Source organism: Gobio gobio (genome assembly GCF_949357685.1).
Source record: "Gobio gobio genome assembly, chromosome: 7".
Taxonomy (NCBI): domain Eukaryota; kingdom Metazoa; phylum Chordata; class Actinopteri; order Cypriniformes; family Gobionidae; genus Gobio; species Gobio gobio.
Window position 1 is genome coordinate 27,636,536 of NC_137103.1, and position 144,179 is coordinate 27,780,714.

The window sequence follows — 144,179 nt, forward strand, 5'->3', positions numbered from 1 at the left end:
AACTGTTTTCAACATTGATAATAATAAATGTTTCTTGAGCACCAAATCAGCATAATATAATAATTTCTGAAGGATCATGTGACACTGAAGTAATGGAGTAATGCTGCTGAGAATTCATCTTTGCAACCACAGGAATAAATTACATAATTCATTAATTTTTTTTTATTCAAATATTATTTTAAATTGCAGTAAGATTTCACAAAACTAAAAATTTTCTGTATTTTTGTTCAAATAAATGATGCCTTGGTGAGCATAGGAGACTTTTTTTTTTCTTTTCAAAATCATTTAAAATCTTGGTGATAAAAATGGTAGTGTGATTCTGAAAATGTTGAGCCTTCTGCTAAAAAAGACCATGACTGTTTCCTGTTGAAAATAATTTGAAGGGTTTTAATGGCATTTTTTAAACATTCTGTCCCTCATTCCTGTTCTTGCAAAATCATTCAAAGGGAAGAACGTTCATTTGTCAAGTTCTTTAGTATGTTTGTTGGATGCTCTAGTCTAGAGGCAAACATAATTATTTTGCCACTCTGCCATGTATCACATGGTCCCAAAAGCCCCTTTGACCACATGCATGACCGGTCAGCTCTAAAACAAAAGTGACTTTGTTCCCCAGAGAGTGAGAATGACGTTTGTGTTCCAATTTGCAACTGGTGCCTTTTATTTCCTCAGGAAACACAATCTTTTCAAGCCTTTTATTCTATGACACTGAATAAAAGAGCAGTTGTTCAATATACATTTGAGTTTACAGTATGTTAAGGGTTTAACATAGTAGGCCTATGTCTTTATTTATAAGACAAGCCAGCCAGACATTAAAAAATCACACAAAATCACACGTTTCCTTTTCATACAAAACCTATGAGGGATCCCAGGGGGATTTACAGACTGCATTCTTGGAGACCTACCTCACTGCGTTTAAAGTCACGAATCACTGACAAGTCCATATATGAATAAAATATCCTCAGGCTCTGAATAGTAATTTACAATTGTCACAGTTATCTGGACCTTGTGGATAAAATGTGTCTCAAGGACTCGGCTTACTGATAAACAACTGACAGCTTTTGTTCAAATTTGTTCTGTAGCCTACATTAGCACAATGAGATACATTAGGCAGGACACACTATTAGGCTACGTGAAATTTCACTCTTAATAAATAAACCCATGTTTGTTTTAGTGCTGTCAGACTGATTAACTGTGATTAATCACATCCAAAATAAAAGTTTGTGTTTACATAAGACGTGTGTGTACGGGGTATAATTATTATGTATATATACACTCAACTAAAGGATTATTAGGAACACCATACTAATACTGTGTTTGACCCCCTTTCGCCTTCAGAACTGCCTTAATTCTACGTGGCATTGATTCAACAAGGTGCTGAAAGCATTCTTTAGAAATGTTGGCCCATATTGATAGGATAGCATCTTGCAGTTGACAGAGATTTGTGGGATGCAAATCCAGGGCACGAAGCTCCAGTTCCACCACATCCCAAAGATGCTCTATTGGGTTGAGATCTGGTGACTGTGGGGGCCATTTTAGTACAGTGAACTCATTGTCATGAAACCAATTTGAAATGATTCGAGCTTTGTGACATGGTGCATTATCCTGCTGGAAGTAGCCATCAGAGGATGGGTACATGCTGGTCATAAAGGGATGGACATGTTCAGAAACAATGCTCAGGTAGGCCGTGGCATTTAAACGATGCCCAATTGGCACTAAGGGGCCTAAAGTGGGCCAAGAAAACATCCCCCACACCATTACACCACCACCACCAGCCTGCACAGTGGTAACAAGGCATGATGGATCCATGTTCTCATTCTGTTTACACCAAATTCTGACTCTACCATCTGAATGTCTCAACAGAAATCGAGACTCATCAGACCAGGCAACATTTTTCCAGTCTTCAACTGTCCAATTTTGGTGAGCTTGTGCAAATTGTAGCCTCTTTTTCCTATTTGTAGTGGAGATGAGTGGCAGAGTCCTGCACGGGTGTGGGTACCCGCGGGTGACCCGCGAATATTACGGGTGAAAAACATCCTACTGTGTCGGATACGGGTGCGGGTCGGGTCGGACAAGGGAGAAACACGGGTTTTAAACTGTCACGTGCAAACGAATATAGGCCTATATATAAACAATATATGCATGTATATTGTAGATGTGTTCCTAAAAATATGCAAATACAAAAATACGCCTTGCCTGTATTCCAAGTTGATAAAATAATTTCAGATCCATATCAGTTTATCTGTGGCCGCGCGGCGCGCGCGTGCCCTCACAGAAGAATCACAACCGCGCGCGATCTGCCTGTACTGCTGTCGTCAAGATGGATCATGAGGAACTGAAGAAAAGATAGCCGCAAATGTGGAAGTTCATCGCCGAGGAAGCACGCAGATAACTGTGGTAACAAACCAAGCACAAGCAGTTCTATCGAACAGTATTTATGTCATGTTTCCTGAGTTTGGTCTCTTAATAACACTGTCTTAGTACGTTAAGCCACGTTAAGTGTTTTTTTTAATGGTTTTCTATGGTAGGAAAACGTTTAACGTGTAATTACACGCGTTGCGTTCATATTCTGGGCTCATCTGATTTTTTGTACATAGTTATTAGTATTATTATTATGTTATTAGTATTATGTTTATTAGTTTAGTCTCTTAATAACAGTAGGCCTACATTAAGCCACGTTAAGCTCCCAGCAGAAGTTGTCCTTGTGTTAATGGTCGTGTAATAACTTCTGTATGCTGGCAATAAACATTTTTTTAAGTGTCTATAATGTGATATGCTAAACTGATTTTATTGCGGGTGCGGGTCGGGTGTCAGTTCTATTTTAAGCGGGTCGGGTGCGGATTTTATTTAGTGCTGTTGTCGGAAAACGGGTCGGATGCGGGTTAAAGCACTGCGGGTACGGGCGGGTGCGGGTTTTCAAAATCGGACCCGTGCAGGACTCTGATGAGCGGTACCCGGTGGGGTCTTCTGCTGTTGTAGCCCATCCGCCTCAAGGTTGTGCGTGTTGTGGCTTCACAAATGCTTTGCTGCATACCTCGGTTGTAACGTGTGGTTATTTCAGTCAAAGTTGCTCTTCTATCAGCTTGAATCAGTCGGCCCATTCTCCTCTGACCTCTAGCATCAACAAGGCATTTTCACCCACAGGACTGCCGCATACTGGATGTTTTTCCCTTTTCACACCATTCTTTGTAAACCCTGGAAATGGTTGTGCGTGAAAATCCCAGTAACTGAGCAGTTTGTGAAATACTCAGACCGGCCCGTCTGGCACCAACAACCATGCCACGCTCAAAATTGCTTAAATCACCTTTCTTTCCCATTCTGACATTCAGTTTGGAGTTCAGGAGATTGTCTTGACCAGGACCACACCCCTAAATGCATTGAAGCAACTGCCATGTGATTGGTTGATTAGATAATTGCATTAATGAGAAATTGAACAGGTGTTCCTAATAATCCTTTAGGTGAGTGTATACACACACATGCATTTAAGAAAAATTTTATATTTATATATAAAATATTTATATATAAGATAAATTATATTTATATATATACAGTATATACATGCAAATATTTCTTAAATATACATGGAGTGTGTATTTATATATACATATGTGTATAAATACATAATTATACACAGTGCACAGACTTAAATTTTTTGGATGTGATTAACCCTTTGATGCACAACATGGGTCTAAAGTGACCCGGCTGAGTTTTTAATTTTGATATCTTTGTAAGAAATTAATTTAATCATTCAGTATTCCATGTATTCTTCAATTAACTTGTTTTTGATCATCACAAATCCTTATTTTTATTTTTCCTTTCTTACTTTTTGAATAAAACTAATTTTTGTATCGCAACCCTAATAATGCACAACATGGGTCTAAAATGACCCGTATTCATGACCCTATGTTATTTCAGTCATGGCTGAGTGTTTCTTTGCTGAATCTTTAAAATATATGTATTGTAGGAGCCATATTCATTTTTTGTTTCTTTAACTTTAATTTGCTATAAATATTTTCCAATTAGTTATTATGTTTTCTTAGTGTGTGCTCCTCCTGCAGGCAATGGGCGAAATTGATTGTAAAGGTGGTGCTGAGACCAGCGCAACAGTCATTGACCGCGAGATTGAGTGTGAAGGAACGTTGGAAGCATGTGTTGGAGTAACACACTTATAGGACTTATGTTTGTTTTGTTTATTTACATTTTTTGAACAATAAATATAATTTAAAGGCATGCAACTGGAACAGCTCATTCTTTTCGAGTCAAGACGGATCAGCATCACCACAAAGTGTACAAAACCATCAACAAAGGCTGGTTTTTACCAGTACATTATAGTCAATGACTTGCTGATTGGATTGCAATGTGGATCATTTGTGGAGCAACAAGGACGGCAAATGTTGAGTATTAGTTGCCGACTGGAAGACTGAAAGTCTGGACTGTTTGATCAAGCTGCATGGCAAAGGAAACAAAGGAATCAACAAATGTGCTAACAGCTAACAGGTATGTGCATGCAATATGACTGACTGAATTGTGTGAACTTAAGAGGAACCAGTTGCTGCATATGTTTGAAAAAGAAAGACTTTGCTAATGGGTGCAAACAAGAATGGAAAGGACTTTGTTGTCATCGCCACATTATAAATTGCATGTAGCTTGTGGAATGTAACTCTTAAAGTAGAGATAATAAAAGAGCAAAATGGCTGGCTCTGAAAGTGGTGAATCTTCAGGTCTACCTGAGCAGTTGGATGAAAGAGTGGCTAAATTACGTGCCTCCAGGACTGGAAAAATGTCGCACTTAACCCGACGAATTAACATTATTAACACTCTAATGACTGATAAGGAATGCTATGATGAAGTGAAAGGAAATCTGCTGAAATTCAACCAAATGTTTCATGAATTCAAATCGTTGCAAGCATCGTATGTTGAAATGTTAGATGAAAATGATAAAATGGAGGATGTGAGAAGTTGGTATGAACCAAGACTGGGACAAATAAATGTATTTATCAATGATGTTTCAAAATGGATGTCTGCAATAGAACGTCCTGACATCAGCGATGCTGATAAATCAGAAGAGTGTCTATACGAAGAAGACAAGGTGTCAGTGGCTGGGTCAGTGTGTAGTAATATATCTGGCAAATCAAGAGTGAGTGTAACATCAACATCATCTGCACGTATCAATGCTGAAGCTGAGAGGGCAGCGTTACTTGCCAAGGCAGCTGGATTACAACGCAAGCACACTTTAGAGGAAGAACAAGAAAAGCTTAATAAAAAAAGAGAAGAAATAAGTAAAAAAAGAGAAACTCTTGAAATTGAAACTGAAATTGCAGCTACCACAGCCAAAATTAACTATTTCAAAAGTGTAGAAATGTCTGCTAAAGGAAGTACAGTGGATAAAGACTCTGACAGAGTAAACGCTTACTTTGATGAAGTGGAGAATATGGAGTTCTATTCAATTGGTGAACAAGCTCCAGTTACACGCCCAAAAGAAGGTGTTGCAGTACAGTTTCCAGATGCAAGTCCACAGCTTATGTCTGCACAAGGCGGCAAAACTGTGAAGATAGAAGAGCAGCAAACTGCTTTGCGTCAACCTGATCAGTCTACACAGGTGTTAGCAGGCGCTTCAAGAGATCAAAGAAGGGTCATGCATACTCCTAGCACAACACAAGGACATCAAGAACAAGATTCAAGAAATGATGGTGTTAAAGAAATTCTAAGAAGACAAATAGAATTAACAAACATTCTTGTGAAACAACAGAGTTTAATCACCTTGCCTAAAGGTAATTTGCAAGTCTTTGAAGGAGACATTCTTCAATATAAGAATTTTATCCATTCATTTGAGCACATGGTAGAAAGCAAGACAGACAACGATCAAGACAGATTACTCTTCCGCCTTCAGTTCACAAAAGGGAAGGCTCAAGAGTTCATTAAAAGTTGTCAACACATGTCTCCAGAAGATGGTTACAAGAAGGCAAAAGGTATATTGAAGGAACAATTTGGCAATGAGTACAAGATATCCTGCGCATATATGGAGAGAATCCTTAACTGGCCAACTATTAAATCTGAAGATCATAAGGCTTTGCAGGAGTTAGCACTGTTTCTCAGAGGCTGTTGTAATGCAATGAAAGAACTAAAATACTTGGAAGAACTTAACACGGTCTCTAACATGAGAAATGTGTCACTCAAGCTACCTTATAAGTTTAGGGAGAAATGGCGTGCAAAAGCATTTGAGCTGCAAGGGCGGCAGACAAGAAGAGTAGTAATGGATGACCTAGTCCAATTCATTGAAACCCAGGTCAGCATCATTTCTGATCCAATTTTTGGAGATATACAAGATTCAAACATAAAATCAAAATACAAAGCAGCAATAAAACCCAAATCAAAAGGCAGCTTCGCTACTAGTGTAAATATAAAATCATCACTGCCACCAACACTCAAAATTCCAAATATCTCTTGTCTATTCTGCAGTGGTGAACATGAATTAGCCGGTTGCCCACAATTTGAGAAGCAAGTACACAAAGAGAAGATAACTTTTCTAAGAAAGAATGGAATTTGTTTTGGATGTCTCAAACGGGATCGACACATGAGTAAGGACTGTACGAGACGTCTCACTTGCAAACTTTGCAGCAAGCAACATCCAAGTCTGCTTCATATTCACTTCAAGGCAAAAGAATCAGCAGAATCATTCCCAAAACTACCAGTGAGCAGTGCACATGTGCATGTTGATGAGCGTGCAGGGACAGGCAATGTACAAAGGGAATGTATGCTATCTCTAGTCCCAGTGCAAGTAAAAAGTTCTAAAGGAAGTACTGTTATACATACTTATGCATTTCTCGACCCTGGTAGTAGTGCAACGTTCTGCACAGAGAAACTAATGCACAAGCTCAACATTCCAGGAAGAAAAAGCAACATCATGCTTCGTACAATGAGTCAAGAAAAGTCTGTGCCCACATATGTTGTCACAGGATTAAAAGTCTCTGCTCTAGATGAAAACAATTTCATCACGTTACCAGAGGTGTACACCCAAAAGAACATGCCAGTAGATACAAACAGTATACCTACAAAAGATGAACTTTTCAGATGGCCTTACCTGAATAAGGTGAGAATTCCAATCATAGAAGCTGAGGTTGATTTACTGATTGGAAACAATGCACCCAAAGATATTGAACCATGGGAAATTGTTAACAGTCAGGATGACGGACCATATGCAGTGAAGACCCGACTGGGATGGGTGGTTAATGGTCCTCTTGGAGAAGGTAACATCACAGGCAAGAGTGGCTTTCCTTATGTTACTACAAAAAGAATTTCAATAGAAGAACTATTGATGCAGCAATATAACCATGACTTTAACGAACATTCAACTGATGACAACTTGGAAATGTCAGTGGAAGACAAAAAATTCCTCAAGATGGCTGAAGAATCTATTCAATTGCAAGACAGGCATTATAGTTTAAACTTACCTTTCAGGATGAAGGACCCAGTCATGCCCAATAACTACCCAGCGGCAGTACAACGCCTCTCAAGTCTTCAAAGACGATTTAAAAGGAATGAACCATTCAAAGCAGAATATATAAACTTCCTAACTGAAGTAATAAATAAAGGACATGCAGAAGTAGTGCCCCAAGAGGAGCTGGAAAGATCTGATGGCAAGGTTTGGTATATTCCACACCATGGTGTATACCATCCCAAAAAAGGAACTATCAGGGTAGTATTTGACTGCGGGGCAACTTTCCAAGGCACATCTTTGAATTCAGAACTACTCCCAGGTCCAGATCTGACCAACACACTGTTTGGTGTTCTCACAAGATTCCGGCAAGAGCCTGTTGCTGTTATGACAGACATTAAGTCAATGTTCCATCAAGTCAGGGTGTCCAAGTCTCATGTTGACTTCTTGCGCTTTCTTTGGTGGCCTTATGGTGATCTCAGCAAAAACCCTGTAGAACATCGTATGGTGGTGCATCTCTTTGGTGCAGTGTCTTCTCCAAGTTGTGCAAATTTTGCATTAAGACAAACTGCTAAAGACAACAGAAACTACTTTTCACCTAAGGTGATAAACACTATTGAAAAGAGCTTTTATGTGGATGATTGTTTGAAAGCAGTGCCCACAGAGCAGGAAGCAGTGGAGTTGGTGAAGGACCTCACCACACTTTGCCACAAGGGTGGATTTCATCTCACTAAATGGGTGAGTAACAGCCGCAAAGTACTCTCTAGCATTCCAAAGGAAGAAAGAGCTCAGGAGGTAAAGGAGTTGAATTTGGACAAAGACAAACTACCCGTTGAAAGAACACTTGGTTTGCTGTGGTGTGTAGAAAATGATGAATTCAAGTTTAACATTATTGTTCAACAAAAACCTCATACCAGAAGAAACATGCTATCAGTCATAAGTTCTATCTATGACCCATTGGGTTTCCTATGCCCCTTTACGTTGCCTGTTAAGTTACTTCTCCAGGAATTATGCAGAGGCAAACATGGATGGGACGAGGAGATACCTGCACTGACAGCAAACAAATGGACAAGATGGATTGCTGACTTGGACAAACTAGATGACTTCAAGGTGTCTCGTTGTGTAAAACCAGCGGGATTCGGGGTGCCAACACAAGCTGAGCTGCATCATTTCTCTGATGCCAGCGACAATGGATATGGCACAGTAAGTTAGGCTGACCACTGACAAGAACAGTGTGCATGTTTCATTCATGCTAGGAAAGGCTAGAGTGTCGCCTCTCAAGCAGATTACCATACCACGCATGGAACTTGTTGCGGCTGTACTTGGGGTCAAAGTAGATAAGATGCTCAGAAAAGAATTAGAGCTGAATCTCAACAGTTCAACATTCTGGACAGACAGTCAATCAGTTCTCAAATACATAGCCAACGAACACACTAGGTTTCGTACCTTTGTAGCCAATAGAGTAACAACCATCAGAGAGAACACCGAAGTATCACAATGGCGGTACATTAAAACAAACCAAAATCCGGCTGACATAGCTTCAAGAAGAGGAGTAAGTGCCAATGTTCTGGCAAAGCATAAAGAATGGATAAATGGACCAGAGTTTCTGTGGAGGGCAAAAAAGGAATGGCCTCAGGACTGTATGGAATCCAGCTCACTCTCGCCAGATGATCTGGAACTCAAAAAGACCTCCATGGTGTGCAATGCTATCATCAAAGATGATGAGAATCCCACAAGCAAGCTACTTGCCTACTTTTCAAGTTGGGAAAAGTTAAAAAGAGCAGAAGTCTGTTTTTTGAAATTGAAAAATATCCTTCATTCAATCAGTTCAAAAAGGAAAAAGATGAACTCAAATCTCTGCATAAAAACTAGAAGCCAGAACAAAGTACTGTGTGAAGAATTTAAACGTTTCAAAGATACACTTGGTGTACAAACTGTCACTATGGAAGATTTATTGCAGGCAGAAAGAGCCATTGTAAAATTCTGTCAGAGACAAAGATTTGCAGAGGAGATTACAAAGCTCAAGGCAACACCTAGTGGTAAAGGTGTGAGTAAAAACAGCAGTTTATACAAACTGGATCCCATATTGGAAGATGGAATTTTGAGAGTGGGAGGGCGTCTGAGCAAGTCAGCAATGCCTGAGGAGGCCAAACGTCCAGTTATCCTGCCAAAGGATACTCATGTCTCGTCTCTAATTCTACGACACATTCATGAGCAAGTAGGACATGGTGGCAGAAATCATGTTTTGTCCCAACTCAGGAAAAGGTTTTGGATTATAAATGCCAACTCTGCAGCCAGAAGCATCTTATCTAAATGTGTTGTATGCAGACGTGTCAGAGGAAAGACAGGGCTACAGAAGATGGCAGATTTACCACAGGAGAGACTTAGAGCTGATTTACCACCATTTAGCAACGTGGGAGTGGATTACTTTGGACCTTTTAAGACCAGAAGAGCAAGAGGTCACATAAAAAGGTATGGTGTCATCTTCACATGCATGTCAAGCAGGGCAGTACACCTAGAAGTGGCGAATAGTCTAGACACAGACTCTTGTATTAATGCCCTAAGACGCTTCATATGTAGGAGAGGTCAAGTTAGACATGTACGTTCTGATAATGGAACAAATCTGATTGGAGCAAAGAACGAGCTGCGCGATTCGCTGGCAACTTGGAACCACAGCAAGATCCAAAAGGCCATGCTTCAAAAGGAAGTGCAATGGAGCTTTAACCCACCAGCAGCATCACATCATGGTGGAGTGTGGGAGAGACTAATCCGCATGGTGAGACAAATTCTATATACTATCCTGCAACAACAAAGTCTTGATGATGAAGGGTTGCAAACACTCTTTTGTGAAGTGGAAGCCATTCTAAATGGTCGTCCTATTACATACTCATCAGACGACAGTAACGATTTAGAAGCATTGACTCCCAACCATATTCTGCTTCTGAAATCCGATGTCAGCCTTCCACCTGGATCATTTCAGGTTTCAGACTTGTACATCAGGCGAAGGTGGAGACAGGTCCAGTATATGGCTGATCTTTTCTGGAAGAGGTGGACAAGAGAATATGTATCCTTGCTTCAAGAGAGACAAAAATGGATGGTAATAAAAGAAGCTACAAAAAAGGAGACATTGTTATGGTGGTGGACAAAACTGCTCCACATGGTTCTTGGCCGCTTGGAAGAATAATAGAAGTCCAGCCTGATAAGAAAGGATTGGTGAGACAAGTCAAATTGAAAACAAAAACTTGCATTCTTGAAAGACCAGTGACCAAACTCTGCCTCTTACAGGAAATGGAAGAGGACAAACCTGTAAATGAATAGTCAAGCCATATTGGATAGATTAAAAGATAAGTATTCACTTTTATATATATTATATTGTAAAACACTTAAAGTGTAAAATGATAGTTGTAATGGCTCCTTATTTGTTTACACATTTGAATTGGTGCTAAAGGCCCAATTAGGGGCCGGTGTGTAGGAGCCATATTCATTTTTTGTTTCTTTAACTTTAATTTGCTATAAATATTTTCCAATTAGTTATTATGTTTTCTTAGTGTGTGCTCCTCCTGCAGGCAATGGGCGAAATTGATTGTAAAGGCTGTAACTCCAGTCCAGCAGGTGGTGCTGAGACCAGCGCAACAGTCATTGACCGCGAGATTGAGTGTGAAGGAACGTTGGAAGCATGTGTTGGAGTAACACGCTTATAGGACTTATGTTTGTTTTGTTTATTTACCTTTTTTGAACAATAAATATAATTTAAAGGCATGCAACTGGAACAGCTCATTCTTTTCGAGTCAAGACGGATCAGCATCACCACAAAGGGTACAAAACCATCAACAAAGGCTGGTTTTTACCAGTACAGTATTTTATAATTTGTTATTCCAGATATTCATTAAATATCTTGTTTTTGATTTCCACAAATCTTTATGTTTATATTTCCTTTCTTACTTTATAAACAAACACAGTTTTTGTATTTCTACATCAATTTTACATACATGGGTCTAAAATGACCCGCATTCATTTCCTATGTTATTTCAATTATGGCTGAGTTGAATGAGACTTGAAACTTGAATGAGCTCCTGCAACTGTAAGGCACAGACATTTCAAAATAAGAGTCAATGTGGATTTCGAGCTTGTTTGTAATTAAAAGTCACACATTATATATTCGTTTTTGGTTACACAATAAACTGTATTTAATTGAATTCCCATTTAATTCATAGTCAGGAGGAAAGACCAGTATTTGACACATATTCAATAAGTATAGGGTTATAATAGTTAACTAAAACCATTAAAAAAAAAAACTTCATTACTTGAAATTAAATAAATGTTAACTGAAATTAAAAAAATAAATAAACTTATTTGAAGCTTTAGCTTAACCTGATATGGCCTACTAACTAAAACAGAAATACAAAGTTATAAAAACTATATAGATGTTTTTAAAAAACAGCTCTGTTTCGTGTATTTTTTATGTCAAAAACAAAATTATGTCAAAATGTCAGTTCAAGTGCTTAATGTATTACAATTTAACTAAACTTATTAGATTTTAGGAGACTAAATCTACTGTAGATATAGTCGACTTAAATCTTATGATATTTAGTCGACTAAAACTAGACTAAAACTAAAAACAATTCAGGGTTACTAAAATATGACTAAAACTAAATGGCATTTTAGTCAAAAGACTATGAGTAAAACTAAATAAAAATTAGCTGTCAAAATTAACACTGTTGCCAAAGACAGAAAAGTCAGCAGTTGGTGTTCCCAGTGCACCAGGCCTGTGTGCAAGGAGCACAAACATGTAGTTGTCATTTGTAAGGCATGTAAGCACTGAGATGGCAATCTGAGATGCCAACGTACCAGTGTGATTTCATTTTGTTAGTTTCCTTTTCTTTAATTTGAGCACATTCACCACAATTCAATTCAATACAGTTACATAACACCACAGTTCAATTTCAGTGTTATCGGTTTTCAGTGATATGTGAATGCTATGAGACAAAGTGGCAAATAAAATATTTCAAGTGTTAAATGTGTTGGTCTAAATAACTGCTAAAATGATTCATTTAACAAAATGTTGTCTTTATTCTTTTGTTCTATCATGCTTGCATAGATGGGTAATTTTTGACCCATATATGTAAACTTTATGTGTAACACAAAACCTAGGAAAAATTAAAATAATTGAAAACAAGATATTTTGAACATTTATGGATCATGGAATTTATAGATCATGGAATATTAAATTCTTAAATAAATTGATTTAAAAGAAAAAAAAAAAAAAAAAAAAAGTCCAGCCATGCATTAAATAACAGGAAATGAATACGGGTCTTTTTAGACCCATTTTGTGCATTAGAAGGGGTTTGCATATAGCTTGTGCATCAAAGGGTTAATCACGATTAATCGATTGCCCAGCACTAATATAAATATAACACATTTTTCTTAAATATATACATGCATGAATGTGTATTTATATATACCTAATAAATATAAACCGCACACACACATATATTATGTAAACACAAACTTTTATTTTGGATGCGATTAATCATTTGACAGCACTAGGTCGTTTTATTGTTGACTGAATTGAATACAAATAAAATATTATAAATTCGTGCCGTTCTTAACACACGTTGGCGCTGTTTAACTAGTTCTACATAAGGTGAATACTTTATAAAAACAACGAATTACTCTTGCCTGGAACGATTTTATAGCATTTCTATAATGGTTATCAGTTCATGCCCATTTAAGTCATGCAGACGATGCCCGCTGATGAAATCTGCGCGGAAGTTTTTCGTGACGTCACCGTGACGTTTCAGTAGGTTGGATTATTTTCACTTCCTGTTCAGTGGGACATCCCGCGGCTCCATCCGAGCTGGACTACATCAGTGTCCCTGTGTCCTACTTTAGACTTCTGCTTCCATTTTACTGGACAGGCTGGAGACGGACGAGCTTTATTGCAGCGGCCCTCCTGGGATAATGTAATGGACGTTTCCGTGAATTGTTAGTGTGAGTGTTGCGGTGATTGTGTTATTATGGAGAGCGGAGTCAGTGGCGATCATATGTGATCAAGACGTCCACCCACCCACAAACAGCGCGATCTCCATCTACTCTCATACTCTACAGAGACTCAAAACATGGGCAAACATCAAATCCGCTGTTGGCTTTGGGCTCTATTGGCTCTTTTTTACTGCAAACGGGCACTTTCCTTCAATCTGGACATTAGTAAACCTTCAGTTTTCTCTGGACCTCCAGGAAGTTACTTTGGATTTTCTGTGGCTTTCTTCAATCCTGATAACAAACAGTGAGTAGATGAAGTTGTGTGTAAACTTTGTGAGCTGGAGATCTACAGACAAACTTGTTTGGATATCAGGCACCTACTTTGTTATATAAATGTATTAACACGTTATAAATTCTATTGTTTATTGATGGACTAGAATGTGTGTATGTGTAGTCTCTCTCTCTCTCTCTCTCTCTCTCTCTCTCTCTCTCTCTCTCTCTCTCTCTCTCTCTCTCTCTCTCTCTCTCTCTCTCTCTCTCTCTCTCTCTCTCTCTCTCTCTCTCTCTCTCTCTCTCTCTCTCTCTCTCTCTCTCTCTCTCTCTCTCTGCATGTACATGTACAGTCGTGCTCAAAAGTTTTTCACACCCCTTGCAGAATCTACTAAATAAGAGGGATCATACTAAATGCATGTTATTATTATTATTATTATTTATTTTATTTTGTACTGTCCTGAATAAGATATTTTACTTAAAAGATGTTTACATGTAGTCCTCAAGACAAAAATGTGTAAAAATGACCTGTTCAAACGTTTGCATAGTCTACCCATGATCTTAATACTGTGTGTAGTTACCTGGATGATCCATGACTTTTGTTTTGTTTTGTTTTGTTTTGGTGATGGTTGTTCTTGAGTCCCTTGTTTGTCCTGAGCAGTTTGTCCTGCCCAATGTTTTCCAGCATCTTTTGCATATTTGAGCCCTTTCCAGCAGTGACTGTATGATTTTAAGTTCCACCTTTTCACACCGAGGACAACTGAGGGACTCAAACACAACTAAATAAAAAAAAACAATTCTAACATTCACAGATGCTCCAGAAGGAAGCACGATGCATTAAGAGCCAGGGGTGAAAACTTTCTGAAGAACAAGCTATATTGTACTTAATTTGTCTTCCGGGGAAACGTAATTATCTTATGGGGCTTCTGAAGGGTAGTGCTAAATGAAGAAAAAATATATTTAAACCAAATAAGAAAAATTTGGACATTCATCCTGTTCGGCTCATAATGAATCGTGTTTCCTTCCGGAGCAGCATGTTTGAAACTTTTGAGCATGACTGTGTAAGAATAGTAATAAATTATATATCATTTTTAAAATTGTGTTTATTGTAATCATTAATACTCATTTTACCCTCCGATTCCAGATTAAACATACTGGTTGGTGCACCCAGGGCAAACACATCTGATCAAACCCCCTCTGTAGTCACTGAGAGGGGTGCTGTCTTCAGCTGTCCTTGGCAGAAAAGCGGCTCATGCACACAGATCGAGTTTGACAGCACTGGTAAGACTCAGCACTGTGTTTTCAGCCATCATAGTGTATTCTTTGCTCCACCATGCTGTTATTTAAAGCTTTTTCTGTGTATTGATTCACATTGCGTGCTAGTGGAAGAGCTTGGGTTTGTCAGCGTTATTATAGGACCTTCTGAGTAGCCCGTGGCTCTTTAATGATTTATTGGGTTATATATCAGCTTTGCTCTAAATATTTTCAATAGATGGAGGAAAAATATCAGAAGAGGGAGTCTGGAGTCGTTTCAAGGCTCTTCTAGGATTGTGCGATTTGTTTTTACAACGTTTTTTGAATTCACATGCTTGGCAGTGTCCTACAACAGACAATGGAGTTTCTTTACCATTCATGAAATTTGTGTGCTGGCCTACTAACTAAATTGCAAATGTACACAAACAATCTTCACACTAATAGGGCTTTGTTCAGCCTTATATATACTTGAATATAGGCATGGTTTCTTGTGCCAGATCTCATTGGCATTCAGTGGCGGTTATAGAGTCTTGCCTGATTTACCCTGCCAGCCAATTAGATTGGTACAAGAGGAGCTACCAGACAAACAAAAAGGTCTTCAGTTGGATTATCTCAGTGTGTTTAGAGTTCTCACCAACAACTGAAATACTCCTCTCTGTGTTCTTTTCACCCTTAAAGAAGTTCTTAGGAAAATAGCCATGTATTGAATAGCTTTAATTAATGCTGTGCATCTATGGGCAGAGTAACATATGGGAGCTTTTTTCTAACATTGAATAAAACATTTTAAAAAGTAATTGCGGCTTTTTATCTCGCAATTCTGACTTTTTCTCACAATTGCATGACTTGCACTCGCGTGTTATAAATATATATATATATAATGTTTTTTTTTTTCTCAGTTTATATCACGCAATTCTGACTTTTTTTCCTCACAATTAACACATAATTGTGAGTTGTAAAGTCAGAATTGTGAGATATAAACCCTTAGAATTGGATTTTATAACTCGTAACTGTGAGTATATATCTCAGAATTCTGAGATGAAAAAGTTGCAATTATCTTCCAAATAGTTTTATTCCTTGGCGGAAACGAGCTTCCATAGTAAGCAAGTTTGGAGTATAATGTTTAGTGATATTTTATGAAAAAATAATAATGTATGTATTTTATTTATTTGTTTTAAATACCAAACCAAATGGAATTTGGAAACCATTATTAATGACAATTGCACTATATTTATTTATTAATTTAAATACCAAACAAAATGGATTTGGGGGAAGAATATAATGATAAATTACCTCTTTTTTTGTTGTAAAAATGCTTTACAAATATATATATATATATATATATATATATATATATATAGATATATAGATAGATAGATAGATAGATAGATAGAGAGATAGAGAGATAGATTATATATATATATATATATATATATATATATATATATATATATATATATATATATATATATATATATATATATATATATATATATATATATATATATATATATAAAATGTATATATATATAAATATACACTGCCTTGAAAAAAGTTGCTGTTTGGATTTAAATCGGAAAATGCTTAAGAGTCAATGGTTGGATTATTATTGCTGTGATTTTTATGTTATGTTCTAGCATGTATGTTTGGCAACAGTTCTTCTAACCCTAATTGATGGAGTGTGTAGTTTTTCATTTCTTAAACAACCATGTAGACACATCATGGCCATATTCCTGGATACTTATAAGTTTGTCTGAATACTTTTTGAGGCCACCATATTTTCCTAGTCCTTCGAGATTTTTAGTTGTTTTCATTTGCTCTCTTTGTGCACTGCAGTTAGTGTAGTGTTTATATTTGTTACTTAACAATCACTACTGCACGAAAGAATCTTAAACATTCTTCTGTTAAATAGCTGCCTAAGCATAACCGTGTCCTGACATGTTTTTACTGTGAATGACGTGCCTGTACAAGAGTGTTCTCTGTGCTGGCTGACCGGCTGACTGTTTGAGGAGCAGGTAAAATCTAGATTAGAGAGAAATGTCAGAAGTGTGAGATGGAAAACACTGCGTATGTTACAACATTTACAGGGAGTGCAGAATTATAAGGCACGTTGATTTTCTGATCATATTTTTTTTCCAGGCACATTTGACCAATTCCAAACCACAGTAATCCTAATTTTAGTTCATTTTAGTCCATCCTGAAGTCCGTTTTGCAGAGATGGACTAAAAATGAACTCCCAAAACGTACTGCCAGATTCTGGAAGATGAATTCTTCAAACAGTGGTACTAGAGGATGTGGTGCTGGTCCTTCAAGAGTCACTCTCAACCCATCTGTCCATAAAGCCTATAAAAAAACCTTCTTCATGTATTTTACAACACTTCAGCTTATGATTCTTATCTAGTGGGGGTCATTTTTTAGGATTCTTTACCTAACTGAAGTCTCTGAGATCCTGACACCTTGCACTTCTGGAGACTCCAGGTAGGTTGCAGCTTTGGAAAATGGTGGCGCTGGAGACTAAAGGGTTCCTGATGGTTTCACCCTTAATTCTTCACCTTAATTCTTAATTCTTTTGCAGTTAACAGGTGTCTTTTCTTCACCACCTGTTTTTGTCTGACCCTGCTGACCCAACGAGCATTTCACTGTCCAATGGTCATGCCTTAACTGCAATGTCTAGTATTGCATTAGTATTGCATCCTTCTCATGGGCATTTAATACTTTTTGACTTTTCAGTCTGAGTTAAATCTCTTTTTTGGCTCAATTTATCTGTAAAAGAAAACATGCCTAATAATTCTGCACACCTGAATATAAGGTGATTTTCATTTCCAGCCTTCATGAACAATTATATATCACTTATACATTATTAAATACTAAATCAATAGTAGTTATTAGGATTACTGTGGTTTGGAATTGGTCAAATGTGCCTGGAAAAAAAATATGATCAGAAAATCAACGTGCCTAATAATTCTGCACTCCCTGTATGCTGAACTGTCACAGCATGGTTACACAACTGTGTTTCCACTGGGCCTCTGTACCGTCAACTCCCCTTTTGTGCTGTTTGGCAATAATTAAGTGCTTAATTCTAGTAAAGCCTGGGTGTTGTTGACCAGCTGTATGACTGTGTTGACCATGAGAATCACTGGGAAATTCCCAGATCAGTAGCACAGACTGATGAACAGCTGGGGCTTCCTGAGGCTGAGACTGTGGCTGAGATGAACCAAGGCCACAGGGAAGGAATATCTTTTGTGTGTGTGTGTGTGTGTGTGTGGGATCATGCAGACCTAGGAAAACTTTCAAGCACAACTATTTTTGGAAATGTTTACAAATCACATTTGAAATCTTTTCATTCATTTTGATTTCTACTAGGGCGAATATTGGAACTAGAGAATGATTTCATGATTAGAATGATGTCAGAACATTTTTATAATTAACAAATCACTGACCTTTCTGCTGAAGCTCTAAAAACACCTTTTATTCACCATGTTCTACAAATTATCCATGCCTTGCATGTCTGTTTATGAAGTCGTTTTGCTAATTTGATTATGTCATGAATAGATTCAGCTGTCGGTGTTCATGACCTTGGATTGAACTTCAGATGGTTTGGTAATGAAGAGGCTGAGAGAGTGTGGCGTTGCGTATCAGCTCAACTTTTTGATCTATGAACTCGGATGCTTCTGTCATATCAGACCTTTTGAAATCAGCTGGAATTAGAGGAACACGCCAGTAGATGAGATTGTAGTGATTGGAAGAGCAGTGTAGTTCACTACAAAGGACACGATGACAGTCCGATGAATCTAATTAACTGACTAACTTTCCTTCTTATCTCTTCCTTTCCCATTCCCCCTTCCTCTGACGTTCCCATCACAGATGACAGGAAACATTCCAATGGACAGCAAATGGAGTTTAAGTCAAATCAATGGTTTGGGGCCACTGTGCGTTCCTCTGGGGACCATATTCTGGTGAGTGAGTCAGGGTGCACGTGTAGAAATTTGTTTTGAAAAAAGACTGAAAAAAAAAAATATATATATATATGTGTGTGTATGTGTATATATTAGGGCTGTCAATTAATTTTTAATAGCGATAATCACACTCTTGTTGTGTGATTAATCACACACTTATCGTAAAATTATGCATAAGCATATATCTCATTAAACGCATTCATTTTGTCATCATTTGCTATATCCAACAAAGTAAACAATCAGAAAACTGTATTTTCTGCAAGCTTCATTGGAGACTCCAAATAACCAAATATAAGGAGTACATATAATTCTATTATATAATGAATTTATACACACCTAAGCATCCATGAAAAAAAAAAACATTACAGAAAAAACGTTACAGAATTCACAGTGTATATTATGTGTTTATTAAGTAACAACAACAAGATTTTCATTTTAGACGAGTCAAGCTCCGATACTGAACAGGATCACACGGAGACGTCAAACTCCTAAATCAAACGCTTAAAGACTAAGACTGCATAAACCTACGATTACTAATCACAACAACGTACACATGACAAATCAAACATTATCCTTCCTGAGTGTGTGTGGAAACAACGCAAAGGTACTGTGTCTGTACATGAATGCAGCGTGCGATCAGTGATCTAGAGCGCGCACATACATGGTTTGTTCATTGTGCATCAATATAACTGACTCTCACGCGCTTACTGTACGACACCAAAATTGCGCTCTTCTGAAACCAATCGCAGAATACGGCAGAGCTCGTGTTTTAAAAGGGTCATGAACTGCGTTTTATTGTTTTATGATGTTTCCTGGGGTGCACTTATAATGTTGTTTACATCAAAAATTGTCATAATTTATAAATAAAAGGCATTTTTCCTACCCTGATTTTAGCCCTCTGCTCTGAATGCTCTGTTTTAAGGGGCGTGTCTGCCGTGAGACTTCAGTGTAAGCGCCCATTGCTGTGATTGGCTGACGTCTTTCCATTTGAAATAGTATTACTCTCTCTTTTAGCTCGTTTTTACTATTACAGCTCTCATGGTTAACTAATCGGGAAAAGTGTTGAATTACATTTAGATCTATGGCATTATAATAAGGTCGTGGCATAATAAGGTTGCAGTGATGAACATTGTAGCCGATCACAGACATGTTGAGCGCATGAAAGCTTGATCTCATCATTGCAACTCAGATTTTGTACACTAACGAATGCTTTCATCTTCCCTAACAGTGCAAACGTAATATAGTTAAGAATAGATATTCGTTGAATAAAACGGGAGTCACTGATAAACTCTTGCAGTTTGATTGAGGCGCTGCTCCAATGATTGCAAAGGGAGCTTTCTTTGATCGCTTTCTTTATAGAATTTAATCACTGTTAAATAACAGATTATTTTCATCATACTAAGAGAAACAACGCAAGTTGACTTTTAGTCACTGGTTTGATTTACTGACACACAGACAAAGAACGTCTGACTACATGAATCATTACATTTCAGATCAGGCATTAGAATGAACACAGTTACTTACATGTTGCATTACTGTCGAGCCCAGGCACTGCACAATATTTTGTAATCCTCAATGGCATGTTTATTGCTTGGTAGCTCGATCTGGTTTAATACTAGGCCTATGTTACATGTGTGAATCGGTGGGCGGGGCTAAACAGGCAGTGGTGAAGTAGGCGTTGATCTTTTGCAGAGGCGGTGTTTCACCACACGATGACGTCACAGCCTGGCACATTTTGAGATCGAGCGTTTGCTGGGCCTGGTGTCAATAAAAGCTTTTCTTTGATTAACAAGGAAGTTTTCAGCGCCAAAGCTTACAGGATATTCTTATATCAAGATGAACTTTTGTGAATGAAAAGTTGATTTCTCAATTCATGACCCCTTTAAAGCAAAGCAAACATTTGAATGAATAATTCACTAAAAACGCAATGCGAGTCTCTATTCCCTCTGATATTTCTGATGTAATCAGCCTGGCCTTCTTTACATTAGCGCTGTTTTGGACTGTTTGAATGATTTCGATTACTGGATCACTGAAAACTTTCCCAGAGTTTTACGGCTTAAAATGGCCTGGTCACAAACAGAGAAGCAGAATCGGGTTAAAGAGTTAGAATGGAAATTTCCTCCTACCAGGATTACAGGTGCTTGTAGATGCTCAGTGTGATAAAATCCCGACTTCTAACATCATCTAACTGCTTGATGAAAATTACGTTAATGGCGCAGCTTCACATAATACTTTAATTTATTTGCATTAATTTAAATTAATTGCATGCGTTTTGCGTTAACTAGTTAACGGTGACAGCCCTAATATATATATGTATATGTATATATCTGTGTATATTTTATAAATATATGTATATATGCTTAACAAATGTATTAGACCCCCTGTCATAGTAAAGAGAAAACACAAATATTTTAGGAGTCTGTAAAAAAAACTTGTTTAAAGCTAATAACAAACTTAAACAACTGTTATTATTTGGTTATTATTCACACATAATGACCAAAAAAACTGAATATTTTGCGTCCTTTGTCCTTAATAACAGCTTGCATTGTTTTTACGCAAGTACTTTTCCACAGTCTCTGTTGTTATTGACTCCCAAAGAGTTTCTAATTGTTCCCAAAGACAAATTTTCTCAATAGGTTTCAAGTCCGGACTTTGACTTGGCCAACTGTGACTAAAGAGCTTACACATACTGGTGGATTAATTATAGAAACATAAAAAAAAACATTTTGGTAATCACCAACCCTGTTAGTTTAGGGCAGCTGTGGCACAAACCTTACAATGGGAGGTGGTCTAATACATTTAAGTACTGTATCACACAAATCTTTTGTAAAAACAAACTTTTATTTTTAATCGATTTAACAGCACTAATATGTATGTATGTATGTATGTATGTATGTATGTATGTATGTGTGTATATATGTATATATATATATATATATATATATATATATAATATATATATATACATATATACACACACATTTATTTATTTATTTGCTTTGTAATAGTTTGAAACTATGCAGCTTTTATGTAACTTTATGATAGCTGTACATTTATAAACAGTGATTCTAATGCTATTTATTTATTAGTTGAATTGTTTTAAATTTTAATCTACTTTTACTTATGCTTCCAAAATCTCAGGAGAATCAATCAGGAATCAAGAGGAATCGCAAGTCATTTGCACAATTGTAACACAAACTCGTCTGTCATATTTATATTAGCTGCAAAATATCACACAAGTGATGTTCCATCAACTGATCTTTTACACAGGGTTCCTATGCAATTTGAAAAAGTATGGAATTTTTTATGTGAGTAATTTCCAGGTCTGGAACGTATGAAAAAATATTTGTTACCAGACTATTTCCCCTATTCAGTTTTCTAAAATATAAAATAATTTCTAAAAATAAATGTATCATACGAGCAGAGTGATGAAATCAAATGTTTAGTGATTGTCGAACACGAATGAATGAATTCAAGGCACACATTTTTGTGATACAAATCTCTTTTGAACTTCACTAAACCAATGTGCGTGTGCCACTCAAACCAGCAACAGATACAGGATCAAACGATCAATTAATTCAGGCTATTCTTTGCTGTTTGGTGACTGTGCAACATCAAACCACGACTACAGTATCAAATCAATGTGTCAGTGAATATATATGCAGGTTCTCATCATGTAATCGCATGTTATCAAATCGAGAAAACCAGTGAAAAAGGGAAAATGTTTACAGATGATTGTACTATATACCAAATAAAATGCTGTATTAACCATTTATGTTAAATATGGTCTGAAAGTCTACTGAGTGGTTTGGAAATTGAAAATGTGTAGGAACTCTGTTTATATTGACCCCGGAATGTCCTTTTTGTAAAGCCCTGTCATATATTATAGACTCTATATTAAAGAAAATCCTTAATTAAAACAAATATTCTTTATTATACTATATTGTAAGAAGCTGTAAGAATCTTGACTTTCAGTGCTGATATGGCACTAAAAATAAATACGTTTAAAATAAGTCGTGCTGTAATATATGTCAGCAGATATTCCTCAGCATATGATTTAGAAGAGCATGATTGCTACTCATGTACTGATCAGCACATTTTTCTCTCTTTTCAGGCATGTGCTCCTCTCTACCAGTGGAGCACGTATGGATTCTCAGAAAGAGAGCCTGTCGGGACGTGTTACCTGAAGAAAGGCAATAACATTGTGGAATATTCGCCCTGCCGCTCTAGTATGTACATGATCACAGCACTTTACCTCACCTCAGGCTGTTTAAGCTTATTGGGTCATATAGTCTCCCTCAGAAATGTCTTGACAGATTTATGGGATATCATACTTGTGTTGTGCATCATCTCTCACACACAAATGGTTTTAAGACATGTCTGAGTTAGTTTTTTCCTAGTCGATGTGCCAGTTGTCATATGGTTATGACAGTTCCTCTGACTGAAGTTTGCCTTCCTCTATCTCACCTTTCCTTCACGTTGAGACTTCCTCAAAATAATTTCAGCTTGTTGCGAATACATGAATGACTTTGATATTATTATATTTTATATTTTCTTTCATCAGGCTCAAACTCACCTGAGGGACAAGGATTTTGTCAAGCAGGTTTCAGTGCTGACTTTGTGAAGGTATTTTTTTCTCCACAGAAATCTGCTCCCTTGTATATTTATTTTTTAATATATAAAATATAGCCCCAGAAATATAAAGGCACTTGATGTCTGACTTTCATTACATCATAAATACAGAAGTTTTTATTTAGTAGGCTCACTTGAGGACTTTAGTAAGATTAGTTTTATAATTTTTATCATATGTAAATGTACAACAATTTTAAACTGCTGTATTTTTCAGTTTTTTTGTTTGGTTTTTATTTGTATTGTATTTATGTATCTCTTGCCATGAAAGCTTAGCTGCAGACATGGCATTAAAAGTTATACTACTTTTGCTACAAAATATACAAACAATTAATATCAACCCCACTATATCTGATATTTTAGCATTTTGGACCTATCACATTTAATTTTCTGAAATGTTTTATTTGAGAAGTGGGCTGGTGCTTTTTCTTGACAACATTAATAACACAATTTGTTTTGGATAGTTATGTCTTTTTATTTTGTATATGCTGATTTTAGCTTGCTGTGTATATTTATGTTATTGCTGAATGTACCAATACATGTTTTTATGTCTTTTTCAGAAGAACCGTGTTGTTATTGGAGGACCAGGAAGCTTTTATTGGCAAGGTAAACTTCGTTTTATTTTATTATCCTTCTGTGAATTTGAAACTGAACGGGGGAACAACAATGTGCTCTGTCAGGAGTTTTTGTGACTGAGAGAATGTCTGCTGTGTCTTGCTTCCAAGGTCAAGTTCGGATTGACACAAAACAGGCTAGTGAATGTTTGCGCTACCTCGGCAATACTTGTTTAAATTTACAATTGTGTCCGGTCCCCGCCTTTGAGAGAAATGCTTCTCAGAAGAGAGGGAGCTGTTCTGAAGTCAATAAATAATGCAGAATCATATGCTGTCTCCTGCAGTGAAAATGAGTTTGTGGTTGCATTGAAATGTTTTGTGTTGCGCTGTGTGATGTTGAAATGGTTGTTTACTGAGTTGCAGCTCTGTTATGACCTCATAGGGTGGGGTCATGTTAGGAACCGTGCCCAGAAAAGACATTAAAACACATCTTTCATGAATTCCATGACCTGCGGTGATCGTTTTAAAAGTTCATTTTAAAAAGCTTTCTAATAGGTGTTGTTGTTTTTTTTTTTATATGTTTAGTTTTTCTGCTGAGTGTCTCTCTTTTGTGCTGGTATGATAATTATACTCCCTGCTGAGAGTAAAATGCTTTCAGAAATGTGAATGTGATGGTGTGATTGATAGAGGCTTAAGCTAACCTTGGTTAGGCTTGAAGTAAATCTTTATTTTGGTCTGTTTACATTTGTTAATGAATTACTTTATTATGACATTCGTTTTATATAACAGTGAGATTAATTAAATACATTTTATGATGCCGTGTTAGAAAAGCTATTGTACTGTAAACTCTAAAAAATGGTTAGGTAAAAAAAAAAATTCTACATAACTTTTTAACTAAATATCTTATGGAAAGTGGATATTTAAAAAGTAGTATTAAGCTAATTATTTAGCTATGAAAAAGTAACGTGGGGGACTTCTCAAATTATTTTATTTATTAAATTATTTATTTATTAATAATGAAAAAAATCATAAATGTTTTTCAGTACATTTAAATGAATGGATTGAAGGAAGTGATTCACTGAAATGAATTAAACTAGAGGCCATTTAAGGACATTGTGTTTGCGTCACACTTTTTTGCATCAGCTCGCACAGTGGTGTTAGCAATATAGTCTGACACAATTTTCTTTATTGATATGCTATTTTGTTAAATCTGGTCTTGTTAAAACAATTCTAGTTGCTAAAAAATAGCTACATTATTTTGAACAAACTGAGCTCCTATTGCACTACTGAGGGTGTGTTCACACTTGGCAGTTTTGGTTAGATTAAAACGAACTCTGGTGTGATTGCTCTCTTAGTGCGGTTCATTCGAGTGTGAACATTGCCATTCGAACCCTGGTGCGCACCAAACAAACGGAGCGAGACCGCTGAAAAGGTGGGTCTCGGTCCGCTTCCAAACAATGGTGCGGTTTGACAGGAATTTGAATGCAACACGGACGTCCCAAAGACATCTAAACAAACCAAAAACAGGATGTAATGTCACCAAATGCGACCCTAAAAAGGACTGAATGGTCAAGCATATCTTTTTTTTCTCGTTATAGGGGCTACGTTGCCCATTAGAGTTCGGTACAGGCTTTAGAAACACTGTCTCCTTGCAGCGTTTAGACTTTTTATATTCTCTTCACAAGTTCTCAGCTGGTTTAAATTCCATCATATGTACATATGCACATATAACGAGTGCATTTAGCCTAGTACACAGCCTTGTTTTGGATGTTCAGTAAAAAAAACAAAAAAGCCGCAAAGTACTTGATTTTTTTTTTTCATTAGTTACTGTGTTCTTAAATTATAGTGTGAATGCTTAGCAAACCAAGACTAAATGTATTCTTGTTTTGGTTCAGACTAAAAGAACCAAGCGAACTCAACTACAAGTGTGACCGCACCCTGAAAGTTGCATCATGACTTTCAGTGAATTATTCCATAACACTCAATGGGTGGGTCACACCAACAAGGATTAATCTTAGATATTAAATATTAGGCGATCAAACGGACAAGGCGGAGCTGTCAAGAGTGGAGATAGTCACTCCACCAATCATGACAGTTGTTTGTCTTAAGTTATGCTGCCACAATATACTACATTAATTGATACTATAAATATATTTCCAGGCTTATGAAATCTGCATGCGCTGTCGCAATGTTTTCATTACAAGTTTATTTAGGCTACTTTATCGGCAAGAGCTGTATACTTATGTCAGAGAGAGAGCTTCTGGTGGTCAATAAAGAAGGAAATTGAATATTAGTATTGTTGCTGTCAATGGCGAATCCATCATGGCGGCGAAAACTAATCGTAAATGGAGGTTTTAGTCGCTGGTTCTAATCCGCGATTTGTTAATCTGGGTTTAAAATTAAGTGGTGCAACACAACTCGGTTTAAAATAAAGCCTAGATCAACAAATCCTAGATTAGCTCTAAACTGATCTTAATTTAATCCTTGTTGGTGCAACCCAGCCAATGTCTGTAAAGATTAGTGACCATAAAAATAATTTGTTGAATGTTTTTACAATTAATGTTTACATGTATGCATATATTGGCACTGCTTCTTTCTGTTTTTCTTATCACATGTAGTTAAAGATAAATTTGCAAAATAGATGTTAAAGACATCTATTACTTGCACACCACATTTCCAATGTATTTGGGATAAAAAAAATAAAAACATCTCTATTTGTGTAAAAGCTATTCGTGTTCTCCTAACTGTTTTTCTTTTCTTCTTTTTCCAGGTCAGCTGATCTCAGATGACATCACTGAGGTCATCAACAGATACAATAAGGAGTTTTTTACTCCTTACGGTAACCAGTTATCAACCAAGTCAGCCGGGGCTCAGTATGATGACAGTTATTTGGGTAAGCCTTTTTGCGTCTTTTGTTTTGATGTTTCGAAGTTGTAATTATTTTTTTGTGGTTGTTTATTTTTGCACCGTTACCTGTAAATCAGGAGTACTCAATATAATGGGTTGCACATGTAATGAATGTTTGGGTGCTTTTAGTGTACAATAAACCAGCAGAAATGCAGTGCAGATATTTATGTCATTTGATTCTGTCTTAGGTTACTCTGTGGCTGTTGGTGATTTTAATGAAGATGGTGAAGAAGGTAAGACATTTCGATATGATTTAACATTACATTATCGTTCAAAAGTTTGAGATCCAAAATACTTTTATGTAGCAAGGACACATTTAATTGATCAAAAGTAACAGTAAAGAGGTTTATAATGTTACAAAAGATTTGTGTTTCAAATAAATGCTGTGAACTTTATTCATCAAAGAATCCTGAAAACATCTATTGTGGTTTTCACAAAATATTAAGCAGCACAGCTGTTTTCAACATTGATAATAAGAAATGTTTCTTGAGGAGCAAATCAGAATAATCTCTAAAGGATGATGTGACACTGAAGACTAATGATGATGAAAATTCAGTAATAGTTTACAATTTAAAATGTATTCAAATAGAAAACGATTATTTTAAATTGTAATAATATTTCACAATATTACTGTATTTTATTTTATTTTATTATCAAATTTGAGCCTTTTGTGAGCATAAGAAATGTTTCAAAATATTAAAAAAATCGAATTGACTGCAAACTTTTAAATGGTTGTGCAATTTTAGGCAACCCACAACCATGAGTTGTCAGTGTCTTGATTGAGCTGGTCTGACCTCTAAATACCAGCCCCATAGCATTGCAAACTGAAGTAGTGCATTATGGGAATATCTTAAGTCAGATTTTTCTATGTAAATGGATCAAGAAGCTTCACTGCTGAATGAAAGCATTGTTTTGTCCAACTCATTTGTAATTCTTCCTGGCTCTCTAGATTATGTCACAGGAGTTCCTAGAGGGGAGAAGGCTCTCGGTTATGTGAGTTTAATACTATTTTTGGTCAGAAAAAAAACCCCATAAAAGTGATGCAACCCTGCTTGAAACAGCTCTTTGCCTGGTTTTGTCTTGTTAGGTCAACATTTTCAATGGGAGGAACATGGAGTCTATGTATAATTTCACAGGCACACAAGTGAGTGTTACAAAAAATGTACACCTCTTATACGAGCAGTCTTGCCTGTGAGCAGCCTGCAGGTCACATGACATGCCCAATCTTGTGGTCAGAGTTAAGTTCAACATTGTTTACGAGCGGAGAGTTCATGTCCTAAATCCACTCCCACATCTGCAAGCTATTGACAGCAGTGTCGCCAGCACTCAAGAGTGAGGGATGAAAAGAGGATGAGGTGTTGCGTCAACAGGCCCGGGTTTTAGTTTTTTTGTGATTGCTGCAGTTGTGATACATCAACAGTTAAGATAGAATCAATACATGATTGAGTCCAAGCTCAAAAAATGAATCTATATTATGTAGGCGGCACCACCAAAACCAGCCATAATAATAATAAATAATAATCATTTCTTCTTTTTCTGTTCACTTTAGATGGCTGCTTACTTTGGTTATTCTGTAGCAGCTGTTGACATCAATAATGACAGGTAAGTGATGCTCTACACTTTGCTGTTAAATGTTTTCCTCACTGAAGGGAGGTTGATGATTTCTACACGCATAAACAAGTTTCTTTCAACAAAGTCCATTTATGGACTAATGGATACTTTAAATCAGTGTTTCTCAACTGGCAGGTCATGGCCTCGAAAATGTGTTGCAGGTCGATATTAAGTGAAAAACTGACGGCTGAATTCAGTTTTTGTGAGTCAAAAGCACTCTTAACCTGGCCTTAGCGAAATCAAGATCACAGACATTAAAGGGACAGTTCATTCAGAAATTAGAAATGTCCTCATTTACTCATCCTCATGTTGTTCCAAACTTATATGACTTACTTTCTTTTGTGGAGCAAAAAAAAGATATGTTTCAACCATGCCATACAATGAAAGTCTGTGGGGTCTAATAAAATATTAGACCAAAACACACTATCCTATTACTGTCCCTTTAAGGTTAAAGAGAATAATATCTTGCCCTTTGTCTTGTAAATCAAACTCAGAAAAAGAACAATTTGAATAAAATGTGTATTTTTATAATTGTTTCACTTCAATCAACCACAGTGCTCTGGAAACCCAAAACATAGGGTTATTGTTTTGAGCTTTTGATTTTGTTTAGATAGTTTTTACACTGTGATTGTTGTTTTTTTCCTCAGTGTTTTATAGCTTGAGTTTTTCTGTACGTTTTAGTTTTTAATTTAGTTTGGTAAAACTTTGTTTGAAAAATTTACATTTTCTTCCTATTTAGTTTCCTTTCCTTAAAGGGTAACTTCAGTGATTTAGCACTAGGCATTGTATCAGTAGAAACCCGGTAGTATATTCAAATTATGCTACTTTCCCCCCTCATATCCCCCTGAGACGAGAGAATTATGCATTTTATTTCTGGAAAAAATCCTTCTATGACGCAAATATCGTCATTTTGCGTCATCGGAGGATTTTTGGCAAGAGGCTAAAGACTACAGCCAATAGATGGAGCTGTTCCGCATGTTATCAACCCGCCCATAGGGGAGAGAGCTCAGGCACAGAATGTAAGACACAGATGGCCGCACAGACATTCATAACGGATCGATGCAGAGCAAAGTGAGTGTTTCAACTTTTCAATGAATTCCTGTGATAGTTTAGCTTCCATATGCGATCAGAAAACATGCCAGACTGGCGCTTAACGTTACCTCAGCTCAGCTCTTCGTGATGAATGAAATCTGACACTGCTGCGTCTGTGACATGACTTTCGTTCGGCTCACTCATACTTTAGTGAAAAGACACGTTCAGTTTTTACTTGTAGTGTTTATTCTCTAACTGAACGAAAGGGTTCATTAAAGGGTTAGTTCACCCAAAAATGATAATGAAAATTCTGTCATTAATTACTTACCATCATGTCGTTCGACACCCGTAAGACCTCCGTTCATCTTCAGAACACAAATGAAGATATTTTAGTTGAAATCCGAGGGCTCAGAAAGGCCTCCATTGGCACAATGCACGGTACACTCTCAAGACCCATAAAAGGTACTAAAGACGTCGTTACAAAGTCCATCTCACTACAGTGGTTCTACAATAACTTTATGAATTGACGAGAATTAGTTTTTGTGCGCAAAAAAAAACTAAATAACGACATGTATAGTGATGACCGATTTCAAAACACTGCATCATGAAGCTTCGAAGCGTTATGAATCATGATTCGAATCGCGTGTCAAACCGCCAAATTGCTGAAATCTCGTGACTTTGGCGATCCAAACCGCTGACTCGACTTACTGATTCATAACGCTTCGACGCTTCATGATGCTGTGTTTTGAAATCTGTCATCACTATATAAGTCATTATTTAGCTTTTTTTTTCTCACAAAAACTATTCTCGTCGCTTCATAAAGTTATTGTAGAACCACTGTAGTGAGATGGACTTTGTAACGACGTCTTTAGTACCTTTTATGGGTCTTGAGAGTGTAAAGTGCATTGTGCCAATGTAGGCCTTTCTGAGCAATCGGATTTCAACTAAAATATCTTCATTTGTGTTCCGAAGATGAACGGAGGTCTTACAACATGAGGGTAAGTAATTAATGACAGAATTTTCATTTTTGGGTGAACCAACCTTTTAAGAAACTAAATGCATTTTGACAGGAAAAGAAATGTCATATTTCAGTAATTTGCGATTAACCTAGATTAACTCTGAAAAAATGCATTTATTTTATTTAAATTTATTTTAACATGTACATTTTTATTTAATTTAGTTTACAATATAATACAATATAAGATCAAGAATAAAATGCTTAATCCATTCTGTGTTACCTTATTCGGTGTTACATCATTCTTACCTTATTTGAGTCGTTCTTACTTGGAGGATGTTGTTCTGATGTTGTTGCAAGACTGATCCTCTGCCAGAATCATCGGGTCAATCTGCTCTTGTCCAGAATCAGGTGGTTTGTCTTCGTCTGGCATCTCAGCTGAGACCTGTCCACTATCGGTGACCCTACCAGTAGTTGTGAAGTACCAGTGGCGTAGCTCTCAGCATCACTGATGCACACAAGCCCTCACAGCACATCAAGCTGCAAACCGTGTGAGAGACCCTAACCTACCCTAACCTAACTGCTTAAAAACAACCGCTTATCAACCAACCGCTCAAAATGTCCTGATGACCCATAGCGGAAAAACAATGCACGGAAAAACAATCAGAAGAGTCCGGCAACTGCATAACAACACGCTTTAACAACCACGCAGAAAACCTTAAACACATGTCAAGCAAAGGAAACCATCCAAAACATCCCAACAACCATGCAGTAAAGCACCAGAGACCAGAACAATCTATGAACCGCATATCAACGCATCGACAATCATCAGAAACATCCAAACAACCTCACAACAATGTGCAAATAACTTGCACTACAAAATAAAACTTACTCATAAAACTAAACTTGCTCTACAAAATAAACATATTCATAAAAATATAAACTTACTCTAGAACTATGTACAGTATTTATGCTGCGTTCCAGGCAGATTTTTGAGCCCGTAGATTACAACTTCGAACCACGACTCACGACTTTGTAGTGTTCCAGGCAAAGTCACGCCAAATTGCCTGAGCGCAAGGAATTGTGTGGTAGTTAGATGTAAACAAAGCATGGCGGACCGTACGGGGCTCATGCTCATTTACAATCATTTCTATCGCCAAAGGTGCTTACTCCTTGCTTATTTGAGGGAAACGGAGGAGAAAAACGGCGCAGACGGCAAGAAAAGCTGTTATACCTTTTATTCTACGTTATTTGTATATTTGTTTCATAAACACTGCATCCGTAGGGGCTGCCATTGTTGCTTCGCGGGGTATGTGACGTCAAAACTTCAGAAACAGTTGTGATGATTTCAAATATTAACTGGAGCTGCTGGACTGACAATGTTGAGGCTCATTTAAATGTAAACAAGTCTTGATATCAGCATTAAGTCAATTAGAGCAGCATGAGCTCTATGTACTAGATGCTTCTCCAATTACCATTATCAACTTAATTTACAGTTTCATATATGTAAATATATTCTTAGTGTGTGTCTGTTTGTAGTGGTGTCTGTTAGGCCAGCATCTCTATTAGGAACTGCTTGGGACTGCTCTGCTAGTTGTTCATAAGAGAATATGTGCTTTTGAATGAATCTTACAAGTGAACACCGTTCTTGTTCACTTTTCAGCACTCATATAATTTCTTCAAGTGTCTTTCTGATGAAGCACATGACTGTTTTGGTGGCTTTGTTCCTGCCTCCAAAGAAAATCAACATAATCAAATACTCTTACTATTTCTGCAATATATTTTTATAAAACAGAAATTTGTGACATCATGTGTGAATATGAATATGAATATGACTGAATGAAAGGGGGCATGTCAGTAAATCTTGTTCATGAAGTAGAGAGGTTTATTTAAAGAGTTTTGTGTGTGTTCATCTATGTTTTGGACTTTTTAATGTTTTAATTTTGTGACCCCGTTTTTTATAAACCAGTTGAGAACCACTGCTTTGAATTATATTAGTCTACACCACTGATATATATAGAGATACACCGCTCGAACACTTCCGGTGGCTTCGCCGTCTGATGGCAGTTTAGAACTCAATAAGCAATCCAGTCATTTATATAGATCAGTGGTCTACACCAGGGTTGGCCAATCCTGTTCCTGGAGATCTACCTACCTGCAAAATTCAGATCCAACCCTGATCCAATGCTTGTCTGTAATTATCAAGTGCTCCTGAAGATCTTAGTTGGCTGGGTCAGTTGTGTTTGATCAGGGTTGGAGATAAGCTTTGCAGGAAGGTAGATCTCAAGGAACAGGATTGGGCACCCCTGATCTACACAATCACTTTTATGACTCTCTGCCAAGTAAACCTACCCTAAATATATGCACAGCAATGTTTTGAGTGTTTTTTTCATTCTCTGGCAATATTATTTTTTTTTTTAAATGGACTAAAATCTGAACATTGTGCAACAGTGAGGATAAAGTTTCCTACATTTTTCTGATAAGTTGCTCTGTGCCTGAACTTGTTGAGAGAGGCCCTGTTTTATAGTGAGCAAAAAGGTTTGTTTTAATCAACTCAGCTTATTTGTTTTAGCACTGTGCGTTTATTACGATCATTTCTCTGACAAATTTAGCAATAATTTTCAACATGATGGTCATTACGCTGGTTGACTAGCTGGGATTTTTTCCAATAGGATAAACCTTTTATTTCCCCCTGCAGGAAGATGGATTTGTTGGTGGGGGCTCCTCTGTTCATGGACCGTGGCTCAGATGGGAAACTGAGGGAGGTGGGTCAGGTCTATGTCTACCTAGGAAAAGGTGGCTTCACCTTCAACAGTGTTATCAAACTCACGGGCTCTGAGATCTATGCTCGGTATGGAAGCTCAATCTGCAGTGTGGGAGACCTCAACATGGACGGCTATAATGGTACTTTTTTGATTCTTCTCAATTTATTCTTTGTATTTGTGTGCTGAACTGTTATAAACCCACACTTGCAACATAGACAGACAGAGACAGTACATATAGTCATTTGTGGTCATGGTCATAAGTTGTTGTCACTGTCTTCCTTCCCTCAGTGTGCAGTAATCATGACTCATAAGCTTTTTGAGCAATGGCTGTACCAGCATTAAAAAAAAAAAAAAAAAAACTGCCCGTGGCAGTTACTCAATAACCAGAACAGTTTTATATTTAATCCCTCTGTATTTTCTCAGATGTGGCTATTGCTGCCCCATATGGTGGGCCATTCCACCGTGGCTTGGTGTATATCCATAACGGGCGTCCCACAGGGCCGAATCCTGTGGCTTCTCAAGTTCTAGAAGGAACATGGGCGTCTGCTTCCATGCCTTCTAGCTTTGGTTACGCCATGCACGGAGGCACAGATGTTGATCAGAATGGATACCCTGGTTAGATTTCAACACTCAGTCCTGTTTTACACAATCAAACATCTTCTGCAATATGTTTCACGACTGATTAGAACCTAACACCTCAATTCAAAGCTACTTCCTCTCTTTTGATTTTCTCTTTCTCTCACACTCTCTGTCCTCTTGTAGACCTGATTGTTGGGGTGTTTGGAGCTGACAAAGCTGTTCTGTACAGGTACAGTATGCTTATTCTGCACTTTCGAAAGCACATGTGCATTTGATACAATTTTATGACCAGGACAGATAAGCTATTGCAGGTGGTCTCATTTAATTCAGCAGCATTTAATTTGCTTCATGTGCAAGTAGTGAAGGCAATTACGGCCTGAATTAAAAGAAAATCACAGTGGAACATTTCCCATCATGTACATGGAAGACCACCAGGCATTGATTAACACTTTACTACACATAATAAGCCATATACATATACATAATAAGCCTGTCCAAGCCATTATGTACAGTCAGCTGGTCACTGTTCTGAATAATGATAAACAGCAGTCAAAAGTCAGAGTCATACTCTGACGCTTACAATGTTAAAACTCCCTTTCCATCGGTCCATCCAGACCGTTAATGCATGCATACTAAGCTCTAAAAATGGGTGATTCAGAATCCGTCACAGTATTGATGTCACAAACATTAGTATTTAGTATTTTAGAGCGAGCACACACACACGCATCTGACAGACTGCTGATGTGCCGAATCCGAAATCGCCCCCTATACCCTTAAATAGGGCACTATTTGAGGGGACAGCCATATGTGGTGGTGTCCGAAACCATAGTGGACATGTTTGAGTGCACTCATTCTCCCACATTGCACTGCAATAATGAGTGTCCAGCCGATGTACACACAGCGGCTGTCCGACTTCACACAGTCGTTTTCATTCACTCCTTCAAGTGAACTGTATTAGTGGACTAAAGTAGGGAACAGTGAATGAGGGTTTAGGGGTCGATTTTGGATTCAGCCAGGGAGAGTGTTGGCCTGCCGAATCGGAACCAGGTGACAAATTAGGCAAGACAGCTGATTGAGCATGTGTGTGCGCGCGCACAGTGCGTGGATATGTGTGTGTGCGCGCTCCGATCCGTTGGTGTGTGTGTGTGTGTTTGTGTGCACGTGTGTTTGAGTGTGTTTTAAATGCAATTACAATGCAATTAATTGGTTTTGTTTAACTGTTGTGGTAAAAATAGCTACGGGTAGCGCCAGTTGATTGCCGAGTGCAACCATTCTACGTCATCGACCTAGAACGCAAACAAAATGGCGCCGCCCATTGTCCAAATATATAATGGATTTTTTAAATAACGTAAATCTTTCATGGGTTTTCTGCTACATATTTCAGTAAGAGACATAATTTACTGTATGTTATATTAAGCCATACAAGTCTTAACACCAGGGTATCCCTTTAAAGGGTTAGTTCTCCCAAAAATGAAAATTCTGTCATTTAATTACTCACCCTCATGTCATTCCAAACCCGTAAAACCTTTGTTCGTCTTCAGAACACAAATGAAGATATTTTTGATGAAATCTGAGAGCTCTCTGACCCCTCAATAGACAGCTATTTAATTAACAAGGTCCAAGATAAAGGCCCAAGATTCAAGGTCCAGAAAGGTAGTAAAATTGATAAAATAGTCCATGTAACTCCGTTGGTTCAACCTTAATTTAAGGAAGTGAAAACAAACAAAAAAATAATGACTTTATTCAACAATTTCATTCTGGCCTGTGCCTGTGCCTGTGCCTGACCTGTACCCCACACATGCGTTGTGGGCTATTTAGAACGGAAACAGCATAGCAGACTGGCATAGGCTAGAACAAATTGTTAAACAAAGTCGTTATTTTTGTTTTTGTGCACAAAAAGTATTAAGGTTGAAGCACAGGAGTCACATGGACTATTTTAACAATGTTTTTACTACCTTTCTGAGCCTTGAAAGTGTTAATTAAATAGCTGTCAATGGAGAGGCCTGAGAGCTGTGTTCCGAAGATGAACGAAGGTCTTGCGGGTTTGGAATGACATAAGGGTGAGTAAATAATGACATAATTAAACATTTTTCGTGAACTATCCATTTAAATGCAGCAACAAAAATAGCAGTTTAATTTCCAGGGAGTCATGTAAAAATAAACAAATTTAAAACTAAATTGCAATGTTTTCATGATTTTTCTTTGATTGTCTACCATCTTACGCTATAAGGAACCTGTCTAAAATGGCAGACTGATGATACTTGCTTGTTTTGTGTTCTTAGGGCTCGCCCCGTCATCAGTGTGAACACCACGCTGGATATCACCCCACAGATCCTAAACCCTGAAGACAAAAGCTGCACCCTGCCTGGAACAACCACCACAGTTTCCTGGTGGGTCAATGTTTTTTCATCAAACAATTTCAACCAATCAGCCATCGTAGCATTTACATTCAAAATGTTTCATGAATGATGTAAACACAATGGCCAAATTAAAGTCCATTAAAATCATTGCAATATTCACTTTTTTGAATCGTATTACATTACCTGCGAAATTATGGTAAAAATATTTTGAATCCCTAATACAGTTGAATACCTAATACATTTTTTTTTTTTAAACATGCTGTTAGAATGTTTGAGGGTCTGTATAAATATTTCCTTAAATAGAAAATTCATCATTAGTAATACCTTTTAAGCTATATGTCTTGACTATTATGCTTTGAGAATATGCTGAAAATAATGTGCATTAACACAATTCTACTCTAATTTTTTCCCTTAGCTTCACTGTGAAATATTGTCTGAAGGCAAATGGCAAGGGAGCAGAGTCTACCCTTCGTAAGTACTAATTTCTTTATATATGCAAAAAAATGCATAATATTCAGGGCAATGGGACCTATTATTGCAAGTAGCAGAAGCACATAGCAGCTGTAAACAGAGTCCTGCTGTTGCGGTGTGTGTGTTATGAGCATCGCTGCGGGGGGAAACTAGAGCTCGAAGTGTCAGGCACCAATGTGTTTGGAGCCGGACATACGGTGCAGAGCTATTAAAAGCCCAGCGTCCGGTGCTCACAAAGCCTTCACATGGATCTCACAGTCTGGGGTGTAATGGCTACCAGACCCGCAGCCCACTGTTCAGAGACCACAGACCATGATTCCAATTCATTATTTCTCTGTGTGCTTTGATGTTCTCCTATGCTCTGGTTGAGCTAATGGCTGCCGTTATGCAAGCTTAAGTTGCGGATGTGTACCCATTAATGGATCTGCTGCTTACAGTTGAAAAACACAAATTGTGTGTCAGTTGTTTTGATTTGAGAAACAACTGATTTGAGCACTACTGCTCAAAGGTTGGGGGCAGTTTTTTATTTTATTTTTAGTTAGTACTTTTATTCAACAAGGACGCATTCAATTAGTTAAAAGAGACCGTACAGACATTTATAGTGTTCATAGCATTTCTAAAGATTTCTATTTTAACTAAATGCTGTTCTTTTGAACTTTCTATTCATCAAAGAATCCTGGAAAAAAATTCCACAACAGTTTCATCAGATTACATTTAAAAATATATTCAAATATGGCTGTCATGATTCCTTGATATAAATTCAAGTACTCAATTAAAAAAACAAAATCCTCGATTGCAGTTTACCACCTTCGATTACCCTACAAAATACCGGAACTGACGTAATCCATGAACAAGAATCCATGAAACGCATTATTAGACCATTTTCAAAGGCTGTATGATATATTAAAGCCATTTAAAAATCATAATATAGCATGATGCTATTGTGAAACCACAAAGGCTGCGATTCAATTATATAAATGTATGCGCTGCTTGTTTTAGAGTAATGCAAGAAGGTTTAATTATTTATATGTGTGCAGGTTACGTGTTTTTTCCAGCAGCTCCATTCACAGTTAATGCAGCTCCACACAAAATTGTCTCTGCATGTGCTGTTTGTTTGGGTTTCCAATTACGTTGGGAATGCATATAAAGTATGACACGCTTTGCGTTTCGTAGCGAAGTGTTGCACCCATCTCAGCAGCGTCCGGTAACAAATCCATCTCTCCATATATTCTGTGAGTTTGAGTTGCTTATAACGTTCATCTGGGAACGCAAAGTGCGCAATTTCACCAGATTTGTTACGTAAATCACTTATAAATCCAACACAGGAGAATACACCGATATGTTTCTAAATATGCAAATTGTTGTTCATCGCTATCTAAAAATAAAAGTTAAACCCTCACTCTGAGTTTGCATGTTTTGATGTCCATGTTTTCTTGTTCAATTAATTACAGTTGCTGTAGCATGTCTATCATAAAGAAGTGCTTGTTACATGCTGTAAAGTGTAACAAATACAATCACCACAAGTACATGTGTTTAAGTCATTTTAAAGGCTATTGTTCATCTAGGTCTATTTTTATTACCACAACAAAAATTTGCCGATTAATCGTCAAAATAATCACCCGATTACTCCATTACCAAAATAATCATTAGTGACAGCCCAAAATCAATATTTACATTTTTATTACCACAAAAAAGATCTGATTACACAATTATTCGTCAAAATAATGGACGATTACTCGATTACCAAAAATAATAATTAATGATCAAAAACAATTATTTTAAGTTGTGAGTGTTGCTGTGAGATGTGCTATGGTTCTTCTGTGCTCTTCGAACTATTTTCGCTGTTGAAACAGAACAAAAACAGTCAATATTGCGTCTAAAATGTAAGTGACTTAATATGATTTACTTGTTTATTGAGCTGTCATATGAAATCAGTATAACATTTTCAGTCATGATGGTATTCAACACTCTTGGTCGTGTGATGTTGCTTAACAATATTGTATGTTATAAATATAAAAACTTAAAATTTAGAATTTTTACCGCAGTATGAGTTACAGAGTTTCTTTGAGATTTGCTCACTTTTTTTTCCATTTCTCTTTATGAGGCTGCGCTAGCCTCAACCGTGCAACCGTCAGTACATTTATATATTATATTATTATTCACTATCAATCACCACTTACACTAAATTAATACAGAATCATACTTGCGTTTGGGTGATTCCCTAGTTATTTTCTTTTTGTTGGTGTTTTTATCAGGATACTTGTCCGGTCGCCAAGTTAAATTCTCTTTCACTTGTCCCTTCAAAAACTCCACTTGTACCGGACAAGCGTTAATGTTGAGCCCTGATTTCACAATATAATTTTTTTTATTAGTTATAATTTAATTACAACATTCCAGTAAACAGACATCATAAAGGCAAAGTCGCAAAAACCACCTACACTGTGTTTACATAGTGTAGGGGGTTTTTGCGACTTTGCCTTAATGATGTCTGTATTTGAAATGAGTGTCAGTGCTTTTACTTGCTTATACACAGGATGTGGGATTGCTGTTGATTGAAATGTTGTCATAGATATAGTCACTAGTTCCTTCCTACTTTGATGACCTCACCATGACTAGACAGACCAAGTTTCTGAATACTGACATTGTTGACGTGTTAGTGTGGGTGATCTGTCATATGTTATTAAAGGGGTATGGTTCACCCTCATGATGTTCCAAAACTGTATAACTTTATTTATTTTGTGGAACATCAGTAGGGTCCAATATTGTTTGGTTTCCAAGATTCTTTCAAATATCTTCAGAAGAAAGATTTTTTTATTTTTCGGGCGACTATCTCTTCAGAGAAGGATGTTTTGAGTTTTCAAATGTATATTGTTCAAGGCAACGTATAATTTCAAGTCAAATGCTCATATGTTGCCTTTAAGTTCAGCCATGTTTATATATCTGTGCTTGTGTCTAAAAGGTCCCTAGTGAAACTCCATAAGGGTTGATCCTATCTTTTAAACAAGACCGTTAACTCCAGGTTATTTTAAGCACACTGAAACAGAGTTTAAAACTGCTGAATGCTTTCAGAGAATCAAGGGTATCACAGCGTTTAAAGGTTTCAGGGTTGACTGCTTGTGTTCTAATCAGTTTCATTTGCAGAAAAAAAGTTAGCTTGTTACCATTAAATTGCCTCTTTCTTTTAAAAGAGAAGTTCCGTTATGTGAGGAATGTGAATAAAGGCCTGTTCACAACAAGAATGATAACTATAACCATAAGTATATTAGCGTCCACACAAGTAGATGATAACATTGTTTACTATGAACACACTGTAGTTCTGTTGTCTGGCACTTTATATGCTTGAGCTTTGTAAAGCAGGATGGATTCTGATTGGCTGTCATTGGTTTCATTGTTCATTTATAAATCATTTTAAAAGGAATCGCAATGATATTGTTACTGTATTGCTATCATAATAGTTATCATCCTTGGTGTGATTGAGCCGTACAATTTGTGTTTCTCTAACACCCATTATGATTGAAATGAAAAGTGTACTGACTGACCTGGAAAACCCTTTCATTCACAGAATTCCAAGTGGATCTGACCCTGGACCGCCTCAAACACAAGGGAGCCATCAAACGGGTGCTGTTCCTCCACAACAAGATGTCTCATTATTCAAAGAACATGACCGTCTCCAACAACCTGGGACCTGCCTGCGAGGAACTTCAGGCTTATTTAATAGTGAGCGAATCCATTCCCATTTATGCATTTGACAGATGTTTTTATCCAAAGCATCTTGCAGTGCAGGCAAGGTATGCTGTATATTTTATAGGAAATCAAACCCATGATGTTCCTAATGTCATGTTCTACAGAGAATCCCTATGTGACTCTTTCCTCACTTTTGCTGGTACTGGGCTGTGAAAAGTTTAGTGTAGTTTTGCTTTTCTTGGCCGGCTGAAGGAGTGCTGATGCCTTTATGTCATCAAATATGTGTTTGCTCTGCATTTAAAGCTGCGGTGGCAGATAGCCCAGATGTTTGGCACTGGACTATGCTGTGATTTTGTTTTCAGAAAGGAACAATGTGTTACAGAGCTAAAGAAGGATTTGACCTGGAAAGCCAAAGCTCTCTTTTCTGGACATAAAAGAGCATGTTGTAGAGCTTGTAAGCTAGACTGAAATTCCCCAGGCTTGAGCTCATTGACATAGAGGCCTCATTTCTCTCTCCATCCACTTTTGGCTCTCTACCTCTCTCTCTCTGTCTCTCTCTCTTAACAGGATGACTCAGAATTCAGGGATAAGATCACACCCATCTCTGTTTTTATGGAGTACAGCTTGGATTACAAAACAGCAGCAGATAAGACCGGCCTGTTGCCCATCCTTGACCAATCTACACCTACAAATGTCACCAAGCAGGTACAACAGTTTCCCATTCTAGACCTCTGATTACAGGGGCACTGCTATATACACTATCGTTCAAAAGTTTGGGATTGGTAAGATTTTTGGGGGGGGTTTTGAAAGAACTCACTTATGCTCACCAAGGCTGCATTTATTTGATCAAAAATATAGTTAAACAGTAATATTCTGAAATAAATCATTCTAATATGCAAATTTAGGGATCAAGAAACATTATCAATGTTGAAAACTTTTTGTGGATTTTGTTAATATTTTTGTGTAAACCATAATATATTTTTTTCATTATTTTTTTTAGTGAATAGAATGATCAAAAGAACTGTTTCTTTGAAATATAAATCTTTTGTAACCATTATAAATGCTTTTATATCTTTAAATCTATAACTTTTGATCAATGTAATGCATTCTTGCTGAATAAAAGTATTAATTCCTTTAAAAAAATCTCACTGACTTTTTGGAATGGTGTTTGTTCAATGGGTGTGGTTGTGGGGAAGATGCATGTTTCATATACTCCAGAAAGATCTCAGTGTCTGTAGGAAAGGATGACGGTAGAATAAACGAAGAAGGTTTATACAGTATATATGGCTGCCATGGTTGACTTGATGATTAATGGCATTCAGGCTTTTAACAATGTTGTTAAATGTCTTTTATACTAGCAGGGTTCCCACTTCCCACAGACAAGGGCAAACTGGAACTAGCAGGGAATTTTAAAATGCTGTTTTCTAGTTTTGGAAAAGATTATGAAAATCGTAATATGGAAATATTTATTTTCATTGTAAGAAAGCTGTAAAAGCTGAGTAATTACTTTCTCAAGGAATTGGTTGAACTTGCAAATTGACTTTGATTCAGTTATCATAAATGACTGGAAAACCTTGGAAATTAATTGGATAAAAAGTTTGGGAACCATTAACTAGATGTTATATTGTCCAGCAGCCACTCAAAAGATAAAATCTGCCTCTAGGCAAGGCAAGTTTATTTGTATTGCACATTTCATACACAGTGGCCAAAACAGTGCTTTACACAGAAATATAATTTAAATATTCGTAAGTGAAGGCAAACTTCACTTCACAAATCTAACCAAAGACTTGCATGCTGAGCCCTCAAACAATCAACATTAAATAGCATTGGATAAAAATAGAAACTGTCTTTTAATATTTCATAATCCCTTGTGATTTTCCAGGCGCACATACTCCTGGATTGTGGCGAAGACAATATTTGCAAGCCAGACTTAAAACTGTTTGTTGTGAGGTGAGTCATTGGTTCATCTGAGCCTCAAATTCCACCGTGTTGTCTGGGGGCGTAGAGCTGGAGATTAACTCTGTGTGTGTCTGTATGGTTGATGTTGTTTTGTGCTCCAGTGACCAGAAAGAGATCTACATAGGGGATGATAACCCCCTGACCCTAAAGGTCACAGCAGAGAATGGAGGAGAGGGGGCTTATGAGGCCGACCTTATCGTCACCTTACCATCTCAGGCAGATTTCATTGGGGTCGTGCGCAACAGTGAGGTGAGCAGTGGCCTCTCTACACCTGATAAAATGCACTGTCCTCCCTCTACGTTGACCTCATGTAAAGAGACAACTATTAAAAAGGCTGTTTAAATAACCAGTTAAACTCCATGGACAGTATCTGTGACATGCTGTTGGTTACTACTCGCTCTAATTGTAAACACAAGCAAAAGTTGTTTGGACTGTCGTCGGATCTCTTTTCTGTATTTTTGTATTTCTGCACAAAAATACAGAAAGCATTGCCCCATTAAGACCATTTAGTGTAATTGAAATTTGATTTATTTTAGTATTGATGAATTATTTTCTGTGGCAATCAACAGCATGTTGATGAAGCTTACATTTTGTTAAACCTAAAGTATTTTTAAAGCCATTCAGAGTTTGGGGTCAGTAAGATTTTAATTAATACTTTAATGTTATAAAAGTTGTCAATTTCAAATAAATACTCACCTTTCTATTCATAAAATATCCTGAACACGATGTATCAAAGTTTCCACAAAAATATTAAGCAGCACAAAGGTTTTCAAACTTGATAATGATAATAAAAACATATTTCACCAAAATCATCATATTAGAATGATTTCTGAAGGATCATGTGACACTGAAGACTGGAGTAATGATGCTGAAAATTCAGCTTTGCCATCATAGGAATAAATTACATTTTGATATATATTAAAAATTTTATATTTCCACAATATTACTGTTTTTTTTTTTATTATTATTAAATGCCACCTGAGTGAAAGATTTCTTTCAAGAAACATTTTAAAATATCTTACCACCCCCAAACTTTTGAGTCTGTGTACAGTGAAGTTGTTTAAGATATTAAATTAAGATATTAATATATTATTTATGTATGTATCTCAGACATTGTCTAGACTGTCCTGTGCATTCAAGATAGAGAATCAGACCAGAGTGGTGGTGTGTGATCTTGGGAACCCAATGAAAGGAGGAACTAAGGTGACCAACAGCTTTCCGAGCTACATTATCTGCATATTTATTTATACCAAACATTATTTATTTTATTTATATTGTTGCATACTGTAACATATAAATTAGCTATTTTATGTGATTTGTAAAATTGTGTTTTGTAGATAATAGCAGGCTTGCGCTTCAGTGTGCACCAGCTCTCTGAACAGGACACAGAAGTCAAGTTTGACTTGCAGATACAGAGGTATTTTTATACTAACTAAACATTTTTGGTGGGCCGTCTGTAACCCAAGGAGGGCCATTAGAAACAAATGAAAAGCAAAGGTTTAAACATACAAGCATTTCCACTTCCTGTCTTTTTTGTTGTTGGATATAAATCAGTAAAACTTCAAACAGTTTTAGCTTCTAATCCTACAGTTCCCTGCTGACTGCAAATTACTTTTTTTAACATGTTAATTACAGGGAACGTCTGTCTTTGTCTTTCTGTGAGAACATCCTGATTTTCTTCCTGTCTCTCACTCTTTCTTCACACCCTCACATCAGTCTTTACCTGAATGATTTAAAATGCATTTTTGAAACTTAAAGACTAGTCCATGGTAATATTTAATGGATTTTTGTCTCTAAATGAATGAAATGTCTATCGGTTTTTGAAACAACAGCGCCACCTTCTGCTCGATTGTGAAAGTAAATAATTCCCTTTTGCTTTCAGCTCAAATCAGTTCAACAAAACCAGCAATCTGGTCTCTGTTGTCACAAAGCTTGCTGTGCTGGCCAAAGTGGAATTAAGAGGGTATGATTCTTTATATCTTATTTCTGGTACATTTAAATGGCACATATTATGTGAACTGTTCAATCAACATGGAATGCCATTCATTTTGCTTTGAAGTTGCAACAAGTTATTATACATTTAGATCAAATATTAAGAAGGCAAATTTTGTATTTCGAATTAAAAACTGACTTTTAATAGACTTCTTCCCAATCTTGTTGTGTATTGATCGGCTCTATCCTGTGTAGGGTGTCTGCACCAGAGCAGGTGTTTTTACCCATCGCTAACTGGCAGCCAAAAGACAGTCCTGTTCTGGAGGATGACATTGGTCCTCTTGTTCAGCACGTCTATGAGGTAAAAAATGCTGTGAAGATCATTGGTCAAAGACGTTGTCTATTAAACTTCTGCAGTGCAATGTTTACGATTTTGTTCCTATCTTCTGTAATCACTGATCTTCCCAGCTAAGGAACAGAGGACCCAGTACATTCAGTAAGGCCATTTTAGATGTGAATTGGCCCTACAGATTCAACAACGGCTCTCTGCTCTACATCACCAAGTTTGAAGTGGACGGAAATATGAATTGCAGTTCAGACAGGGAGCTCAACCCTCTTAATGTCACTGTATGTATCCCACAATCGAATCATGAAAGTCTTTTTTATATTTAATACTGTAATTAATTAACAGGATCTAAAATCTTAAACTGATAGTTCACTCAAAAATGAAAATTCTGTCGTCATTTACTCGCCCTAAATTGTTCCAAACCTGTATGAATTTGTTTCTTCTGCTGAACACAAAATATGTTTTGAAGAATGTCAATAACCAAACAGGCCTCATTGACTTCCATAGTATGGAAGAAAAAAATACTATGCAAGTCAATGGGGCCCATCAACTGTTTGGTTACACACATTCTTCATTCTTTTGTGTTCAGCTGAAGAAATAAATTAATCTAGGTTTGGAACAACTTGAGGGTGAGAAAATGACGACAGAATTTTAATTTTTGGGTGAACTATCCCTTTAATGACACAATATTTTAACAGTGTGGAGAGACAAAACTTTCCTTGTTCACAATTAAATTGTATTTAGGATCTTATATAATATTCCAGGGATACAATTATGCTTTTGTTTTTACCTAGAATCCCAGATTAACTGACAAAAATGAGACATCTGCCAGTGGAGACAGAGCAGAGGGGAGGAACAGACACAATGTCCACCGTAGAGACCTGGAGGACAAACAAGGGGAAGAAAACCTGGAGATTCTGGTATTGCCACACTTTTAATAGATTTTAACAGTCTGTGAAGTATTTGCAGTAGATTTATGCTGAATTTAAATGTGTATATATACATGTATGATAATATATAATATCGTTGGATAGTTCAAAAGTATGGGGTCAGTAATTTGTAAAACAAATTTTTTAAGAAATTATTTTATTCAGCAAGGAAGCAGTAAAGTGAAGGTAAAGACAATATATAATGTTTAATTTCTATTTCAAATAAATGCTGTTCTTTTGAACTTTCTATTCATCAAGTATCCTTAAAGGATGATCACAGTTAACTGTTTTAACATTGATAATAATTAGAAAAATTTCTTGAGTAGCAAATCCGCATTTTAGAATGATTTCTGAAGGACCATGTGACACTGAAGACTGGAGGAATGATGCTGAAAATTCATCCTCCTGCCATTACAGAAATAAATCACATTTATTTTAAAATATATTCAAACAGAACATTTTTAGAGATTTTAAATTGTAATAGTTTTTCACATTACTTTTTTTTTTCTGTATTTTTTTTTGTATTTTTTTTAAAACATTCAAAAGTCTTACAGACCCCAAACTTTTGAATGGCAGTGTATATTTAAATATAATTATGTATTATATGCATTGGCACTAGATATGCCATTTGTTAGATGGCCATTTGTTAGGTAGTTTTGCCAACAACGGCAAAATGGTAGATCAGATGGATCTCCATGTAAGAAAGGACACTGAATCACTACCAGAAGATATAAGCCTTCTATCAGCCTGAGCATTTGACTGAGAAAGCCAGGGAAGAGCATAAACAGGAGACGAAGTGATGATTATAAAAAGAGCAGAGTTAATTGAATAATCTTAATTGTGTATGTCTGAATGTCTCGAATGCTCATGCTTAGACTTCGTCCCCAAATGGCCTGACTGTGCGAGAAACAATACAGACTCGAGCTCTTTGATGGAGATAACAATTGCTTTGTTATTCCGTCCTTGTGACTACGCCAAAATGATATCATGCCAATATAATGGCAAAATATTAGATCGGATGAATCTTCACGTCAGAAATATTATATCCTTTGTGTTGCACTGTCTTTCACATCAATATACATGGATGCAAGTCCAATTGCATGTGTGTATCCACACAGGATTGTGGGACTGCCGAGTGTCAGAAGATTAAGTGTTGGGTTGGCCGTCTGGAGAAAGGCCAGAGTGCTATTCTATTTATTTACTCCAGACTCACTGTGAACACGTTTCTCAAGGTAAAAACATCTTTCATTCGACTAAAATAATGATTTAATTTTATTCTGATTCCTATTTCTTCCCCCATTGCAAAGCCTTTAAGATATAAAACATCCTGTTTACACTGCACAAATGCTAATATATTAAAACAGAGGTGGTTTTCTTTCCTTTTAGGCTGAAAGTCAAAACAAATCGTACAGCGTTCGATCCTCAGCCTCCTTCATTGTTGAAGAGATGCCATATAAAAATCTGATTTTTGAGTTGCCAACCAGAACAACATTGGTAAGTTCCCATCTTGTGTGCATTGAATTTATGGTGTTTGTTATTGAATCAACTGATCACGCACGACTGAGGTTTGTGTGATGTCAGTGGGACATCAGTGTCTTTATCCTTTATCCAGTGTCTTTGTCTCTGTCCTGCAGGCTTCTCTGAAGGTGATCTGGAATTCAGAGACCCCTCAGCCTGTCCCAGGATGGGTGGTGGCTCTGGCTGTCCTGGCTGGACTGCTGCTGCTGGCTCTGCTCATCTTTGTCATGTATAAGGTAAACAACTGTAAACTTTAGTTAACAGGGCTTAAATTAGGCCAGGATTAGGCCTTCGTTAAATTAGGACATTTAAGAAGCTTTTATAAATGTGCCTTAGAAAAAAAAAAATATTACTGGTGTGCATCTTGAGACAAAACAGTGGCACTGACATATTTTAAGATCTGTCAGAGCAATTTGCTTTCAGTTAAAACAGCTCAACCATGAATTTAAGTCTGGGACTAGGCTTAAGCCTTGTCTGTGAAAACCAGTCTCTGTGGGGATGACAAACACACGTATATGTCCGCATATTCCCTCTAATTTCTTTTCTCACGGAGCAAAACTTTTCGCTATTGGAAGGACATTTTGGTCACCTGAGCAAAAACATTATTTACCTGTACATCGTATGTAAACGCACACAAAAAGTGGTTTCATCATGCAGTTTAACTTTTAACTTTAATGTGCCATTTCGTTTTTATTTAACTATTGATGTAACTTAGTGATGTATTAAATAAAAAAATTATAAAAAACTGTTAATTCAGAAGTCACTGAATTAAGCACATTTTACAGTGCTGTTAACTGTAGTCTTCTTTACCAAGAAATACAATTAAAATCTCCCCCAGGAGAGCTCAATTCTTTATAATAAATATAATATAATATAATATAATATAATATAATATAATATAATATAATATAATATAATATAATATAATATATAATATAATATAATATAATATAATATAATATAATATAATATAATATAATATAATATAATATAATATAATATAAAATATAATATAATATGAAAAAATTAAGCGGTTACACTAAGATGGTTCTTAATGTGTTTTTGTGCAGTCATTTATTGGCACCAGGCAGCATTAAACCATCTATATTAAATGTTTGTTTAATGCTTATGAATTTCCAAGATTTTCTATATCAGTGGTTTTCAAACGTTTTAATGGCAAGGATCCCTAAACAATCCCCTTGTGAGATCAATTATTTATTAGGCTTACACTAATACAATTATAATAGCTTATAATATAATATAAAAACTAATGGAAGTATTTATAGTATATTATATCAGTTAAAATGCTTTGTTAAAAAAATAACTAACTGAAGTAATTAAATAGATCTAATAGCTAAATATGCTCAAGGGAACATGTGAACTCTTTTATAGTTATCTAAACATCACTGAAACCCAAACCACACACACATCTATTTAAACTGATGTGTGTTACTTTGGTGTTTAGAGTTTGCACGCTACACTTGTGGTGGGTGTAACTGTAAATGTCTGTTTTGTTACCGTGCTGTGTCCATCATCTGTTATTTCCACCACTTAATCAAGCCACTCGTCTTTAAAACATGAGGTTTTATTCCACGTCTTTGTGTTTCTCGTTGCCTCTCATTTTGAGCTATTTGGACCGCAAACACGACTCACTGCTGCGTGCTCACAAGTGACATCATTGTCTTTCTAGGAAACCTGTAAACCGCATCCACCAGTTCTAACACGATAGCGATACCTATAACTTTATAATATGATTTTTATGATAACTTTATAGGGGTAGAACAGTGCACTGTAATTATTTCTGCTGCATTTTATTCTTGCTGCGCACGTGCACCGTTTAGAGGCAACATTGGATGTCAGAAGTATCAGTGGTTCTAAGTCCTTACCGTAACCAATAAAATTTTATTAAATATTTGTAATTTTATAAAAAAAGATATACATACTTTTTGTCTATTTATATATATATATATATATATATATATATATATATATATATATATATATATATATATATATATATATATATTATATATATATATATATAATATGTATGTATGTATATATATATATATATATATATATATATATATATATATATATATATATATATATATATATATATATATATATATATATATATATATATATATATATATATATATATATATATATATATATATATATATATATATATATATATATATATATATATATATATATATATATATATATATATATATATATATATATATATATATATATATATATATATATATAATATGTATGTATGTGTGTGTATATATGTATGTATATATATATAAGTAGATATAGACATAAAGTAGATATATAGATATATTATAAATAAATAAACAGATGAATAAATCATTTTAATTTAAAGACCCCTGTGTTGAAAATCAAGTTTTTAATGTTGTTTATATGTCTATGTGGTGTTTTTAATATGCTTTTAGACAAACCATGTGCACATTCATATCAACACCATTGCTGAGTATTTTCTTGACTGCAGTGAACCAAAGACCATCTCAAAAATGCGATTTGAAATCACCGGTGTTCTCTACGTCACAAACTACCTTGTAACCTATCAAGTCAACATACGGACGGGCTTTAGCATATCATTAACTATGACCGCTCTGAAGCAGGGGAGTCTCGAGAATAATTTTTTTCTGTTGATATGAAAAATCGTACACATTTAGCAATATAGCTGATGGATCATGTATATGATGTATATTACAATGTTATTATGAACTATATGCCTTTCTCCACTGACGTTCTATGATGTTCAAAGCGTTTCTAAGGATGCTGATTTTTAGAAGGCAGACTGAGATGGCGAACGGGAACATGGTTTGTGTAACATTAGCAACACATTATTAGCTGTTTAATAACGTAGTGACGCAAAAGGCTAATCATATTAATTACCGTTATCGGTCCGACATTGTAAAGAGCGATACCTTTGTGTAGCGTTTGCTTCAGTAAAGTTGACCGAGTGGATCAGGTATTCTGAGCTGGTGTGAATTAGTGGAGGCGAGGCTAATTTGCATATTTATGGATCCGCATATACTAATTGAAGCAAGGGTGTAGAGTTACATTCAAGCTATTTTAATGCATTTTTGTTTGTTTTTTTACATTTTTAAATGTAATTTTGGTGATCAAAGATGAGTTTTAAGGGATACAATTATTGACTACAGGGGGATTTTAATAAAAAATGTATTTATTTACTTAGCCCCTAGTGAGTGACTGCTAAACATAGGCTACTTGTTACTTCCAATTTTGTGACCTATTCAAAAAAAAATGCTGATGGATAATATAATAAATATATTTTTTATTTATTTTAGAAATATTAATTAATTTATTCAACCCATAGTGAGTGATAGCTTAACTTTAATTCTGTGACCTATTCAGTAGGTTTTTTGTTGTTGTTGTATTTTTAATACATTTTGTCTTTGTTTTTATGTTTATTTAATGTTAAATGCTTGATCAGTGGTATTTGTATCAATGCGGAAGGGTTTGGTATTGAACCGTGCATTCAGATATCAGTGACTAGAGAGTGGTTGTTTGCTTTGGATGTTTCATCTTGATTTCTCTCCACCTCAGCTGGGCTTCTTTAAACGTGTGCGGCCGCCACAGGACGATAGCATTGAGAAAGAGCAGCTACAGCCTCAGGAGAACGGAGACCGAAACACAGAAGCCTGAGATCTTCACCTTCACCAGTGAAGATTATCACCAGTAATGCCACATCCACAGGAGTGTGCATGATTCACGGCAGCACATCCTTCACATCTCCTTCAGCATTTAAATGCACACATCGGAGCGTTCATCCAGACAGCCCAGATGAGTGAGATGACTGCTGTCATTTGAATGGTACACAACCATGATGTTCTGGTAATGAGACTAAATCCCTGTGCCAATCCTTTCCCCCTGTGCTCCTATCCCTCTTTAACTGCACTGAGTCTTAAAACAAGATTTGATTTTCAGTTGGGCATAGAGATTAACCTTTTAAATCATAATACATTTCAAATGGTTAACAAGTAACCATAATAAAGTTAATGAAACTTAAATAATACAAAATGAGATCATGAATTTTTTCTTTAAGGAAAGATGATGTAGTTTGGTACATTATTAGATTGCTGGTTCTGCTTGAAGAAACGTTTGTTATATTGTTTAATGGCGCTCAGTTTCTGCTGTTTGGGGGCTTTTCTGCAGGACTTTTGGTTCTTAGCTATTTTCTTTGCAGTTGTTTCAGCTGTTGGGATTTTTGGACTCTGGATTTCTTATTTGGGAGTAAGGTGTATTTTTTTGGAGAAAATATTCTTATGATTGTCTACTGTAAACACGTTATCTTAGAGCAGGGTTACGTTTGTGCATTTAGAGCATTTGGTTGAATTTGTATTATAAAAAGATAGAATAATCAACATCTTTGCACAATAGAGCAATAAAACGGTAGCATTTCTTATGAACAGAGCACCTTTTATAATGTATTAATTTACCTTTAGTTTTAAGATTCAGAAGTATTTTTTTATAGATCAAACACTAGTCTGTTTTTTTAAAGGTACATGATGATTAGAATAGAAAAAATGCATCCCATGTAATATTAATTGATCAGAATCAATTTTGAAAATTAATCAGAATCAGTTTGATAGTATGATAGTGTTTTCCCAATGTTTGGGAAAATGAGGCGGGAATCCTTAGGAGCAATATTTGAAAAAGATGATATTTAAAAAAAGTAATTTGGCTGGTGTTAATTAGATTTTTGTGGATTTAAAGGTTGCTGTTCATAGTTTTAGGTCTTAATTTTGACTGAAAAACACAACCCATAATACTGAAAAACACACCTGGATTTCTTATGTTGCTGTATTATAGTAATGCTGTTGCCCATATGAATTTACCCATATTGGGTTGCCATAAGTATGTTGTCCAAATGAAAATTTGTATACTTCAATCAAAATTATGCATTTTAAAAGGATCCAGAATATATTCTCTTTTGTTTGTAAAGTTTGTAAAAAAAAAAACGTATAATAATAGAACATAATTATAGCAACAAAAATATGTTTTTTTGAGAATCCACCTTGTTTAAAAACATAGATCACTGACTCTTGATTTTTATATTTGACTTGCCTTTTCTTTTTCCCCTTGATTTTGTTCAGCAATATGCTGTTAATGCTTCTGTAATTCAAATAAACACATATACTGATGTAGTTGGATTTTTGGTTTTTGTCTTATTTATAAATAAAGCTGGTGCTCATACTTTGTCCTTGACTTGAATGTAGTAGGCCTATCTATTTTTTTAGTGTCTAAAGTTCTTGTTATCGTAACACCATTTTCTAATCTCCAGTGATGAACTTGACCAGCCAGGATTTTTGTAACTGTTAACACTTATCTGGTTGATGAATAACCAACTGCAGACTTTAACTTCAAGAATAATCATATTTAGAATCTACAGTGCTTCTATAGCTTTTGTACCTAAAGCAAAACAGCTATAAATAAGAATTGAATTTATTGAGGATTTTAGCATTTATTGTAAAAAGGTTTGCATTGTACATGATGTCGCAACTCATTGTACATCTGTCAGTAAGAAGCTGAGATCACTTCCCGGTTCATACTCTGTGGTTTGCTTCCCTCTGAGGAAAAATAAATTAATAATTTCACTTGCTGTGCCTATTTGGCATTGCTTTGTTTCTGTTATATATTCCATTTGCATGAGCAGGAGTTTCTACATTACCTCTGGAACAGTCGTGCGTTTGTGCTCCCAAGTAAGGTGGCTTTGTTTCCCTCCACTAAAAGCATTGAGCCTTCCCGAAGACCCTGCCATCAACAGCACAGGTGTGTGTTAGTGCTCAACTGCTGCTGTGCTTGAATAACAACTGATATGAGATTACACAAAAGTTTGGGGTCAGTTTGTTTTTTTTATATGAATGAAATTAATATTTTTATTATTATTTTATTAAATTGGTCAAAAGTGACAGAAAACACATTTATACTTTTTATACTTTCCATTGATTGTAGAATCCTGAAAAAAATCAGCAAATCATCTTTCTTGAGCATCAAATCAGCATATTAGAACAATTTCTGAAGGATCATGAGACACTAAAGACTGGAGTAATGATCATGATAAATTCATCACAGGAATAAATGACTTTTTAAAATACATTCAAATAGAAAATGGCTACTTTAAATTGTAATATTTCTTAATATTTCAAACTGACCCCGAACTTTTGAACAGTAGTGCATGCTAACTTGACATACCAGCACACATGGTGTGTCCGGCTCCTCGTGGAACTGGGTGATTCTCTGTTCACGTGTTTCCTGTAAAATGCAAAATTAAATCTACGTAAACAAAGCCTAAAATACCTACCTTAAAAGTTTGTTTTTTTATATTTTATATATTTGAAAGGTATGTTTTATCTCATGGCAAACAATTTCTGCACAATACAGCAACTCAAAAATATAATTGCTTATGAAGTATCTACAGCATCTGTACGTACACCCATATGTCTGCTGTTGGGATCAGTATCCAGATAGTGAGGGTTAATATTGAAGGGCACTAAAGCAATGGCAGCAAAAGTGGGTGGATAGACGATAGGCATGTCATTGGTGGTGTTGATGCTGATGGTGGAGACGTTGGTGCCTGCACTTGATCCCATGTAAGGTATCCCATCCTATGAGATAAAATCCACACCTGTTAAAGGCAATTGCAGTATATTTCAGAAATTTGATTAAAGAAGACACTAATTCACCTGTAAAACTCTCTTCCTAATCTCAGTTACCAGCTTGTTGTCATAGAGCGCTTTCAGCAGGCGGAAGGTGTTACCGCCACCTAATGGACACAAAAATAGGCATTAGATTGAGAGTGTCTTTTTGAATATATTATTAAATTAGATGAATAATGGCAAAGCATTCACAGAAATGAGTACAGACAGTATAGTAGAGAGATGTAGCAAGTCATAATGTAATAACTGTAAAAAGTATTATATTATTATTATAAAATATTCATAATGTAATACTTTTTTCAAAATGTAATGAAATTGAGCTTTTACATTATAAACTCACCAAAAACATGTAATTTTTTCATTATCGTAATGGCTTTTAAAACATAAAAAAATATTAGTATTCCCTTAAAGTAGCTACATTAAAAAAAATAATATAAATCCAGTCATAAACTACCTGTAAAATGTCACAGTTTAAAATATTAATGCAATTATTATATTTTTATTAAACAGTTGAAGTATTAGTAGTATCAGTCATATGGTGGATTTTATAAGCAGGTTAAGACTGGATTTCGATTTTTAAAATGTATTTTAAAGGGATACCAATGCTTTGTTTATTATTATTAATAATAGCATGAATATTTAAATCTGTTGCATTTAGCAGGGAGTTTAAGACTGGATTTAGAGTTATTTTTTTTATTTTTTTTATGTATCTCCTGTAAGGGAATACTAATATTTTTGTTTTAAAAGCTTTTACAATAATGAAAATATTACATGTTTTTGGTGAGTTTATAATATAATACATTTCTCAATGTAAAATGTTGTATTACATTATGAGTACAAGATTTTATTACGTTTTGAGAAAATAAGTACATTATGAAAATTTTATTACTATAATAATGTAATACTTATTAAATTATGTGCAGTTATTACATTATGAGTTTACATTATTGTTCCAGAGACCACATTGAAAATCTGCTCATTTAAAGCTTTAGGATTAAAAAAAATGTATACAAAGAAATGTTGATACAAAACTAAAGTTTTGCACTATTTCTTTTAAAGCAAAAAGGGACAAACCAAATACTAAAACTATTTTAAATCTTATACATTTCTTAAAATAACTTGTTTAAAAAACTTTGTGCATAATGAATATATATATCTTTTTTTTTATTTTTTATTTTTTATCCTTCATACCAATGAATATTCCTTCAGCTTTCCTAACAGCATAAACAGGGTCTGGTGTCTCATGGACACTGTCCACCTCATAGCCTGGAAACAGAGAAAAGAAGAGTACATCCGAGATGAATGAGCGAAGTGGCAGTGACTGTGTGTGCAAACCCACAGAAAAGTCACAAACCCAATGTCTTGAACTTGTCTCTGGCAGTCTTGGTATAGGCATCTCGATCATGCAGTGCATACGGTACAAACAGGATCCTCTTTACTCCCCTGTTGAGCAGTTAAACAGTTATTCACACACACTTATAACTGGGCTCAGATTAATTTTATCTCAAAAACAGAAATGGTGTTTCATGCTTCTTAAACAAACATGTTTAAAAGTGCCATTGACTTGAGAATTGACTTGCACTTTGCACTTATCCAACAAGCCTGCATACATTACATACATGAAATCAGGAAACGATACCAGCATATTAATATAGCTAAAGGGCTTTATGACTGTTTTGACACAATATTCTTAGGACTGTAGCGTTCCAAACCTTTACATTCCTGGTTAAGCGGCAAGCAACTTACTTTCCAAAAAAGTCTTGGATTTGCTGCTCACAGTGTTGAAGATATCCTCCTCCATGAAGTGTGGAGTTAGATACCAGCAGAAGTCGTCTCTTCATGGTCTTTCTCAACTGTGCTGCCTAGGAAATGTAGAAGTTGTTCAGAGGAGAGACAGCTCAGCAGCGCATGACTATAGCGCTTTTTTCTGCTTACACCACATATTCTCTGATCAGTGTGATCGTAATCTTCAATACATTACCTTTGGTCAGACTGCATATCACTCTGATTATTCCACATATGATAAACATTCACAGGAACAAGCCTTGATAAGAAACGTTACACTGGAATCATGTGATTAAAGCAAAACATTGCAAAATGACTTTTACTGGGACGGATTATAAACTCAAGAAATTGTAGTGATCACAATTAAGGACCCTTTAAAACACATTAAACCTATGTTTTTATTTTTAAACTTTTTATTTGTATTTATTTTGTGTAGTTCCTCGCAGACATTGTTTTCAAAATAAAAGCCTTATAGCTGTCAGACAAACTAAACAGCGTTGTGTATTACAATGTTTATTTATTTATTACATCTATATATTTATCTTTATGTAAATGGCATGTGTTGATTCATTGAGATGAAGTTGTTGGTTTTTACATATGAAAATGTAATTGTTTTTTGCTAATTCTCGAACACGTATAGATTGGTCCGAATAAATTAGACTAAATAATACATAAACCCTTTAAATAATGATTGTGTGAAAGTGATTTGTATCTTTTAACAAACATTCTTAGTTTTATTAAACTGTACTTGGTTATCAAAACGATGTTAAAGAGCTTGAGATTAAAAATGAGGTGAACATAATTTTGAACAACAGTTTAGATTTACAATCAAGCTGTAATTTGGTCAAATGGTGCAAATTGTGTGTACATATTATTTTAATGTGCGAATTTAGGACGTGTAAACTATGCAGTAAGCATGAGCAATGAGTCTGATTAAATAAATAAATATTGAAAATGTGTTTTGAAAAACTAAAATTCCAAATGTGTTAAAAGTTAAACATATTAATTAAGAAACACATTAAAATAATTAAAATAATTAATTAATAAACATATATTAATGCTTTTATTTTGTCGCGTAATCTTAAACATCCGCAAGTTGTGTATCACGTGTGTGTTGCGTCACTGAGGCTGCATGGTTGGTGTCTTGCGCGCGAATGAATAGTACCCGCACTCAACCCCGGTTAGCGGAATTTAACTGAAATGGATGACACTACTATAAATAATTTAATCCTGAAACTACACAACATCCAAGCCGTAAAGTTCGGGACTTTTAAGCTTAAAAGTGGACTCACTTCGCCGATCTATTTTGATCTTCGAGTAATAGTGTCCCATCCAGCGTTGATGAACCAGGTAAACACGTGCTCACTGTGAGTAATGCTATTATGCTAGAAGTGTGTAATAGTATATCTTATCCTGGGTTTGTTCCTACCAAAAATGTTTTAGAAAACAAGCCCTTCAAATCTTCTTTAATTTGGTGCCATGCGCTGATTAGATGTTAATCATATTTGTTTGTGATTAGGTGGCAAACCTTCTTCACAAGCGTGCTGAGGATGCAGGGGTTCAGTTTGATAGTGTGTGTGGTGTCCCTTACACAGCTCTTCCTCTGGCCACAATCATCTGCTCTACCGAACAATACCCCATGCTTATTCGACGAAAGGAGGCTAAGGACTATGGTACAGTGCAACTTTAACTCCGCTCCATCAGTAATAATTAGTTTACTGTATTCAATTATACCTCCCCAAAACTCTTTGGACAGGACACTGAAGACACTTGAAAACTGTCTAAACATATCAAACCAAGCAACGTTTATATAAAAATAAATATATTTATATATAAATAATACATAATCACACACCTTAAATGCAATGTAAGTTGCTTTGAATAATGAACCCATCTGCCAAATGCATAAATGTAAAATGAATACAAAAATTGATTTTGAGATTTTTGATGTTGTTGAAAATGTGGAATGTACTGGGTTTAATTGTACCTTTTAGAGTCCAAATAGGTCTTAAGCTGCTCATTTTGGATTTACAACTAATAGTTTATACTCTATTTATACATTTCATTGTGTGATTTGCAGTGTGAATCTGTATTATAGTTTAATAAAAACATTAAAATATTGAATATATATATATATATATATATATATATATATATATATATATATATATATATATATATATATATATATATATATATATTATAACTATACCGGTATATAAAAAAAATTATATATTATCAAGTCTCAAGGAATTCGTAGGGCACGCTCCCTCTCTATCAGTTTTTCGTACACACAATTTCTCAACAGTTACACTCTTTTCAAGGTCTAGCTATGTCATTACTGCAGGTTGAACGATTCTGATTGGCTGAGAGAAAATAGTTAGTCATAGTAAATCTCCACACATTGTCAGTTAATCAGATGCATGTCTCCATAGATCAGTTGTTGACGCTTTCACCCGGGAATTAGGCACATAGTGACCTTCCAGGTCTTGAACAGGTGCCAGCTTGTCCAGAACAACATGCCCGTTGTACACCTCTAATACTGATCTGCAATAAAAAAAAAAAACCCTACATACAGATACACTGGCTTCTCTGAGGTTGGAGTTGGTTGAGCTCCAGCTCTGACCAGGGCTGCATTTCCCGATAACGTTGTCTCTTAGCGCGCTACGAAGACTCTAAAGGTATAACTTAACTAAAGGTATACCATTTCTAGGTGTGTTCCTCGAACTATACCTTAGGAGGTTACTTAAGGTAAACCTTCTTAAGTGCGACGTTAGCAGGTGCTGTCCGTGGCGGCGGTGCTGAAGTGGCTTATATCGATAGCTCAAGAATCGATTATTTACTCTATGCAGGGGTTGTTTCACTGCTTTATGCGAATTTTTTATATTTTATTTTTTTATAAAAGAAGCACTTCAGAAATAGTTGAACTTGCAAACTAAATTTTATATAATTCTGACATGAGTACGCGAACCAGCAATTTCATGCTCAACCGCATCATGCGTCAACCCGCTACACTAACTGGCAGTATGCCTTCACTGGCATTTGAAAGAGTCATTTATATTATTACAATATATTTTCCATAGTGTGTTAATTTACTCCACAATCAGGGATGATTGCCCAGCAGCTGCATTACATTATTGTGTAAATAACTAATTTCTGTTACTGAATGAACGCACCGCCACCCCGAGGTGTTACTCAGCCCATATCCATCCCCAACCACCTCCAGAAAACTCCCCACGGCATAAAAACGGAGAGCCGCCAGCAGCTGGATTTCAGGGCTGAGAGGGTAGCTCCGTCCAGTTTGTCTCGACAAAGTTGGACCAACAAGATCTAAAAGCTGCTCAATTTGCTGTCGTGGCAGGCGAAATTTATTTTGAATAGCGGCTTCTGACATGGTAGCCAGGGGACTAAAGTTTTCACGTATGAAATAGTGCATATACACTAAATGGCTCCGCGGACGGCGCCGTCTTTGATTTAGCACAACTATTCGCTGTCTCGCTGCCATAGTTTGACCAAACTCCCCTCCACAATCATTCCCTTTAAATAGGCTCCTAAGCTTTTCCTGTCTAATGGTTTGCCAGCTGATGTACCTTTGGATAATATAATTAAAAATCTAACAAACATTAGTGTAATGACAATTGTAATCCTTTCATTAAAAAAAATTAGCCTGATTGAACATTAGGTGTATATTACAACTTCAGAATTATATTCGTATAGACTGACATGTAAAGACGCTTTTTGCACAGTGGTGGCCACTAGTGGAATTAACTGTCAATAGTGATAAGGTATGGCTAAGAGTGGTCCAGACCAACCTTACGAAAGTAATACTTACAGAAGGTATTCTTAACTAAGATAGTTTCGGGAAACACGTATTAACGTTAAGGTACACCTTAAGGTATAACTTAAGAACGACGTAGTGTTAAGAAGGTTTCGGGAAATGCAGCCCAGAACGTTTCCCAAAACAAACATGCTGATAACATGTGCTTTCTCTCAGTAAGAGGTACAGACAATATTCAGTTTCAATAAAAAGAAATAATATAAAATAAAAAGCATATCATTCAGTTAAACCAAACATTCAAGAGAACATACAAACTAGAAGAAATCATCTTAATATGTAGGATAGGTATCGATTAAGGCTTTGATTATAAATTTAATTAGGATGTATATTGAAGCGGCAGTGGTTTTCAGAATAAATAAAAAAAATCGGCTTTTTGCCAAGGCAACATTTCTCATTTTATTTTAATTTAAATAGGTACTCAAATAAATTTGAAATAAAAATAACAAACTAATAAAAATGACAACACAATTACTTAGATTTTAAATGTCAGATTACAACAGAAGATATTTTAAAGTATTAAATGAGTACTATATTAGTAATATATTTTGGATATGCATTGACACTTAAAACTGTTACTGCTCATTATTTAATGTATTATGTTCAGAGTTCACATGAAGACAGAATGTTTTCATGTCCTCTGGCACATTTTACACGTACTGTTGTCAACACGCTTCTGTTGTGCTTTTTTCTTTTGCTTCTGTATAGTTGTTGTTTACAATTAGTTTAGCACCTTATGGTCCTTCTTATCTTGACGTTTGCACTGTCTCTTAGGGCTGGGCAATTTTATCGATTCTGCGATATAAATCGATATTTTTTCCCCCAAGAAAGTAACGATTTTTTTAAGCCGTGAGTATCGATACATAAGTCCCATTCAAATCCCCTTGTTTACCTCCATTTGCGTTGCAGGAAGAGCGATTTGGTCAGCCAGCCGCTAGTATCGCTGTAGAGCAAGTTACCCGTACTACTAACTTCACACAGACGCCGACGTCTACCTCTTCTTGTTTACGGAGTCAGAGCGAGGAGATTCAAAAAAAGGCGGCGAATATAAATCCAGCGCCTTCATGCTTAAAAGCAGATGTGTGGGAGCACTTTGGGTTTAAAAAGAAGAAGGAAAGCGACGACTTAGACTCAGGGGTCAACAACATGAGTCGCCCGCAAGGACCACAGGAGTTGCCCGCGGGTCTGTTCTAAAAATAGCTCACCATAGCAGCTGCGTTCAGTCGCTTCCGTGTTCATTTAAGCGCAGGGCTCCAGACTGAAGCCGAATATATACTAGTGTCTGTAAATAATGAAATTCCGAAATTACTCCAGCATGTTCTGCGTCTGTGTGGATGACGAGCGCACGTGCACTCGCTCTTATAGTCTCTGCCGACACGAACGCATTAACCTTCACTTCATGAGAATTTACCGTTTCATTTGAGAAAACTGGGTGCGTCTCTATCTGCTCCTGGTTCAGTAGTCAGGGCACTGATCAGGACATGAGTCAACGGGCTGATCCCTGATCAGTGGCCTGACTGAGCTAGGGAGCTGAATGACTGAGACCAGTGTTGGGCACGTTACTTTAAAAAAGTAATTAGTTATAGTTACTAGTTACTTACAAATAGTAACTGAGTTAGTAACTGAGTTACATCATTATAAAAGTAACTAATTACCAGGGAAAGTAATTACTGCGTTACTTTTTTTTTTTTTTCCAAATGTTCAAATATGTCAAATAACTTGGATGCCCCCAATATTAGATATGTTAAATGAATGAATTGGACACTAAATAGAATAAATTATTATTATAAAACATTGTACATTAATGTGCACTATTGTAATGTTGCTGTGGGACAATGTAAGAGACACCTATCAAATTCAATGCATTATTGTAAATATTATCAGTAGGCCTACTATAGTGTAAATATTGTGTAAATATTATCCGTACTATACTTTTCTTTGGTAGTGGAGCTCACGTTATCACCTGGGTTTTTAGCCACTAATTTTGTGGCATATGATGATGTGAGGCGCTTCAGAATCACTTGTCAACGGCGTGGAGAGACTCTTTCTTCCTGGGCATAAGTTGCATGTTACATAAATATTCTTACCTTTCACCTCAACGAGGGAAAAGTAGCGCTTATACTTCCAGTTTGCGAAAGCTACCTTTGAAGTCGTTGGACCATCGCTGTGTGTGCGTGCGTGTGTGTGCGTGTGCGTGTGCGTGTGCGTGTGCGTGTGCGTGTGCGTGTGCGTGTGCGTGTGCGTGTGCGTGTGCGTGTGCGTGTGCGTGTGTGTGTGTGTGTGTGTGTGTGTGTGTGTGTGTGTGTGTGTGTGTGTGTGTGTGTGTGTGTGTGTGTGTGTGTGTGTGTGTGTGTGTGTGTGTGTGTGTGTGAACCATAGACCGTCAAAAAAAAATAGGTCTGAACTCAACCTATCAACTTCAACCTTGTCTCCCACCCACCAATCATCATCAGTTATGTGCACCACCGCACCCACCCCCAACACGCATGGCTGGTGCACACACACACACACACATTGCAGGTCCGACTGACAGAGAGCCTGTTCGGATGAAAAGCGCTTCAGTGAGCTCAATTATAGTAACGCGACTAACGCCGCATTTTTTTCCCCTTAGTAACGCTAACGGCGTTGTAACGGGAGGAACAGTAATTCGTTTGATTACTCGTTACTGAAAAAAATAATTCCGTTAGTAACGCCGTTTATCTGTAACGCCGTTATTCCCAACACTGACTGAGACGCGCACCCACTGTCATATCATCATGAACACAGACACTGGTAATCACGGCAACCCGTCAAAATAAAAGTTCGGTTTAACGTGAAGAGATTGACTACAGATTGTAGCCTACAGTAAATTTAGCTACGTATCTATGTAATAATAATACGTCTCTACTAATAATAATAATTATGAAATAAATAATACTAATTATATAATTATTAATGGTTGCTTATTTTTCACTTGATCTTTCATTTATAAACAATGTTTACTTTTAAACAGCATACAGCCTTTACATGTTTATGTATTATTTACTTATGATTATCATCATATATAATAAAACATTTATTAAAAAAAAAAATTGTGGTATTGTACCGACTACTGGAACTACTATTATACTCTTTCAGGTGTAAAACAGTTTGGATAGTTGTTAATATGAGAATTATGATGCATTATTTAAGAGTTTTAAGTATTATATAACATGAGTAGCTCTCTTTGACTTTCTTTTTTAAAAAGTAGCTCTCAAATGAAAGGTTGGAGACCCTTGACTTAGACAAAGCATCGCGGTTGGTTTGCAAGCTGTGTGACACAAAACGTAAAATACTCTGGAAATACCAACAAGTGTCAGCGTCAAGCTAAAAAAGCTGTCAAAGAAACTGTTCAGAACAGGCCACTTGCTGCTACTTTTAAAACTTCATTGTTAATTGCAATACTGCACTTTATTACTTTTCAAAGGCTTGTAAGCTACAGTTTGCACTGTTTCAATAAATGGAACTAATTTTCTCAACACATCTTTGATTCATTTTGTCCAGCATTTGCAAGCTGTAGACTCTCTGTCCCGTCAGAGACATATATTGTGTAATTGATGATTTTAGTTTTCAGTTCAGTTAATTCAATCCAAGTAAATGAAACACTCACAAGATGTCACCAAAATCACTCTGTCCCCTTTAAATCTTTCAGAAAATTATGTAAGTGTATCGAATTATATCGAATCGAATCGTATCGTTGGCTGAATATCGTGATATATATCGTATCGTGAGCTGAATATCGTGTATCGTATCGTGAGATTAGTGTATCGCTACAGCCCTACTGTCTCTCTATGCATGTTGTGTCAATTTGGATGTTGCACCATGTAATGGCATTTCGCCCTCTCTGTGTATACTTGTATATTGCTGGTGTGACGATAAAGCTCTCTTGAATAGTATTTTGTTTATCTTAATGATACTAAAATAACACTGATCTGTATTGACTTGTTTTGAAAACCTCCAGGAACGAAGCGTGTCATTGAGGGAACCATCCAACCTGGTGACATATGCCTAATAGTAGAGGACGTAGTGACGAGTGGCAGCAGTGTTCTAGAAACCGCTGAGGTGCTAGAGAAGGAAGGCCTGAAGATCACAGATGCCGTGGTGTTACTGGACCGAGAGCAGGGTGGCAGTGCCAGGCTAGCTGACAATGGCATCACTCTACATTCAGTCTTTTCTGTCTCCAGACTTCTGGATGTCTTGCATAAAGCTGGCCAAATAGACACGGCCACTTATCAGAATGTTGAGAGATTTGTTCAAGAAAATAAAACGTATGTATCCGCAAAGAATGGCTGCTCCTCTCCTAAAAAGGGTTGTAAGGAGCTCAGCTATGGGGCTCGTGCCGGGTTGCCAGACACGCACCCTCTCGCTGCCCGCCTACTAAAGATCATGGAGGACAAGAAGAGCAATCTGTGCGTGTCTGCTGATGTGACCCGTGCTGAGGAGCTGCTGGAGATCGCTGTGACGTTTGGGCCACTGATTTGCGTGTTGAAGACTCATGTGGACATCCTGCAGGACTTCAAGGCAGACGTCGCCAGCAATCTGAAAGAGTTGGCTATAAAGCACAACTTCCTGATTTTTGAGGATCGCAAGTTTGCGGACATTGGGAACACGGTCAAGCATCAGTATGATGGTAGGTGTAACTTTCACGTGGTGGTGGAGTCTTAACTTTAACTTATAGTCCGCACGAGAGATCCATAGACTAAGGTGTTCATTAAATGTAGTGTTTTTTTTATTTTATTTTTTTATTATTAAATTGGATGTTAGAAACAATGATCTTTCGTTTCTCAATACCAGTGGTTCTTTTTGTCCACAAAAAATATTTGAAGGCTCCATGCATTTTTCCAGTTATGTTACGTCTATGACGTATTGTATGCTGTGTATATGTTCCTGTGCCTCCTCTCTGACAGGATTGGCCCAAGGCTTGATGAGAGAATGTCGATGGTTGGACCAGAAATTAGGGCTGGACTATAAATTTGTCCAAGTCTCGCTGGAGGGTGCTCTCGCTCTTTACCTGATTGTACTCTCTTTGTTACTTGCGATGATCTCTTCTGTGTGTCTCTCTCCTTGATTATTATTGCCCATGTGTAATTAACACATTTAATTTTGACTTTACAAGGACTTTAACACCAGAACTGAGTTTGTCACACCACAGACAAATGTGTTAACCACCCAGCCAAATTTGAATCATAAATCAACCATGTAAATAAAATAGCTTATCAAAATCTTGAAAAAATAAGCAGCATTCTCTGCTCTCAAACACTGGGGGCGTGTCCGCTGTTGGCGCTGAAACCACGTGTTGGGGGAGGGGCCAGTCCCGGTGGCTCCAGTGCGTCATCGAGCCACTGTTTTAGCCCTGCCTAAAAAATCCTGAACACCGCAATGATAAACTGTTTAACGGTCTAACTCCACAATTCAGTACTACAGTTCAGTCTTGTTTCAGCAATACATTTCTAACATTTATAATGTGTTCAAATCTCAGAATTGCCTTTACAGGGACTTTAAGCTTTGGTGATGCGGTTATATCAAGTTACATTCTAACAGTGCTGTTAACCATTGCGAGAGCTTTATGTCCTGAACTTTAATGTTTCACGTACATGTTTGTAATCCACGTGTGAAGCTGTAGGGGGTGAGTGCCTTGTTTATTTTTGTAGGCCATTTGGCCACCACCTTTTTCTCCTGTTTATGCTGTATTTTGGTTTCTTTTTGATGCACAGGGACGTTAGTCCCTTAAAGGAACACTCCACTTTTTTTGAAAATAGGCTCATTTTACAAGTCCCCTAGAGTTTAATAGTTGAGTTTTACCGTTCTTGAATCCATTCAGCCGATTATTTGTATCTGGCGGTAGCACTTCTAGCATAGCTTAGCATACATCATTGATTCTGGTCAGTCCATTAGCATCTCAAAGTGATGAAAAGTAGCCCCCAGAGAGGTAACTTTCAATCTGACCGGCACTAAGTTTGTGTATTTGCAGAGAAAGTTTCAGGCTTGCAGCCGACAAATTGTGTTGTGGATTTACCTGTGTGATTAGCCATGGTTCTGTGTGTTGTAAAGGGCTGTGATAGTAAGTCGAAGGTGTATACTACCACCATGTTTTACAGAATACCAACGAATCATTGCGCTGCTGCAGCCATGGTACGGCTGCGAAGATCCGCGACTATTACGCAGGAATGAGAAAGTAGTTCCTAGCCATATAGGTGTAGAAAAAAGTAACTTTTCATTTTCATTTGTTTTTAGCAGACGATGTAACTGTAGAAGAGTCAAGTTTTAAATAGGAAAAATATTGAAAGTGTCTTTGGTCATTTTTTGAATGAGATGCTAATGGACTGATCAGAATCAATGATGTATGCTAAGCTATGCTAAAAGTGCCAAATACAAAGATCGGCTGAATGGATTCAAAAACAGTAAAACTCAACTATTTAACTCTAGGGGACTTGTAAAATGAGCCTATTTTCAAAAAAAGTGGAGTGTTCCTTTAATGGGACGTTAGTGTTGTTTGTTTATTATTTTGGCATTTGCACACCCCTGATAATTGTATGATTTTGCTAGTATTCTCCAACGGCTGCCGCACAAAAAGATTGATCAAAAGCTATAAGACTCTGAAGAAATGAGTACGTTAACAGCCAGACTGTGTTGTCATTTATGTTGTGGTCCTGACTGGGGCCGTAACATAAATTGGGGGCTCATCCGGGATATTTGTTACGGCACCGGTCTAGGTCAGGGCCACAACATAAATGACAACACGTACTGGTTGTTAACGTATTCATTTTTATTTCTTTAGAGTCTTAGATCTTTTGATCAATCTTCTTGTGCGGCAGCCGTTGGAGAATACTAGCAAAATCATAACAAGAAGAAAATAACCAAAAGAACTGAAGCCAATGATCAGGGGTGAGCAAATGCCAATATTAAACTAACAACACTCTAACTTCCCATTAAGGAATTAACTTCCCTGTTCATCAAAATAAAGACCCCAAAATACAGCAACCTAACCTCACTCCTTAGCTGTTCACAAAACAGGAGAAAAAGGGGGTGGCCAAATGGCCTACAAAAATAAATAAGGCACTTCCCCCCTTCAGCTTCACACGTGGATTACAAACATGTACGTGAGACATTAAAGTTCAGGACATAAAGCTCTGGCAATGGTTAACAGTACTCTGTTAGAATGTAACTTGATTTAACAGCATTGTCACCAAAGCTTAACACCAGAACTAACACATGGGCAATATTAATCAAGGAGAGAGATGCACAGAAGAGATCATGATCAAAAGTGAGCGCCCTCCAGCGAGACTTGGAGGAATTTATAGTCCAGGGGTCCGTTCTTCGTACCTCGCTAACTCAGTTAGCTGGATTTGATTGTTGACGATTTGGCTTGATCTTGGATTGTTTGGTTCTTCGAAGCTCATCCTGGACTTGCTGTCATAGTAACAGGTCCGTAAGCTTAAACCTGCTCGGGAGCAGACTTATTTCATGTAATTTGCATCTAAGATTGCATCTTGAGGTGATACTTAAAATCTGTCCCAGCCACTGCTACTTTATTACAAGAGTTCATTACTGAACCAGGGGCAATAATAATAATTTTAAATAATAATATAAAAATGTTATATTGTATATGAGAATGTATAATACGACACAGCCACTTGATTGAGCGATTTATTTGTGATGGAATAATAACTTTATCATTTTATTTTTATTGGTTTACACATGTTGTACAGTTAATCTGAGCCGTGCATTAATTTGAGTGATCACGGATATTATGGGAGTGGCTTGATGCAGCGCAAGAGAAGAGAATTTGATCTTGACCCTAAAGAAACTTTAATACTGTCACGTTACAAATCTGCTTCAAATTTAATAACAAATTAAATTACAACATTGAAATAAAAATGTAAAGGGTGTACAAATGCTGTATAAAATCGTGAATATAAATAGGCTAATTGGTAATCATGTTAAAAAAAACATTTATAATTTATCTATTAAAATGTTTATGTTGTTTGGCTGTTTCCTTATAAAGGTCCAGAAATTCGTGGAGTTTTTTTGTGTAATTTGTCAAGTTTTTTGCCAGGTGGCTTTTTAATTATGATGTCATTACGTTGCTGTCTTGACGCCAGCCAATCACTGCATTACTGGTCGTGGTTTTGAGTATCGATGCATCTTCCCTCTTCAGGGAACACAAGAACGTGCAGTAATCTTAGATAATTTAATCCAGATATTTTAATCCAATCTGCAAATTCGTTTGAAGAACCAAATTAGCCAGACATCTGTTATCAGGATTAGAAGATCTGGGATCTGTCAAATCATCTCAGATGTATTAAGCGAGGTACGAAGAACGGGCCCCAGGCCTCATCTCTGGTCGAACCATCGACAGTCTCTCATCAAGCCGTGGACCAATCCTGTCAGAGAGGAGGCACAGGAACACAGCATACAATACATCATAGACGTAACAAGTTATTTGTGATGTACTGCATAAGGTTTAAGAAACAGGGTTTCTGCGGGTCTTAATTCACCCTAACATAAATTAAAGCTCTTAAATCAGAGCAGAAAGTCTTAAAGGGATAGTAAATCCAAAAATTAAAATTCTGCCATCTACTCACCCTCAAGTTGTTCTAAACTTGTATGAGTTTCTTTGAGTAAATGATGACAGAATTTTCATTTTTGGGTGAACTATCCCTTTAAATTCAGAAAGTCGTGGCATTAAATGTTGCAAGCCTTGCAAAAAACAAATGATCTTCCTCTGTATTTTTTGTGCTGTTTTACTATACAAATATCTAAACATCTTTAAATCAAGATACTTGAGATGCAAATGTAAAATGAAGTCTTGACAAATTGAACAAATTGAGTTTGTTAAAACAAGAACATGTACATTTTCTTAACCCATTCCCATTGTCTCATTTGTTCTTGTTTTAATCAAATTCACATCATTTTGGTCAGTTTCACAGAAAACACCACTTCCTAATTTGTCATTTTTGTATCCAGTAAATGCATCTTGATTTAAGAATATTTGGACATTTGCATTTGGAAAACACACACTGGGAGAGAGAAATGCTGAGGAAGAACATCACTTTTTGCAGTGTGATCGGAAGGTACAGTAAACGTTTTCCATATTCTAGTGGTTGGGAGCAGAGCAATTCAATTGTTTTTGTTTTTTTAAATTAAAGTAATGGTTATCTGTTGTAAGTTTCCAAACTTTGAAGTGTTGCTAATACAACTCATTGTGTTTCTTCCTGGACATTTACCTTTAGAAAACATATTTACATTGTTCCATTCATTTAAATTATCCTACTTCATATATCTATGGGAACTCGGAGTTGTTGAGGGGGGGAATTATAAATATATTGGTTTAGTAGTTTTGCTCTACACGGTGCTTGTTTGTATATGTCTATTCTTAAAGGGTTCACCCAAAAATGAAAAGTTCTGTCATCAGTTTCTTACCCTCATGTCATTCCAAACCTCTTCATGCAGCAGTTCTCCATGACATTTTATAGTGTCCATAGCTGGTATGAGAGTCCAAAAAATGCATTAAAAAAAAGACATTTACAAACGTCATGCAGTTCTGGAATGACATCAGGCTAAGTAAATGACAGAATTGTCTCTTGAGTGAACAATTTCTCTAAATTTCTGCACAAATGTTGTTCTTGGTTTTAAAGGTGGTCTCTATCGGATCTCATCATGGGCGCACATCATTAATGCCCACGCATTGCCGGGTCCGGGTGTTCTGCAGGGTCTCGGTGCAGTCGGCAAGCCTCTGGGTCACGGCTGTTTGCTCATTGCTCAGATGAGCTCCCAGGGTTCCCTTGCAACAGGGGATTACACTCAAGCAGTGGTACGTCTTCTATCTGTGAAGAACTAGGTGCAAACACTTCCAATATATATATTTTTTTATCAATACTATTCTTCGATTTGTTTGTTGTTTTTTTTGCTTCTCTGTAATGTTTTAGTATTGTAGGATCAAGGTTGTGTCATTTTTTTAATTAGTTTATTCCTAGCTTGGTCCTTTAAAGTCAGCATGAAATTGAAGTTGCAATAGTCTTTTCTTCCCTATTGTGAAATACACTGATTAGGCATAACATTATGGCCACTGACAGGTGAAGTGAATGACACTTATCTATTCATTACGGCACCTGTTTAAGCTTGGTACATACTCCGCAAGAACAAAGAAATTTGTTTTCTCAAGGTGGCACGAACAAAGTTTGTTCTGACCAGGACATTCCATACTTCACGATTAAAGCAGGTGCCACACATTTACGTTTCTCTGCATTAACCCCGCCCACTTTAAATTTCTGACCAATCACACAATAGTTCTCTGACACCCACAAGAAATAAGTGTTGAGAAAAAGCTCCAAGCTGTGTTGAGAACAAGCTGTGAGACCAAAATTACGTCTTTGTTCTCGCAGCCCTGGGAGCAAGACATTTTTTCTCTTTCCTTGCTGAGTGAGTATGTAATGGCCTTTAGTGGGTGGGATATATTAGGCAGCAAGTGAACATTGAGCGAGTTTGACAAGGGCCAAACTGAAGGCTGGTTTTGACAATCTCCAAAACTGCAGCTCTTGTGGGGCGTTCCCGGTCTGCAGTGTTCAGTATCTATCAAAAGTTGCCCATGGAAGGAACAGCAGTAAACAAGCAACAGGGTCATGGGCGGCCAAGGCTCATTGAAGGCTGGCCTTCTGATTAAACCGACCAACTGTAGCTCAAATTGCTCAAGAAGTTAATGCTGGTTCTGATAGAAAAGTGTCAGAATACACAGTGCATCGTAGTTTGTTGCATATGGGGCTGCATAGCCGCAGACAAGTGGAGGGTGCCCATGCTTACCCCTGTCCAACAGTGGGAATGTGAGCATCAGAACTGGACCACGGAGCAATGGAAGAAGGTGGCCTAATCGTGTTTTCTTTTACATCACGTGGATGGAAAGGAAAGCCGGCATAAGCAATGTGATGCTTTGGGCAATATTCTGCTGGGAAACCTTGGGTCCTGCCATCCATGTGGGTCTAATGGAGTCCATGCTTCGATGGGTCAGGGCTGTTTTGGCAGCAAAAGGGGGGCCAACACAATAGGAAGGTGGTCATAATGTTGTACCTGATCAGTGTACATCCAAGTGAAACGGCTTCTCAAACAAGACAAAATTGTAGGTTGGGACTCTGGGGAATTGATTGGGTCATTGTGGTTTGCTATTGGTGTATGTCATGCGAGTGACCATTGATCCCGCCCTCACGCCAGTAAACGCATCATCAGAGAAGAGCTGTTGCAGCAAGAGGGAGGGGGAAGTTATTTTGATTTAAAGCTTATGAGAGCACAAATGAATAAATTATGAAAAAATGGGTATTATCAATTTTGATTTCATGGTGACTTTAAGGACTTTCATGATTTAAGCCACTTATTTGAGTTGATTGAAATGTCTTTTAGGTCAAGATGGCTGAAGATCATTCTGATTTCGTCTTTGGCTTTATAAGTGGATCAAAGATCAGTGACAAGCCTGGTCTGATTCACATGACTCCAGGAGTCCAAATGCAGACAGGAGGTAATTATTATTATTTTTTTTTACTACTGTATACACATTGTTTTGGCATTTAGCTTTCCTTTTGTCTCTTGACAAAATAAAGAGTTTGGTTTGAGAGAATATTGTCTACTGTTCAGAAAAATGTAGAATTTAGTTTTTATATTTGCCTGCTTTTACTGATCAGATACCTAATGTGTTGTTTTTAACGTAGTTCTCTTTTATTCTCCAGGGGATGGACTTGGACAGCAGTATTCAAGTCCAGAAGATGTGATCTGCACTAAAGGCTCTGATATCATCATTGTGGGACGAGGTATTCTTGCCAGCCCAGATCGGCTCCGAGCTGCAGAAGAATACAGAACGGCAGGCTGGGAGGCATATCTGAAAAGACTCTCGCAGACCAGCTAATGAAACCCCTCAGGGAAGAGAAGGACCAATTTGGGGGTTGTTAAATCATGTCTGATTTTTATAGGTCAATTGCTCCCTCCTTGTTTTTGTTCAATTAGTAATAAAAGTGTCATTTAAACATGTCTGTCATATATTTTTTAATAATTGTAATATTTGAATGCAACATTTTAACAGGGGAGTTTTGAATATATATTATGTAATTTGATTCCTGTGCCAAAGCTGAATTTTCAGCATCATTACTTCAGTCTTCAGTGTCACATGAGCCTTCAGAAATCATTTTAATATTTGCTGATTTCATGCTCAATGAACTTGGTATTAACAATGGTTGAAAACGGTTTTCCGTCATCTTGGATACATGGAAAGCATTTGAGATATATTTGTTACATTACAAATGTTTTACTCCCACTGCATCCTAGCACATGAATATAATGAAACAGAATTTCTCTTTTGCATCAAAACACGCAAGGTATTTCCACCTTTGTCAAAGTTAAAAAAATAAATACATTTTAAAAAGCGACTTTAGTTTTGTCATCTCTTGTCAAATCCAGTAGGGGGCAGACGCACACCAGCTGTTTTCATTTTTCTTTAAATGCTTCCACAATAATGTTATATTTGAATGAAAAGCCGCCCGTGTAATGAAAAATATGGCCTTTTTATTTCGATTAGCCATTGCCCTATTCTTTTTATTGAGAATTGGATATTTAGTCTATGGTTTAATGTTATTAACAGCAGTGAGACATATGCTGTAGCCTAGTCTATACACCATCTAAAACAATTAAGCATCTTATTCTTATATTCCTGTTCCAGTTTTAAAAGGTGTAAAATTAATTTGGCACTCCGAAAGACTGTTTAGCCTACAGTGAATGAACAGCAGCGAAAAAAGAGGATACGATGATTTAAAAGCACTGAAAAAGAAAATGTTTTTCTTTTTCCCTTTTCTTGTAAAAAGAACGCTCATATGTACACAAATTACCATGAACTGAGCATGAGCAATAATCGATTATAGCTAATTTTGCTCGGAAGATATCATTTAATGCTACTTTTTATATTTAGCCAATGGAAACATTAACCATTCACCTGCAATACAGACTTTTTTCCTTTACTTTTTTCTTTCTTTCTTTTTTTTTTTTTAGAGTTTAAGAGGTCATCTTTATACCCTACGTCCTCGCGCCTTGACCTCACGCGCCCATCCGCTCCAGATGTCTCAACGCGTTTTATCTCGACGAAACGCGAGGTCGGTTTGCACAGAGCGACATGATTGACATAATAGAGAGAAGTAATCTACTGTGTGTGGACCTCCCATTTGACTCCCTGTGTCAATATTGGATGAGAGGAAAGTGCCGTGTGACAGGTGTCCAGGACAGAGTTCCGCGCGCTGAAGACAGAGAGCAGATCAATGCATTTATACTCGCGTGCACACTATAAAGCTAAAGGCCTCTGGTCTGTTAGCACTCGCTATTATAACGCTTCTGATGCGCCGAATCACACGGTAAGTTTGGTCTACTCAAGTTTTTGGTAGCACTTTAGTTAATGTAGCTACATTAAAGGCTCATTTAAAATGTCATGAACTGTAGCTATATTCATATTTTCATGTACAATAACATAATCTGTATATTGTTAATGAAAGTTATTATCACATGATCTGTTCTTCTTACTGGTTGTCTTCAAGGAAAGAGGACAAGTCACCATCAGAAACCGAATGAATGAATGGATTGATGTTGTAGGCTATGCTTTCTGTACTTGTATCACGTTGAGCCACGCGCACAATACCTGCAGATGAAGTGGTTTTGTTCGTTCGGCTCGCGTTACGCAGATGCAGACACGCGTCAGTAAAACACCAGAGCAGAGGGATCGACGCATCGACTGACTTTTTCACTGCTGTCACAAAACTTAGCCATTTTAAAACAGTGAATAAAACGCGTATAATGTGCTCAGTGACTATAATGAACATAGCCTATATAAGATAGACCATGTTATTTTGTTGGATATAGACAAAAGGAAAACTCAGCTTGTTACAAGTTGGCCTATTTTTACCTCTTCCCACATGAATACTATAGCCTAGTATATTATGGTAAAATTACTCTACGTAGTAAATACTATACTGTTTTTGAACCATACTATAGTAAATATACTACAGTAAATTAACAAAGTGTAGTAAATACTATAATATACTACAATATACTCTTTACTATAGTATGGTTCAAAAACACTATAGTATTTACTAATATAGTATATACTATAATATAGTAATTTTACTATAATATAATAAATATACTATAGTATTTTTTCATGTGGTTGCTACTGTAAGGCTATCATTTAGAATAGTGTATGAATTAAACCTTTATTTTTCGTCTTATTTGACCATGTGATTGTATTTTAAGAACAATAGGCTATACATATAATAATCAGTATAGCCCTATTGATACTAAAATATTTCCATTAAGCTGAAGAGAAGCCTCATTATTGAAGAACCAATTGTAGGCTATATGAAAATATCTTAACTAAATATATAATTGACTTGCTTTTCATAATGAAAAGGTAATGCATGTTGAATCTCCATAAGGTTATTAAGCTACGTTATTCAGAAATGTTAATAAAACAGAAAAAAACAAATGCTTTCTCATTTTTTTTATTATAGGTAACACTCTATTATACAGTGTCCTTGTTACACGTTACATGCAGTTACTATAATAACAAATGATGCATAATGCAACTAATTATACAAAAAAACTAATTCTAACCCTAGGAAGTACACTTAATTAATATTACTCAGTACTTAAATGTATAATTACACTGTAACAAGGACACCTTCAAATAAAGTGTAACCTTATTTTATTTAATACATTTACCGCTTATGTTGCTACAGACACAATACAATTGTTTCTGAATGAAGCATATAGGCTATTGCATTATTCCATAAAGCACTTGGCAAACATCTATACCTGCTGGACAGGAGTTGCCTGTTGGCTATGTGGCAGTTAAAAGGGTTACAGTTGAACATGCAAATTATGTTTTTTTTCCTTGCCCTTGGCAGTAGATTAGATGGAAATGTCTGTCTCTGTCTTCCATGGCCATGTTCTGCATGAAGCACCCGGCTTGTGTGCTCAAACACATAAAGGACATTATCTGAGCAGATGTCACCTGCACTATTGCTGTCTGGACCTGTCCACATTTGCCCTTAGAAGGATTAGTTTCCATGGCACCCTAAAGGAAACGTCATCCCACACTAACTATTCAAATAGCACCGACCAGTTTCACTGCACCTTCACACCTGTTTGTAAACTGGCAAAGTAAATGAATGACAATGAAAGCAATAGGGATTGATGGTGCTGGACACAACACACAACACTAATAAACATTAAAAAATATATATTTCAGGAAGTTCATCTTAACATCGAAATAAAGTGTGGCCATATTACAGTTCAATTCGTGCTCAAAGGAAATATGATATGTCAAATCCTGCTTTTCTGAGCAATGACACCGTATACTGGAGTGAGACGGAAGCATCACACTTTCTGATTTGCAAAGGATTGATTTGCATGTCAAATCACTCTTACAGTTACACCTTGTTTTTGCATTTGGAATGTACATGGAACACACACTTACAGTGTATCATCATCTGATGATATCATCAATTCGTCATCTCTTACGCTCATTAACGCTGCATTTATTTAAACAAATACCACAGTACCAAAAGGACAGGAATATCATAAAATATTAATACAAATATCCGTATTCTATTTTAATATAGGAACATAAATTATTCCTGTGATGTCAAAGCTGAATTTTCAGCATCATTACTCTAGTCTTCAGTGTCACATGACCAGAAATCATTCTAATATGCTGATTTGATGCTCAAGAAACATTTCTCATTATTATCAATGTTGAACACAACTGTCTTGCTTTATGTTTTTGACGAAGAATACGTTTGTTGACTAATAACAGCATGTGTTAAAAAAAAATCTAAAATTATACATTATACTTGTGATCAATTTAAATCAATTTAACCCATTCTTTAATAAATAAATAAATAAATATATATATATAGTCTGAATGTATGTCATGTCATAATTACTTTTTGTTTGTGGGGACTAGACGTAATGGTTTTTATACTGTACATTTATACTGTACTGTACACACACACACACACACACACACACACACACACACACACACACACACACACACACACACACACACACACACACACACACACACACACACACACACACACACACACACACACACACACACACACACACACACACACACACACACACACACACACACACACACACACACACACACACACACACACACACACACACACACACACACACACACACACACACACACACACACACACACACACACACACACACACACACACACGTCTGGTTCACTACAATTGTGGGGACTAGATGTAATGTTTTTTATACATTCAATCCCCTTACACTAACCCTACCCCTAAATCTACATGCTGCACCTTCTTAATGCATACTTTTTGTACCAATGTACAATGTCTTGTACAAATGTGTCTTTTTATTCTTTTAAATTGTTTATATTTATACCAATTTCTCTTCTTTATAGTTTCTTATTTATGCTTCTCATTTCAAACTATCTCTTTCACTTTACTATCTTACCTTACAGATGTCTATTATTGTTTCCCCCTGTTTTCTTACTATTTCAAAGCGCCTGTACACCAAGACAAATTCCTTGTACATAAACCCTTTACTTGGCAATAAAAGCTGATTCTGATATATGGGTCAATGACAAATAAGCGTTAATTCATTATTAAACAGGATTTCTCATTTTACCACCAAGAAAATTTCAGGTGGTGCGACCATATATTTATTTAAAACAATATACTGTACATATACAATATACATATGAATCTTTGTAAAATGCATTTCACATGGTAAATTCCCTTTCCCTTTTCTATGTATTGCCCTTTTAGTCCAATTCATATAAATGGACACTTTTCTGTGTGTTCAGAACACAAATTTCCATAAGTTTTTCTGTTTGTTTGTTTGTTTGTTTGTTTGTTTGTAAACATTATATTATGGTTTACATTTATATTTCTTACCTCATTTTGCAATTGCAGCGGGAATTGATACTTTTACTTTTACAAAAAATGTAAAAGAGTATCTTATAAAGGAAATATTGTAGATCAATTTGATATGTGACATGTATTTCTTTTTTAATTTCTTTTAGGAAAATAATGAATTCGGACACAAAAAATACGTCATGTCATTGACCCATATACACACATACACACACATACTATATATAGCCTGGATTTTTACGTCAGGTATGGATGCAACTTAATTATAATTATATTATTTCTCTTTTTTTTTGTGTATCAGGGCCGTTCGGGATGTTGGGATGGTGGCTATCCTAAGAAAATGAGGGTGAGCTCAGATCTGTCAAATCAGGATAACAGACCAACAGCTGTGCGCCCTGCATCTCTACAGCACCTGTTCTTACGCAAACAACGCCTAAAAGGTGAGACCAATCACATATGCATGCATGCGCATAATATTCATGCCTTGGCTGATTAGAATATTTTATAGGGTTTTGATTCCAACCTAATTGTAATAAATTTAGGTTTATGAATAATACAACTTAATGCTCTACGATAAAGGTCATGAAAATGTACTGAAATCCAGGCCTACTGGCCATGCAATAAAGCATCACACCACAAGATGTCCTCAGAAGGGCTGACCACTGGACTATTTTTCAGTTTGAGTTTGAAAATTATAATAATTTTCAACTGATATGACGAATCTGACTGTGCTTATCACATTTCAGAAATTACTTTTACGATGTAATTATCTGAAGTTGTTATTTATTGTACTAAAACAGCTGTATTACCAATTTATCTGAACAGCTGAAATTATTATAGATTAAAAAAGGTTATCTGTTGAGAATTTTTGAATCATACTCTCTCAAATGTAATGTTTTTTTTGTGGGTCAAATGATCTCTGAAACAAAAAGAGACAAGTATTCTGATATGATTATTTTTCAGAACATTAAAAGTGGAAGAGAAGTTCTCCTATAGGTCAACAACAGCCAGTTCTGCCCAGGGAGAGCATCCACAAGCAGGCATCAGAGAGTGACCACGGACGGCTCAGTCTAATCTCCAACAATTCTGCTATTATCCGCTCTATCCAATCAAAGTCTCGTGTCAAAGCATGGCCATTGTAAATAGCCAAGGGTCCAGCATGGGGGCAGAGAGTGGCGTTTTGATGAGTCAGTGGGTCTAAGACCTCCACAATAGGCCGCACAGGGCTCCACAATAGTGAAGGCTAATGCGGTTTTTCTGTTGGCTGCTGCTGAGTGTGCAGGCCTGATGCGCATTCTGCACTAAATGAGGGGCCCTGCGCTATAAAAACACTGGACAAGGGCTTGGCCACCACATTGATTATACTGGATCTGTCCCACCTCAGTACGTGAGTATGCCACTGTCTTAGCCCTCAAAGTGAAACATCGGATTCCTGTACAATGATAAAGAGCACAGACAGAGAGAGAAAGGGGTCTTATTGAGCAACAAATGCTGTCAAAACTTTATCCAGGAATCAGTTTTCACTTAATCTACCCAGGAATGTTTCACATGGGTGCATGAATTCACGCTGTGGTCTTGGTTATGCCCCTCTCCTCTCCTCATTTTTCCTGGTATAGAGAGCGCGGTGATCGACAGCAGCCATGAATCCGCAGCAGCAGTTGGAGCAGAGGGGGAAGTTTAGGATGACTGTGTTCGAGGAGGAGTTCTTCCAGGGCAAGAGCTGTGAATTCACGTTTGAGTGCCAGAACATTCTGGACAGAAACTTCAGAAAGATTCGCTCCATTAAGGTGGAGAACGGCCCGTAAGTGTAAACTCTGGATGTTTCCATGTGCAAAGGGTGAAGCAGAGAGGATATATGACTGCCATGTTTAATATTCGAGATATATTTTGATTGATTAATGCAGTGAGATAAAATGCGCACAGATATAAAATATAGATGCACAACCCTCAGCAAGGGTGCATTAAATTGATCAAAAGTGTCAGTAAAGATATTTATAATGTTACAAAATATTTCTATTTCAAATAGATGCTGTTTTTATTCATCAAAGCAGCAAATCAGCATATTAGAATGATTTCCGAAGGATCATGTGACACTGAAGACAGGAGTAATGATGCTGGAAATGTATCTTTACCATCACAGGAATAAATTACATTTTACAATATATTCAAATAGAAAACAGTTTTTTTAATATAACAATATTTCACAATATTAATGTTTTTACTTAATTTTTATAAATACAATTAATGCTGCCTTGGTGAGCATAAGAGACTAAGAGACATAGTTTTGAATGATATTATATACAGTATGTATGCAGTAGTGGCCAAAAGTAATGTCCGGCCTATAGGAAAATTGACATCTTCATCCTTTATTCAAATATTATTCAAATATTTGTTAAGTATTTTGTAAGCAGTTGTGCTTGGAGTCAATTATTTTATTTGTTTTAAAACATTGAAACGTAAAATTGTGCCGACATAATTTTTAGCCAAGCTGTCATACAAAGAAATTATGAACACAAAATATGCTTATACAATGTATGCTTTATCTTTTAACATTTTTTGTATAGTTAAATAAAACCTGCAGTTGAAGTTTACCTTTTTTTGCCAAATAATTTAAACAGAAAAATAGGTGTTTTGTTCGTCCCTCATATTTAAAATATTCTAAAAATATTAAATATTTTCCTGATATTTTGATGGTTTAATCAAACTTGTAGGGTCATTAAAAACAAAAACAAATATCCCCTCTGGGCATCACTTGTGGCCACCACAATATATTAATGTATATATATATATATATATATATATATATATATATATATATATATATATATATATATATATATATATATATATATATATATATATATATATTAAATTATTATTTACATTTTTATATATGTCTATATTATAATTAAAGTGACTATTTGCAACTTGACATACATTTTGGAAAATACTTGATAGCCATCTGCACAATGTCCCACAAACCCCCCCAATTTAATTGTTATAAACAGTATTTCTGAATGCTGTTTTTTTTATATTTATATATTTATACAAACTAGAACAATGACAGAGAGATAGCAGATAGTGTGTGCGGCTGGCAGCTGCCGGCTGTGTTGTGGCTGTCTGCGATGACAGATGAGCTGATAAAAGAACACAGAGCCGCTCATTCAGTCCACACCATCGTGTTTGCTTTTGCCTTTGTGTCCTGATCAGCAGCGATCGCTGCCATGTAAAACGATGTGGCTTCATGGTTTGTGTTGACTGTGACATTCTGCCTCTCTCAGCTGGGTGGGGTACGAGTATCCTGAGTTTCAGGGCCAGCAGTTTATCCTAGAGAAAGGAGACTATCCCTGTTACCAGGCCTGGAGTGGCAACAGCAGTTACAGAACAGAGCACATGCTCTCTTTCAGACCTATTAAATGTGCTGTAAGTGTATCCCATTACGTCAAAAATTATTTCATCAACTCAGCAATCTCTTTGTTAAAACGGCACACTCGGTTTACTTCATAACAAATATCCTCCTAGTCATCCTGGCGTGATCTAATTTCCCATACTCACCCTTTCCTCGACAGAACCACAGTGACAGTAAGATTACCCTCTATGAGTGTGAAGACTTCATGGGACGTAAATTTGAGATGTGTGAGGACTATCCCTCCCTCCAAGCCATGGGTTGGTGCAGCAAGGAAGTTCCCTCAATCAAAGTCAACTCTGGGGCGTAAGTCACCTGATCACCCTTAACAACATCACTGTATAGAATCCTAGGGTTCTTGACTCAGTTGTAAAGAACCCTTTAAGCCAAAAACGTTCTATGTAAGGAGAAATGTCTTAAATGCATAATACTTTCATGTTTAACCATTTTCTTCTAAACTTTTCTAGTGATAAAGCATGTTTACAAACAATTCATCAAATTTAGTTTGATGATCCATAAAGGTTCTATATATGAACCACCTGACATAACCGTATAAATATAACTATATTTAATCATTTTGTTTTTTAATGTCTGCAATACATTTGATTATCCGTAAATGTCTACAGAGGATCTCGATTTCTTTGTTACAAATATTGCATCACTTACGTAATGTATAGCACCTCCCTGCACACAGTCTTATTGGTGTGTGGTGCAATAAATGAGATTTGCCCTTTTCTCTGGCAGCTGGGTAGGCTATCAGTTTCCTGGTTACCGTGGATATCAGTACATCTTTGAGAGAGACAGACGCCAAGGAGAGTACAGATGCTACAATGAATACGGCACCCAGGCACACACCAATCAGATCCAGTCTATGCGCAGAATTCAGCAATAAGACCCCACACCATTATGTACACATCATGTCATGCCGTGTCATTACTATAGGCAATAAAGACATTATTTAAACTATGGTAAAAGAGTGCTTGTGGCAATTCCTTGCTTTTTTATATAACATAACTTCTCTGCTCAAATCGTGGATCTGCTAAGTGGTAATTCTTGATGTAAAAAAACAAGCAGGTCTTATGCTTTTTAAAGCTATGTAATTATAGCAGGCCTCATACATTTCAAGGTAAATGTAATCATGCAGAAATTTTGGGGTATCTGGGATAGACTACACTTCATTGGAGGAATACGCCACTTCATTATATTTAACAATTAGGATGTTTTACACCGGCCGAACACCACCAAGTCTTGCTTAATGATGTCCTACACGGGGGATGTGAGACTGTGATATTTCTAATAAACAAGACCATGAGTAAGTTAGTGCCTCATTATTTGTTCTTTGTGGACCTGTTTTGGGGGATTTCAGCTATATTTACATATATGTTTATACAACATAAAATACATACAGTATATTCATATATTTATATTCTTTATATTTAAAAGCTGATAACTGATATATTGGCCGATAAGTCTAAAATCCAAATTTTTATATAATTTTTGAGAGACAAATGCCATGTCCCAAGCACACAATTATGATGTTCTCATTATAATTTTATGTAGCCTATATGACAGACTTGCACATGTTGATCTTAACTGTATTTTTCTTTTTGAAGTAATTCCAATCATATTTCAAGCAATTCAAAACCATCATGGTCAAACAGTTTGCATCTGAAGAGTCTCAGCTGAAAAGAAATAATACATTATTTATCGGCTTTAATATATTGGCCAAATTTTCTTTTTGGACCAATAACAATAACATTAAAAATGTACATATATCAGCCAATAGCGATATGGTGGCCAATATATCGTGCATCCATAATATATATAGCCTATATTTTATATATATATATATATATATATATATATATATATATATATATATATATATATATATATATATATATATATATATATATATATATATATATATATATATATATATATATATAAAATACTATTTTATGTCCCATATTTCCTAGAAATATATAAAAAAGTGCTGCTAATAAATAAATGTTTACATAGTTCTCACGTGTTTGGGTTTGTCTGGAGCTGTCCGAGGTCCTGACCTTTGAGGCTCAAATGCATGTCGTACATATTTTTGTTTGACTAGGCCTATAAAGTTTTTCATTGATGAAAACAGCCGAGGTCTAATGCAATGCTAGAAAGTGCGGCTTCTTTTTCGTCCAATCAAATGAACACTTGTAACACTGGGATCCGGGTGTGATTCCGCCTCTTGCTTGTTTGTGTTGTAACCGTTCAGGACTCTACCAGTATTTGGCTATACACACACACCCACTTACAGAATCAGATGAGTAGGCTAGTTGCTGTTTGAAAACTCGCTCCCACACCCAGTCCAGGATCTCCTAATAAAATGTTCAACTGTACACACCTTTATCAAACACATACACATTCCCCTACGCGCTGATTAAAAGTGTAGTACTGGTTCTTAGTGGTTATAAGACAGACACGAGTGCTGAAAGCAGCTGGATCTGAGACAGGCAGCAGTCTTGACATAACAGGACGGGGTAAGTGAAATAATTAAAGGGCACAGACCGGCACTATAAGTAACCTATTTAGAAGGAAATGACAGTAATGAATCAACCTTATAAAACTACATTGTACAAATGTTTTATTAATTAAACTAAACGTTCAATATAAAACTATAACATTAGTTAATATTATTTAAGTAGTCTAAAATATATATAACGTATTTAACAGGGTTGAATACATGTTTTTCAAGGTTAAACAACATGTTCTTTGTAAAAACAATGTTGTTTGTGCTGTGTAACTTTCTCAAACTTTGATATAATATTCCAAAGTTCGACTGCTACACAATACATTTGTTTAGAATTCTATTACCGATTCCTGACCTGAAATTAAATTCAAAAAGTAATAAAGAGTGCAGCTGTTACAACTTACCCCCTACCGGGGAGAGTCGTAACGCCGAATGAAACGTGCACATTTGATTTTATGGTGTTGGTAATCGAATTTACTGTTAAATTAATTATTATCCCCCATCGCACCATTTAATTTTAATAATTTTAACTGAAAATGATAAACAAAGTACAAACATTTAAAACAAACAAATACAATTCTGATAATTTTTTTGGTAACACTTTATTTTACAGTGCCATGTTAGTTACTATAGTACTATAGTTAATAGTTTATAGAACTAGTTAATAACTAGCCTTATGCATAATTACATGCAACTAACCCTAACCCTAAACCAAACCAAACCAAACCCTGATCCTAACCCTATAGTAAGTACATGTACTTAATTTTACTACATTACTTAAATGTATAATCATAGTGTAACAAAGACACCTTAAAATAAAGTGTAGGCTAACCATTTTTTTAAACATGTATGCATTTAGCTAATTGAACAAGAGAATCCGCGGATTCAGGCAGTGCATGCCAATTACAGCTATCATTATATCTTCAAATTTATTCCAGATTTAATCCTTTCTCTTTGCATTTTTATTTTGATTAGCATATTGCATTTTTCTTTAACTACTGCATTTAAGTGTATCGAATGTATTCATCAGAAGGTCCAAGGCCAGCATGAAATATGTCGAGTGGACGAACTCGTGCATTGCCTTGCATCCGAGGCTTGTTTTAAGTTGCCTGCGAACTCTTTAATGACTCAGGCAGCTAAAGCAAGTCTGGGACGCCAGAGACAACACGACAAAAACAACGACAAGATGACCAGGTGATATTAATGTGTGCTTGTGTTAATAATGATGCTACTCTCACAGTAAAATTTGCTGCTGGGATTATTTTTGTGTGTGTGTTGGTGTGTGTTATTGATACAGGTTAAATATACAGAATACAGTGTAATCACACACCAGCACTACCTGACCTCATGGTCATGAGACTTTCAAACAAATATGTATACCCATTTTAGTTAATAATTAAAAAAAAACCCCACACACACACCCCTGTATAGATTGACAGCATTAACATGTTTGCTCGACACACAAAAAAAGAGATAATAAAGCATTTACCTTCTTTGTCTTTGTCGTTTTTTGTCACTTCATTGGTCTACGAGTGTCGTATGAGATTATTGTAAAGTAAATGAGAACCTAATCTGTTTTGTTGTTTTTAAACACAATTAAACAACCAAAAAAAAAAAAAAAAAAAAAAAAAAAAAATTCAAAATCTATCTACATTTACAATAGTTTGTGGTTTGTAAAAAGGTACATGGAATTCAAGGACTTAAAAGGTGTCATGATAAAAGATAAGTTTCCCCATATGAGCTGGAGCCATTATCCAAAAATATATATAGAAGGTTCAGTGGGGTTCTATATAGAGCCTTATGGTTCTTTACTCAATTTTAAAGAAACTTTTATGCCAGAAAGGTTCTATATAAGTAGAAAATAATTGCATCTAGTGATAAAGCTTCATAACATTTGAAAAATGAATTCACCAACATTAATTGAAAGTAATAAACAAAATGATCCTATATGATGGGAACCAATATGAAGAGCCTTTAAACACCTTCAATTCTAAGAGTGAGACCAGAATGTTGTCATGTTCATATTCAATAAAAAAAAAAAATGATTAAAAAAAAAACATTTTTTGTTTTATCAAAACCAAATGCATTATGCAACAGTATAACTGAACCGATTATGAGGCAGGGCACAGGGTTTACAATACCATCTATTGCGTATTAAAGCAACATACGTTTGGGATAAAATGTTCTTGTTTACCATTGCGCACTGAGGCATGGTTAAAAGGTAAATATTCTCAACCAACATGGAACAGGCCTTTCTGTTTGCAAAGAGGTAAAAAGGCGGAAAAGAAAGAGGATCTGAACCGGTTTCCATGTCAAACACTTCAATTCTCCATAGAAACTCTGATCTTAACGCAGAAACTTTATTAAACCTTGATGGTGGATTGATAAGGCCGAATTTCTATCGGTTCCTTTTTATTGTGGAGACGGGGAGGGATGACAGAGGTAAATTGCTCTTTTAATTAAACCAATGCACCGAAGGAAATTGCTGTCTGAATATTGTCTCAGAGATGGGGCTTGTGACAGTTGCCTGGAAACTTCAATCTGTCTCACATTTATTCCAGATCACAGTTTTGAGATAAAGTTTAATAAAAATCTTTGCGCCAATGAAAGCCTACCCTTTCACGTCCACCACCAGCACCACAATGCGACAGAACTGCGGAGGAAGCCTTATGTTTAACATGTATCTCTCAGGTACACAGTCTTTTTTTTTGTGCGTAAAATGAGAAAACCGCTGAAATGACTGAAAAAAATAGGGCGATGCCAGGGGTCTGCGGGTGCATGCTGCGCACCGTCGCCGGTGTCTCTGACTTCTCCATCTGGAACGCATGTCCTCTTTTGTCGGAAATCGGATATCCTTTTTCCTGGACGCGTTTCCTGACCTCAGCGCTGAAGTCTGAGCAGCAACACGACGATACTCATACTATTTAACCTCTTTTATTGCGAATTGTTATTTGTAGATGACGTGTTTTTTCCTCTAAAATTATTACAAATAGGCCTATACACAAACAGGGGGAAATGTTTCATGCATCTGTAGCGTTTTTACTCCTGTTACTCCAACATTTTCACAGTACATTTAGAATATGAACTCTAATTGTCAGACGTCTTTTTGAAACGTTTTCTTCCAGACCCTACAGAAAATCTTCTGAAGGAAAGCAAAAGCTCCTCTTGGACCCCCATCAACACAGGCGTGCAAAAAGGTGAGTTCTGCGATGAATGTGATTTCTCAATTTTGTGCATATTTAAAAAAAATAGCTATTATGTGCATTACGCAAAATTGTTAGATACACACACTGCTCGTTTATTATTTTATTTTATAAATAGGCCTATAAAAATAAATCATTAAATACAAATAAAGTAGGCCTACCACATTTTCTTAATGTGAATAGCGTTTTAATATTTAAAAAAGAACCTTTTTACACTACAAAGAACCATGGATGTTTAATACATAACCTTTATTTTTAAGACTGCAGCAACCAATACACTGAATAATTTATAATGACCATATAACCAACTCAAGAACTCTAACACTGTTTTTAGAAGAGTGAACTTTTATTTTAAAGAGTGTCCTCATCCTCACATAATATTGATGACAAAAGGTCGGTCTCCTTGTTTGCCCTTATAGGCTACATGTAAGCCTACTTTGCTTCCATTTTATAGGAAGTGGACAAATCCAGCTATGGCAGTTTCTCCTGGAGCTGCTGTCTGACAGCGCCAATATGACATGCATCGCCTGGGAGGGGACCAATGGAGAGTTTAAACTCATAGACCCGGACGAGGTGGCCAGGCGGTGGGGGGAACGCAAGAGTAAACCGAACATGAACTATGACAAACTGAGCCGAGCTCTGCGCTATTACTACGACAAAAACATCATGACCAAGGTGCACGGAAAGCGCTACGCGTACAAATTTGACTTTAACGGCCTGGCGCAAGTGTGCCAGCCCTCTACAACTGAACAAGCAATTTATAAGTTCCAGAGCAACTTCGCTCCCATCCAGTTTTCAGGCATTTCCAAACTCAATCTGGTTGCTCCGGGTGTTGGTCCGTCGGGGTTCTCCTACTGGCCCGGATCTCCTCCCACCCTCTACCACAGCCACAACCTGCAACCGCCAGGACCCTTCGGTGCCGTGTCTGCGTCACATTTAAGTTGCGTAAACAATATCAATAGTTTAAACAACCTGAATAATATCAATAATCACTATAACTGATTTTTTTTTTCCAATTTGCATCATGCACAAGTTAATAGCCTTCAAAAGCGCAACTGATTTCAGTAGCCAACTACATTGCAATCACACTCCATATGACCGTAGACTAATAATTTATAATAGGCCTTAAATTCTTTACTAGATTGAAAATGATCATTTCGGCATAACGTTTGGAGGACTGTTAGTGTTGATCACTTTAAAATAAGAAAACAATTTTGCGCCATCTTATGGATAATAAATAGCATGGCTATAATGAATTAATATCAGCTGCTAATCAGTAAAAATCAGTTTTGCCTTACCTCCCAAACATTAGAGGTCAACAAAAGAGAAGGTAAAAGTAACGTAATGTAGGAGAAAAGACTATGCCACATGGTACGAGAACAAAATGGTAAAACGCAAAAACGTGTTCGCTACACTCGCCTAATCGAGGATCACACTATAATATAAAGCGCTTTGTTATTTCGTTATTTATTTTCGATAGTTGCTGTGGGTGTAGGTCAGAACATTGGGCATTCACTTTCAAAAGTGTATGTCCTAATAAATCGTAAGGAATAATATGTTTTTTCGTATGGTCCACTTAAGCACGAGAGGACTTATCAACAGTATGTGTACTTATTTTTGCTTCTATTGATTATTTGGTTATAATGTATTTTGCTTGTGATACTACATTAAAATTGTTTTAAAAAATCTGATCTGTTATAGGGTTATTCTTTGTGTTGACTAAAGTAGTAACATAAACTAATTTTGGGTGGTAGGCCTACACAAAGTAATTTAATTAATTCAGAAAAATTCCTTATTATTATTATTATTATTATTATTATTATTATTATTATTATTATTATTATTATTATTATTATTATTATTATTATATGCTTACGATGTTTTCATTGCTGCAACCCATTAAGGGGATAATACGTTATCACTCTGTGTCAGCTATATTTGCCTATTATTAACAAAGTTTTATGTTGTGGATAGGATTAGACACTAATTAAAAGAGTAAAATTCAGTAATTAAATAATAATAATAATAATAATAATAATAATAATAATAATAATAAAGCTTTATATAAAAACGAACATGTAAGAGATTCTTTCTTCTGGTGGGCAACATGCTCAAGACCCATCTCGGTCCCATCTTTGACCCAGACAACATTTATGTGGGGGCCATGAGGGTATGAAATGGGCTGAAAAATTAGCATCCTAAGTAGTACTTGAGAATCTTCGTAGAACTACGAGTGCTCTGGAGTAATCGTAAATCCCTAAGTGCATCGTAAGGAGACAGAGCTATGAGGTCACCTGCAGGACAACCGGCGAATTGCAACTAAACTACACTCCTGTCCATTGTGACTTTAATATTATTTTTATGTATATTTCTTTATACATTTTTACTTGTTTTTTGTTTGATTAAATTCATTTTTGAAATAATAATGAATGAATAAATAAAATAAAAACTACATGACTGAACACTGAATAAATTAAGGAATTAAAAAGTGCGCTGCTGTATATGGACATTCATAGGGCTTGCATGCTTATTTTCAGTACTACAAGTAGCCATTGAAGTTTGAAACACTTAAGAATACTTCTACTGTAGTATTTCATAGATCCTTAGTCTTTGAGTGGTTCAACAAACACAAGGACATCAAACCATTAAATCTTAATTTATTTGAGTTTGTTGTTTGTCAGGATTTGCCAAATACATTGCACACTAGGATGAGTCCTAACTACACATGGAAAATAATATTTCATGTTGCACAAGACGTTATTAAAATATACAATTAGTCATGATTAACCAACATTAAACAATATTACCTGAATCATCTGGCAAGATAATTGGCACCAAAATGGAGAGCTTTGCAAACCTCGTCCCCTCCAGTGCCAGTCTCCTCTCTTCTAAATCCAGCTTGGCCTTCTTGAGGTCTGTGAGCTGCTGTAAGTTGATGTCCCTCTCATTGGCATCTTTAAGACATTTTCTGATGTTCTTTTGGGACATCTCATTTCTCCCTCTCCAGCTGCACTAAGTCCTGACTACAACAATAAACATTCTCAAAGCGCTGAGGTGTTGTGGTCTACACCTAAAAAATGCTGGGTTAAAAATAACCCAAGTTGAGTTGAAAATGGACTAACCCAGCAATTGGGTTGTTTTAACCCAGCGGTTGGGTTAAATGTTTGCTTAAAACAACCCAATGGCTGGGTTAAAACAACCCGATCGCTGGGTTAGTCCATTTTCAACCCAACTTGGGTTATTTTTAATCCAGCATTTTTTAGAGTGTAACAATTGAAGATGGAGGCTCGAGCATGGGGAGATGGTAGGTGTCTTACAATGGGAGGTGAACCTGATTGCTCCTGTGAGCATGATGGACCTGCTTCAGGTTCAGGCATGAGGCATCCCCACTCCTCTATGGAGGTCAATACCACCACAAATCCCATCTGAGGCCAAGTATTGACAGTGCCTTTTCTTCTTCCGGTGTAAGAAGGGGAGTCATTGGTCTGTTTTATTAATTGTTGATCTCGGTGGTACCTTAGAGGCTTGCAAAGTCCTGCCACTTCTTCCTGACCTCCTTCCCTGATCTTTTAACGCCCCTGCATGCAGTTAGTTTTATAGCAATATCCTCCCAGATGTTTTGTTTTTGTTTATTTGTATGACTGCCATTAAACCTGCTGAAAATTATGTTTGTGTAGCTCCACCTCCTCTTAAATAACAGCAGTGTCCTCTTTTTGAAAAATGTCTTTGTTTTTTGTTTTGATTCAGCCATTTTTTGTCTCCATCTAGCCTATGTGCTAGCCTATAGATTTTTGACCTCGTAGCAAATGATAATTAGGCTAAACATTTTGAAATACAAGCGTGTGCTACAAATGCGAGCCATTCTATAAGGTGACTTTTCAGCACTTGACAAACGGACAGCGACTCTTTAAGTAGCACTTAAAGCACAGCTGCGTGCGATCGTGTTAAATGCGTGTGTGTGACACGCACGTGAAAGCAACACGAACGCTCGTAATATCGATCGTAGAAAACGCTAAGTTGCCGCAGTGTATAGTTGTCATTTTCCTTTTGTAAGTATTTTTCTAGATAGTATCCATGTTTTATATCTCAATGACACGCAAGAAAACAACCAAATAAAGGATTTCAAGAGAGAAAAAAAAGGTATTAACTTCCTTCCTGTCACATGAGACTGCCAACTTCCTACCCCTACTTCCAGGAAGCATAACGAAGGCAAACCCTCCCAAAGAAAGGTTATTTTCATGTTTTACTAAGTATTTTTTGTTGACATATATATATATATATATATATATGTCAACAAAACATAATATATATATATATATATATCTACATAATCGTGAAGGTCTCTAGAATCATCCAAACAAAACAATTCTTACAACAGATCTATAGTTTTTTGTACACTTAGTCAAAAGTCCAAGCGGGCAAATGACTTGTAAGTACATATAATGGGGAATGGGGTATCCTGTGTTAACAGGTTAATAAATCAAGATTTTTGGTATTGTTTAGTGCTTTTTGCTTTCATAATATCCCACCTAAAACATAACTTAACCCTTTAACTGACATCTCTACTGTACAGTATACTTTAATTCGATAAGGAAAAATATAATATTTTATGATATTATGTCTTTGCAAGGGCCAAAATATTGAGGACCTTTCATCAGGTTTGGAATGGATGCGTTTCATTCTAATCGGTCAAGGGTCCTAATTCTTTTTATGACTATAGCTTACAATTACATTATAATGTGGAAATTCAGAAAAGTAATGAGTTTACATTAACATTATTATATGAAATCACCTACGACAGTGAGCCATTGAATACTATGGGACTATTTATTTATTAATTTATTTTCATTTAACTTTTTGATACACAATGCCCTGTTAGGGCAACTTAATGGCTGCACTTTGTTCTGCACTAAGTTCCACCACTTTAAGACAAATGTATTTGTTGTTTGTTGTATTTTCATTTTCAACAGATTAAGATAGATGCAGCTTTTTTGAGTTTGCATTGAATTGAATGTTCTTCGACTTTTATACATAATACATTTGTTTGTGATTGTTTGTGTAAAGACTGATCTGTTGAAAGCAGTTATTTTGAGTTAGATGTCAAATTTTCTCATCCTAGTCAAATTTGACATTGAAGGGGTGCATACAATATATTTGCCCACCGGCAACCATAGTTGCCGCACATTCAAATATGAAAATAAATGCAGAACACGTTCACATAGGACACTATTAACATGACTATATGCATGAAACCATTCAGAAAAATTTGGGCACAAATGGGTTAGTGCGAAGATCCATCGTTATCTGGAAACGCAGCCCAGATGGATTTCATATAGGATGGCACTTGCCACTAGGTGAGACCCAAGTGGGCAACTTGCACAAGCCCATCTCGGCCCCAGCTTAACCATCTGGTTACCAACATTCTTTAAAATATCTTCTTTTGTGTTCAATGGAAGAAATAAACTTATACAGGTGAGGAACAACATGAGGGTGAGTAAATGATGACAAAATGTCTGGGTGAACTAAATGGAAAGTGTTTTTGCCGTAGGCTTGCCATAGCCTAGGCCAGGGGTTTTCAAACTTTATGATGCCAAGGACCCTCAAATATGATTAAACTTTTATGAGGGACCCCCTTCCTAAAATCCATCTGTATATTTTTATGTATGAAAAAAACATTAAAACTTTTAGACAAATAGTAAGTGTGACATTATAAATACAACATATTGTTTCCAAAATTAAATTGGCTATACTTAATGTTGGATGTATAAACCTGAAGAAGAACATGTTCAATAAAAAATTATTTGTATAAGCAACTTTCACAATAAATGTATGTAAGCAGCTTACATACTGCGTTAAGAATTCTGCCTTACATTCCCAGCAAGCGAGATAAAGGGGACTGTAGCGAGAGAAACTCACCGGAAAGACATACAATTCTGGAAAATACGTAAACGGCAAGAAAGGAGAGAAACATTTAGAAATTATACAGTTAGAATGTTTAGTACTTTATCCATTTTTTGTCTTTTCTTCCTCTGACATTTTCTGGGGACCCCTTGGAACCTTCTGTGTAGGTCCCCGGACTCCAGTTTGAAACCCCCTGGCCTAGGCCATATGTCCCCACAAGCAAAACCTAAAATTGGTTATGCTGTGTCTGCCAGCCATCGGTTTAGCGAATTTAAATTATTATCACAGTGTAACAAAACAGTCGAGTCAGTGTAAAGCCTCCACCATGATATATAGAACAACAAATGCGTGCGAACATTTATGTAGATCAGTGGTGCGAACGTTTCGTTCTACCCAACCAGGACACAAGAGGGCGCCATGTAGCTATATTCCACCATATCTACAAGCGTGAGAGAGACAGCTCCACAGCTTTGTATCAAAATTCTAAAAGGTACAAACTGCGGGAAGTAAGAAAGAAATCACAACCTTTTCCTTCAATGTGTCGAGACTAACTAAAGTAGGCCTATATCTGAAAGGCAATGTATTTCAGTAGACTACTTTGTGACAAATGGCCTTCTTGTTTAATTGGCTATATTGCTTATTTGATGCCATGATGAGGAATTTCTCCAGCATTGCTGTGTATTGTGAGGAGACCCATAAGTCCCATCAGTGTGATCTGCATGTCAATAGCATGTCTCTACCGGGCCAGCCATTTATGGCAAGATTTGTTTGCACTGACACACAAGACTTGTTTTAAATAGGCTGGCCAACAGATTCCAGGATTTGTGCAAAGGACAGATATTCCCATTCGACCAAAACTATATCTCTATGTGAGTGTAGCTCAGATAAATAGGCCTAACAAAAAAGAACAAAGCTGAAAGGTTTTGCTCACTGTAGGGGAGATGGCGGTTAATTGTCACACTTTTTATTCCAGTGAATATTTATCTGGCTCTGCTTACTATTTATTTTATTTTTTTAAGTTTTATTTTTTTAAGTTTTATTTTATTTAGTGTAGACACAGACCTTGTTCAAAAGTGATAATTGCCATCGTTATTACTCAGCAAAGGATACAGATTATTTAACACATAATATGCCCCAAATAATATAGGCTATATACTAAATGGGGTAAGTTGTCACAATAAAACCTGCCTGTCTATTTAGCTATAAGCTTTTATGCTAGCTAAATTTAAACAGTACAACAATTATGAAACACTTGAAGCACGTTTTGACAACCAACTATAATTATTACACATATACATTACATCCTATATTACAGTTCTTCTCAGTAGCATTGGTGCATTTCTCAGATCAAAAACTGAAATTCTCAAAACTTGTTCAACCTCCACATAATTTGGCAATCATATATAGACCGAACATAACACAGTGTTACACATCCTGACAATGGAAACAAACTAGGAAACAAACAGGGTCAACAGCCGGGAAGAGGAGTAAGGGTACAAACAATTCCGATCCGTGGAGGCTCCGCCTCGCAACTTACAGGACTTAAAGGATCTGATGCTAACATCTTGGTGCCAGATAACACAGCACATCTTCAGGGGTCTAGTGGAGTCAATGCCTCGACGGGTCAGGGCTGTTTTGGTAGCAAAAGTGAGACCAACACAATATTAGGAAGGTGGTCATAATGTTATGCCTGACCGGTGTGTTTGTATATATATATATATATATATATATATATATATATATATATATATTGTACTGTAATTTGTTGACAGACCACCTGTAAAAGTATTGAATTTGAATCCTGTCCAGTCTCTTGCAATCTACATCCCACATAAAGTAATGTGTGAATTCGTACTGTTGAAATTTATATTCATATAGTTGAAGTGCAGTCTTGTGAATTTTCAGTCCTGAAAATCGTAAGTATAGTTTAGCAACATCTGAAAATACGTACAGAGTTCACTGTAATATTGACAACATGACTATCTTGTTTGTCAACAATGACACAAGGACTTGTCATTCTGATCGCATTATGTTGATTGACATAAATACTTTTAATGAACTAAGGATTTTGTCCAAGTCACAGGCTTTTGCAGATAATCCATTGTGTGGTGCTGTTTGTACGAATTGTTTTGAGAAATGCACTTACTGGTTTAGCAAATCTTAAGGATGATTCAAGAAATCATAAAATTGGTAAAAAAAATGATTTTCTTCTCCAAATTATTCAATACACATGGGTGCATTTGTCTATAATATGAAGGTACTACATGACACATGTTCTTAATATGGTTTTGACTTTTTGTGACCTATGATTTTTAATACCATTGATCTGCTGTTATGTAACCCTACAGATATAATTGTTACACCTAATTAAAGTAATAACTAAATTCACAATTCTTGTATTTACAATAGTTAAGTACTAAAAAGAGTAGTGAAAGTGAAAATGTAAACCAATAACAACAAAGAGCGTCTAATCTATATACAAGGTCTGCCTTCCGTAGGTCTCCTCAGTACTCTCTGAACTAATACACTCTTATAATAAGCTCTTTTGAGCTGCAGGGTGTCACTGAGTAGGTGAATGTACAAGAGTTAATCTGGACATTATGTGTGCTTAGGCCAGTGCAGCAGCTTTTGCATAACACACAGATTGGAGGAGAACGTTTCCAATCCTTTTTGCATGTCACAGTTCAACTAGGGAAACCATCTAGCGTTCTTCAAACAATGACTGGAGGACGTTAAATGGACGTTAAAAGTTTTCCTTTTTATTTAATTCCTCCCAAGCCAGTAAGGTGCTCACAAGTGCAAAAATATGAAAAAGTTTCAAAAAGAAAAAAACACTTGAGGGAAAAAAATTAACTACAATATAAAAAACAACAGGAAACAATAACCTTAAATTAGGTACAACAACACTTCAATCAGAATACCAGTCATAGACTAACTGACCGCTGCATTGTGTGAGAATTTATACACCTGGGTAGAACCATTTCTCAAGAGAAATATAACAGTATAAAAAAAAACCAATTAATACACTTTCCTTCATTACACAACTATTAATAGCACTACATGACATATTAACTTAATTTCAGCAACAATTGTAGCAAGTCAAGAGTAATAAACTTCATAAACAACAGTTTCCTCCCCTTTCCCATCATACTTGGTATCTCCCACCACCATGATGCTACACAGCAAAGGTATAAAAGGCATGATAAAAGTCCTTTCAGATCTTTTACTCAGTTCAAGATGGCTGCCATCATGTATGCTGATCCAGGTAATTGTCAAGAGTTTATGAGCAAAGCTTAAATGTCCACTGGTTTAGAGCTCAGATGGCCAGTCTGAGACACCACAGTCTAGTTTTAGGTATCTCTCTACCTCACAGACGCTTCAAGGTAAATCAAGAGTCTTTTAAAAACCCAAGTATGTGCTCCTGTCTTTATATCAAGGGGCCAAGAAAGGGAACACGGGGAACAGAGGGGAGCTCTGTGACAATCCCCACCACCCTTCTGCAGATGACCACCATCATCCTGAGTGTCAGACCTCCACCCCTTCAGGAACCAGGGTTGAAATGCCCATTTTAGTATTTAGCTCCTCTGGGATACGGGACAAAAAGTCAGTCACCTTGTTCCTGGCTCCCGGGCAGTATTTCACAGTGAACTGGTAGGGCTGGAGAGAAAGAGACCATCTCGTAATCCGGGCATTGGAGTCTTTCATGCGTTCCAACCAGTGCAGCGCTCGATGGTCGGTTTCTAAGACAGTGCCTCCCCAGAAGGTAGTACCGAAGTGAATCTGTGGCCCATTTTATGGCCAGGCACTCCTTCTCCACTATCGAATAACGTGTTTCTCGAGGGAACAGTTTCCGGCTCAAGAATGCCACTGGCCTACGATCTCCATCCACTTCCTGCAGTAACACCGCCCCCAGTCCGACTCCCGAGGCATCCGTCTGCAGGATGAACTGTTTCTGGAAATTCGGACTAAGCAGAACAGACCCTCCACACACCGCCTGGAAGTCCTGGAAAGCTTGCTCGCATTGCTCCGTCCAGACCACCTTGTTAGAAGCTGTGGCTCTACTGAGATCTGTAAGCGCAGAGGCCCTGGCAGGAAAGTTAGGTATAAATCTACGATACTATGAGACCTGCGACATTGCACAAAACAAGTATGTAATCAAACATTTAAAACACTTCCTACTTTTACTTATAAACTTAATATAAACTTAACTTTGTGTTAATGTTTTAAGGCACTTAATGCCCAATGCTTTAGTTTCTTAAATAGCAACTTGTGTTTACAAGCATGGTTCCAACCATGCCAGTTAATTGCTGTCACAGTGGGTCAAGGATAAATGCTATCATTAAAGGAAAGTGAAGCGCGATCAACCTGATTCAAGTTTGGTAAGGGTTATTAGCCCCCTAAACGGCTGCTGGGATCATTGTGAGGCAGTTTTTCTGGTAAACACAAGTCTCTGTGACAGGAGAGAAGTGTTGGCTGGTGGCCCCAGAGAAAGCTTAATGAGCAGTACTGCTTTGAATCTGTCTTTGTGATCTAGTGACTAACTCCCAGCCAGTGGGTGGCACTGAATGTATCATCCATTCAAGTCAGTCACGGAACACCCACTCTGACTCTAAATATAGTCAACATCCTCCATCTCTCTCCCCCAGAGAGACTGAAAAAAGTAAAATCATCTCTGTGGCTCATTATACAATGAATACTTAAACTAAAAAGTTTACACCATTCAATATTATTTGTCAAAATTATGATCTATTATCGGTTTTACTATGTTATCATTTATTCACCTTCATGTCATTCCAATCCTGTATGAATCATGTTTCTTTATTCTGTTTGCAGCTTGACAATCATTGAACACTATACACTCTTATTGTATGATGAAGAGTCTTGTGTTCTAAACGAAAATCATATTGGTTTGGAACTGAGGGTGAGTAAATGATCACATTTAAAGATTTTGGGTGAACTATAGCCGGGATGTCATTCCCTACCCTCCTCATTCATTTTTTTAAGTTAGACATCAACCTTCTTAGTGTTCCTCAATAAATTAATTATAAACAATATAACACGAAAACATTTTTTTTATAAAAGAATGGATGTTTTCCCATTAATCTTTTTGTTAAAATTGCATCGCAACAGTGTAAGTATGTTTTTTCTGCACAACAATAAATTGAATATTAATTGACTGAATAAGTGCAATTCACCTTTATTTCACAAGATGGCAATGTCTGATACACAATAGCTACATTTAAATGGACACCTTTTGCTTCAATCTGAATTAATTCATTCCGGTTGATGAATCGGAACATTGTGTTTACATGAACTCTAAATAAAGCATAGTAACCATCCTCCTTTTCTTTGTTTAAAAAAAAACGTAATTTTTTTCTTTATCGGGTCCAAATTAGGCGACATGCACATGAAGCGTTGAGCCGTGCTACGTATATTTATCAAACAGTAAAAACACCCATTCCCATTCCCAAAACCATTCGTCTGTGGATGAGAGTCCGAAACAATGAATGGTGGGACGTTGTCCTGCTCCACTTCACAGACGATGAGTGGAAAGAGAATTTTAGAATAACACGACAGTCATTTATGACACTTTATTTAACAGGAAGAATTGCTGCCAATTTAGCAATTTTGTTGCTAGATAAAGCAACTTTTCAGACGACCCTAGCAACTTTTTTTCCCCAAAAGCACCTAGCAACAAATTTAGCTAATTTTATTTTTTTTATTTTTTTTTTAACTTTTAGCAACTTCTGGAAAGTGACTCTAATCCAAACAACACATGTTCAAGCGAGCTCAATAGGCTGAGCGGTTCATTCATAATTCTTTAAGATCGCTATGGAAATCGCTGTAAAAACCGGAAGATCATTTAGGTAGCATATTTACGGAGCCCTGCACATGACATGCAGGAAAAAAAAACTAGTTGGCTAAATTGTGTGGACGGTTTAGCAAATAGGGAACTAAATAGTAAATTGTACGCATGATTTATACATTGAGGGAACGAATTATTGCATTTTGCGCACAATTTACCTTTTTATTTTTTTTTCACGTCATGTGCGGGGCTCCGTACGTATTAACTAACACATTGCTTCAATTTATTTTACAAACAAATCTAAATTAGCATTTCAAATAATATCTATGCATTACATAATGGCGTAGTTTTGCCTTGCGATTACGTAATGACGTCATAGAATCATTTAACAACTTTTAGCAATAAATCGCAACTTCCCTTGAAAATTAGTTGGCAACAGTGGGAAGAACGGCTTGTTTTGTGCATCATACGTCATTATGCTATTTCTACATCATTGCACATGCGCAGTACTCTCCAGTTTTGCATGTCCTCTTAATAGGATTACAAAAGGAATAAACCACCCCTTACAATCTGACCAATTCATTCCGATTGACGTGGTTACATGTGACATTTTTTATGCTGATTGTACTACTAGTCCGATTACGATTGGATTATCAGAGTCCATGTAAATGCAGCTAATGATGAAGTGACGTTTCACTCATAGTTCCTGCAGGCAGAAAACAAAAGAACTGGAATTATCATCAGCAAAATTTTAATGGCTCAGCGATTTACTGCAGAGCAAGTTCTGAACGCAATGAAATATTAGTGTCACTGTCACTTGATCTGGTGAAGAAGCTGTCAGCGATCAAAATATTGATTTTGAAGAAGCTGAAAATTATAGTTTTGAGAACATGTTTGAGATGGCGAATATAAGCCAGATGCTGAATGTACTGGGGAATGAGCTCTGATGAGGACAGTGATGATGGGATAAAACATCTGTTCAAACTGAACCCTTCCAAGCTCCAAATGTAACAAAATATGCTTTTATTCAATTCTTCGGTAATTGTTACTCTAATATCAGGAGAGTTTTATATTATCGCGACAGGTAGAGATCCATCCGTGTTAGATATAGATCCGGTCGCTAAAGACCTGCATATGTAATAATGAGTTGTGAGAATTCATGCATTTAAGGGTTAACTCAACCTGCTTACATCGTTATCAATAGGGCACAGCTAATTGGGTCCTTCTGTATCAGTAGCCAATGAGCTTGTGCGCTCATACTTAGTTACACTCTAAAAAATGCTGGGTTAAAAACAACCCAAGTTGGGTTGAAAATGGACTAACCCAGCCATTGGGTTGTTTTAACCCAGCAATTAGGTTGTTTTAAGCAAACATTTAACCCAACCACTGGGTTAAAACGACCCATTCACTGGGTTAAAACAACCCAATTGCTGGGTTAGTCCATTTTCAACTCAACTTGGGTTGTTTTTAACCCAGCATTTTTTAGAGTGTAGCATTTGCCTTGGCAGTATGCCTTCAGAAATCCTCCACCTTCCCAAGCTCCACCTGTATAGACCTGCTACAGGTAATTAATGTATGATATTTTGTACAGCAGCGATATGTTTGCTCACAGCTGCGTGTCATGTATGTATCGCAGAAGCAAGTCCCATACTTGCTCTGCTGCAGCAGCAGTAACCAACAGCAGCAGCGTAGCAGATCTATTCCGCCAAAACCAAACATATCAACATTGTCATACCCATTACCATGCCAAACACTGAAAGTTGTTTATTCACTAACCCGTCAACAGAGTATTACTACTGACACTTTGATTTCCAACCTGATATAGGATAACCTATTTCCACTAATCTGGGATTAGTTAGTGGAAAGCTTTAGGTAAGATCTCTTATACAGTATATATAGCCATAAGGTCAAAATGACGGTGACTACTGAAGAAAGCCTCCGGACAGATTAAGGAACCCTTTTAACAAGTACAAAAAAAGAACTAATCATACTTTGTTTGGCACTTTGGGTGGGGTCTCTTGAGGTAATCACTTGATTACTAAGGATCCAGAAGTCTGCATAGGTGCAACGAATAAGAAACATTCATACAGCAGACAGAACAGATTAGTGTCCAGTGATATTGTTTTGGAATATTATAAATGTATCACTTGTACACCGTTCTGAATTGAATGGAGAATTACTTTTTTTTAAATGAAAATCATACACCTGCAGCAATGTGATTTTAAACCAGAAAAGGAAAGTTTATCAAGACAGATGGATGGATGGATGTACCATTAAATGCCAAGGCCTGGGAGCTTCAAAAAATATGGAAACTACAGGTGGCCTTGTGTTGCTTACAACAGAAGCTTTAAAAATAGTTCCAAAACTGGGACATGTGTTGATTGCGAGCTAATTTCCTACATGAAAACTTCTTGAGGACATAGCTCAGCCTTCTTGACGTATTTATAGTGTGCATGTGGCCACGCGCTGCTTGAAGACAAAGCGCGTGAGGTTCTGCAGTGCTGTGAATGAGCGATCCTGTGGTTACTATAGAGACAGACTGGAGTGACGAAGCCCCAGTTCACATCTATTCCGCTGACCCAGAGAAACCCATCTCACACACTGCAGCAAATTCCGGCCAATGAAGTCGAAGATCATTCATGTCCAGTGTTTCATTCACAATTCTGCGAACGGAATTGGCTGATGACCAAAAAGTCCCACAGAAAATAAAGACGTAGCCTGGAGTGAAGTAATAAACATGACTTAACCATCTGTAAATGATTTGTAGACCAATAATTATTATATAATTGCATAATTTCCTTTTTCTAAAACTAGGCTATTAGGAATCAACAGGGAAATTTATTAAAAATGGAAAATAACCAACACGTAAATCATACAGAGAGAAAAAATAAATAAATAAAAGTTAGTTGTCTGTAGCCTGCTAGTGGTCATACGAACAAATAAGAAAAGTTATTACAAATTTATGAAAAAAGTTTGAGAGTTTTAGAGATGGTGGATAGATGCCTTGTCCCAAATGAGCTTATAATATTTCATAAAATGGCACGTGGTCAGTGCATTAATGAGCTCGATGCATGCATTATCGAACCAGTCAGACTGGGTTTTATTTCATTCAAGAAAGAGCACAGAAGAATCATGTCAAAATATAAAATAATCTCCAAGCAAGATCTGCCCATTTTTCTCAAACCATTGTGAATAAAAAAAAAAGTAGTTTCCTAAGATCACACATGGATTGGCACATAAAACATCTCAGTGAAGAGAAAACGCTTTCAAGTTTCACACCCAGAATGGCTGGAGACAGGCTTCAATAGAGCAACATGAGCACATGTAAGTCAGGTCAGCACCTTGGATAGTTCCATTCACATCTCTTCAAATGTAGATTTATCCTCCTGAGACCCAGTCAATTGCCCACTGTAATGTTTTAAAAGATACATCTTAAGCCTTTAATATATTTAATAATGTGGCCAATATAAAAACATAAAGTGTAGGACTACATAAGAACTCAAATATGAATAGTATGTGTGTTATACAGCAGCAAACACCTTAAATTATGTAGATTATGCCTACCTAAAAAAATAAAACTTTTCTTTGGGTCTCAGGAGGATAGTGACCCAAATAACCTAGTATTGACAGCGTAGACTGACAATTATATAGAATTAACGGTAATTTGTTCTTTTGCTTTTTATGTAAGAATCGCAACAGATACAAATCTAGACGAAATGCATTTTGCTACACCGGTGAAGCCACGTTGGCTATTATAAATCAATACACCGGGGCTACTCAATACTGTTAAAACAAATCCAACAAATCAGTGTCATAAATAGGCTATTATATTGATAAATCGGCTCGTGGTGCAACGCAACAGTCACTCAAGCAGAGGAATTAGATCCAATCAGTAGGCTAGAAATTGATCTCTGCTCAGATTTTGATCACATTCAGCGGTCCAGTTCGCTTCCATCCTTCTTACAATCTCCTTCGTTTTTTAAGTCTTGGAACACCTCTGTGAAAAAGTGCGGATCCATATTAATCTGCAGCATTTTACCGCTCAATTTATTGATGACATCTAACGAACGATCCCAGAACACGTCCGCGTTGGTGTCGACCATGAAGGGCTTGAGAGGGTACGAGATCTCGTTTCCGATGTAGGAATACGCCAGATAGAGGCAGGTCAGAAAGGTCCCGTGGAGTTCACGTGGATTGTCAACATCCTCGGTTACAGTTTCCCTGACGAGCAGATAGACGAACACGAGGTTGGCAGGCGTGATGAACCCGTGGTCCTGCCAGCCCTGCAACAGCAGAGTCCTGTCCACGTTGCGGAACCAAAGGATGACCTCATTGGAGGTTAGTTCCTTGACTTTGCAGCACCGTTTGCACAGGAATTCCCCCAGGCAGCGGAGCAGCTCCCCCGTGGAGGCCTGGACGATTACGCGCCTTGGCGAGTTGAGTGACCGGCTGCTGGGCTGCTTCTGAACCGACACCAGTTGCTTCGCCGATGAAGTGAGCTGGTCCTGATCCAGATTGGGAGGAACCGTGGGGATGGGCACCGCGAGAGGTCCATTTTTCGTTTTCCGCTCGGTGTTGGTCGATTGCTGCGATTTCCTGAAGTTCTCTTGGTTCAGATTCTCGACCTGCTTGTCGCTGCTCTCTGGCAGCGGAGCAGGATTCGGATTTACTTTCTTGGCACATTTTTTCTTACCCGATGCAGTCACTAGCCGCTTAAATGTGAGCATGGACACGACCACTGACTGCTTCTTAATGCTTTTCTCAATTTTCCCATTTGCTTCGTCGTCTTCATCTTCCACAACGGTCCCTTTAGTTACTATAGGGGAGACAGATAGCACGGTCCCCATATCGCAGAGCGCGCGACAAAAATTCAATGATAAGGCCCTGCGCGCGCGGAGACGTCGCAATAGAGCTAGAGCGTCTTGGATCACAAGTGCAGCTCCATTTGGTTAGTAGAACAGGCAGGTTAGCAGGTGGACTGACATCTCATCAGAAAGGAAATTCCAAAGCAGTCAGACACCCCCTCCACTTCTTCTGCAGTAGTGACTGTAAGCCAGTCCCGCATTGCCTACCTCAACCAGAGGGGATTTGTGTTAAACCTAACCAATCTGACAGCAGCTTCTGCTAACCGGGATTATCCCATCGTGTCTGTGTAATTAGCCAACCTCAGGGCTTGAAGACGAATGACAGTCTAAAGCACCAATAGAATCAAACGTGTCCACATTATCACTTCAGAGGGTAGAATTTTTAGAACGCTTGAGCCAAGTATAGTTCTGCTATTCTCAGCAGGGTACACCTCTCTCCTTAGATATTTCATTTCACCTGCTTAGCACTGAAATAGTTGTGTTAACTATATCAAATTAGAAAACAATGACAATATTAACCAAGATAAATGTATTGAGAAAGGGCATTTCAAAAACAAAGTAATAAAATAACATTATTTGTTTTTAATAATCTTTGGCCTAGAGGGTTTTCAAGTAAAAAAAAATGCACATAGCCTAAATAAATAAATGAATGACAGTTTTCCTAAACCACTGCACGTTTTAATGTTTGAACTTATTGAAAGCAAACTGATTACTCTTTCTTGGCAGAAATAGAGTTAGAGTTTCCATAAGATTAGGAAAGGAACCCCAAATTTATCCCAGAATCAAGCTGCTCTATCCATCTTAAATCTGGATTAAAGCAGTCAACATTGACATTTGCTCTATATTAGCCTAACTATAACTAATCGAAGCAATTCCTAATATTTGTCAAGATACATGTCATACAAATGTGCAATACAGATATTTTACATTATAATGTGATGCAACAGACTGAATGCAATACAAATTTGAAATGTACTATTAATTCCCAAACTTTGTTTAGCCTATGTGTTCCTGTGCAAGTTAAATGGTAGTGGTCTTTGTCTGCTAGCTTCTGACCCCATGCTGGTCTCCCATCTGTGGCACTGCCGAATGACAAAAAGGCCTGTCTGATCACAACAGCTGGCAGGACAGATACACTTTAATACACTTTGAAGTACCTATAAATTATACAGAGAAAAAACAAAAAAAACAATTCAAAGTCTTGCAGCGTGTAGTTGTATTTTAAATATGTGTGAAACTAAAAAATAAAACTAAAAAAACAATACAATTACTCACTACTAGAGTATTGTCTTTGAAAATGTAAGTTATTAAATGAATGTTGTCATCATTTGATAACAAAACATACTCTAGAAAATAGGACACAGGTAATCTGCGCTGTGGTAGAACCGACAGTACTGCAGTCAGTGCAGCATGTCTGTCGAATGAATATGCAGGGAGAGGGTTATGAATATTTACCTCTTGCAGCAACCTCGTATGGTTACTGTGAAAAGCAGTGTGTCTGAACAGAAAAGAATCCCATCTCTTTACTTCTCTTGTCTGTTAATCCACTACTTCTCTACTAAAGGACAATGACATTGTCTGCTTTTAATAATAATAAACCATCTATATAAATGTAGTGTCTCTATGAATCAGCATCATTGTATGGCAACTGTTGTGGAGGACGTACTTGATGAGTCAGGGATATGCGAATTAGGTCATATATTTACAGTAAAATCAGAAGATTCTTTAATGAAGCCAGAAGACCAGATATAGCAAAAGCAGTTAAATCAAGGCTGTTTACTGCCACTGTCCTAATGTATTTGTTTAGTCACTCACTGCTCTCTCTCTCCACCTTGTGGTCAAAGCAAAATTGGTTTAAAATTGTGTTCAGCTGCATGACCACGTGTTGTTTATATCAGTGTGATTGGAAAGTCTCCTGCATTTCTTTCCATCCATCCATCTGTGCTGTCATTCGATTAAAAAATGTACTAATTAATCACACATTTTTCTGTAATGAATCACGATTCATTAAACATTAAAGTTTTTAATACATTTTATATTGTAATAATTTCACATTTAATCCCCAAATGAATCCCCAAACAACATAAAGACATTTATAAAGACAGATATTTGTGGCATCTTTTTATGAATAAAGCAATGAGCAACAGCAATGTGACCGACTGATAGGGAGCATGCCAAGATGCATGAACGCTGTGATTGGAAATCAGGGTTATTCCACCAAAAATTGATTTCTGAACTCTTCCTTAATGTTAAAACATTAGTATTGTGTTGTTTAAAAAATGAATATGAACTTGTTTTCTTTGCATTATTCGAGGTCTGAAAACATGGCATCTTTTTTCGTTATTTTAACCAGTTGTCATTTTCTGTAATTACATTTTTTTAAATTTGTAATTTGGAAGAAGTGCTGTCAGTAGTTTGTAGAGTAAATCAAAAATGTAATTTTAACTCGAACAGATACATATAAATAATTAATCCAGAGAAACTGCTAATTTTTCAGTGGTCTCGTAATTTTTTTCCAGAGCTATATACTGATTATGTATCAGAGAGATCAGAAAATAATTCATTTCATTACACATTTAAATTTAACATTACGTTACAAACTTTTGCAATCTCTCAGATACATATCAAGAAATGCACCAATATTAACATTTTATATTATTTTATATAAATTTAAATAAACAATTAAAAAAAACTAACTAAAATACCATGTGTAAAAGCTACAAGTGAATTTAGGCATCACAACATTGTACAACATACTGTACAGAATAAAAAAAAATATTAATTTTGAGATTTGCTTAGAATGACACTTAAATTACATTTAACAGTGTTATTATAACATTATCATTGTTTTAAAATGTTTTATTTGAGTACACAGCAGTATTCTGTCATCTCGTTGTCACCTGCCCCTTGAATGATGAGATAATAAAATCACTGTTCCGGATCGGGGTGAACGTCATCCATCCCAGGGAGCTCCCAGATATCTCAGGACTGGACTGGAGAGAGGCCATCAGTAGATGTCTGGAGAGATTCATTTCCCGATATGGTAGACCATTGGCCCGTCTCAAAGTCTCGTCCTGCCAAGATGGCTGCCATGCACGTGCCGTCTCCTGTTTCCTGTCCAGAGTCCCATGCCATCTCCTGTCAGGCTCCAGTGACGGCTCCAGCCGCCGGCCAGAGTTCAGTGAGGGCTCCAGCCCCCAGAGTCCAGTGAGGGCTCCAGCCCCTGACCAGAGTCGAGTGAGAACTCCAGCCTCTGACCAGAGTCCAGTGAGGGCTCCAGCCTCTGACCAGAGTCGAGTGAGAACTCCAGCCCCTGACCAGAGTCCAGTGACGGCTCCAGCCCCTGACCAGAGTTCAGTGACGGCTCCAGCCCCGACCAGAGTTCAGTGAGGGCTCCAGCCCCTGACCAGAGTCGAGTGAGAACTCCAGCCCCTGACCAGAGTCGAGTGAGAACTCCAGCCCCTGACCAGAGTAAAGTGAGAACTCCAGCCCCTGACCAGAGTCCAGTGATGGCTCCAGCCCTTGACTAGAGTCCAGTGACGGCTCCAGCCCCTGACCAGAGTCGAGTGAGAACTCCAGCCCCTGACCAGAGTCCAGTGAGAACTCCAGCCCCTGACCAGAGTAAAGTGAGAACTCCAGCCCCTGACCAGAGTCCAGTGACGGCTCCAGCCTTTGACTAGAGTCCAGTGACGGCTCCAGCCCCTGGAGAGGACTACTTCTTCCGTCCAGAGTCCAGAGAGGACTACTTCTTCCGTCCAGAGTCCAGAGAGGACTTCTTCTTCCGTCCAGAGAGGACTTCTGCTTCCGTCCAGAGAAGACTTCTTCTTCCGTCCAGAGACCAGAGTGCACTCCGCCTCCTGCCCCAGTCCAGAGAGGACTCTGTCTCCTGTCTCCTGTCCCGAGTCCAGAGAGCACTCCATCTCCTGTCCCGAGTCCAGAAAAGACTTCGTCTTCTGTCCCCAGTCCAGTGAGGACTTCATCTCCTGTCCCCAGTCCATAGCGGACTCCAGCCAATTATCTTTCTACAAAGTTGGGAGCTCCTAAGAAATGTTTCTATCAGTCCATGTAGGCCATCTCTGACACGGCCGAGAAGGCTATTCCTGAATGGTCTGCGCCGCCCTGGCCTCCTGAACAGTCTGCACCACCCTGGCCTTCTGAATGGTCTGCGCCACCCTGGCCTCCTGAGCTACCAGAGTTACCCTGATCACCTGAGCTGCCTGCCCACCCCAGTTTATGACGTGAGGACGTGCTTCCGGGGAGGAGAGAGTACTGTCATAGTCACCAGCTCATTCTGGCACCTGCACTTCCCAGCAACCTCCTTGGCTCTCACCTGCATGTACATCACCCGCACCTGTCAGCAATTAACCCCATCACACCTTGTATTTAAGCAGTCACCTTCCACTTCACTATGGTCTGGTCTCGTCTATGACAAGCACACATGACCTACCTGAAATACTCACCTGAGAACCTACCTTTATGATTCACCGGAGAACCTACCTGAATTGCCTAACCTGTCTTCTGTTTGCCCATATCCGTTCATCTTCACCTGCCAAGATCATGTGTTCACCCGTTTCACCAGCATCCTGCACCAGTCCTTCACCTGCACAGAGAACACTGTATTACCAGCCAGTTAAGTTACCAACAAACCATCAACTGCCTTTTGACTTATCTGCGTCGCATTGCCGCACAGCTCACTCGTACAATAAAGACTTGTTAACTAACTTACCTCGTCTGTCCTCTTCTGTGTATGACAATATGAAGTAAAATCCGTACCTGTTCTGGATATGAAGTTAGAGCATGAAACATTGGTATTGACCCATCCTTCAGAAACCACTTTTTTCGCAAATCCAGCATTGTACTGACCATCGTTGGCGAAGCAGTAATGCGTAAAATGATTTGTGCAAATATACAGTGGCACGGAAAAGTATGTAATCCGCTTGCAGAATCTGTGAAAATAATTTTAACTAAATAAGAGGGATCATACAAAAATCATGTTATTTTTGATTTAGTACTGTCCCTTCAATTGTCCTCAGTGATGGATCTTAAAATGGATCTTAAAATACAGTCATTGCTGGAGAGGGTTCAAATATGAAAAAAGATGCTGGAAAACTGAAGAATGTGCAGGACCTGGAGGATTTTTCTGAAGAACATTGGGCAGTTTAACTGCTCAGGACAAACAAGGCACTCATGAACAACCATCACAAAACAGCAAAACAGCCGTGGAGCATCCAGGGAACAACACACAGCACTGAGAATCAATGGCATCATAAACTTTTGATCGGGTTATTTTAATAAATTGAGCATTTTTTTGTCTTGTGCACTATATGTAAAAAAAAAGGGGGGGGGGGATTAAACAGCGTGTTATGAGAGATTGATAATGATTGATGGGGATTATAAAAAAGTATTTGGTGGATTTTTATCATGGTTGTTTACACACACTGTGGACACACATCTGTGGTCAGAGACCTTATAAAAGTGAATTTAGCATAATAGGTCCACTTTAAGTGAGTGTGAGATGATTGCAAAGGTAATCTAAATGTCGAAATAGGGGAAATGAACATGCACAAGTGAATATCCAACATCGGCCGATACCAATAAATAAAGAAATTCTAATGTTGGCCGATAACGAATATGATACTGACATATCATGAATTCTTAATTATGAAAATATATACCCTGGCTTTCTCAGAGTTTCAGAAATGCACATTTCAGTTAATTTAATCACTATATTAAGTAAGGACAGAAGAGGGCACCATCTACTAAGTGTCAGGGGTGCAAGCATTTGGAAGAAGTGCAAAATCCTGATGATAGGGAGAACTGATGATAGCCCCTGTCAGCAACGCCCTTCAGCACCTCAGGCTAATATTTAATAACCCCAGGCAAGAGCTAGCGAAATTATACACCCTCGGGTCCCTATCTCTCTAATATTCTCACTCATGACAGAATCCTGCTTTCAGCCGAGGCACTGCTGCCAACAGTGAAATCTCTGAACAAATGCTGACTATACCTCCCCAGCTGTTAGCAGAGGAAAAAGCTCTTCATATGAAGGACAACCATTTATTCGATTTGTCCACATTAAATGGAAATACTTGGAAAAAGCACCATGAAGGTGTTAAATACATGGCCGTTACTATGTAATAGAGATTTTAGAAATGTTCTCAATGCTCACACAACTGAATGTAAGGAGTGCAAATACAATCTTACTGCAATTAATGATCAAACATGTTATGGGATTTATGATAAAGAACTATATGAGCAATCCGTGCAAATGATTAATAAAGAGAAAAACTCAATGAACTCAACTATGTCATTGTGCACAATAGGCTGTGGCCTGTTTCATTTCTCTCTTGCCCTGTAAAGCACAAGAATCTGTCCACCTCTTTGTTGTGGGTCACATCAAAAGCAAACACAGAGATCATGTTGCTGCTCTTATCACAGGGTTGTCTATCAGGACTCCAGAAAGGGCTTAGCGGCACAGCCAGGGGCAGGTGGGCGGCACAACACATCACTGATACTGCAGCTGGACAACACTGAGACGATAAGACAGGCACTAAACAGAAACACACACACAGTACAGAGCATGAAAAAAGTGCTAATGTTCAAACAGATACACTCTTTAAAATAAAGATTCTTTATTAGCCTCGATATATAGTGCCATGAAGAGCTTTTAAAATTACCATGATTTTTTTTTTAAATGAAATGTTATAGTATTTATTATAAATGATTTAACCGTGCACATTATTTAAAAACAAAAATTGCATGTGCCCTCATAATCTTTAATCAAAATAACTTATCTTCTCTGATGACGTGTTTAGTGGCACGAGGGCGGGGAAACCTATCACTTACATGACAGCACAGCAATAGCAAACCACAACCATCCAATCAATTCCAAAAGGACAAAATCAATTCCCTTCCTACATTTTTTTTTCTGGTTCGCAAAGCCGTTTCACTCGGATATGCGTCACAGGAAGAAAATACCATACTATGGCAACTTCTGTTTCATGAACCTTTCCATTGCTGGTTGTTTAGTGGAAAAACATGTTATTTAGATTATTAAAATACTCCTCACACTAAAAAACAAAAATTCTTTTAAGAAATATTCACTGAAAGGTTATTTGGGGAACCCAAAGACCATCACTATGAACACGCCCTTTTGGAACCTTTATTTTTTAAGAATATACATATTCTATAGAATGAAAACACAAGGTAAAAATGGTACATAAGCACCAAACTCTTACACAGTTAAAAGACTAAAGGTTACCACCGCACTGGCCCTGTCCCAATGCCACACCTGAGGTGAGTAAAATGATGAACCGTTATTTGAAAGAATGAAACTAGAACATAAGAACTGTAGTTTGTATTTAACAAGGAGACAAAAAAGCAGAAAAAAACAAATAAACAAAAGCTGCCAGCTTTGTTTAACCTTACCGGTCTGAATGAAGATCAAACACTGGTTAATACTAATAAAGGCTCAATATGACTGGCTGAGCTCTCTTGAAGACACACCTGCCTTTGATCAAAGCCCACTGCTTTGAAAGTCATGCACAGTGCGACGCGACATAGTCCTGTCATGCAAACAAACCTGACGCTATATTTAACTGGGCAGCTATCACTTGAAAGGCCTGCTTGTTTTTATCCAAAGCTGTAAAACATCAGACGACATCTGCTGCTTCGATGAAATAAGGGGAAGAAATCGGTATAACCTGATTTCACCGAAAGTGAGCAATGTAACGTGATGAACTCATATAACTTATAATTATCGAAGCTGTTAATTTATACAGTGGTTAGTTCCAGTCCTCAAATTTGATTGGGTTTGTATCTGTTAGTTAGCGGTGAGGACTTTCTGTAGGTTAAATTGTTATGCCAGTAGGTGGCGACAAGTGATTGTTTATGAGTGATTCATTGAATTATTCATTCTGACGAAGCAAGTTCATCCAAAACATGCCTCAATGAACACAACATTCGATTCCAGTTAATCCAAATAAATAGCAAAAAAAGAGTTAGTTCACCCAAAAATGAAAATTCCCTCAAGTCATCCTAGGTGTATATGACATTCTTCTTTCAGATGAATAAAATTTAGTTATATTAAAAAAAGTCCTGGCTAATCCAAGCTTTATAATGGCAGTGAATTGTTGCCTTGTTTATGAAGTCCATAAAAGTGCATCTATCCATCATATAACTACTCCACACGGCTCTGGGGGGTTGATAAAGGCCTTCTGAAGCGAATCTTCTTGTGTAAGAAAAGTATCCATATTTAAAACTTTACAGACTAAAATAACTACTGTACGCATCAATTTACGGCGAAAGAGTACCCCTTGACCCTTGAATCCTTGATGCGTATTCACGAACGCAGAAGGGGAGGATAGAGCAAAACAAAACACCGGTCATGAATTGGAGTCTAAAACGAGAATTTTTAAAGAGAAATGGCAGAGGATTTATATATAAGAGAAGAGGGGTTTCTTCTCTTGAGTTCGTTGCCCAGCCCTATCCGCTTGCGATGCTTCTATCGCGTCAGGACACTTACTGTCGTAAGTCGAATTGGCTTTCCGCCAGAAGTTATTTTAGTCTATAAAGTTTTAAATATGGATATTTTTCTTACACAAAGGCGCCACTTTGCTTCAAAGGGCCTTTATTAACCCCCCTGGAGCCGTGTGGAGCAGTTATATGATGGATAGATGCACTTTTATGGACTTCATTACTGTAGCGAGGCAACAATTCACTGCCATTATAATGCTTGGATTAGCCAGGACTTTTTTAATATAATTGAAAGAAGAATGTCATGACTTGTCATGAATAAATCATGGGCTAATTTTCATTTTTGGGTGAACTAACCCTTTAACTACTGGCCTATTAAAATATAATCGAATAAACATAAAGATAAAAAACAACAACAACGAAGACAGAAGAATATTACACGAGGGGTTAATCATTAAAACTACACAACAAAGTATACACAACTGTTTTTGTTGTTATGCATACGTTTTAAGGATTTGAAGATTTGTTCTTCACTAATTTCTTCTGAAATATGAGAGGATAGGAGGATCTTATGTCACAAAGGAGCGAAATATGTGACTGTCTGTTTAAATGAGTCATTGAATCATTCACTGAATTGAATCAGTGTTTTTCAACCGAACAATTACTGCGCGTTGCTCGGAGACTTGCAATGGTTAATCTACTGAGGCTTTTCTTTTAAGTTATTTTCTTTGGGGAAGCAAAAGAAGACAAACAGTAGCCTAACTTGTGTCTCTAAAATGTTACTCAGTACTGCACTTGCTCGTGTGATATTGCTTGATTGCCTGTCTATTTCTTCAAGGAAATCATTTCGTTTTTTTACAGTCATGGGATTCTGGGTGGGGGGCTCGATATACTACTTGACGTGGATTTATTAATAAGTGGAGGGGGGCCGCAGAAGGAACGAGGTAAGCAGCTGTTTACCTAAGCTCTTGTTATTGGTTGGAATGCTACTGTTGGTTAGATTACAAGATGATGAGGTGCCATAACTACACCATCTGATTGAAAAAAAAATCTTTCTCCATTTATTGTCAGAGGAGCATATTTTGAGCATATATTTAGGATATAACCTATTTGCCATTTGTCTCAGGATAGTCACTATAGCCTAGCTCATTTTGCACATGACCAAATGGTGGCGCTAGTGGAATATAAAGTGAACATGTTGATGAACGTCACTTTACAAAAAAACGTTTCCAGAAATCCAAGCAAACCGCTTAAATATTTCTGGAGATATAACGTGGGATTTTGTGTATTTAAACTTACAGTAAATCAATATGTCTTTCATAGGCTCGGTGCAAATAATTTGAAGTACACATTAACAAACTGCCTCAATGTCCCACTGATGAGTTCTTGCTGATGGTCTTTTGGGTGATTGGGTGCAGGTGATGCAGAGTGAGACCCCCCAGCTGGTGCTGTATTTAAGTTCATGTCTCATAAGTCTAACTACCAACAATGGAAACTTGAACCATAGCATAGTCATTTTTTACTTGATTCTTCCGAAAGGTCTATATCAGCTGTACAGGATGAACAAGTTCAAGAAGCTCAAGAACAGATGTTAGAGGTTTATAGAGGGGTGTTAAAATGTATTTAAAAGCGTTTATTTATTTGTGGCAGTGATTACAGTTGCCAGTTGGTTAGGATAACATTGTCACCTTGGGTAGGTAATAGGGTAATGACTTGAAATGTATTATTATTATTATTATTATTAATCAGTGTCTTTTTATTTATTTACAATTTACATGACTTGAAAATCTGGAAAATTCTGCATTGCACTTCACACACACACACACGCACGCACGCACACACACACACACACGTCTGGTTCCATAGACGTAATGGTTTTTATACCGTACATACTGTACATTCTATCCCCCTACACTGCCACTGCCCCTGCCCCTAAACCTACCCATCACAGGAGACATTCTGCATTTTTACATTTTCAAAAAAACATAATTTAGTATGTTTATGAATCATTTACATTGTGGGGACTGCTGGTTGGTCCCCACAATTAGGTGATCTCAGGTTTTACTATCCTTGTAATGTAATATAAACAAACACACACACACACACACACACACACACACACACACACACACACACACACACACACACACACACACACACACACACACACACACACACACACACACACACACACACACACACACACACACACACACACACACACACACACACACACACACACACACACACATATGTAAATATATAAACCCCACTCGTTCATTTAGTGTTTACATGTACAATTTGTAATTCATAAAAAAATGTATGCCACTTATACTGCTGTCATTACACGCCACATCAGAGAACAATTCAATTTGTCCATAAAAGTTAATATTTAGTTATGGAAATGGACACAAATCAGTGAGAATTTGAGCATAAAATGTAATAAACTGATTAGTTTAACTGTTATTTTTTTATGCTAACTTTTTATTTTTTAATAAATCAAAACCTTAGTCATGATCTTTATTCCAGGACTATGTTAAATTAGGTTGTTCCATGTTAAATCATAGATGGAACAATTTGAAGTTTAATTTTTCAAGGTTTCCAAGTAGTCAGAAGTGTGTTAGAATAATCTCTCTTATATTAATATCTGTAATATCAGACAATCAAAAACAAGAGTTTTGTCTTCATTAAGACACATGCAGGCAGTTTGAGTATGCGGTCACTCTTTCTGGAGTAAATTTAAGTTTCACCAGCAGATGGCATCGTTGTCTGTTTATGGCGAGCGTTGAGTGCTATAAATCACTAAACAGCATGGGCCATGTGTTTGGGGACAGGGTCATACTGAATGCTGTGCCACTGCCAGAATCAACAGATGGATCCTTGATTCCATCTAAGTAATGCGGCTCATGAAAGGCCAAACCCCTGTGATAAATCCATTACACACAACTCCTGTTGTCATTGTCCCACCTCTCACTGGCCTCCCAAAATAAACCCTAAAATCTTCCTCTCCCAGGGCTGGGAAACTCACTCGGACGTCCGATCAGCCGGAGAAATGTTCAACGCTTCATTTCAGGGCAAATGTATAAATACGTTTATAAGATCATCACTTGGTGTCCTGTGGTCTTTTATGACACCAATGAATGACAAAGTGAGGGTGAGAGACACAGTGAGCAGATTCCTGCGCCCCAGGCCCATTTATCAGCACGTTTGAAGTACCAGATTGACATGGAACGCACATGAAGCTCAACCACGTGTGTCCAGAAGTAGGTCTTCAGCAAGGAATTGTAATAGGATTCTAATGCAACTCTAATTTAAAATAATGGAAATGTAAAAATGTTCACCCAATTTAAAGTAGTACAATAGTGGTGTAGCCTATTGGTTAAATACCTGGGCTGCTAACTGGATGGTTGCAAGTTCAAACCCCATCCATAAACAAATAATCCCTTAGAGTAAAACACTTGACCTCAAGTTACTCCAAAGGGATTGTGTGTGTAATCTGTATCCTGTAAATTGCTTTGGATGAAAGCATCAATGAAATAACTAGTCAGTAGTTTGTAAAGACTTTCTCTGTTTGCCTTGTGAAAAAGAAATGTGCTTAATTGTATTGAATGTGCACTTGTAGTGTTTGTCCCTAGAAGTTTATTTTTAAATAACTGTACTTGCACATATATTAGTACATGTAAAGGACTTGATTATAATTATAATTGTATTGTTTTATTTAATGTTACATTTAAATACATACATTTATAAATAGAAGTAATTATGAAATGACTATGACGTACAGTATATGTTCATAAGCACTACTTAAATAAATCAAAACACTCTAAAGTTCAGCTAATTGCATTCAATATAATTGTTAACTAACTAATACATTTTAATTTGCACATTGCATTTAGGTTAATGTTAATATATACACCGATCAGGCATAACATTATGACCACCTTGCTAATATTGTGTTGGTCCCCCTTTTGCTGCCAAAACCACCCTCACCCTTCGAATCATGGACTAAACTCCTGAAGGTGTGTTGTGGTATCTGGCACCAAGATGTTAGCAGCAGATCCTTTAAGTCCTGTAAGTTGCGAGGTGGGGCCTCCATGGATCGGACTCCACATCCAAAAGATGCTCGATTGGATTGAGATCTGGGGAATTTGGAGACCAAGTCAACATCTCAAACTCGTTGTTGTGCTCCTCAAACCAATCCTGAACCATTTTTGCTTTGTGGCAGGGCGCATTATCCTGCTGAGAGAGGCCACAGCCACCAAGGAATACCGTTTCCATGAAAGGGTGTAAATGGTCTGCAACAATGCTTAGGTAGGTGGTACGTGTCAAAGTAACATCCACATGGATGGCAGGACCCAAGGTTTCCCAACAGAACATTGCCCATAGCATCACACTGCCTCCTCCGGCTTTCCTTCTTCCCATAGTGCATCCTGTTCCCATGTGTTCCCCTGGTAAGCGACGCAGACGCACACGGCTATCCACGTGATGTAAAAGGAAACGTGATTCATCAGACCAGGTCACCTTCTTCCATTGCTCCGTGGTCCAGTCCTGATGCTCACGTGCCCACTGTTGGCGCTTTCGGCGGTGGACAGGGGTCAGCATGGACAACCTGACTGGTTTGCAGCTATGCAGCCCCATACGCAACAAATATATTCTGAATCAGCATTAACTTGTTGAGCAATTTGAGCTACAGCAGCTCGTCTGTTTGATCGGACCTCACGGGCCAGCCTTCGCTCCTCACGTGCATCAATGAGCCTTGGCCACCCAAGACCCTGTTGCCGGTTCACCACTGTTCCTTCCTTGGACCACTTTTGATAGATACTGACCACTACAGACCGGGAACACCCCACAAGAGCTGCCATTTTGGAGATGCTCTGACCCAGTCGTCTAGCCATCACAATTTGGCCCTTGTCAAACTCGCTCAAATCCTTATGCTTGCACATTTTTCCTGCTTCTAACACATCAACTTTGAGGACAAAATGCTCACTTGCTGCCTAATATATCCCACCCACTAAAAGGTGCTGTGATGAATAAATAATCAGTGTTATTCATATGCCTGATCGGTGTATATACTAATTTAACATTTTGTGTTGTATAAATTACTTAAATGAGGAGGTAATTTTTTTAAAATTCTGTCATTTTACACGCTCACGCTTACATGTTGTTCTTTATTTTATGGAACACCAAAGAAAATATTTTGAATTTTTACAAACATCTCAGTGTTGTTTTTTCTTCTTCTATACAATGAAAGTCAAAGGGGTCCAGTGCTGCTTTGGCCCCCTATATCTTTTATTATTGGCAAAAAGTTTAAACATTCTTCACAACATCTTTTCCACAGAAGAAAGAAAGTAGTACAGGTCTGGGACGACATTAGGGTGAAATAGGGTTTTGGGTGAAACTTATTGTAAAGTGTTACCCATTAAGACACCAGTTCAGTCTTAAAATACAGTGAACACACCACTTATCATTTCTTCAGATCAACAAGATTCCTGAATTCCTGTCGTCAGGTGGTGGAACCGACCCTTGAATCGGTTCTGGCCTCACGCTGGGTTCTTTCACTGCCACAGAGGGAAGGCTCGTTCCCTGGTCTGCAAAGTACTTCAGACACCTGGTCCAAAATCAACAGCACATGTTGAAAAGCACTAACGGCGGCCCGTTGCCCGCTGGGTGATGATGTCACCTGAGCATGCCATACTGCTACACTATGACTTGTCAAATTAAAGAGAGAAAACCACAGAGATGTGTACCCCTTGGAAGCGACGAGGCCTTTTTCTGCTTTCCTTCTGGGAAATGGAGATTGTGTGTCAGGAGGCCATTTTCCAGAATCCACCTGCTGCCAAGCTTTAATGGCGTGATAAACAAAGAGAAATCGTTAGAGCGCATTAAACACATAGCTCCTAACTCGCATGTGACTTCGGTTTATGAGAAAGAGGCAAACGCTCTCCTCTCTAAAAGCTAAGAATAGAGGCTCTTTGTACCATTTATATATCGTTTTACAATTTATACAGCGCACTAAAGCGGAGAAATTGCAACCTTGTAAACATTTTCATTAAGCATCCTTAAAGCAGCTAGAATTAGAATAAACTTTCACGACGGAGCAGCTACACGATACGGTCATAAAACAGCCAGTCCAGTGTATGAAATAAGGCTCTGAAAAGTAGATACTAAAAACAGCTTGTGTATTGACAAAAAACACTCCCTCTTAGCACTATTGCGGCTATTAGCATGGTTAGCGTTCTTAATGATTCTCCAACAGAGGGCAACACAGGCTCCCATTTCAGAAGTCAGTACACACAACACAGGCATAAACCTGCTTCATAGCCCTATAATTGAGTCTCTATACGCACATAAAATGACATTTCTTAATTTAACCGTCACCCTTCTGCCCACAAGAATGATTCATCCAAAGGCATGAATAGCAACTCAGTGTAGGCCAAAATATAATCCATGTCAAGAGTACAATATCAAATAAAGGCAATAATTTCAGCATCTGTTCTCATTATGTGTAAATGGGGAGTAATTGTTTTCAAATTTGAAAAATGTGGTGATGGAGCTCTCAGCTACTGCTAATGTGGCTGTTGTTATTTCAGTGGGACCCAGAGGAGTATTTAGGCAGCTGCTGAGGCCTCCGTCCCAGCCCTGGTATCATCCCCCCATCAGGCACTCCTTGAAGTGGTTTTATAAGACATGACGAGGGAGCCCGGGCCGAAAGTGATCAGCGGGCGACGCACATCTGAAACCCATTTCCCGCAATTAAAGGGGAGAGACTATCAGCTCTAAACATCGCCTGTTTCCACGGTACCGGTTCAAACATTCGCCTCGCGCACACATTCCCATAAACAGTGACAGAACATTTCCAAATATATTTGTTTAGAGAAAAAACACAGTGACCTTCCAGCTGGGCCTGAGGGGGGGGGGGGGGGGGGGGGGGCTTCTATGGATCAATAAAGGTCTGGTTTTTGACAGTGGTTTGAATGTTTGAGAGCGGTCCCAGCATCCACACCTGGGATGGGACTGTTCTCAATGTGCAACGGCGCGAGTGAGTGTGTGTGTGTCCAGTTCGAGAAGTGCTTCCCCCGCCGATCCCTTCACTGGTCGTTTTCTCTCTATTTGGGAGCTCATCAGACTTCAAACACAATAAAACAAATACCAGACATGCAGCTAGTGGTATGGCAGACCTGATTGCTATCAGAAATTGCAATCAAGCCAATTTAACTTGAAAATGCATTGTTATAATTCCAACACGCAAAGAGATAGTAAACAGCTTTGACTTAGCATTGTTTGGTTCACTGCTCCTCCTGCTGAAGTCTAAAAATGCTTTGGCTGAGAGCATAACAACTTCTGATGATGGTTTGTGAGATAAAGAAGTGCTGCAAGAGACTCTTGTACTCTTTCTTTAGTGTGTTTTGATCCATATGAAGGTGTTTATTTGAATGTGAGTGTGAGATTGACCTTAGGGAAGGTTTATTATTACATCAGAAACAAATGACTTGAACAAAGTGATCGTGAAATGTCTCCACACGCATGTCAAAGCAAAACATCATTAATGGAGATGTGTTCTAGGACCTTTAACCTTTTGTATCTTGGCAGTAGTTGAAAAACAGCCTCGTCTTTCCTCAGAAATTTCAAATTCGAAAGAGGAGTCTGATATTGATTAAGTCAAGATTTAGTTGTGTAGACTCAAACTTGTGATTGCTATAGATGACAAAAACATGATTTAGGAAGTAAAAACGGCGTGATTTGTAATGGAAGCAGACAAAATTATATACGTTTTTGCTTTCCACACCATCATTAAAGGTCAGCAAAACATTGGTTTCTTAAGGCGTAGAAAAAAAGAGGAGAGCCCTTGGTTGCAACCTGGGCATTGAAAAGAGTAATTTGATCACGGATGATGTCCACCTGAGTTCACGTCATTCGCCATGCCTCTTTTTCAATGACGTACGACTCGCATTAACAGGGGAATATCTGATCCGATCTTACGTGGCAGACGCAAATGCCTGTATCTGAATCATATTCATTATTTCCACATATGAAGGAGGCCTGAAACCGATCTGAAAATATCAGAATCCATGTGCTTTTTTCCTGCTTACATGTTCGTGGGTAATATCCAATCTGTGGCATATGGGAGGAAAAAAAATCAGAATTGGGTCACTTGAACCATGTAATGTAAATGCGGCCCAAGAGGCTTTATCTCAGTCATATGAAACAGATTTCCCTGTGGTCAGACGTGCTCTCCTTGGTGGTGGGCAGATGTCTCTGTGGACTCAACCACTTGATAGTGAGAGACAGAAATGTCAAAAGCCAAATTGTCATGGGGGATGATCCTGGTTCATCTTTGGGCCAAACTTTGCCTAAGCTCATTACAAATATTAGACAGGAGCTGTTCTTCGGCTACTTAGACTTGTGTCTGGACTAGACAGAAATGCAGAGAGGAGTCCTGTATAAGGCCTGACAACTTTAAAGTAAACTTTTTTGGTAAAGTTATCATGTATGCATGTTGCAGACGTGTGGCTTGCTGTCATGAATGGTTAAGAAAGGAGCAAAATCTGCATAGTTCTGTATGATACACTTATGAAAAATCCCCAAGTTAAGGGCAAATTAAGATAACTAAAGTGGCCCAACAATTATAACCACTGTTAAAAATGTATAAATGACATCCATCCATTCTCCAAACCGATTATCCTATGTATGGTATTCTGGAAAACAATGATAAGCATTTCATAAGTTTTAATGGCTTTTTTGGGCAAAATCATTTAACATTTAACACTATGTAATTTTTTTTCAGTAAAATATCCAAAAATCACTAGGCCAGTGTTATATATTTTGTTCAGTTGAGTACTTACAATATCTCACATGTTCCCAACTATTTGTAAATCGTGAGAAAATTGCTATTTTAACCAAGGAACCGGGACGTGTGAGGGAGTCGCCTTTCGATGGCGTCATATCTGCGTTCCCCTCAGTTTCCGGTTTTATTTTGCAGAAACGTTTTACTCTCACTGCAGTGTGAACAAGTGTCATAGCAGCCGCCGAGTGAACGTACAGAGTAACATAACATCATTTTCAACACACTTAGATGTATCTAATATGATAAACAGAGTTACCTCATACTCATACTCGAAATGGCGCCGGCGACTGTGGCATAATAAAAATTGCGCTGGTGACTATGCCATAATAAAGGTCCAGCTGCCGCGAGGCTTGTTTTGCGCTCTTCTTATTAACAAACACTCCTGCTTCTGCTTCTTACTACAGTAATGTTAATAATCACATCCATGAACATGATTTCTGCCTGAGTCCTGTCCCGATTCTTTTCCACCGGCTGTGAGGTGGAGACCACATGTCCCAAGATTCTGCGCTCAAACTTGGCGTCATCAAACTACGCCTTAGTTTTGAATAGGCGACCTCTAGTAGACGGAAAAGTTACATAGTGCAGCTTTAATATATGCAAATATTCAATAGTCAATATTTACAATGTTGACCCTTCTTCTTCATAACCTCTGCAATTCACTCTGGCATGCTGGATATCAGATACCGGGCCAAATCCTGACTGATGGCGATCCATTCTTGCCTTATTAGTGCTCGGAGTTGATCACAGTTTGTGGACTTTTGCTTGTCCACTCGCTTTTTGAGGATTGACCGCAGGTTCTCAATGGGATTAAGATCCAGGGAGTTGCCTACCCACGGATCCAAAATTTCAGTGTAATGATCTCTGAGATCTTCTGACATGTGCTCTATCATGCTGGAAAATGGATAATCCCCATAATCGCGCCTGGGTCGTTGGGAGAAGTTGCTTTTCCATTCTCTTCACTGGTGGCACAACACAGAACTCATGGTAGCGTTCACCTTTTTTTCTCCGGACAATCACTTTTCCAGATGTCCCAAACAGTTGGAAGTGGGCTTCATCAGAGAAAGTACCTTTGAAGGTACCTTTGTCTTCTGCTGTCCAATCCATGTAGTACCTGCAGAATCCTTGATGTTTTTCTTGGAGAGAATTGGCTTCTTTTCTGCTCTTCTTGACACCTGGCCGTTGTCTAAAAGTATTCGCTTCACTGTCCACTGATGCACTCACACCCGCCCGGCCTGCTGCCAATACTGAGCAAGCTCGGCACTAGTGGTTACATGATTCAGTAGCTTACTCCTCAGGAGGAGATGGTCCTGGTGCTTGCTGGACACTCTGGGATGTCCAGAAGCTTTCTTCACTGCAGTTTAACCTCTCTCCTTTAAGTTCTTGATGATCCTGTAAATGGTTCAAAATTCTTTGCAGAAATTTCCTTGCATGTGAGGCCATTTTGATGCAATGCGATGATGGCTGCACATCTGTCTTTGGAGGTATCCATTGCTAACACAAGACCATAGTAATTGAAAACACTTCCTCCCTCCTTTTATAGAAATCAGTCTGCTCTTATAATCCAATCAGAATAATAGAGTGATTTCACCTGACTAGTACTAGTTCACGCTTTCCCATGTGCTGATAATATGATAAGTGAAATGATATTAGCTGGTCATTTTGTGCCAGTGGTTAATTTTAACAGTGATTTTTTTCCCCCTGTGATTATGATGACACAGAAACGACTGTATAAGACTTTGTTGCAGTCTTTGGAGGGAAGTAGTATGTGCCAGTGGTAGGCCATAAAATGGCTACCAGCGAGGCCTCTGGTCGCTGTAAGGCAATATGAGCATCTCAGCGAGAGCCTGCTAGACTCATCCATCTCTGTCCAGCAGTATTGTCTGCCTGCTGGCTGGAGCTGCATCTGGTGTCACCGTCTCTGGGAGAGTCTGCCTGCAGTCCCATAAACATTCTAATCATTAACACAACCTGCCTTAGCCAAGAGTGCTACACTCCCACAGCTGCAGAGAGCACTAAAGGCGAACATAAATCTGTCCTGGAAAACCAAGCAGAGGACACGCTCTCTGGTGGGCACTGGGAAAACGGACATTTATTTGGGAGAGTGTTGCCGTTGGGATGGTTGCCGTTGCTGACGGGAACAAAGGTAACCTTTTTGACTACGGAGAGGGTTAGGTACCTCGTTGGGCCACATGGTTTCATGTGTTTATGCTTACATTGAACTTTCCAATGAGTTACCAAGCCTATCTGTTCCAGACCAAAAATTTGGAATGATACATGTCGTTAAAATACACGCAGATGCTCCAGATGTTGATTATTTTTGTGCTGGACTGAACTATGAAAAATGGGTCAAGGGTAATGCAACATTTTGCCCCACTGAGAATTACTTGACTCTTTCACATTATTTGATTGTTTTCCGTATTTTCATAACTCCATGCCATCTTTTGCCATGCTTGGTTGGCAGCCAATACTATTATTATGAAGCTGCAATAATTGGAGATGCCCAGAAGGAAAATACAGCTGCATAAAATAGCACAGAGACACGCATATCATCAGATTCTGCTCTAGAAAATTGGACCAATCAGAGGTGATGAGCTTAAATAGTCAGTTTTTGCGGTTTCTGAAGGCACCAGAATGCATAAATGTTGCCAGTCTGTGGCACGATATCAGTTGAAGGCTTTGTGCCTCTAGGGTTTCTGTGAAGCTCTTGTTATTGAGCAAATTATAATTTGTTCATTGGTTTATTAGTTACGTATAGAGTGTGTAATATTCAGACTGCTTAATATGGTCATTTTTATTCCACTATTTAATGGAGAGTCAGCTAGTGATGCAGTTTCTTCTACTAGGCCAACTGTTTCAAATACGCACAGATAAGGATAAGTTTTAGAGATGCAATGCTCATTATGTCCTGTAGAGGGAGCACACCCTAAAGCTCTGCCCTCCAGTGATGCTGAAACCCACCTGCCTGCCAGATGTCATTGTGCTTGTCCTACATGATTCATAGAGCTTGTGTTTTTGTATTCTCTTTCTGCCCTAACCGCTGATGGTATTTCTCTTACCCTGGTATATGTTTACAGTAGTGTATTAACCTTGAAGAAGGTGAGGTGAGGTGAGGGAAATTACACCTGATGACAGGACGACTTTGGGGAATCCCGAATACGTCACCTTGCTGAGGTTACATGGTTATGGTATACCAAACTCTCCATACTTACACACCTAAAAGTTATAGGGACACTTATATATATTTTGGCACATACTTATGACTAGTATGCTGTGATTATTGTAGTTGTCATGGAAATCCAGGTGTGTTTAATATCTGCAATATATTTCTGTTGGATTTTCAAGCATTAAAATCATACTTCACCTGTGTTTTCGAGGTGATCCAGGTATTGATATGATTTTCTTAAAAATGCATCTTTTAATCAGTATATTCTCATCAATTACACATCCTCATAACGTTCCATAAGTTACAAGACTTTTGGTCATTGAGCATCTTCTGAAGAAAGACATTGCTTTATTTGATAAACAATAAACATTCATCAGTTAACATACCTAAAGCACATCAAATATGGTCAATGGAAGTGCAAATGTATACTCGCATAATGTGCGAGAACAAAAATCTCATTGGTTATTATGTGTTATGCACACATTTGAGCTTCCATTTGCCATATTTGATATGGATATGTATGTGCATTGATTTTGAATGATATGAAGGGGAGTAAAGGGTGAACTATTTCTAAGTTGTTGTCTTAGGCCTGAGACACACTCGCCGATTTTCAAATCTTAATCGATTTTAAAACTGTGGGAGACCACATTATAATCCTCCGAATGCACACACTAGAATATTTATCCAGACCATTTTATGGAAAGAAAAACAAAGGAGAAAAAAAACATCTGTGATCTTCTTTCTCAATTCTCCACTTTTATGGCTTGTTTGTGGCTGCCAAATGTCAGATATAAAAGCACGCAACATCCGGTTAGTGAAGCTTGCTTGCTCTCATTGGCTATTGGGGGTATGACGTACTCTTCTCCCGGAAGGGCGCGCGCGACTCGAGCGAGAGAGCAAATGCATGCCCATTAACACGCTGTGCTCTGCTTTAGGGAAGCAGGCTGCACTCACGGGGTTAATCCACCACCCGGAAAGCGTACCTTCCATAGGGGCAGCCATTGCTAACCAAGCCATCACCTGCTGTTAGCATCCCATTGACTCCCATTCATTTTGGCGTCACTTTGACAGCGAATAACTTTACATCTGAGGCGTTTAAAGACTCCATTTGACCATTGTTTATTTCTAAAGAAACACAACAATGTATAAAAGGCTCCATTACCTTGTATCTTACACTATCGCCCCGTAGAAGCCGTTTTTGTTAAAAAATAGGCTAACGATTGCGTCATAACCACGCGACTCTGTCGCATAGTAGAGAAATTACCGTATAGACAGGAGGAGAAGCTCACAGGCAATCTTTTGCTGTCTATGAGGCAATTGGGGGGACGTGGAGGCATAAAGTCCAATAAAGTCAAGGGAGAAGTTTGGGGAGAAGCCCATAGAGAGCCAAAAGCAACGGGACAAAATATTTCAACAACGTGATTCAGATTTCACCTTGCACAACTACTAGAAGACATACAACTGTCAGACAGGTTGCTCACGTCACATCTACGTCGTCAAGCTTAGTCTGAGGCTGCGCAGTACGCTCAGCCATCAGGAAGTAAGTGCTTCTACATGACTTCACTTTTCCGCGTCGAAGCCTATGGGGTCGCTGTGTCCATTTCTTTTACTGTATATGGCTGCGCTGCAGTCACAGGACTTCACGAAATCAACAATGTCGCCAAAGAAGTGTGTTTTTGGTTGTCATCTCAAGACAACCCTGTACAGCTACCCAAAGAACCCAGCGTTAATGAGACAGTGGATGGAGTTTGTTTTTCCGGAGCAGCAACGGAGTTGTGCAAGTATTTTTGTTTGTTCCATGCATTTCAGCGACGATGGTTTATAAACAGGGGTGCACATAATTGGTACGCAGGTACGCATGCGCAACAAAAATCAGAAATGCGTAGGCCCACTTGTGTTACCACGCGTCTTTGCGTACTTAACCGATCTTATCATCTAATCGAACACAACCTCGCAGTCAGAGATGTCCAAAAAGCAATAGACATTAAGCAGCTTTTTTGGTGTTTCACCGCCTTCAAAGAAACGCCAACTGGAGCCTGAGCCGGAAAAAATATTTTTTTCTGAAAAGTGGCTTCAAGACGTGCAGTGGCTTGAAGTTAACGATGAGCGCACTGAAATGTGGTGCAGGATTTGCCGCTCAAATCCACATCTAGCAGACAAAACAGGTGCGTTTATAAAGGCTCAAAGAATTTCAACCATCCTTTATTTGACAAACATGAAAAGAGCAAGGAGCACACGAATGTCGCGCAAGCCATTGCGAATAAACAAGCTAGCCGAGAAGAAATGTCCAGTCGCCCACTTGCCAGGTGGCGAGACAAGCTGAATGAAGAACAGCGGCAAGCTCTCTTTAATATTTTTCTCCTCGCCTTCCATAAAGCTAAACACGCACGTCCCATGTCTTCCTATTCTGAGGATATTTCTTTACTGAAGCGGCTAGGAGTAAATGTCGGAGGGGCATATCATTCACGTGAAGGGGGCACACGGATCATGCAGAGTATCGCTCGCGCAATCACCGGGGAGTTACGAGCCAAGTTGCAGTCTGCTGAATTTTGGGGGCTGCTTTTTGATGGATCTGAGGATATCACAAAAACTGATTAGGAAATCGTTTACATCGTGTCTGTGTCCAGCAACGGAGAGTTTTCCTCGGACTTTATTGGACTGATTGAATTGGGTGCTGACCGAACCGCGCAGGCCATAACAGACGGATTTGTTAGACTTTTCCAGGACACAGGCTTGAATGACTGGACAACAAAGTTGGTCGCTGTGTGCACAGACGGGGCTGCTGTCAACGTTGGTATGTACAACGGCGTTGTACCAAAACTCCGGCAACTCGTTGCGGTTGGAGACTCACTTGTGCACATTTTGTGCACCGCACACACACTGGAGAATTGCGCAAAATCAGCTGATCGCAACGTTCCTTACTGTGAGACATTTAATCGCTCTGTGGTCAAGCTGCTGCAGTTTTATTTACAAAAAGGTGGAGCAAAAAAACCTGCTGCACTGAAGAAGCTCTGTGAAGAAAACGGTATCTCCTTTGTGAAACTGGGTAAGTTTCATAATGTCAGATGGTCTGCATGGAGGCATGAAACACTGTTAAAAATATCAAGACTATTGCCAGCCATTAAAATGCAACTAGCTACGAGTGATAACAGTGACTTGCAGCATATCTGCACAGAGCGTTTTCAGTGCTTTCTGTCAAACATGCTTGACATTGGCAACATTTTGAAGACCACATCCATTAGGTTTCAGAAGGAAAAGCTGACCATTGGAGAATGTAAGGATGAACTCATGGTGGCCATTGGAAAGTTCACCCTTCTGCTTGATGGTGAATGCCACAGGGTTTCGAATGCTGATGCTGACCGAGACAAGATAAACTTACTCAGGGGGTTAATTGAAGAGTTTGAAATCAGATATGACTCCCTCAAGTCATGTGATAATTTCTTAGTATTTGATCCTTCAACATGGCCTCAGGAAATGCAAGACCTACACAGTTTTGGAAACACAACAGTTTGCAGCATTCTCAAGAAATTTGAGGCCACCTTGCAACTTGACAAAAACACCACTGTGACAGAATGTATGCGCTTAAAGCAGGCAGGAAAACGCCTGGGAGCCTCTTCTGTGCATGGCTTGGTCCAAATTGTAAATACAAGTAACCCAGATGCTTACTCCAACATCAACAAGGTGGTTAAGCTGTCTCTTACACTGCCTTTAAGCAGTGCAGCTTGTGAGAGGGGATTTTCACATCTCAACATAATAAAAACCAAGTACCGATCTCGTCTGTCACATCCTCGTCTCTCAGCCCTGATGCACATTCACCTGTCAAAGCAGACCACAGAGACATTTGACCCAAAGCAAGCTGTTGACCTGTGGATGGAGACAGCTAATCGGAGGCTCAACCAAGGACATGGAGGTGCATCTGCAGCATCTTCATCCTCTACCATGCAGGAAGCTGAAGTAGAGGACAGTGGGGGCGACAGTGAAGAGGACAGTGGTGGCGACACGGAGGAGGACAGTGAGAAAGACTGCACTTATTAAGACAATGCTACATATGTGGGTACCATACACCATCTCCTGGTACTCACCTGAGTAACTGACTGAAAAAGTTATGTGCACCCCTGTTTATAAACAAGGCCCAGTTCAACTCCGGATTTGTAGGTCGTCTAATGCTGAAAGATGGAGCAGTCCCAGTGATTAAGGTTCACGGTCGTGCGTTGTAAGCTGGCGGTGAGTAAAACTGCTTCAAATATGTCTTTGTGTTGTTAGCTATCGACATGTTCATTTAAAGGCGCAACAATTCCATTGTTTTTCTATGTAAACATGCACTAGTCCGACGTGCAAAACCCTTCTGCTTGCTACTGCTAACATTAAATCGCATACAATAGTACCAAATCCAAATTATGTCCTCTTAACCCATGAGAAAACACACACAAATGTTGTAAAACTCGAGTATGACAAGCCGCTAAGCAAATATATACAGTTACAGTACATACCGCTCAGTACAGCAAATCTTTCTTTTCGAATATAATAAAACTAAAGACTTTTCGGAGATATGAAGGATGCAATACTACTCTATAGGTTCTCAAGATTAACACGAGATTGACTGAAAGTGTTTCACTCCCCCCTTTAATGATATAAGCACACACAATGAATGCAAGCAAATACTGAATTTAACCCCAAAGTTTAAAATAGTGTTAAAAAACTGCATTCAACAAAATCTTTTTTCCCCTTATACAGTATGTACAGTAGGCTATATATACTGATTCAAGATGAAAATCAATGTGAGGATACATCATTTTCAAATTTATGTTCATGATGTGTAAAGTATATATATATATTTTTTTTTTTTGCATAATGAGGAAAAAATAGTGAGTGCACCTTTAAGAGGTGATGCCAGAAAATGTAGGGCAGCGGAAACCCCAGCTACTGTCTGGCTTGTACAGGTGAAAAACAGTTTTGTTGTAGCTGGTTGAAACACTAAGCACAGGCTCAGAGTAATTATCTCCTGTTTACTGATGGAAGCAGCTCGCAGTACAGCGACTTGGAAAAGAGGCAGAGTAATCCTCAGAGCGTTTTACAGTAGTCTATAATTGCTTTCTTACTGTCAAGGAAAAATGCCAAACATAATACTAAGTTGACTACCTGTGGTATGAAGTCATTTAAAGTTTGCTTAACTTTCTGTATTAACTTCCAGTAACTCGCATACAATTTGGCTGCTAGAATCAAGGGAACCAGAAGTATAATTCTGATTCACAATAGAGATGGTACATCAATTAATGAATTGCTTTCACAAACATGTTCCATGTTGTTATGGAGTCTTTTTTGTTGTTGTTGTTCCCAGCATATTAGTATTGAGATACATTAGTCAGCATAGCATAATTTTAGCACATCCGTTTTACACACCATATGAACAAGTATGCTAATACACATTTTTGTTGTGAGTCAAAAGAGGGGAAAAAATGGAAAAGCAAAGAGGAGTGTGGCCAGCGAAAGTATTTCTGCAGCTGGTAAACAGAACATGTGCATGTTTTCTTGTGTATTTTGAGATTTCACTAGATTCTCAGATATTAAACGTTTAAATGAATGAGTCCATGGCAGTTTTTATTTACACAACCACAAACTGGCAGGGCTAGAAAGAGCAGCCCTGTCCCTACGAAAGGAACGGTCTTTAATATTTGTCGAGAAAGCCACAGCGAGGGTGTTCCCCCCAGATCGGTGGCCAGCTGTGGTGGCTGGAGCCTATAGGCCGTTTGATCCCTGGTAAAGCTGAACTTCCCTCTGCCTTCCGAGTTCAAATGCTCCGGGTCGCCTGCTGGAAATGTTACGGTTCCGTCAGCAGCAGCGGAACGGCCCAGCTGCTCGCGGGCCACCGCCGCCAGAACCACGCCAGATTCTCGACATGTGTCATAGCCACAATTTACTGAGAGCAGTGTTGTGTAACAGATATATGATACCACAGTACTTATACAGTTATTTTTAACATGGTCAGTCTCCTGCCAGCAGCAATTAGGAACATCACATCTATGGGAAGCCCAAAGAGCCACAGAGGCTGATAGGATTGCTGTCAGCTGAAATAGGATGTTTTCTGCACTGTGGGACAAACAAAATGCTTTTCTCGCCATCTCCCTATTAGCCTCAAGCGAACACATGATTGGATTTGATCCATGTTCCTGTTTTTCCTTTCAGCTTTCTTTATCAACAACAAACAGTACTTTCATTTTGTGAAATTTACTCTAATGATCCAGATGACGAGCACGGAAAAAGAAGAAGAAAGAAAACCGTACATAGTCCTCCACTGAAATTAAGACAGTCTGCACAAGACTTTATGAGTCCAGGGATTAAGCAAAACAACAATAAATTAAAGAAATGTTAGGTTTAATGGCAATACAATAGAGCTACATCCGATCGCAATAGCATGATATTGCTAATAATAAATCAATGACACATGGGTCATTTATACTTTATTCTTCATGGTAAACTTCTAACAAACCAGCATGAATACAAAGAGTACATTTCTAAGAACTTGCCACGTGTGCTTTATACTAGATTTTGCCGGGGTTTTTTTGTCTCTTTATCGTGGACACTCTCATTTGTCACTGACTTGTTACTATAATATCTCTGCAAATGAAGAGGTTAGTGAAGGAAGCTTGGTCGTCTGCACACAGGCTGAGTGGGAAGTGAATCACTGCCTACAGACGACAGAGCATCTCACACTGATGAGTGTCTGCACCGGCCCCTCTTGTTCCCAACGAGTCATTCACACACTCTCTGCCCATAGATGTGTGTGTGAAGCATTGTGCTACCACATCAGTCCTGGCCCAGTGCTGCCTGCCTACATTCCCTGAGAAACACACATCTGAATGCTGGATGCCCCACCCAGCTAAAGACCAGAAGCAGTATTCAGACCCAAACCGAACTACAACCTGCTGCCGTAGGAAGTTGTGAAAAGCTGCACTAACATGCAGTCTACTCAGTCAGTGAAAGCATGGCAACAAACTGAAATGCCGTCTAGCACTGAGTTAGGATGAGCCACCACAGTATGAAAGACCTCCATCTTGTCGCCAAATTCCATGGGTGATAGTAAACGACAGATCCTGAATCGCTATGTTTAGAGGTGTTATGATGTGCAAGAGCACACATCTTCAGAACAGATCAGCTCTGAAAGGCATTCAGCAATCTGATGATACTCTTGCTTATTGCATGGCTTGATAGTGGAATACTTGATTCTGATTGGTCAGTCAAGGCATTCTGCAGTCAAATAGTTTTGTATAGTGACCACTAAACTGTATACAAAGCTGTGATATGTCTCTTGTATCACTCCATTGTCTCTTTCTTCTCACATACACTACCGTTTTGTTTTATTTTTTAAGAATTTAGTACTTTTATTCATCAAGAATGCATTAAATTGATTAAAAGTGGCATTTCTTGTCAGTTTTTTAACTGTCTATTAATTGAATACGCCAAAAAAAAGTATCACGGTCTCTACCAAAATATTATTCAGCACAACTGCTTTTAAAGTTAATAATAATAGTGAAAGTGAAATGTTCGTGAGAGTTTGTGATTCAAAGTGAAGAAGCTATCATTGTAAAATCATACGGTGACGCATTACGATGATTAAAATATTTTCACAATGCTAAAAACAAAGTTGTGACAGCTGACATTATGCGTTAACGTGTAAAGTTAATGCTAGTTCACATGTAGGCTGATGTTATAGTACTGATGTTACGTTTTGCAGGTTCTTACTGAAAATAAAGACTAAACTTTCCACTCAGAAGCGTCCATTTCCAATCTCAAAACAATTGGTTGTTCCTCAAAATCTGCATCTTCGTCAGAAACAAATGTTGGATGCATAATCTCTCCATTTTCATGCCGGACACTATAGATGTGTTTCGGTCACTGAAAATGAAAGCTTTAGCATAAGTTCTGCCGGGAAGACTTAATTGTCACGTCTCTTCAACTTTTTTATCTATCCAATCACATTCTAATACTTGGGTATAAAAGATCGGTACTTACTCATGTCTGAGTTCGCAGATGCTGACGCTCCAATTCACCGCCATCCTCCCCACCACCTCCAAGTCAAATCCTTCCCTACATCCACCCCACCACCACCACCAGGATGGTCCCTTCCATACCTCACGGGGGGGGTCGGCTGTGCCTCTGCCTTCGTCTTCAGGCAGGATATGTAGAGTCCGGACCCTCAGATTGCGAGCTACGGACGGGGCCTATGACAAAATTCTTTATTGCTTGCTGGGTTGTTAATAAATGGATAATTGTCACAGTATTTATTCTCCCGAGTCTTTCTGGTAGAACTACTTAAATTAGCCACACAGTGAAATAACCAATCAGAGCAGAGCTCAACATTAATATTCATGACCCCTCCAAATAAGGCAAAAACAGACCATTTCATTCTAGGGATAATTTCTAGGGTTGTAAATGGACCTGTTTAAACCGTATCTGGACAATTTTTGCCCTTAAATAAGTCACATACCCTCTATGTAGATATCTAGGGCACCATGAGAGACTTTTTAAAAACGTCTCCAAAGTTTATGATAGTGTAATTTTACTTGTAACTTAATGCAATACTGTATGTCCATTTATTTGGCTAGTTGCTGTATAATAAGTTGGATAAAATGTAGTCCGTCGGTCATGCTTGCAAAATAACCTCCTTGAGAGGGATGAAAGACCCCCGCAATTAGGGTCCTGAGCGCTCTGCCTGGGTTTGTTTTGCGATAATGACCAGCTGACCGCACATTATCCCTTACTTTTAGGACTATGCAATCTTACAATAGACTGTGGGCCTCTTATCAGTATAATAGGTAGTCTGAGTACTGAGCCAGAATAAGCAGCAAAGTGGAGCAACCTTTATGCCTACACTCTAAAAAATGCTGGGTTAAAAACAACCCAAGTTGGGTTGAAAATGGACTAACCCAGCAATTGGGTTGTTTTAACCCAGTGAATGGGTCGTTTTAACCCAGCGGTTGGGTTAAATATTTGCTTAAAATGTTTGGCTTAGTCCATTTTCAACCCAACTTGGGTTGTTTTTAACCCAGCATTTTTTAGAGTGTACAGGTACAGCATATAGCCAAATGTTTGTCTCAGCAAGGAAGGGTGAAAACTGAATTAAGGGGAAGAAAGGACAACATCCCCCCTTAAGAGTGTGTTTACTGCTAAATTGTATTGGAGGAGTTTAGTGTGTACTATATGGGATGCATAATATATTAAAAGGAAATCATTATCCCAAGTATATCCCAACTGGCATCTGAAAAAGATGTAATTAATATAAAATACTAAATCAGATATGTAAATGCATTTGACAATGCAGTCAAATTAGTTTGACAATTCAGATACACTACTATACAACTTTTTTGTTGTTCAAAATTAACAAAATTTTAATAATGAGTTAATACATCATCAATCCTTCTTCCAAAGCGTGTTTTTGTCTCACTATGATTCACTATGCTAAGCCTATTATAAGTGTTTGTATTTTAGACCAGGCAGGGCGGTTTTCACAGGAAATTGCATACATGCGTCACTCGCCTGTGTGTTACTCGTCATATCCGTAAACAGAGAAAAGTTGCTCTGGTGTACCTGATTACAATTCCTACAAAATCATGTTATGATAAAGGCTTTTTGAGTTATGTTATAATGACCATTAATGTCTGTATTAGTAAGCTTATGTACAATAGCATACAGACAACCGATTAGCCTGATAGCTTAGTTTATACATGCATGTGCACTTGCCCTACATGTATTCGTAATCACCTTTAATGTAATTGCGTGTTAAATTGAGTGTTAAATGTCCAAATATAAAAATGTCCAAAAAAAATTAAATGTCCAAATTTATAAAAAGAATGCAATGATGTTCATTTATTCAATGAATAGGCTATAATTAACAAACATTCCATTGGTTTTATTATGCACTATATAGTAACCTATACATATTTTAAAATAATATTGTGATTATGTACTTAGTATAATCATTAACTGATAGTTTATAGAGACACCATTTTGAGGGAGGACCCAATTTGTCGCATTTATGGTGTGGGGTTGACAATAGCTGTGTGTCTTATTTCGAAGGCTTCATCTTCCAGAGGTCGCATTTGTAGGCCACATACTTCATAAAGGAAGTCTTGTTTCAGAACAGTAACCATTATAAAATTGACTGTTATTCCTAGTAAATTGTTGTAATTTCTTAATGAATTTGGAATGTAGTGGTCAGTTTACTGAAACGAAGCAGCCTCAACGTATGTGTCCGACAAATGCGACCTTCGAAATGAGACACAGCAAAATATTAGTTATCACAATGAGCAAGAAAGGTTGACATGGAGCACGCTAAAGGCGAAAGTATACTTTTTACACATATGCGAGGGTCAGCGTACAGTGCGAGTGGCGCAAATTTCGTCATCAGAAGTGTATGCGCGTACTGAATGCGCACTGGCGGATTTTTGTAACTGCACGTACATTGTATGTGCAGGTTACACATGCAGGTTACCCACAACCTGTGTGCGCATACGCTCGCGTACGCGTAAAAAAACGAAGTATACTTTCGACTTGAATCTTGAACCTCCGGGGAATCACCCATTTAAAAATAAACGCCGAACAGAGGAGAGTCTGCTGGTAAAAAGAGAACATGACAGAGCTTATAATAAAAAGAGAATCAACATTGGCATAGCTTTTTGGAGATGGTAAGAACTGAGGGATTTGAAATGTTGTAAGAGCCATGCGGAGATAGCGTTTTTATTTCCCATCAGGTGAGTAGGTATTTTATTGAACAGATAAATTGCCATATAGCTCTGTAACAGAGTTCATTGTAAAGCATTATCTATTGTGAAGGGTCATTTCATCATGGCTTGTTGTAGCGCTGTGCTGAAGTTTATTTTCAAGGAAGTACCATGTCTTTCAAGGATAGTATAGCTACAGTAACGTTTGCAGCTAGTCAGCTTGAGATCATTTCCATCTAAACTGGTTATATTCATAGATCGTAAAAAATATGGACGACGCGACTTCATTATCTTCCGCTGAAGAAAAGTGAAGCCTCCGGAGGTCCGAATATGGCGCTGACATCTTGCACAGATTTGGGACAGAGTCTGTGCAGTAGTGACCTTGGGACCGGAGTCTGCGCAGTAGAGAGCAGGAACAATTCATTAAGTCGGTGTAAAATAAACAGTTATGGAAATGTAGAAATTAAAGCTAAAGCTCCAATCTCCACCTGAAAATCCCGAAAAAAAGCCTGTTGGTGCCTCAGTGACAACTTCACTAAGAGAAGCCGTCAATCTCAGCTGTCAATCATGACGTCACACCCCCCGTTTTTATAGCATCAAATAAAAAACTAAAACTAAACTTATTTAAAAAAAAATGAACACTTGAAATGAAATCAGCGTGATAAAAAAACTGCCTAAACTGACAGAAACCAACTTTGGGAAAAAAATATTTGAAGTGTAATTTGATCGTTTAGTTTGTCTCGCGTCCATTAAAATACACAGAGGGGCAACGGTTATGACATATACTGGGACCAACCACCTGGGGGCGATCGAGGCGCATCGGCTTCAGTTTTTAACACGAGTGCGGCAAGCTTGGTTATATCTCTTAAGCTGTGAATGTGTTCTGAGCAGTAGGATAATCTCTCTCTATCTTTTTCAGTTATGAGAAAGAACCATATTCATCTGCACAGTCATGCAGAGCCGAAGCACAACCAAAACAATGTTCTTCCAAAAAATGCATGCAGTTTCGTTTTTTAATCGCTAGAGGGCCAAAAGTGACAATAGTGTACCTTTAAGTTACAGCAGATAAAAAATAACAATTTCAGTCAAAAAAGACTTGCATTGAGTCACATTGAATTTTAAGAATTATATATTATTTATTATATAACATAATATCAATGAACTATTGAATGATCCCACTCAATTAGTAGCCCTATATATAATCTATTATTTATTTATTTATATAGTTTACTGAGTAGGAAAATGTATCTTCCCCTAAAATACAAAAGACCTTGAGATTATCACAACTAAGACAACAGGAGTGCATTAGCCTGCTAATCTGACATATAGCAGGACTGAAAGTAGTTCCAAGTGGAGACATTTCTATATTGTGGAAAAGTGTGTGTGTGATCCTGGTAAACCCTATGTTATGAGGACAAAATATCCTCACAAAAATGTCAATATCCAAAATCCTTGTCCTTGTGGTGACATGTTTTGGTCCTATGAGGAAAACAGCTAATAAATCGTGCTTATTATGTTATAATAATACAATAATGTTTTTTTGAAAATGTAAAAATGCAGAAAGTTTTCTGTGATGGGTAGGTTTAGAATATGTAGTTCGTACAGTGTAAAATCAATATGCCTCTATGTAAAGTCCCCATAAAACATGAAAACCCAACGTGTGCATGTTTGAAAAAGAGTGTCAGTTAAATTAACTGCTGAAGAATGGTGAACCTTTCTTGAACTCTTTAAGAACAATAGAATTGTTTTTAAAACAGTTGTGGCAGATTTGTAGCTAATAATTAAAGTTATATATTACTAGCTCAGTCCAGCTAAGTGTTAATAGGTATTTTATGAGGCAATAACACGCAGGTGTGCCCTGTGTAGTCAGACACAATGACACTCTCTAAGAAACTTCTCAACTCTCCTTCTGCGTGGCGAGCCGCCAGCGATGAGACAGGAAACCTAACTGTAAATTAAAACTTAATTAACATTAATGTGACAGTCGATCCGTTAAATAGAAGAACGTAAAGCCGAGGCCCTGCCATTGTTTGCTTTCTCTGAGTCTCCCGTCCCTTCTTGATCTGAGACTTTCCCCCATGCGAACAGGTCTGCCCTTAAATGTCCTGCTCCAAGCACAAAGCGCTGCCTTCATTTGATCTTTCTCCACTTCAGACATGACAAAGGAGCTGTATGGTTGTAATTAGTGTGAGGAGGAGAGGACACACCTCCCTCGCTCTCTCCCTCCTCCCCAGCTGCCGTCCAGGAGCTCAGATGAAAGGCTGGCTTTAGTGATTCAGATCTAAGTGATGTGGTCCAAAGCGGCAGCAACAACAGCAGGTTCACATGCCGGCCCCATAAATTGGCACCAAAGTGCACGTGGAGCGTGGCGCTGGCTGATGAGTTATAAAAGACCCCGGCTTATCATCTGGATACAATTCTATCATTACAGCTTTCTGCTGTCTGTGAGTGTGGGCACAGCTAAACATCCAGCTGATAGCGGTTGGAGAATGGCCCTCGTCCACCCGTGCAGACGAGGGGGCGAGATTGCGAAGCCACACAAGATGCGCTTCAGTGGGAAAACGGGTCTGCAGCGTGAGACTGTGACGCGACCCCTCCTGACCTCCGGTTGGCCTGTAGGTCGGCCGCCAAATGACAAAATAATTCACACGGGCGGTTACCGTAAAACCCACTCCAGATAATTGAAAAGAGGGAAGTCATTCAGCTCTAATTATCTTTGGACAGTGATTGAAAGTTGAGCTGCAGACGGATGGCAGCTGGAATCACACAATTAGACAGAATAATATTTACAAACGTATGACAAATCTATAAGACAGCAAAAATGCAAAGTGACAGCAAAGTGAAAATGTAGGCCTGTTTTAGGCTTAATCCACAGCATTTGTGGCATAATATAGAGACTATCTTGAAGAATTACTTTGACTGGTTCTTTGTCCCCGTATTATAATTTTATTATACGAATAAGCACTCATAAAAGAAGTAAAACATTTATTTTAATTGCTAACGAATATCATGCCACAAGCACTGTTGAATGGATTTAATTTGTACTGAAGCTCGAATATTCCTTTGGGCATGTCATCAAATGAACTGAGCTTGTTAAATTTATCGAATATTTAATTCTCTTTTGATCTGGTTAAACGCCTTTGTTTAGTTTAGCTGAGAAATGGTTACGGCCTGAGAAACTCTCGTCTTTAATTAAAAAAATTACAACAATAATAATAACTTTTCACACTAAAGGTGTTTTCCTCTGCCTGCATGTAGCTACAGTAAGAACCACCCTGTTATTTATATCTTTAATTACCTGACAAAATCAAAATAAGATCCAGAATAGCTTGATCTTCCTCCCTCAAATATCCCAGGCACAAGAGAGAAAAAAACCCACCTGTTTCATTTCTATTTTGCTTGGAGAGATTATAGATGTAATCATAGTCACATCACTCTTTGCTGTCCTGTGGTTCAGAGTCTCACCTGAGCTCAAGTTTTTGTAGGCATGACTTCATCTCAGAATACTCATTCTTTCATCATAAACTCCACCAACATGAGTCATTTAGCCACTCATCTTCCCCTTCTACACTGGATTGAAAACTATTTATTCACTTGCATCCAGACATTTAGACAAGCAAATTGGCTCTCTCTAAACCCGACCCATGTTTTATCAAATGAGGGTTGTGGTAATCGTCTTGCTTTATAATCAAAGGCTTAGGATATTGCGAACAATTGACCCTCTCTAGTCAAGTGTTTGGCATCTTACCTCTGGAAGTCTCAGACTAGTAATTTTCAGTCTTTTCAGTTTATTTCTCTCAAAGCACTCTTTTATTTTAGGTCAGAAATTTTAGAGGAAGCATGTGCTAGATGCAGGCCTATTAAAGTTTAGTGAGACAATGATTGTTCAGATTGTGTGGTCTGATTGTCTCTCACTGTCTACTAACCTGTGCTTGCTCATATAAAGATTATGTCTAGATGTTTAAACAGACCATGACTTTTCTTCAGGGTGGAGGTATTTTATGTGGACAGACCTGTATAATTCTGCTCTAAACAAACTTGACAACTATTTTTTTTCTTCCTTAATGTGCCACGTATTTGCATTTATGATGGTCAGTGCCTTTATAAAAAAGCAATTAACATTGATTTACAATTTACACAACACTCCGGTAAAATACAATTATAATTAAATGGATAATTCACCCAAAAACTGTCACATTTATTCTCAAAACAGCATTGGACCCCATTGATTGGACCCCCACTTTTCAGACATTTTTCAAAATATCTTCTTTTATGTTCTGTTTATGTATGTGACATAAGGGCTTTAATGTTTGGGTGTCTATTTCAAACTATCCCTTTAAAGATATGAAAAAGTACAATTTCCACCCAACTGTGTAACAGTTCAGAACACAGATTTAGTGTGTTTTCACACATGGTTCAATTGTTTGGTCTGGACATGATTTTCAGATATGGGCGGTGCTTAAACTGGAAGTCTTTCAAAATTAAATTAAATAAAAACTTTATAGATGTTCTGTTCTTGCCCATTTATAGTTTGCATAGAGAAAATATATATTGTGTAATTTATTACATTTATTTACTATTTTTATGACAACTTTTATGTAAAATAAAGCACAAAGCTTAAAAAAAGGTTTAATTTGAATCAGAAATATGACATCTGCATATCGTATATATCGCTCTAAAGGTTTAAAACATTAACATAGGAACATTTTTGAAGTTGGATTTGAAGTCAAAATAGTTTTTGAAATAAATCTTTTTTTCACCAAGGATGCAAAAAAGAGTAATATTTTGAAATATTACTATAATTTAAAATAACTATATTTTAATATATTGTAAAATGTAATTTATTCCTGTGGTGGCAAAGCTGAATTTTCAGCACCATTACTCCAGTCTTCAGTGTCACATGGTCCTTCAGAAATCATTCTAATATGCTGATTTGGTGCACAAATATCAAATGTTTAAAACATTTTGTGGCTTAATATTTTGTGAAAACATTTTTTTCAGGATTTTTTGATGAATAGAAAATTCAAACAGCAACAGCATTTATTTGAAATTGAAATATCTTTACTGTCACTTTTGATCAATTTCATGCGTCCTTGCTAAATAAAAGTATTAATTTCCTGTGTGTATGATGTAACAAATATATTATTATTTATATTATTGAAAATGTTATTCATTTTGAAGTCTTTATTTGGGCCTTTCCCAATGATGTATTTGACTTCGGGCACATCCTGAATGTACCAGAATTCACATGAACCGAACCCCACACCACCTTTTCAAGCTGACGGGTGTGGTTCACTGGAGTGTGCACCCGAGTTCGGAAAACAGCTTTCACACCAACCCAATGAACCAAGCTCTGACGTCAGACGGACTCGTGTCTGCACCACAAGCTCTAGTGTGAAAGCGCCCATAAAGTTTACATTAATAAGCCTTTATTCTGTTTGCCACATCAGGCCAAAACACATAATAACGGATAACACTGACCAGACACTGACTTAAGGTTCAGCATACATTGTACGTTAGGATATTAGATTTACATCAAAGTGTATAAGAAGAGGATTACCTGCCATTACGGTTGTACAGATATCATTTACAGGTTAGACAAAGGATCATAATTATATGTAACGTTCAGATATTAACCATGACCTTTCACAGATTAATAGCACTGAGAGATCACTCGACAAGTCATTAGTTGTGTCTTTTTAACTTTTAAATTAGCTTTTACCTCAACCATATCTTCAAATGCACATCAGAACACGTGCTGCTCGCTAATTGGCTCAGAGCGGAGTGAGTCTAAACCTGGCTGAATGTGAGTATGAGACCACATAGGGACCACAGCGTTCTCTCAGAGGCCCGTACATTCATCATCATGCACTCTCATAATGTGGAGGGATGGGTGACCTCAAGAGCAGATGTGCCGGTGGCCCAGCTGTGGTCACCCATATTGATGAGAGCATCTGTAACCAGGCTTTTATTGCTTTATTTAGACCTGTGTGAATCTAGGATACAGTAGCTACTGAGTCTGCATGCATCCTGAACCTGATCACATGATGGGACACATGTAAGCTAGGGAGGTGATAGGTAACCAATCGATGATGTTAAGACGTGACTCCAAGATGTTAACATGTTAGGCCAATAATAAAATCAAGTCAGTAATAATTATAATATTAAAAATAATAATAATAACAATAATAATAAAATTAAGTTCACTGTTCTCTGATGTCATATAACACTGATAAAAATGATTATGTGGTGATGTAAATACTACAGAAAAAACAAATGTAATTTCTACATGAAAAGGTTAGTTCAGGCAAAAATAAAACAAAGTAAATTCTATATTAGTACTCAATTCAAGCTTGTAAATATCAACTTTTCTGATACTGGTGTTCCCATCATGCATTTGGGCGTGAATAATTGATAAGGTTTATTTTCTTTCCGTTATTTTCCGGCTCTGTTTACACTGTTGCCATTGCCTTTGTTGTTACATTTAGTAACTTGTCATTTTGTGACATTTGGAGTTAATTTTCTACTCAAAATGACCCATTCATAGTCAAAAAAGTCATTAAATTAATTTAATTCAGTGTTATATTGTTTGAGTAAAACGTATTGCAAAGGAAACTTCAACACTCAAAAAAATATTTCGGTCTAAATTTAAGTTTTATGTATTTGAATTACGTTACAATTTTCCATCCATTTTAATTGCATAGTTTTAATATAAACAAACTAATAAACTTAATGTGATCCATATTTGTCAGTCATACATAAATTAAATTGGTAAGTTTTATGTAATGGTACACTGAAAAATGCCCATGATAAATTAACACAGCCTAGTGCACACTACTGAGATAAAGTACCATTGAAGCAGTGTTCAAGTTAATGAGATAATTAAGTGATGATTAAGCATTAATGATGAACACCTGATAATGATAATGAGCAAAATCACTGAAGGAAAGAGAAACAAGAAAGAGGGAGAGGAACTTCCAGTCACAGTCGAAATCAAGACATTAAATCTCTGAAGATCTCAGCAGAGGAAGATTAAATAACTCCACAAACAGCATTACCAGCTTCACTTATTTCTGTCATCGCCTACTGGAGCTCTTATTGAGAATCAACAGAGGTTTAGATTTTTATGTTTGTTAGTTAGTTACCATTATGGTGATCAATGTTTGCTTTAGTTGGGCTCTTGACTTTATAACATTATTTTTTCTCTGATTGCTGTAACTGTGTATGTAGAATACATTTGTTATGGGACAAAAGTCAAGAGAAAATATGGTCATGTGTTGAAGATTATCATCTAATGACCTGATACACTGATTTCATTCAGAGTCCAATAACGTGGGTAATATGTTATTATTTAGAATGATTATTTATAGTAGAACTGTGATTCTACAAAATTAGAGCTAGCTAGCAGGAATGACAATCAGATATTAAGGATTTTACAAAGTTTGAGAACAGCAAGATTTTATTTGGTATAACTCCATTTTACTTTGGTATAACCATTGTTGAGATTCATATGCTGATTCTTGATGTCTGTGTGAGTCTGAAGTATACACACTTTGTGCACAAAATATTTGTACAAAATATTTCATATCCAATTGTCTTAATATTGGATCTCATGTTATTAAACTGCGACCACATTTTCTCTTGACTTTTGTCCCATAACAAATTTATTTTATATACACACAGTTACAGTAGTCAGAGAAAAGCTGAATATATTCAAGGGTCAAGAGCTCAACTAATGCACACACTGATCTCAATAATGGTACCTACAAATGAAACTCAATAAATCATCATCATCTAAACCTTGGTTAATTCTCATAAGAGCTACTTTAGACGTCTAACAGAAACAAAGTCAATATGGTCAGTAATGTGTGAAGTTGGTAAAGCTGTTTGTGGAGTTGTTTAATCCTCCTTTGCTGAGATCTTCAGAGATTTAATGTCTTCTTTTATCTTCAGTTGATTTAATCTATGGCTGTGGCTGAAGTCAGTTGTAGTTCTTGTGTTTCTCTTTCCTTCAGTGATTCTGCTCATTATCATCAGGTGTTCATCAAGAATTTGACATCATGAACAATGAGTTTGTTTATGTTCAAATTATGTAATCCAAATGGATGGAAAATTGTAATGTAATTCAAATACATAAAACTTATATTTAGACCGAAATATTTTTTTGAGTGTAGAAATAACCCAACCTTTTACTGGCCAAGTTAAAATGACTTCTTTTCTTGGTTAATGTTACTTAAAGGGTTAGTTCACCCAAAAATGAAAATTCTGTCATTAATTACTTACCCTCATGTCGTTCGACACCCGCCAGACCTCCGTTCATCTTCGGAACAGAAATTAAGATATTTTAGTTGAAATCTGATGCCTCTGAAAGTCCTCCATTGGCTCAATGGTACTCTACACTCTCAAGACCCTTAAAAGGTACTAAAGACGTCGTTACAAAGTCCATTTCACTACAGTGGTTCTAAAATAACTTTATGAATCGGCGACAATAGTGCGCAAAAAACCCCTAAATAACGACTTACATAGTGATGACGATTTCAAAACAAAGCATCATGAAGCTTCGAAGCGTTATGAATCACTGAGCCGAATGATGATTCGGATTGCGTGTCAAACCGCCAAACTGCTGAAATTTGGTGATTCAAATCGCTGAATCGACTCAGTGATTCATAACGCTTCGAAGCTTCATGATGCTTTGTTTTGAAATCGTCATCACTATGTAAGTCGTTATTTAGGGTTTTTTTGCGCACAAAAACTATTGTTGCCGATTCATAAAGTTATTTTAGAACCACTGTAGTGAGATGGACTTTGTAACGACGTCTTTAGTACCTTTTAAGGGTCTTGAGAGTGTAGAGTACCATTGAGCCAATGGAGGACTTTCAGAGGCATCAGATTTCAACTAAAATATCTTAATTTCTGTTCCGAAGATGAACGGAGGTCTGACGGGTGTCGAACGACATGAGGGTAAGTAATTAATGACAGAATTTTCATTTTTGGGTGAACTAACCCTTTAACTTAGTTAAGTAGAGTTGACTTAATTCCATATATGAAATGTACTTAAAAAATATACATGCAAAAATTTGCAAAAGAAAAATTTAGTAAAATGTGCTTTTTTTCAGTGAATGGTCACATGACATACAAGTAAACTGTAATTTTTATTAAAAAGTGTAAATACATTTTCATTTCAAATGCTTTATTTTTATTTTAAATTATGAATTAATTAATAGCTTTTCATTTAACTCACAAATCCCCTGCAGTTCCATAACACACCCCAGTCAGGAAAACCTGACAAAAAGAATACACTTCATGTTGTTGATAACAAAGAATGGAACATATCTCTTTGTAATTTTATATCAATATGGTACAAGATTATCCTGTTCAAATCAATGTGATAAAGTAATCTAATTACCATATTATCTTAAATGTGTAATGTAATGGATTACGTACTAACTACAATTTTTCTCATGTAATTTGGAATCAGTAACCGACTAAAATATGTAAGTAATCTACCCAGCACTGAATGTAAGTCATACATGAATTCTTGGCCATAATTCACTTTTACTTTAATCCTTTGTTGTAACCACACTGATGTCTGCTCTTGGTCAGGTGGGGAAATCCTTGAGTCACCAACCACCTCAAGACACTTATAAGAATCCAACAGAGGGAGAGAGAGAGAGATGGTGTCATAACACATAAACACGCTGAGTGCTTTGTTTATAAGAAAAATTGTGGAACCAAAAAGACTGATATGTGCATTATCAGCACTCCCTGGTTTGTGTCAAGCCAAATTGATGTTTCATACACAAGTAAACAAAATGATGTAGAATTAAATACGTGAAATGTAGGGGAGAGCGGGGAAAAACGTTTGTTGACTTTCTCAATTTGTGTAAATCCACTTGGGGTTCAGAGTATTTATTTTTTCCCCACATTAATTTCACACATGTCTAGTACAATTATGTGGTTTTGTTTCATTAATACAGTTTATACTTTGTTCTTGATTTACCCCGAAAGAATGGAAGTGAAATGTGACAACATGCCCCGTAGGTGGGTAGATTGTAACATGTGAGGGGCACGATGTAACATGACCAAATAACAGCTTAAAATATTACCTGATATAATAATAAAAAAAATACAAGACAAACTAAAATATTTTGTCAATAAAATACAATTATTAACTTTTTAAAAATAAAATAATGGCATTTCTATACTAATTTTTGAGTTTGACAACAAACACATGGCAAAATACAGCTATACAGCATAGTTAAAAACATAATAATAATTAAAGCTGCGAGCAGCGATGAAAGGGCCTTCGCACATGCACCGCCACCCAGTGGCCTCAGGAAAACAGTGAATAGTGGGCGACATGCATTTAAGCGGGTAAATATAAATATGGCAAACTCACTTCAATGTGCCACCCTTCCTTCTGCCAGCAGGTGGTGCTTTGACTATTACTGAATATTGCCATGTAGATGTCTTCAGGTTAGGACTATTATCAAACGTGAAGTTTGGGGCAGATCGGACATTGTATGCCTGAGTTACAACAACTTCCTGTTTCGTGGCGTAAATCGCATACATTAGCAAATAGCCACGTGTTGCAAGATTTAATGTGTTTCTAGCATGTTTGAGATTTCATGGCATATTTAAAAGTGTTTCTGGGAGTGAATTATAGTATAAAGCATGCCATTTCCTGTTGCCAGCAGGTGGCGCTATGACTAACTGAATATTGGCGTGTAGATATCTTCAGGTCAGGACTCTTATCAAACATGTGAAGTTTGGGGGAGATCGGACATTGTATGCCTGACTTACAACAGCTTCCTGTGTCATGGCGAAACATCAGACTTTGACAGG

The 144,179-nt window shown here is 37.4% G+C and overlaps 6 protein-coding genes across 8 annotated transcripts; 4 read left to right on the forward strand and 2 right to left on the reverse strand.

The window, feature by feature from the left end:
- The first annotated feature begins 13,234 nt into the window (after nucleotides 1-13,234).
- Nucleotides 13,235-52,338, forward strand: itgav (integrin, alpha V). The gene is made up of 30 exons (XM_079821630.1): nucleotides 13,235-13,718; nucleotides 14,829-14,965; nucleotides 18,800-18,891; nucleotides 23,006-23,120; nucleotides 23,456-23,517; nucleotides 24,081-24,126; nucleotides 26,845-26,967; nucleotides 27,170-27,214; nucleotides 27,931-27,974; nucleotides 28,069-28,125; nucleotides 28,531-28,583; nucleotides 33,278-33,483; nucleotides 33,768-33,959; nucleotides 34,107-34,152; nucleotides 36,206-36,313; nucleotides 36,699-36,754; nucleotides 40,317-40,471; nucleotides 41,006-41,143; nucleotides 42,321-42,388; nucleotides 42,499-42,646; nucleotides 43,508-43,600; nucleotides 43,735-43,814; nucleotides 44,280-44,360; nucleotides 44,585-44,690; nucleotides 44,798-44,956; nucleotides 45,470-45,595; nucleotides 46,723-46,836; nucleotides 46,991-47,098; nucleotides 47,239-47,358; nucleotides 50,732-52,338. The coding sequence occupies exons 1-30, from the start codon at nucleotides 13,552-13,554 to the stop codon at nucleotides 50,828-50,830; spliced, it is 3,144 nt and encodes a 1,047-aa protein (XP_079677756.1). The 5' UTR covers nucleotides 13,235-13,551; the 3' UTR covers nucleotides 50,831-52,338.
- Nucleotides 47,255-56,109, reverse strand: LOC307129320 (alpha-aspartyl dipeptidase). 2 transcript variants are annotated; one of them, XM_079821632.1, is made up of 10 exons: nucleotides 55,826-56,109; nucleotides 55,591-55,706; nucleotides 55,199-55,287; nucleotides 55,036-55,110; nucleotides 53,872-53,951; nucleotides 53,620-53,793; nucleotides 53,381-53,440; nucleotides 52,857-52,939; nucleotides 52,738-52,755; nucleotides 47,255-47,342 (listed from the first exon to the last, which is right to left on the reverse strand). In XM_079821632.1, exons 2-10 carry the CDS (start codon nucleotides 55,683-55,685, stop codon nucleotides 47,339-47,341), a joined length of 678 nt encoding a protein of 225 aa, XP_079677758.1. In that variant the 5' UTR covers nucleotides 55,686-55,706; nucleotides 55,826-56,109; the 3' UTR covers nucleotides 47,255-47,338. The 2 variants fall into 2 exon arrangements, with proteins under 2 accessions (XP_079677758.1, XP_079677757.1); XM_079821631.1 differs by lacking the exon at nucleotides 47,255-47,342 and having other exon boundaries at nucleotides 52,636-52,755.
- A 620-nt stretch (nucleotides 56,110-56,729) lies between these two features.
- umps (uridine monophosphate synthetase) lies at nucleotides 56,730-71,888 on the forward strand. 2 transcript variants are annotated; one of them, XM_079821514.1, is made up of 6 exons: nucleotides 56,730-56,979; nucleotides 57,149-57,302; nucleotides 63,444-64,112; nucleotides 69,121-69,296; nucleotides 70,874-70,988; nucleotides 71,197-71,888. In XM_079821514.1, exons 1-6 carry the CDS (start codon nucleotides 56,830-56,832, stop codon nucleotides 71,370-71,372), a joined length of 1,440 nt encoding a protein of 479 aa, XP_079677640.1. In that variant the 5' UTR covers nucleotides 56,730-56,829; the 3' UTR covers nucleotides 71,373-71,888. The 2 variants fall into 2 exon arrangements, with proteins under 2 accessions (XP_079677640.1, XP_079677641.1); XM_079821515.1 differs by having other exon boundaries at nucleotides 56,730-56,996; nucleotides 71,197-71,880.
- A 6,189-nt stretch (nucleotides 71,889-78,077) lies between these two features.
- cryba2b (crystallin, beta A2b) lies at nucleotides 78,078-80,735 on the forward strand (the record flags this gene model as incomplete). Its single annotated transcript, XM_079821361.1, has 4 exons — nucleotides 78,078-78,238; nucleotides 79,719-79,860; nucleotides 80,007-80,149; nucleotides 80,588-80,735. 4 exons carry the CDS (start codon nucleotides 78,078-78,080, stop codon nucleotides 80,733-80,735), a joined length of 594 nt encoding a protein of 197 aa, XP_079677487.1.
- Nucleotides 80,736-82,282: 1,547 nt separating this feature from the next.
- Nucleotides 82,283-87,241, forward strand: fev (FEV transcription factor, ETS family member). The gene is made up of 3 exons (XM_079821208.1): nucleotides 82,283-82,368; nucleotides 85,484-85,555; nucleotides 86,016-87,241. The coding sequence occupies exon 3, from the start codon at nucleotides 86,075-86,077 to the stop codon at nucleotides 86,561-86,563; it is 489 nt and encodes a 162-aa protein (XP_079677334.1). The 5' UTR covers nucleotides 82,283-82,368; nucleotides 85,484-85,555; nucleotides 86,016-86,074; the 3' UTR covers nucleotides 86,564-87,241.
- Nucleotides 87,242-99,497: 12,256 nt separating this feature from the next.
- Nucleotides 99,498-102,337, reverse strand: cdk5r2b (cyclin dependent kinase 5, regulatory subunit 2b (p39)). The gene has a single exon (XM_079820860.1). It carries the CDS (start codon nucleotides 102,113-102,115, stop codon nucleotides 101,201-101,203), a length of 915 nt encoding a protein of 304 aa, XP_079676986.1. The 5' UTR covers nucleotides 102,116-102,337; the 3' UTR covers nucleotides 99,498-101,200.
- Between the last annotated feature and the right edge of the window lie 41,842 nt (nucleotides 102,338-144,179).

Coding starts and splice junctions, on each gene's coding strand:
- fev (XM_079821208.1), top strand. CDS start 86,075: ATGACATGCATCGCCTGGGAGGGGACCAATGGAGAGTTTAAACTCATA.
- itgav (XM_079821630.1), top strand. CDS start 13,552: ATGGGCAAACATCAAATCCGCTGTTGGCTTTGGGCTCTATTGGCTCTT. Junction 36,314..36,698: donor ACAACCACCACAGTTTCCTG/GTGGGTCAATGT, acceptor TTTTTCCCTTAG/CTTCACTGTGAAATATTGTC. Junction 36,755..40,316: donor GGGAGCAGAGTCTACCCTTC/GTAAGTACTAAT, acceptor TTTCATTCACAG/AATTCCAAGTGGATCTGACC.
- cdk5r2b (XM_079820860.1), bottom strand. CDS start 102,115: ATGGGGACCGTGCTATCTGTCTCCCCTATAGTAACTAAAGGGACCGTT.
- LOC307129320 (XM_079821631.1), bottom strand. CDS start 55,685: ATGAAGAGACGACTTCTGCTGGTATCTAACTCCACACTTCATGGAGGA. Junction 53,794..53,871: donor TTAGGAAGAGAGTTTTACAG/GTGAATTAGTGT, acceptor TTTATCTCATAG/GATGGGATACCTTACATGGG. Junction 52,756..52,856: donor AACGCACGACTGTTCCAGAG/GTAATGTAGAAA, acceptor ATTTTTCCTCAG/AGGGAAGCAAACCACAGAGT.
- umps (XM_079821514.1), top strand. CDS start 56,830: ATGGATGACACTACTATAAATAATTTAATCCTGAAACTACACAACATC. Junction 56,980..57,148: donor ATCCAGCGTTGATGAACCAG/GTAAACACGTGC, acceptor GTTTGTGATTAG/GTGGCAAACCTTCTTCACAA. Junction 70,989..71,196: donor AGTCCAAATGCAGACAGGAG/GTAATTATTATT, acceptor TTTATTCTCCAG/GGGATGGACTTGGACAGCAG.